Source organism: Pinus tabuliformis, chromosome J (genome assembly GCF_031772625.1).
Source record: "Pinus tabuliformis cultivar Carrire ecotype Pingquan chromosome J, CPIR1, whole genome shotgun sequence".
In the NCBI taxonomy this organism is placed as follows: domain Eukaryota; kingdom Viridiplantae; phylum Streptophyta; class Pinopsida; order Pinales; family Pinaceae; genus Pinus; species Pinus tabuliformis.
The window spans coordinates 438390551-438522158 of NC_142295.1; the positions used below are offsets into that span (position 1 = coordinate 438390551).

At 37.5% G+C, this 131608-nt stretch overlaps 1 protein-coding gene across 3 annotated transcripts; it reads right to left on the reverse strand.

Moving 5' to 3' along the window:
- Positions 1 to 56565: 56565 nt before the first annotated feature.
- On the reverse strand, positions 56566 to 119504 carry CYN (cyanase). Of its 3 annotated transcripts, XM_089377884.1 has the most exons (5): positions 119373 to 119504; positions 118968 to 119247; positions 116037 to 116108; positions 57314 to 57422; positions 56566 to 57070 (listed from the first exon to the last, which is right to left on the reverse strand). In XM_089377884.1, exons 2-5 carry the CDS (start codon positions 119231 to 119233, stop codon positions 57035 to 57037), a joined length of 483 nt encoding a protein of 160 aa, XP_089234010.1. In that variant the 5' UTR covers positions 119234 to 119247; positions 119373 to 119504; the 3' UTR covers positions 56566 to 57034. The 3 variants fall into 3 exon arrangements, with proteins under 3 accessions (XP_089234010.1, XP_089234009.1, XP_089234011.1); XM_089377883.1 differs by lacking the exon at positions 119373 to 119504 and having other exon boundaries at positions 118968 to 119331; XM_089377885.1 differs by lacking the exons at positions 57314 to 57422; positions 119373 to 119504 and having other exon boundaries at positions 118968 to 119340.
- Positions 119505 to 131608: the final 12104 nt, after the last annotated feature.

Consider the following 131608-nt stretch of genomic DNA (forward strand, 5'->3'; position numbering starts at 1 on the left):
AAAAAAAAAAATCCTCGGGGTGCTAGCCCAGACCCCATAGAGAGGGGCTACACCCCCCCCCCCCTCAAACCTCCCGACAAAGGGGGCTTCTAGCCCCCCCACCCGCTGAACGAAGGGGGGGTTGCCTTCCCCCCCGCTGCACCCAGCATAATGAAGGTGGCTTGCCCACTGCGCCCAGCGCAATGAAGCAGGGGTTGGTCGCCCCCCCTCTAACCCCTCAGCATCACACGTGGGGCTAGTTGTGGAAAGAATATAACACACACCCAACATTCTCCCACTTGTTATTTTCTTTTCCACACAGGGGGTCACAGGAGAGCTTAGTAATTGGTCCATCCCTGCAATGCCCATTATTTCTCTACACCAAGAAAACTTATCAGTACTCACTAACTTCATCAATGCATGTGCATTTTTCTTCAAATTGTCCACCTTTACCAGCAACACCCTTTTGTTCTCAACCATATCCCTCACAAAGTGATACTAAACATCAATGTGATTTGTATTTGAATGATAAGCAGGGTTGTTTGCGGAGAAAAATGCACTTTGGTTGTCACAGTCTATCCTTATAGCTCGTTGTACTAACCCCATACTTGAGCACAATATCTGGAACCAAACTGCTTCCTTGCTTTCATGAGTGGTTGCCATGTATTCTGCCTCTATAGTTGAAAGTGCCACTATAGACTGTCTCTTTCTCATCCAATTGACTGCACCTCCAAATAGGTTAAACACATACCCACTTGTAGATCTTCTCTGATCCAGATCTCCAGCCCAGTCTGCATCAAAAAAGCCACGGATGTCCAAAACTTTGTCTAATCCTGGTCTACCTTGGTAGCACAAACCATAATCACTAGTGCCACACAAATACCTGAAAACCCACTTCACTGTTATCCAATGCTCCTTTCCTAGTTTTGAAATAAACATGCTCAATATTCCCACTACATGTGCATTTTTTTCTATATTACATACCATTTCATACATCAACCTACTAATTTCACTTGTGTATGGAACACAGGACATGTCCTCTTCCTCTTTGTGTGTCTTCAGACATTGTTTAGCATATAACTTTACACCTACAGGAATTGGAACCTTCACTGGTTTATAATCCTGCATATTAAACTTCTGCAGTATTGTCTCGACATACTTCCTTTGGTTTAACCAGAGCTTCCGCTTTTCCTGACCTCGTTTAATTTCCATGCCAAAAATATAGTTTGCAGCACTGAGATCCTTCATGTCGAATTTGAAAGACAAATGGGTCTTCAAATCCTGGATAATTTCTTTGTCATTTCCAATTAGCAACATATCATCCACATACAAGACCAGATAAATAACATGGTCAACGATTAATTTAAAATACACACAGTGATCCGCTTTGCTTCTAGTGAATCCAACTCCCCATATAAATGTATCAAATTTATGATACCAAATCCTTGGTGACTGTTTTAACCCATACATAGACTTTTTTAACCTCCATACTAGTTCTTTCTTACCCTTCACCACAAAGCCTTCAGGTTTCTTCATGTAGATCTCTTCTTCCAGATCCCTGTGAAGAAATGTTGTCTTCACATCCATCTGTTCTACCTCAAAATCAAAAGCAGCAACAATAGATAAAAGTAATCTAATAGAAGCAAACTTGGCAACAAGAGAAAAAATATCAGCAAAATCAATTCCTTACACCTGGAAATAACCTTTTGCTACCAACCAAGCTTTGTATTTCTCCACATTTCCTTCTACATTCATCTTCTTCTTAAACACCCATTTGCTGCCATTGGGTTTCCTTCCATCCAGAAACTCCACCAGATCACAAGCCTCTTTTTTTTGCAAAGATGACATTTCATTAACCATGGCCTCTTTCCAGAATTTACCATCCTCTGAATCTACTGTCTCCTTAATAGTTCTGGGATAATCATCAGTGATAGATAAAGAAAAATTTGAACATAAATAAGATGGACTATACCTTTCCAGTTGCTTTCTTTCTCGAACTGATCTTCTCATAGATGGAGTTTGTGGCTCTTCATCTTTAGATTCCTCTTCTACTATAGAGTTTTATTCTTCCTCCTTTAGCTCAAACTCTATCTTCTCCAGTTCCTTTGGTAGGATTTCATTTTTAATATAATCTTTCACCTCTCTGAACACCACATCTCATTTGTACACATCCTTCCTTTTTTCTGCTTTCCAAACCTTATAACCTTTTAAACCATCCTTATACCCAATAAAGATGCACCTCTCAGATTTACCATCCAACTTGGTTCTTTTCTCCTTTGGAACATGTACATATGCATCACAACCAAATACCCTCAGATGTGAAAGAGAGGGTTTCTTACCAGTACATACTTCATGTGGAGATATATCCTCCAATGTTGATGAAGGTGATCTATAAACCAGGTAACATGCAGTCTCCATCACTTCTGCGCAAAATTCCTATCCTAACCCGGCACCACTGAGCATGCTTCTCACCTTTTCCATCAACATCTTGTTCATTCTTTCTGCAAATTCATTTTTTTGAGGTGTGTATGGAGTGGTATTTTCTCATGCTATACCACCCTTCTTACAGAAGTCTTCAAAATCCTTCATGCAAAACTCTCCACCATTATCTGTCCTCGACACCTTTATCTTCTTCTCTATCTGGTTTTCCACCAGAGTCTTAAATTCTTTAAACATGTCAAAGACTTTAGATTTCTTCCTGAGGAAATATATCCATGTATTCCTTGATAAATCGTCTATAAATGATACATAGTACATAGACGTAACCAGTGATGGAACTGACATGGGTCCAAACACATCACTGTGCACAAGCTCTAATATCCATTTCGCCCTCTTAGCACCGAAGGGCAAACTCACCCGATTTTGCTTCCCATATACATAATGTTCACGGAAATCAAAATCTAGAGAGAAATTAGACATACCTTCTACCATACCATTTCCATGAAGTATTTGAAGGCCCTTCTCTCCAATATGTCCAAGCCTTTGATGCCATAGCATGGTCTTTTCTCCATAGACCACAAGGTTTTCTACTCCACTTTCAGGAACCACAAAACTGTTGCACCCATAAATAAGAGTGCTACCTAGAAGCTTGTATAGAGTTCAAATCTGAACTCCCTGCATCAATACTAATGCTCTTCCAACCATCTTATAGGTATCTTTTTCGAACACTGTTTTTACACCTGAATCATCCAACTTGTTTATAGAAATCATATTTATGGCCAATCCAGGAACATACAGAACACCCGAAAGTGTTCTAATCCTTCCACCTTACAACTTCAACTTGAATTTTCCGCGTCTGACGATTCTAGCCTTCCTGCCATCCCCTAAGAAGACATCAACACCATCATATTTATCATATTTGCAAAACCACTCCCTATGGGGAGTGAAGTGAAAGGTGAACCTAATTCAATCAACCATGCCTCATGATCTACATGTGTACTTGAAGAAGAAGCCAAGTACACATCCCCACCTTCATCTTAGGTGGTTTTCACCTTTGTAGAAGGAGCATCACCATATGCCTTTCCTTTCTTAGGAGCTTTAGATCTATAGTCCTTTTGGAAGTGTCCTTCCTTTCCGCATTTCCAGCACACCTTTACAGGTTTTCCTAGAGATTTAGATATCCCTCTAGATTTATATCTCCCACTCGAGGACTTATTTTTGTTTCTATTCGGGGACCGTCCTCGTCCATACAATGCATATTCATTATGGCCCTCCATATTTTTCCGTCTCATCTCCTCTGACAACAAGTATGAGACTATTTCAGCAAACTTCAAGGCAGTTGTATTGCTACCTATTGCAACAACCAGACTATCCCACAAATCTGGTAAAGAACACAACAAATTGATGCACTTATTTTCATATTAAATTCTAATATCAACAGATAACAATTGTCTTAGCACAATATTAAAGGCATTCATATGCTCTGTCACCGAGTCTTCATCCTTCATCCTCAGGTTATACAACTTTTTCCGTAGGAACAATTTATTCACCAGAGACTTAGATTGGTACAAAGTCCCTAACTTGTCCCATAAAGCCTTCATCGTAGCTCCCCCTAATACATTCAACAGTACTAAATATGAGATACACAATTGTATTGTTCTCTTTTCTTTCCGATCCAACTTCTTACAGTCTTCATCGGACATTGTCGTTGATTTAGTAGCCGGATCTACCACGATCCATTGATATTTATCCACCAGCAGATCCTCCATCTTGAGTTTCCACAACTCAAAAATATGACCATTAAATTTATCGATATCTATATTTCCACTGCTTGTCATCTTCTTTTAGTGCAACAATCGATCATGCAATCTCCCACTGAATAGGGTTTGCCACAGGCCCGATAAAAAGCCCTCAGTAGCAAAGTCGTCCCCTTGAAGTCGAAACAACTCTGATACCAAATGTAGGTTTTAACCCTATACCTAAATTACCTACAATCGAACTCTTAAAAAATAGAAAATATACAATGGTGAGAAACACAAAACAAATACACAAATATTTCCCCTAGATCCCAAAACTGGGACTACTAGAATGATTTTACATATATTCCTTTCAATGTTACAATACATATATATACATGTTGAAGAATACATAAATCCTAGAATAGAACATAACCATAGTTCCCTTGACCGGATCTACAAGATACCATGGGAAGAAAACCATCATGCCCAAAACCATGTGCAAAACCCATGCACAAAACCATAGGGAGGTCCACCCACCTAATATAGGGTCCAAAAAAAAATTCCAGGGCACTGCCCAGAACCTCGTATAGGGGGGCTACTGTCCCCCTCAAACCCCTCGATAGGGGGGGTTTCCAACCCCCCACTACACCTCGTACAACGAATGGGGGATTTCGCCCCCCAACTGCACCCCGTGTAATTAAGGGGGAGTTGTTTCCCCCCGCTGCACCCCGCGCAATGAAGGAGGGATTGGATGCCCCCCCTCTAAGCCCCCAGAAACTCGTGTGGGGCTATTCATGGAAAGAATATAACACACACCCAACATTATCCAACTTGTTATTTTATTTTCCATGCAAGGGGTCACAGGAGAGCTTAGTCATTGGTCTAGCCTTGCAACGCCCATTGTTTCTCTACACCAAGAAAACTTATCAATACTCACTGACTTCGTCATTGCGTCTGCAGTATTCTTCAAAGTGTCCACCTTTACCAGCAACATCTTTTTTTCTCAACCATATCCCTCACAAAGTGATACTGAACATCAATGTGCTTTGTCTTTCAATGATAAACAGGGTTGTTTGCCAAGAAAATCACACTTTGGTTGTCACATTTTATCCTTATAGCTTGTTGTACTAACCCCATACTTGAACACAATCTCTGCAACCAAACTACTTCTTTGCTTGCATGAGTGGTCGACATGTATTCTGCCTCTATAATTGAAAGTGCCACTACAGACTATCTCTTTCTCATCCAACTGACTGCACCTCCAAATAGGTTAAACACATACCCACTTGTAGATATTCTTTGATCCAGATCTCCAACCCAGTCAGCATCAACAAAGCCACGGATGTCTAAAACTCTGTCCAATCTTGGTCCACCTTGGTAGCACAAACAATAATCACTAGTGCCACGCAAATACTTGGAAATTTGCTTCACTGTTGTCCAATGCTCCTTTCCTAGCTTTGAAATAAACCTGCTCAATACTCCCACTGCATCTACAATGCCTGGTCTAGTATAGACCATGCATACATCAAGGTACCGACTGCACTTGTGTATGGAACATGGGACATGTCCTCTTCCTCTTCTTGTGTCTTGGGACACTGTTCAGCATATAACTTTAAACCTGCAGGAATAGGAATCTTTACCAATTTATTATCTTGCATATTAAACCTTTGCAATATTGGCTCGACATACTTCCTCTGGCTTAACCAGAGCTTCCTCTTTGTCCGAGCTCATTTAATTCCCATGCCCAAAATATAGTTTGTACACCGAGATCCTTCATGTAAAATTTGGAGGACAATTGGGTCTTCAAATCCTGGATAATTTCTTTGTCATTTCCAATTAGCAACATATCATCCACATACAAGATCAGATAAATAACATGATCACCAATTCATTTGAAATACACATAGTGATCCACTTTGCTTCTGGTGAAGCCAAGTCCCTGTATAAATGTATCAAATTTATTATACCACATCCTTGGTGACTGTTTTAACCCATAGAGAGACTTTTTTAACCTGCATACCAATTCTTTCTTACCCTTCACCGCAAAGCCTTCAGGTTGCTTCATGTAGATCTCTTCTTCTAGATCCCTGTGAAGAAATGTTGTCTTCACATCTATCTGTTCTAGCTCAAAATCAAAAGTAGCAGCGACAGATAAAAGTAATCTAATAGAAGCAAGCTTGGCAACAGGGGAAAAAATATCACTAAAATCATTTCCCAACACCTGGGAATAACCTTTTGCTACCAACCGAGCTTTATATTTCTCCACCTTTCTTTCTGCATTCATCTTCTTATTAAACACCCATTTGTTGCCAATGGGTTTCCTTCCAACCGACAACTCCACCAGATCCCAAACCTCATTTTTGTGCAAAGATGTCATTTCATCAACCATGGCCTCTTTCTAGGCTTTACCATCCTCTGAATATACTGCCTCCCTAACAGTTCTAGGATCATCATCAGTAAAAGATAAAGCAAATTTTGAACAGAAAACAAATGAACTATACCTTTCTAGTTGCCTTCTTTCTGGAACTGATCTTCTCATAGCTGGAGTTTGTGGCTCTTCATCTTCTGATTCCTCTTATGTTGTAGAGTCTCATTCTTCCTCCTTTAGCTCGAAACTCTATCTTTTCATGTTCCTTTGGTATGACTTAATGTTTAATAACATCTTTCACCTCTCTGAGCACCACATCGCGGTTGTACACAACCTTCCTTTTTCCTGGGTTCCAAAGCTTATAACCTTTTAACCCATCCTTACACCCAATAAACATGCACCTTTCAGAATTACTATCCAACTTGGTTCTTTTCTCCTTTGGAGCATGTACATATGCATCACAACCAAATGCCCTCAGATGTGAAAGAGATGGTTTCTTACCAATCCATACCTCATGTGGATAATTATCCTCCAATGTTGATGAAGGTGATCTATTAACCAAGTAACATGCAGTGTCCACCACCTATGCCCAGAATTCCTGTTCTAACCCAACACCACGAAGCATGCTTCTTGCCTTTTCCATCAACGTCTTGTTGATTCTTTCTGCAACTCCATTTTGTTGAGGTGTGTATGGAGTAGTATTTTTCCGTGCTATACCACACTTATTACAGAAGTCTTAAAATTCCTTGCAAAACTCTCCACCATTATCTATCCTCAACACCTTTATCTTCTTCTCTGTCTGGTTTTCCACCAGAGCCTTAAATTCCTTAAACCTGTCAAAGACTTCAGATTTATTACAGAGAAAATATATCCATGTATTCCTTGAGAATTCATATATAAATGATACATAGTGCACAGACTTACCCAGTGATGGAACTTACACAGGTCCAAACACATCACTGTACACAATCTCTAATATCCCTTTCGCCCTCTTAGCATCGGAGGGGAAACTCACACCATTCTTCTTCCCATATACACAATGTTCACAAAAATTGAAATCCAGAGAGAAATTACACATACCTTCTACCATACCATTACTATGAAGTATTCGAAGGACCTTATCTCCAATATGTCCAAGCCTTTGATGCCATAGCATGGTATTTTCTCTAGAGACCACAAGGTTTTCTGCTCCACTTTCAGGAACCACAGAATTGTTGCACCCATCAATAAGAGTGCTACCCAAAAGCTTGTAAATAGTTCCAATCTGAACTCCCCGCATAAATACAGTGCTCCTTGGACCATCTTGCATGTATCTTTTTCGAACATTGTTTTTACACCTGCATCATCCAACTTGCTTACAAAAATCAGATTTCTGGCCAATGCAGGAATACGTAGAACACCCTTAAGTGTTCTAATCCTTCCACCTTGCAACTTCAACTTGACTTTTCCACGTCCGATGATTCTAGCTTTCCTGTCATCCTCTAATAGGACATTACCACCATCATATTTCTCATATTTTCATAACCACTCCCTATGGGGAGTGAAGTGAAAGGATGCACCTGATTCAATCAACCATGCCTCATGATCTACATGTGTACTTGAAGAAGAAGCCAAGTACACATCCCCACCTTCATCTGAGGTGGTTTTTACCTCTTAAAAAGGAGCATCAACATATGTCTTTCATTTCTCATGAGCTTTAGATCTATAGTCCTTTTTGAAGTGTCCTTCTTTTCCACATTTACAACACACCTTTACAGGTTTTCCTGGAGATTTAGATATACCTCTAGATTTGGATCTCCCACTCAAGGACTTATTTTTGTTTCTATTCTAGGACCATCCTCGTACAAATAATGCATATCCATTCTGGCCCTCCATATTTTTCCTTCTCATCTCCTCCGCCAACAAGGATGAGATTATTTCATCAAACTTCAAGGTAGTTGTATTGCTACCTATTGCAATAACCAGACTATCTCACGAATCTGGTAGAGAACACAACAAACTAATGCAATTATCTTCATCTGAAATTCTAATATCAACAGATAACAACTGACTTACCACAATATTAAAGGCGTTCAGATGCTCTGTCACCGAGTCTCCATCCTTCATCCTCAGGTTATACAACTTTTTCCGTAGGAACAATTTATTCACCAAAGACTTAGATTGGTACAAATTCCCTAACTTGTCCCACAAAGCCTTTGCCATAGCTTCCCCTGATACATTCAACAATACTGAATCTGAGATAAAAAACTGTATTGTGCTCTTTTCTTTCCGATCCAACTTCTTCCAATCTTCATCGAACATTGTCGTTGGTTTAGTACCTGGATCTACTGCAATCCACTGATATCTATCCACTAGCAGATCCAATATCTTGAGTTTCCACAACTCAAAACTGTGACCATTAAATTTTCCTATCTCTATCTTTCCACTGCTCACCATCTTCATTCACTACAAGAATCGATCTCACATATCTCCCACTGAACAGGGTCTACCACAAGCCTGAGAAAAACCCCTCAGCAGCAAAGGCGTCCCCTTGAAGCCGAAACAAATTTGATACCAAATGTAGTTTTTAACCCTATACAGAAATTACCTACAAACGAATTCTTAAAAAAAAGAAAATATACAATGGCGAGAAACACAAAACAAATACACATATATTTCCCCTGGATCCCAAAACCGGGACTACCAAATTGATTTTTCATTATATTCCTTTCAATGTTACAATAGATATATATACATGACAAAGCATTCATAAACCCCAATCCATTAACCCTGAATTAGAACATAACCATATTTCCGTTGACCGGATCTACAAGATACCATTGGCATAAAACTATCATGCCCAAAACCATGTAGAAAACCCATGCAAAAAACCATGGGTAGGTATCTTTGTTTAACATAGTGATGGATGTTATGATTTAGAGTAAGTTTGATTGGTATCCAAGTTAAATGGAATATTTCAAAATCTAAATGATTGTAAAAAAAATTTTGTTAACTAAAGGGATGGTGAGAGTCTAAGCCAAAAAAAAGTTGAAATTTTAAGAAATGTTTATGGTGAAACACTAAGAGTGAATGGCCAATGGTGTCTAACACTTCAAGTCAAAATTATGATCTAATTCATGTTGAGTCAAATCCAAAATGTAATTAGAAATTGTTATTATTGGATATTTTAAGATAAAGTGAACATCAAAGTTGAGTTAAGTTATGTCAAATCATGATAGTGGCACGTCAATTAATTTTTCCAGACCAAGATAATAGGCTATTTGGTTGAACATTGTTCGCATTCGAATAAGAAACATATTTTTTTCCTACATGCTATTTCATGGGAATAAAAATATCGTATGCGTAAAGAAAGAATAAGAAAAATTCAATAGCTCTAATACCAAATGATGGTTTTATTAGCCACTAGCATAGCAAACATACACAACCATACATTGAAGCAAGGGACATCAAGAGTTAGGACGTAGTTTGCGACAAATCAGGAAGTAGTTTGCGATTCATCACTGCCTAAAGGCCCTTCTTGCTCATGTGAACCAACTGTTGATGCCATAAGCGAGTATCTTCTCCTGCCTCCTCAAATACAGTTGGTGCCTCATTGATCTAAGTACTTCCTTTAAGTATGTAAAGTTTTTCGGTCTTCTCTACCTTCATAAAAACCAGAGCGCCATTTGAAACTCTCAACACTCCACCTTGAACTGTAGATTTGTAACCTTTCGAGTCAAATACTCCTAAAAAAAAAATATTTTCCAACCCAGGTACATGTCTAACATCAGTCAATGTTCCAATCGTACCATCATACATTTTAATTCTGACATTTCCCACCCCAAAAATTTGAGAAGATACATTATTACCAACAAACAAAAAATTACCATTCACAGCTTGATATGAAGAGAACCAGTGTATGTGTAGCCTCATGTGATGAGAAGTGCCAAAATCTAACAACCAATCTTCAAAATGTTGACATTGCAATTAGATAAAACTTCATCTATTATACCTGATTCAACAAAAAAAACCTCATCAATCATACCTGACTCAACTTGATTTGTTTCCTTCTTTGGGTATTCACCAGATTCTTTTCTTTTCCAATAGTCCTTCTTGAGATGCCCTGTTTTGTTGCAAAACGAACATTTGGCGTTACATTTTTTGCCTCGAATATGATCTGGAAGAAATTACTGATTTTTCTCCTCACTCCTTGGACCGGCTTATGGCATGGAAGTTTTAATGCTAAACTTCCTTCGTACTTCTTTAGATAATAGAGCTCCCACAACATAATCAAATTCTAGAGATTTGGTTGTGCTCAAACTGATAGAAGTCACAAAATGATCCCACGACTAGAGAAATGAACATAACAAAGTAATGGCTTGATCTTATTCTTTAAATATTACCTCCATATCAGTCAACTGACAAATAAGTGTATTAAATACATTTAGGTGTTCTGCAATTTTAGTGCCCTCCTTCATCCGGAGGTTATACAATTGCCTCTTCAAATAAATTATGTTGGTTAAAGACTTGGTCATGTACAAAGTTTCCAATTTACCCCACAAACCTGTTGCTGAGGTTTCTTCAACAATGTTGAAGAGAACATCATCTGTTAGGCACAACCTGATGGTGACTGAGAGCTCAAATGTCCAAGTTCTCTCATTCCAAATTTTTCATGCCAACAAGTCTCTTTCTAACCCCATCTAATGCTTTGTGCAACCTTTGTTACACCAGAAAATCTCGTACCTTCACCTTCCACAATGAAAAAATATTTTTACTAGTGAATCTCTCCACCTCAAACGTAGCATTAGTCATTTTTGCCATTTTCCTCCTACAAGGTCTCTTTTAAATATTTAAAAATAATGAGTGGGTTCTTTCCAAGTTCCCAAATGAAACCTTCAGCTAGGGTTTTCGAATTTTTCAGTTGTACAGTTTTTGTTTGTTCTTTAAAAACCCAAAAAATCCTACTTCATTTCAACATAAAAAATTTCCAGATTTTACTTCCATGAATTATAAATGGTTCTCAAACAAATATTTTTCTCCCATAAATTTAAAGAAAAATAAAAAAAATTCAAGGGTTTTAGGTAATTTTTTTTTATCTAGCTAGGGTTTCTTGGTATATTTTACAGGTCTAGGTGGAAGCGAACCGACCCTCATTCAGATCTCAAAAATAACCCTTGTACTACACATGAGTCAGTCTTAGCTACCTCCAATCTTCACTGCCTCACAGGCGTCTTCGCTGCCTCCAATCTTCGCTCCCTCATGCGCCCTTTCTTTCACATCGACCCAAACAAAATTGTCAGCACTCTTCTTGCAGCAAGATGAATCTAATTTTCGCAATATATTAATCGAAGTCAGCGGTCTGATTTCTTTTCTCATAAGTGAATTGACAGGAAACGCTTTGCACGCTTCTCAACTTATGCAACCAATCTTCCAATCATTTTCTGTTGTATTATACTCATGGATTTTGAAAAATAAACAACCATCATTGTTTTGAGTATTTCCGACCCTCTACATCCATTAAAAAAAAAGTTTATGTTTTCCTGATTTCAACGACCATGTGGGTAGAGGTCTTTTGTTCTCCTAACCAAACAATTTATGCTCTACACATACTATAGACTCCTATTGTTGCTTTTTGCAATAATTCTTCTCGGGTTCTTTACACATTCACACATCCATAAAACACCATAAGCACTGATACCACTTGTTGGTATTTTGAGCTCGTAAATATCATAAACAAAAAATAAAATGTATATAAGAAACAAAAACTAAATTCACACAAATAGACACAAAAATTTATGTGGTAAAACCTTGACAGTGTGTCAAGGAAACCTCCACGGGGTAAGGGATAGGAATACTTATTATTCAAGGTCATCAATGACTCTCCAATAATACAACAAAACTCTTGGGCAACATCACTTTAATACCAAGGCATTGTTACAAAAAATTTCCTATAGTTACGCAACTACACGGTTACAAAAAACTGCCTATAGTTATGCAACTACCTGAACGGTAAAACAAAGCGTACTGAGGTTAATTACACTTACAAAGTCTTTTAATTGTTGTCATTTTTTTAGAATGAAAAAAACAAACTCTTATTATATTATATGAATCAAAGTTTACATACACTGTAGATATAAATTTCCATATTTCATTATATGCATACAATCAACAATAATGGATCATAAACGAAGTATCATATAGAAAAACAACAACATCAAGATTGTCATCATTAACAATAAATTCCCCATCTGAAGGCATCATTATGATATATCATGAAATGATATTTTGAATTAACTTTCCATTTGTGAGCAATCTGAGGACAAATCTGCCAACTGTTGTTTATTTCATTCTGTATCGAGCTCGCTTTCATAGCGCATGTCTGCCCTAAAATACCTTGAAGAGAACATCATCATCCACCATGAATACCCTTCTTTAAGTCAATATCACAATTCATAGCCTCCCAGCTTGCTAAACAGGTTTATGAACCAACATAGCTTCTTAAGTTTTGGAACGTCGAGTGCCAATTAGCAGATTCTTTGTTGCTTTGTCGTTCTGATTTTCGAGATTCGTGCCCCTGAAGAAAAAATTTATGAATTCTCAAAGGCAGGGGCTAAACCAAAAATGGTGCCATGGCATTAGTTCTTATATTTCGGATCCAAAAGGTGCAAACCTCCCGTTGTCGGCTTCATTTCCTCACTCTTTGAAATCACCAAGTCAAACATTTGAGTGTCAAGCCTAATACATTCAAAATAAATTTCTTGAAATCCCCCTGAGCCACACTACTCCGTGTTCTAATACCTAAGGTGTTCATGCATTGAATATTCATTTAAAAAACATTATGCTTTAAGACCCTAGGTTCAATGATCGCTCAATAGGCATTTTTAGGCTAATCGGAGCCGTAAGAAAATGAGGCATCTATTGACCAAGGTCACACACTACTTCTCATCTACGGGTACTTCACTCATGCAAATCTAGACTATTCTCACAATATCTAGGACTCAAGAAACATTTTAAGATATAAACAACAACTTACACACACAACATCAACTCTCACGCACTAGCGTTTCTTTCACCTTAACTTGGATATCAATTGTTGGCTTTAACAATCATTAATGAAGCAAGGGACACAAGAAACCCAAAGGGGAAATTATATTATAAACCAAATTCCCATGTGTGTTTATATTGTACAGATGGTCAAGCTCCCATTGTGAGCTTCTAGGATTTTTCATTGATTCTATAAAGTCAAAAGAGTCATTTTCATGTATGAATAACCCTTCTTGGGCATGTTACATATTGTAAAAGAAAATTTATTGAGTCAAAAGACCCTCCAAGACCAAGTCATGGCACAAATATCAAGTCGGCCTACATGAAGAGAAAAGCAGCCTAAAGGAGAAATTCGACCCATTGAGAAGCCTATATAAAGAAGACTTCGACCTCATTTGGAGAACATACTCTCACTCACACAAGTTCGATCTTAAGGATGAAAGGAAGTGCGAAAAAGAGGAAGACTAAGGAAGGAGAAAAAATCGAAGTTTTGGATTTGTTTTGGGCTACTTTTCTCCACAAGTGCGAAGGAGTTTGGGCACATATTGTTGTAGTGAAGTTGAGTTGCAGAATTGAAGTTAGGTCACCAAGAAGAGTTTTTCTGGAAGCCAAATTCTGTAAGAGAGAAAATCTACCCAAGCAAAGAAGAGAAGTTGTTGTTTTTGGGCAAATCAAAGTTGTAGTTTCAAGTTCCAGTTTCTGGTTGCAGTCGAAGTTGCAGTCTCTGGGTAAGTCGAAGTTGTAGTTGCAGTTGCAGTTGATGAGTAGGTCAAAGTTACTGGAGGGATAAGCTATTCAAAGAAGAAGCATTGACTTGGTATTGGAGGGGTTCTTGGTCAAGGGTCTAGGTCTTAGAATTCATCAATTAAATATTCTATAAGAAGAAGAATTCTTGTGGGTTTTCCTCTTAGGTTAGAGAGGTTTTTTCCCTAGTTGATTGCCCACATATTGTGTCCTTTGTCTCATTGTTTTTTATGTTTCTGTAGTTTATTGACGAAGAAGAACACATAATAATAATCAAGTACAAAAAGAACCTAATTAAGAAAAGTAAAAAGTCCTCACAAGCAGTTATCATTATAAGAGAAATCATATAATATATTTGCCCTAGATTTCTCAACATGGTATCAGAGCTAAGGTGACAAGTCAAGGAAAGTCAGCTCAATAAGGGACACTCAACCATTCCAAAACCGAAGTTCTAGAAAGACATCAAGGGCATCAAAGAATCAAAGAATATCCTCTCATATCCAAGGCATTTTGAAGACAAAGGCTACATGATCATCATCATCCTAAAGGAAGTAAAAACCCTAGTTCGTTCAAAGAAGGTATCTACAATTAAAACATTATTGGGATCCTCACTCTATCAATCATCAAAGGGAAATGAAGGACTTTAAAGCATCTTGAAGTTTTCACATTCAAGGGTAAAATAAGAAATGCAATGTCATCATCATCAAAGATATCAAGGCAATCTCCCTCTCATTAAAGAAAATGATTTCATATCAAAATAAAATCCTTATCTCAAACATCCTTAGAGAAGATCATCCAATAAGCATCAAGGCATCATCAATAATTCATCATCAATCATCATCAATAAAGGAATCAAGTTGAGGAGTTCATCTTCACTTGACAAGTAAGTATTTAGACTTCTATATCTAAATAATAGTAAAATGACTTTATTTTGCGAGAACAACAAGTTGGTTGGGTCAACGAAATTCCTTGCATTGAAAAGGAGGATAGAACTAGTCCTAGAGGAAAATGAAGTTATTAATCATGTCAAAGGCAAAGTCTCCAAACAATTTGAAGAGAACTCATTATCTAAATATATGAAAAATGATCTAAGGGCTCTGTTAGGTCTCGTTACTACTAGTGTAACCCCTTATTGTTATTAATGCAACCCCCTTATTGTATTATTGTATAGTCCCCATGTTTTTATTATTATTCCCCATAGAATCCCACTATTGTTATTGTTGTGCCCCTACAATATTATTGTTATGTAGGCTCTAATTGTATTATGACCCCTTAGACTCCTATATATAGAAAGGAGGTCTTGTCATTTGTATCATCCAATAATTGTTCATTTGTGTAATGTAAAGGAGGTTTCCCCCTCAAAGAGGGTGATTTTGAAGTCGTTGATCTATCTTTTCTATCTTTTTGTGAGCTGGTTTCATAACATTTGGTATCAGAGCTTTGGATTCTAGGGTTCCGTTGCTCCAAATAGGTCATCGTGTAATTTTTTATATAACATTTTCTCTATGAACTTTCAGAAGATAAAAAAAAAAAACCGTTGGAGCCAAAATCGTTCAGAACCTTGGGCCCAAATTTTAGATCTTGTCTCGCTATATTTTCGGCGATATGATCTGAGGAAGTTAGGGTTTTTCAAGCTCTAGAATTCTATCACAAACAGGTCATCGTGGAATTTTCGCTATAATTTTTTTTTCGACAAAGGTTAAGACTCTAAAATTAAAACCCATTTGAGTCGCAATCTTGATGAAGCTCGAACCCGAACTTCAGATCCTATTTCACTATATTTTCAAAGATATGTTCTAAGACATTTAGGGTTTTTGTAGGCTCCCAAATTACATCCCAAACAGGTGACCTGGGGAAAATCATCATAACTTTCTATCTGAGCATCAAATTGAAATTTAGTAAAAATTTACAGACAGAGGACAGCCTGTAGTTTTCATTTTATCCATTTCAGGTCCTAAGGTCAAACCAGTGACACATGGAACTTTGTACAAGTTCTCTCTACTGAACTAGTGTATAATCAAGTCATCATGGGAGATTTAGCATAATTCTTCCTTGAAGAATCAAATCTTGATCAGACTTGCAGGGTTGGAAAGCGGACTCAGAGGGATACCGCGGGATGAAATTTCCGACCTTGGAGATCCCAAATTACAGAGATACAATAGATTCAATATCGAGCTCCTACAAAGTGAAAAAAGGTGTGTAGTTTTTTTTGCATAAGTTTGGTTGAAAAATTAGTTTGAAGGAATTCAAAGGGCGTAGAAGCTAATATGGATGGTATAGAAGAAAAAATTGAAGGAAACATGGAAAATTTGAAGACATATTTGACAAAGTTGCTACAAGAAACGCTTATTAATGGAAAAAGGGTAGTAAAGGAAACTCATGATGAGAACAAAAGAAATGTTAGTCATGATTTCATAGACTCTAACGTTGGATTGAAGACCCACCATGTTCCAAAGATTGATATGAAGAATTTTGATGGCAAGGATCCCGTAACATGGATACTACAGATGGAGCAATATTTCGATCTCCATAATGTGCAAAACACACAAAAGGTATGCATTGCAACTTTATATTTGGAACCAAATCAGTTTGTATGGTATTGATGGCTTTGCTCTCGTAAACAATTTGTCACTTGGGAAACTTTTACAGAAGAAATGATAGCACATTATGAGGATACAAAAATCAACACTTTTTTTACCCAATTGATAAATCTCAAACAAAAGGGTTCAATGATGGAGCACATTGAGGACTTCCAAAAATTGAATATAAGGGTAAAAGATATTTGAGAGGAGCATAGGATTGATGTGTTCATAGGGACTTTAAAGGATAACATACAACATGAGGTTCGCCTTTGGGAACCTGATTCATTGGAGAAGGCATTCAGGTTGGAAATAAAAATGGAAAGCAAAATTATGACAACAAGGAAGCCTACCACTCACAACTATAAAGATGGAAGTGTTGTTTCTCCTAACCTTTCACCACCTACAAGGTTAACACCACAACAACTGGAAGAAAAAAGAGAAAAAGGTCTTTGTTACAATTGTGATAGAAAATACACTAAAGGTCATAAGTGTGCTGAGAAGAAATTAATTTATATATATGGGGAAGAGGAGAAATAAAAAGAACAAGAAACGTCAAAAGAAGAGGATATACACCAAGAACCAATCCCAGAGAAAGAAGAAAGGAATCTGAACATATCTTGTAATTCATTAACAGGAATTACCACTCCTCAAACTCTCAAGATAGAAGGGCATATCAAGAAGAAAAAGGTAATAGTGTTGATTGATTCGGGTAGTACCCATAATTTTATTCATTGTAGATAGCCAAGGAATTGAATTGCTTCCTATATCCAACACAAAAGTGTCAAGTAATGGTTGAAAATGGAGGAACCATAAATTTCTCTGGAAAGTGCCATAATATTAGGCTATCCATGGGATAGTATGTCTTGAATATTCCAATTCTTTCCATTCCAATGGGTGGTGCGGATGTTGTACTAGGAGTCCAACGGCTACAATCTTTGGGTGCGATAGCTTTTAATTTTCAAGAACATTTCTTGAAATTTTTTTGGGAAGGAAAGGAAGTTGAATTAAGGGGTATCAAATGGAAACCAGGAAAGATAATCAGCTCTAATAGCATGACAAAGCTTCTAAAGAAAGAACAACGAGGCGTAATTGTACAATTATTTTCACTAGAGGTTCCCACATCGAAATCATCTATTTCTCCAAATCTCCAAAATGTTTTGGACAATCATTCCAAGGTATTTGAGACTCCCAAAGGCCTCCCACCTATTTTTTATCATGATCATGCTATTCATTTGATTCCAGGAAGTGTTCCCCCAAACATCAGGCCTTACAGATATCCATATGCCCAAAAGAGTGAAATTGAACGTATGGTTGCAGAAATGTTAGAGGTTGGTATAATTCAACCTAGTCAAAGTTCTTTCTTTGCTCCAGTGGTATTGGTACACAAGAAGGATGGATCATGGTGCATGTGTCCAGATTATAGGGAGCTCAAAAAGCTTACTATTAAAGATAAATTTCCCATTCTTATCATTGATGAATTATTGGATGAATTACATGGAGAAATTTACTTCACCAAGTTGGATCTTCGTTCAGGATATCATCAAATCATAATGAAGACTGAAGACATTCCAAAAACAACATTTAGAACTCATGAGGGTCATTATGAATTTTTGGTCATGCCTTTTGGCCTTACCAATGCACCTTATACATTTCAAGGTTTGATGAATTCCATTTTCAAACCCTTCCTTAGAAAATTTGTGTTAGTATTTTTTGATGATATACTAATCTACAGCAAGTCTTGGAAGGATCATGTTCAACATGTTGACAAGGTGCTCAAACTATTGGAGGAGAAACAATTATATGCAAAAAGCTCCAAATGTTTCTTTGGAGTACAAGAGGCGGAATATTTGGGTACTTAATTAGCTCATAGCTCATCTTGTCATCCTCAATATGATGGGCAAACTGAGATAGTGAACAATTATTGGAAGGATATCTTTGTGGCTTTGTATCTGATAAACAGACACAATGGGTCAAGTGGTTGCCTCTGGCTGAATGGTGGCATAACACTTCCTTCCATACTGCAGTAAAAATGACTCCATTTATGGCACTTTATGGATATCATCCATCGTTCATCACATCATCTTTAAAAGAAAATTCCAAAGTTCAAGTAGTGGAAGATCACATCGAGCATCAACAACAAGTTCTCAAACTCTTAAAGGATAACCTCACTTTGGCGCAGAATAGGATGAAACAATAGGCAGATCAACATCACAACGAAATAAGTTTTGATGTAGGTGACTGGATATTTCTACAACTACAACCATACAAACAAATGTCCCTCAAGCAAGCTAAGAAGGATAAAAATTATCACCAAAGTATTATGGTTCGTACAAGGTGTTACAAATGATTGGTACTATGGCATACAAATTGGAGATTTTTGCATCTTCCTGAGTGCACCCAGTTTTCCTTGTTCATGCTTAAAGAAGGTTATAGGTGAGAAGATCCCAGTTCAAAAAATATTTCCAGAACTTAATGAGGAAGGAGAAATCATAATGGAACCGGAAGCAGTCACAAAAACAAGAAATTGACAGCTACAAAATCGATCAATTTTAGAGTATCTCATCAAGTGGAAGAACTTACCCGTTGAAGATTCCATAAGGGAGGATGAGAAATTTATACAGAAGCATCCAAAACTAATCAAGCGTTGAGGACAACACTTTTTGAAGGAGAGGGGCATGTTAGGTCCCTATACTACTAGTGTAACCCCTTATTGTTATTAGCGCAACCCCCTTATTATATTATTTTATAGTCCCCATGTTGTTGTTATTATGCCCCATAGCATCCCACTATTGTTATTGTTGTGCCCCTACAATATTATTGTTATATAGGCTCTGATTGTATTGGGACCCCTTAGACTCCTATATTTAGAAAGGAGGTCTTTTCATTTGTATCATCCAAGAATTGTTCATTTGTGTCATGTAAGGTAGGTTTCCCCCTCGAAGAGGTTGATTTTGAAGTTGTTGATCTATATATTCTATCTTTTTGTGAATTGGTTTCATAACAGGCTCAAAGGATTCTTATAGAATCCATCAAGAATTCTCTCATCCCATATGAAGAAAAGTTGGAGAAATCAAAAGAGATATATGATAAGCTAGTAGAATTATTCTCTGAAATTTCGACGGGACAAGTCATATCACTAAGATCTAAACTATACAAGATAAAATCATAAAAGGATGAAGGGATTTCTAAATATATTACTAAAGCATCACAAATAAATAATCAACTTCAAGATCTAGGAGAGACAATATCCGATAAAGAAATGATTACCATTATTCTAAATGCTCTAACTAATGAACAAGGAAACCTTGTACCAAAGGCCTATGAAGAGGAGAAAGCTACCCCTTTCAAAAAATTGTAGTCACTATGAAAGAGTGAAGAAAACAAGTTGAAGGAAAAAATTGATACAAGATCAGATAAACAGGTTCAAACATTTGTTGTCATGTCAAAAATAAAAGGGATATTTGGCAAGTTTGGTCCTCGGAAAAAGAAGAAGATCAATATGTCAAAGATTCAATGCTATGGATTTCAAGAATGTGGGCATTACAAGGGATATTGTCCTAAGCTCAATAAGGATAACATAAAAATAGGAAGGGAGGAAGCCCATATTACTGAAGAAGTGGAAGAATCTAAAAGGAAGAAATCCAAGAAGGAGGAAGTAAAATATGTCTATTATGATTGAGATAGTATTCCTCACCTAGTTCTTTTCAAGATTCTATTTTAGATTTTATGTTGTAAAGTATAACTATCATAGGATGCATCATTTTAGGAGATGGAATCATAGAATCATACGATTGAAAGCAAGAACTCGTAACATCATCATAGAGAAGAATGAAATATAGATGAAATGGAAGTTTGTGGATGTCACCTATATAAGGATGTAGCTCTTGGTAACCTCATTACACGCATAAGGAGTACTTATGGGAAAAGAAAGTCATCTAGTATAGACTTCATCATACATCATTCAAAAGGAGCATTTGCAGAATGAGGATAATCAAAATCCTCTAATGGAATATTCAATGGAAGGTTCACCTACTAGAAGAAGCAAGTGTCTCGCTAGGAATTCCAACTTGTATGGGATTCATGGGATGATGGTAATGATGGAAAAAGCGCTGAAGCGGGTCAAGGGATTGAATTCCTTTCAACCAAGGAAGTTGCCAAAGGAAAACTAGATGAGAAAAAGAAAGAGATGAGGTATGTATTCTTGTATTTAATGAACTAGATTCATGTCATATGGTTGGAGATATCATGAATGAGTGATCTACCTCAAGAGCATGATCAAAAGAAAGGATCTCCTCCTGTGAAAGGATGCATGAATGCATGGTTCACACACTGACTGGATGAAATCAACATAATATGTCCTCATATGAAATATGAGGTGGTTGAAAAAGTTGAAGGAACTATGATTGGAAGTTCCTGGAAGGAAATGTGTGAACAAAGGAAGAAAGAGATCATAAAAAATGCAACTATGGAGAAGGAAATAAACATCCAAGGACTGGAATATTTGACTATGATATATCCATGGGAAAGATATAAAAATCCCGATAAAGTCTGAAAAGGAAAGAGACCCTTGACATTGTATATCTTTTTGGAGATGTATCAATATATGTGCATGATTTTGATACAAGCAAGGACATGTCATGATAAAATACCATCACAGAGGTAATCTCGATTTAATGATCATTTTCTATTTTTTTTAATAATATCTGGTGGCTAATGCAGGGCTACTGAGGGAAGAGTTATTGATTTCATCTACAATTGACACTCATGTGGTAGGATGAAAGATCCTGAATGAAACATGAAGCGAAGAAGGTAGCAAGGTATGAAGGAAGGCCATATATGAACTAATGGATCACTTTCCGATGAAATAAAGTATGGCATGACTCATGAATGAAAGTGATGGATGGATTGTGCCATACAAGAAGTCCCAAAATAATGTAGACTCCATATCAAAGAAGAAAACTCATGACATCGAAGGAAGGAGTCCCCCAAGGAGTTATTTCTCCCATGATATCCACCTAAAGAGCTACTAGAAGCAAGTCCTTGGTCAAGAGGGAGCTTGGATACTGTTTACCACTCCATGTCAACTACCTTATAGCAGTACACATTTTCGCAAAGGAATTCCATCATGTTCGAGCATTCAGATTATCCTGGATTCATCATCAATCGTCACTTTGTTAGGGTTGTAAACCCATTCTGCAAATGTTAATGTAAATGATGGTAGTAAGACTGTGTCTGTATGTAAAAACCTAGGTAATCATATTATCTTGGTGATGATTTTCATCCTAGGAGGTTTTCCGTCTCACTGATTCATTTGTGTTTCTAAACACGGATAATGGGAAAAAAATTTCCCTCTAGCCTCACCCCGAAGCTATGGTGGAAATTGTCGTTAAGATCTTAGGTGAGTCCTAGCGGTCTAGTCAAGCCTTTTGTAAAAGTGATTCGGGAAAAATTTAAGCTAATTGGAAAAATTATTTTATTACAAATCACTTGGTCTACTAGATCATATTGAGTCGCAGAATTCGGTAATAAATTGAGGGTCTATAACGAAAGGGTGTTCCCCCTTTGAGGGTTAAAATTGTAATATCTTGATATAAACAACATTTTGGTGCATGTTCCATCATTTTTAAACACCATTGATAAAATAGTAGAGGGTGGAAAAATTATTAAACCCCTCAAATGTCAATTAATTAAATTTTTTGGCAAAAATAAATTAAAATCATAAGCGAGAAATTTAGTTAATTAGAGTCAAAATTAAAATTCATAGAGAAATTAAATTCTCCAAGTGGAAAAATTCATGGGTCTTAAAGAAATTAATTTTTGGAGATCCCCCACCAAGGGAATATTGGAAATTTCAAGAAAAATTGGACCCTTGAGCCTTGGTGGTTAAGTCAAAGTCAATTTTTTGCATAAATTAGCTCTAATTAAAAATGGATTAAAAGAGAAATTTGAAAAATCCTCAAAAATAAAGATTTTTTACGGTGGAAATTAAAATATAATTAAATATTTATCAACGGTCGAGATTATTTTGACGAGGATCAAACCAACTAGCCGTTTGGAGAGTTTATTTATAAATTAGAGGTCATTTTGCTTCTCAAAATACAGAATTTTTTTCAGAAAGCTCTGAGTCAAGCTCTGCGACTGTAATATTTTTCTGAAATTAATAGAAAAGGCTTTGGGGTTTATTCATGGTGGTGTTCCTCTTCTTTCTAATGGTAATATTTTTCTAAATCATGTGCCTAAATGCTCTATTGAATTAAATTTTGTAAAAAAAAATCTTTCATTTTCCATCAGTTGGATTATCTATTTTCACAAGTATCTTGCATCAGGTATTGGGTTTTAGAAAAGCGTTATAATCTAATAGATCTAGCAGGTATGTCTAGATATTGAGGGTTTTAATGTGTATCTGACCCCTTTTGAAGTTAAAATTTTAATCTTAAGTGTGCAAAGATCTAATCGAGATTCAAATCTTGGGCGTGAGGGGAAATCTTTGGTTGGACCAACTAACTCCCAAGTACAAAGGCTCAAGAGCCCACTATGTTAAAATATTTAAATAGTATCTGATGATTGTTTGGCAGGGATCTTCCTCAAGGCCTAAATTAAAAAATCATTATTTTTCTCATTTATCTATAACAATATTGTGCTCATTTGATAGATCTGGCTAAGAAGAGCTTGTTTCTACTTATTTGGGAGCAGAGTTGTAATCATACTCCTCAGATCCAATAGATTTGTATATTGTTAGGACATATTTTGGTATTAATCACATCAGAGCTTTTTGTTGACACATTGCAAACCATCTAGTGTGATTCATCATCAGGACCAGATGCAGAGTCAATTTTTCGACCATTAATTTTTCAATCGTTAATTTTTCGACCATTAGAGTTTAACAACTAGTTTTGAATAAATAATAAAAATACTATAATTAATTAATTAATTAAGACAAAAATATTTGATGTGATTAATATCAAAAGATGTCCTAACAATCATAATTATGGATCACAAAATCCTAAAGTCGGAAAAAAATATCTGTATAATATTTGTGTAGATCTGATAAATTTTGTAAATATTTTTCTAACCCTTGTATAGATCTGATTTTTTTTGTACATATCTTGTATAAATCTAATGTTTGTTTTCTAGATCTAGGATTTAGTCAATAGGATCTTGTACATAAAGTTCCTTTACAGGTGAAAACCCCATCGATCTGGTGGAGAAGCAAGTTTATTTGAAGATCTAATTTTGCCTGCCATAATACAGGGGTTTCGGGGGTTTTCCCTCCTTTTTTGGGCATCGTTTTCATTTGGGCAAGGATTTCGTGGGCCTTCAAAGCATTTAAGCCCTTATTGGACCCCAATCTACAAAACCCATCTTCAATCTTGGACGCAGAGGCTAGAAGTGAAGGCCACAAGCTTCAAAGGCTACACAAGCCTTTGGTAAGGGTATCAAGCACGAAAATCATTTGAAAATTTATTTAACCCCCTTCCAATCACATTCTCACCCTTATTTTTTGTATATCTAGTCCTATTGCATGCATAATTGGTCATTCTATCAAGTGTGTAAGGTTATCTTATTTATTGTGAACATATTGCTTGTTTTTTTGTCATTTTTAGAAGACCTAAGATCTGAATTGCTGCCCCCCTTGTCGGGGGTTTTGCAAGGGGGCGGTAGCCCCCCTGCATGGGGTTCGAGGCAACACCTCGGGAATTTTTTTTTTATGCTGACCCAATAATAGTTGGGCAGACCGAAGGATGGGGGGTATACCTAAATATGGTGGGCGTACCTACTCATGGTTTTGTGCATGGGTTTTGCACATGGTTTTGGGCATGATGGTTTTCTACCCATGGTAATTTGTAGATCTGATCAAGGGAACTATTTTTATGTTATAATCCATGGTTAATGGATTGGGGTTTATGATTACTTCGAAATGTATATATATATATATATATATATATATATATATATATTGTAACATTGAAATGAATATAATGAAAAATCAATCCTGTAGTCCCATTTTTGGGATCCAGGGGAAAATCTTTGTGTATATTTATTTTTTGTTCTCGCCATTGTTTATTTTTTTGCTTAAAGAATTCGTTTGCAGGCAATTTTTGTACAGGGTTAAAACCTACACTTATTTAATATAGTTTTTATGCACATGCCAATTCCCTCATGCTCTCCTTTCCCATGGCTAGCCTTAAAATAGTTCCAAAATATGCCACCTTGTATTTTTTGTGCAACATACACAATCGTTGAAATGCAAAAGAATTTTTGAACTAACCTATGAAATCATCTAACTGAATCCAACCTCAATCCATTTGTATATCCCCTTCAAGTGATTGTATAACAAGTAAAAGAAATGTTGTACATAAGCTATGTCATGGCACCTACCATCATTTAGAAAAAATAAAAGCAATGTTGTACATAAGCTATGTCATGGCACCTCCCATCATTTATGTAGAAGTGATACTCCCTGAATGCAACTCTTATGTCTTTGCTACTACTTGGCTCATGATGTGATATGGATCATTAGGTTGAGCTACTCTAAGTGAGAATATTCGCTTGGAGTCCCATTTTGTGGCTAAATAGTGTAGTTCTCAACAAAACAAACCACTAATAAGATAATATCAATGGGAAAGGTCTCTTTACATATCACAAAATGTTCATCTTGCAATTGAGCGATGTTGATATGTGGTGGGCCTTTTAATTACTTTTCTAATTTCTTAGATACGACCAAAAGATTGTTCATTTAATTGTCAACCAAGGGTTCATAGGCGATCTTGTGAATCGTCGTGCACTGCATATGCTAGTACAATCATGTATGTGTCTGAACATGTAGTAATTTATAATTGTCACTCTTCAAGATGTAAAGATGCTTTTACAAGTCACCATAATCTAAATCATACCACACTTGTAGGAATGTAAAGGTACATTATCTAATCTATGTTGCAAGAAATTAAATCACACCAACATATAAAGGTGAATTGATCAAGTAGTAAGGTGATCTTGGTTGTTGTAACTTAATATGCAGTTGCATGTGCAATGAAATACAGTCAATATTCATAAACCATTGATTCACACTTGCTTATAAAAAAAATGTACCCATAAACTAAATGTTGGATAAGATAACCAATCCAAACTATTCAAGAAAAAATGAGATGTTATAATGCTAGAAACAGAGCAATTTAACACTACAACTGAGTTGCACCAATGAGAGTTGCAACAACAACCCTAACTTGATAAGTGTTGCAAATCCTTCTTGAAATCAATTAGTGTGTAAATAAAGATAATATTAACACCTGAGTTGCAGTAATAAACCCAGAGTTCATATTTACAGTAATGTAATCTATCGAAGTTGTTGCACTTAGTGATTTAGAGTTGCAAAAATATGAAAAAATAGAGAAAATGTAGAAATGAACAAAAACAAAAATTACAGCTATGTCTACACTATGGATGCAAATAGTACCTAACCAAGGAGGGGGCCCTACCTCCTTAGACGAGGCACTGGTTAGAAAAGCAACATAATGTGAATGCTTACCACATCATTACTTGAACTATAGTAGAAAGGAAATTAAATTTGAGAAATGTAAAAGTGTAATATCTTGTTGCTCTATTATTGTTATACTAGTTACCAATTACAAGCTACCTAGCTCAAAGAGAGAAACGACATTTTTTACAAAATATGTTCTATCTAAATAAATCAAATAGGTTGATGGAAAACCATGAGAATCAGGTTGTTCATCCTGTTACATAGATTTCTTTAAAGAATGGTAAAAAATGGTCATTGGCTGACTCAAGATAGTTTTGTAGAAGGTGGTGGTTGACTCATCTTCTTTTCTTGGTCATTGTGACTTGTTCCTATAGTTTTCCTGCTTGACAAATCATTTGTTGATTCCCTAATAAGTCCAAAACTGATAGTTGGTTGGTTGATTGTTGCACTGGCACAATAAGTGTGGAGTTGTAGCATTGTTTTCAGAGTTGCAACAATGGGTAAAATAGTGAGTTACAAAAATGCAACACTAGCAGGGGAAACACAAGTTGTAGAAATGATGTCAAGAGAAACACAAGTAGCAAAAACAAAAATTTTAGCACCAAAGTCACAACAATGATGATAATCATCAAAGTTACGTCTATTTTGAAACACATCTCGGAGTTGCAACAACATTGAAGGGTTGGAGAAATTGAAATTTGCTCAAGTAGAGAGAATTGCAGCACCTGTAGGGAGTTGCAACACCTATAAGGAGCTATATCCACTATTGAAACATTGTAGTACTTGTGCAGTCTTTGTATCATGTGTGCCACTGTTAGTAAAGGAAGGCAACAATTTTCTGAAAAATGCATACGAACAAGCATTAAAATGGCACAAAGAAGGATATTCATACCTTGACCAAAAATGTATCAATATGGATGGAAAATGTAATAAGAAAGGATGGAAAGTGGGAAAATGATGGACTAAAATGTATTATATGGGTGCTAACAATATGTCAATTTAGACACCCGTCATCTCCCCCCAACCGAACTCATTGCATGTCCTCATGCAACTCGTAGTCATTCTAAATCTGAGAAGGAAAAGGTCTCGTGAAGGTTACTAAAGCTATAATCAGTTTGTCCTGCCACATCTACATGAAAATACCCCCCTCTAGCTTGAATTTCCCTTTAACAAGCCAATCTCCCTTCCTAATCAACTTATAATCCTTCCTAAAATCTTTGGTTGGAGCTAGATCATAGGATGGTGAAAGTTAAACCCAATCCAAATGTTTCTGCAGCTCTCCATGCCTTTAATTTGTTTGTGCGCTCTTTTCAATGATATCTTCTTATTGATGGGATTAAAGGGGTATTTTCTTTGGATATCTTCTATAGCTTGCTTCCGCTTTTGCACACATCCTTCAATGGATGGTTTCTCCATTATCTCAATTTGTGCCATACTATGTATGATGGCTACTTATCTGTTCTTAGTTATAAATTCCACATGTTGGGTAGAGTAAGTCCACTTCTTATTAATGTTAATGACCTATAATGGCATGTGGTACTCTCCCCTAACCCAAAAATTAGCAGCAAAATTGTGTTGTGCAATTTTATGGGTTACTAGCCAATCAACATGGTTATTGAGGTAGGACATAAACATTCTTAATATACATCCCCCACAAAATGATTGGGGTTCCAAATGGGATTATGAAATAATAGGACAGTGTGTTGATGAATCTCATAGAGGAGGTTATTATCCTCATTGGTACAAGCATAATAGACCTCAAAAAAATGTGTTTGGGGTTGTGATTTCAAATGGCTTACTAGTCATGATTTCTTTTCTCTGGAACATTATGAATTTCTCTTACAAAAATTTAATGTGGAGAAGGGGCTCTAGAACTAAAAGCATATTCTAGTAACAAGCCAAATTGTATTTTCTCTATTTCCAACACATTGACTTGTTTCTCTAGCTAAAAAACTTTTTTTCTTCTTTTTCTTCCTCCCACACACCTGTGTGGGTTTCCCACAATTCTTCCCACTTTTCTGTCATTCCTTTTACAATTTGGTGATGTTCCTTAATGGGCATCACTCCCTCTTCATATGAATCCAACAATTGGTTCCATTTGTATTTCTTTTCCTTTACCCACTTGTCCACTTGTATGTCCTTATCTTCCATTGTTTTTTACTCAATCCGAGTGGTCGCCTCAATTAATGCACATATGAGGTATGTTGTTTCAATAGTTGCCTCTTATGTTTCTTTCCTAGGGGTCTGAGCTATCTTTTGGGTTTTAGTGTGAGGTTCCCCCTTCAGCCAGGAAATCTATTTCTTGGGAAAGGTAGTCAGTCTTCTCAAATGACCTCATCTCTCTAGTCTCATTCTTTAATAACTTAATAATAACTTGAAACTTGCTATTTTCCATCTCTAATACCTTATTCCTTCTTAAAAGAGATTCATACAATGGCAAGGAACACAAGGCACTTCCTTTCTTATCCTTTATGAGTTTGGGTGTTGTAGCAATTCTTTCTTTAGGAATAATATCTTATTTTTCTTCTTCTTCCTTTAAATAAACTTCAAAGATAGCAGCAATTCCTTCCCCCAAATCTTATCTTACTAGTTCTAGTGTTGCAACATGACTTTCAATTAGAGTTGTAGCACGAACACGACGTTGTAGCAGTGTGCAAGATTTTCAACAATGGAATTCTACAGAGTCGCAAAAATAGTATTTAACTAGAATTGCAGCATCAACATCAGTAAACCATGGTATCGTGGAAAGAGGTTTCGTTACACATTCTAACCATTGGAATTGTAGTAGTGGAGTTGTGGTTTCAGACTTGCAACAATGGTGTCCTATCGTTGAGTTGCAACAACGATGTTGAGCAGAGTTGTCGCAGCAAGAGTTTGACAATGGAATTACAGCATTAAGGGTTTAGAAAAAGAGTTTAGAGTTGCGACAACTGGACCATGTAATAGAGTTGCAAAAAAAAATTGCAACAATGGTAGCATCCTCCTCTACATATTTTGGAAGTCACTTTATTAGCAGAAAAATAAAAGCATAGGTGTATAAGTAGAAGCATTCTGATGAAATCGTTAAGTTGCCTTCTAATTTTGTTATTTTTATTTTTTCCCTTTTTTTTATCTACTTATTTTAACATGTCACGCACCAACCTCAACTAGTTTTCACATGACATGTGGTTAGGTATGCCCCTAAGGGTTTTCATACACGAGCTTTCTTTATTTTTATTTTACTTCTTTTTTAAATATATTTCAAGGTGGAATAATGATTAATCCTACAAGGATTTCTCCTTTTTTTATAATTGTCAGATCATTATCATGCCATCCATTAGTAATCTTCCTCAAAAATGTCTCTTTTCATAAGAGTCAATGATACAGGTGAAGCCTGTGTCTATTGGCCATCAATAGGATTTCTTTCTTCATCAATAATATGAAGCTTTATGGCTCCATCATCATATATTGTATCAATCTCATACGATCTTATCCATTTGATGTAGATCTTCCCTCTGAAGTCTTTGAACTTGGAGTCAAGTTGTAGTGCCCGCTCTCCAACTTTAAATTTCTTCTTTATGATGGACTTATCGTGCCACTTATACCTCTAAGTTGTATCACAGTTTTCTGATGCAGGGTGTCCTAATATAGTTAATCTAACTCATTGATATAAAGTATCCTTTGTTTCGAAGCTTCTGATAAGTCTAGTCCAAGTTGCATCATTGTCTTTAGTGTTTAGATCTCTAATTCAATAAGAAAAAGTACTATCTTTCCATATACTAGTTCATATGGAGTACATTTGGTAGTAGTTCTACAAGTTCTTCTATAGGCCCATAGTGCTTTAGGGAGTCAATCAGACTAGTCCCTCTAATTCAATAAGAAAAAGTACTATCTTTCCATATACTAGTTCATATGGAGTACATTTGGTAGTAGTTCTACAAGTTCTTCTATAGGCCCATAGTGCTTTAGGGAGTCAATCAGACTAGTCCTTGAGGTGTAGCTTGGCAATCTTGGTGATGATGACCTCAAGGATATTGTTAATCCCCTCCACTTATCCATTATGCTGTGGATGGTACAGTTTCATTACACTATGTTTCATCTTATAAGTGTCCATTATTTCCTTAACAAGCCTTAAGTAAATTGAGTTCCTCCATTAGTCACTATCTCTCGAGGTATCTCAAACCTTGTGAAAATCTCTTCATGGAGAAATTCCACTACTGTCTGTTTAATTGTTTTTGGGAGTTCCTTTTCTTCCATCCATTTTGTAACATAATATATGCAGACCAATATGTAGGAGTTCAAACAGGAAGGGGGATTTATTTGCCCCACAAAATCAATGGCTCATTTGCCAAAGGGTCCCAACACAAGTTGATGTTACAACAACATATTGTATGTCTATGTTGGTCTACGCATTCGCTAGCGGTTGCCATATCTCTTCATATATTCTTTTGCATATTTGAAAATAGAGGGATAATAATACCCTTGATGGAGTACCTTGTACCCAGTTCTTTTTTCGACAAAGTGGCTCCCACATGGGCCATCATGGAAAGCTTTCAATATTTTGTGGACCTCATCTTCCTATACACATCTTCTAATAATCAAGTTAGGTCCAGTGTAGAAAAGGTCGACATCAATCCGCGAGAATCTTCCACTTTGTCTCATAATCCTCCATCGCTCTTTCGGAGTCGGGTAATGAAGAAGCTTGCATGCAACCAAGTAGTTAGCACTATTTGTGAACCATAGAGAGTCAGTACACACTATGAGTAGATGTTCATCAAAGAAATAAATCTTCTAATGGGGGCTCATTTTCATTAGATGTTAATATAGAAATAAAAGCAGTGACTACATTATCCTTTCTAGGTTTATTTAAGATGGTAATATCAAACTACTATAATAAAAGCAACCATCTAGGAACTCATCCATTAGTGATTGGTTTGTTCATCAAGTATTTAATATCATCATGGTTTGTATGTAATATTACTTAATATCCTATAATATAATGTTTAAATTGATTTATTTCATGAATAATGACAAGAAATAATTTTTTAGTCATGTTGTAATTCAATTTTGCTAATGAGAGGTTTTTGTTGATGATGTATACTACATACAAATTGTTCTCTTCTAGTTTCCATAAGATATCTCCAATGGCAGTGTCTATTGCACATGTAGAGATGTGAAAGGGTTGGGGCCAATTGGGACCTCTTAAAATAGGAGCTTATGACACATTAGAATTTTGTTCCTTAAAGGCGTGCTCGTAGCTTCTTGGCCACAAAAACTTAGCATTTTTGTTAATTGAAGCAAATATTGGATGAGCCATCTATGAAAAATATTCAATAAATTTATAATGATAACCAACATGACTTAGGAAACTTTGTACTTATCTTTGTGATTGTGGAACGGGTTAGTTGAATATTACTTTAATCTTCACTATATCCTCTTGGATGCCTTTCGTCAATATATGATGCCCAAATACAATGTCATTAGTCAAAATCATCTTGCACTTCTCATTAATGAGGGAAACATTATTTTCCTTACGCCTTATTAAAGTTTTATCCAGATTATCAAGGGCTTCATCAAACTCATTTCCATAAGTGGTAAAAAAAACCATGTATATTTCCACACAAGCATGGGTAAGGTCAGAAAATATGCGTATTGTTTCTCTCTGAAAGGTGGTTGGAGCATTGTGTAATCCAAATGGAAAGACATGATAAACAAATGTCCCTCATGGAAAAATGAATGTTGTTTTGTCGTCCTTAAGAAGGACTTGGATTTTATTGTAATCATTGAATCCATTTAGGAAAGAAAAGTAATTCTTTCTTGTGAGTGTACCCAGGACTTGGTCGATGAATGGAAGAGGGAAATTATCCTTATGTGTTTCCCTATTGAGTTCTTTGTAGTCTTGTTGATGGCCAAAAATGACCTCATCATCATTTGGGAAGACCACGTGATCAGAGCCCCAAACTAAGCTCTTATCTGTTTGATTTGGCGGTTCTGACTGGTTCTATTGGGTGCAAGTTACCCCCTCACCTTTCTTGTTTACTTGTAATATATATAATAATACATCAACAAGAAGAGGAAAACGAACTTACCTTCCTGCAGTGCACATGCAAGAAATCAATTCTTAAGCTGATACAAGGGCTCAACCAAGCCACGCCTAAAAACATACGATTACCCTGCCTCACCTACAAGTAAGCAAACCTACCCTACCTCTTGACTAAGAGGACTTCTAAAAATGCAGTGATTAAATCTAAATGTAAATCTACTTTAGGATGCAAGAAACAAAAAATAAATCCTAAATCTATATTGATTAGCACATAAAATAAATCCTATCCAAACCAAGAGAAAGAGAAAAGGGAGAAGGGGAAAAGGACTGTTATTAGATATCAGATAAAGATGAGCTTGAAAATCACAGAAATAGTTCATGATATTTACAAACTATTCAAACAAATATGCAAGATGATTATCTCTATAAGTAATTATCGAAATAAACACCATGCATATACTTAAATCCTTTATGAATGATTTGATATTAGATAAGTTATTGTATCAAAGAAAAAGTTCATTCGATATAATAACAGTTGAGAGAAAACCAGATTGCAATTTAATGATAAATAATTATCAGTAAATTGCAAACAAGTCTTTTCAAATCAATAATTTAATTTCAATTTATAATTGTCTGAATCTATAAGAGGTAGCTTTCCATATATTCAGCTAGCATAGGATTAAATGGAATTAACAGTAGCGTTAATTCAATCATTCATACATTCATCATTTTAACATAAATAAATCAAAATCAAATCACCTTAATAAAAATAATAGAAATTCTGGAGATTCTTACAAAAGTGCATGAAAATTTAGACCTTCCATTAATTCCAAAATGTTTTTACAACGCAGTCCAAAAAGTCTCAAACTCTCTCAAGAGGCAGTTTTACAATAGTGCAAATTCTTCTTCTTTAAGAGATCAATACTCTGTCTATTCTACAAAAAAAAAAACTCTCATACAATAATGCAGCTGAGAACTTCCTCTCTATAGAATTTTCCCCTGAAGTTTCAGATCTGGAACCCCTCCTCCATTCTCCAAATTGAAATTTATAATTTACAAAAAGAAACCTAAAACTGGAGAGTTGTTGGGAGACAGATTTGCTCCAACAATTTCCCACTGACAAAATTCATTTTTCTCCTTGTTGGTGCAATCACATTGATTCAAGAAATTTTGGGGCTGATCTTTCCAATTGCTCCCTGCCAAAATAAATCCAAAAACAAAAAAATGAAAACAAATTAATTTTGCATAATAGACATCAAATAACAATTCTGTCAACAAAATGTCAAATCTGAATTAAATTAGATAAATTAAAACAAAAGAGGTTGCATGTTGTGATTTCTTCTTGTAGAGATTTGATTAGCCCTTGATTAATTTGGAAAATGAATTAGAAACAACAGTTTATCCAAGCCAATGAAATTTTCCCAAACTAAACTCAACAAAACCATTTTTTGTTGCAAATTTGTTTTCAGCATGAAAAAAAAGCTTTATATATTTTATATTCATAACGGAGAATTATATAGGCATATTGCTATTTAAGAAATAAAATTTGCAGCAGTGCAACTATGGTTTTCAGAATCCACTGTTGGGAAAACATACCGATATGATGGATTTTTTCCCAAAACCCCCAACATGTTGATCCAGTGGAGAATAGATATATATGAGCATTATATAGAGGGATTTAGATCCTATTGGCCAGATTATATAAGTGCAAAACCTTCGCAGAACTATGAAGGAAAAAAGGATACATACCAGATATTCTTCATAAAGAAAGGAAATTATGTACCCGGAAGGCAGAAATCCTGGATCTGGTAGGAGAGATTGTCCTTCTTTATCTGCATTCTCCAAATACCTTGTGGGGAAGAAAGTCCCATCTTGGATAATTCATCTGCTTTATTGTTTAAGTCCCTGTTGATGTGTGTGATAGTGTAGTCCCTCCTACTGTTCCATAGTGTTGTTGTCCTGTTAAGCCATCCTTCAAGATGTATGTTTTTTATCTTGTGTTTTAACAGGATATGATCGATGATAATTTTCGAGTCTCCATAGATTTGTACATTCGGTAAATCCAGAAAGATACAGAAGGAGAGAAGGCCGGCTAGAGCCATCACCTCAGCTCTATTATTTGACCCAGGTCCGCCATTCCAATGTATTTCATAAGCTTGTCCTACTTCTGGAATGATGTAAACACCACATGCGCACGTGCCAAGTTGAGCAGCACCATCAAAGAAAGCTCGTGGGATCGCTGTGGGAATCCTTGTCGTTGCTCCACTTCCTTTTTTGATCCTGTTCTGTCCAGCTAATTCGAGTGCATTGTATTGGCATAAGATTGATTCGTAAATAGTTGAGAGAGATTCCTTTTTTGATCTGAAAAGCAAACCATTTCTGCATTTCCAAATGGCCCATAGGGTCAATAATGGGATGGCGCGCCATTCTGTTTTCCAGCTGCTCCATTCAATAAAAGCCTCGGGAATGGATGGGTAAGAGTGGTGTGGAGAGCCGAAATGCGCCGCGAGCTTCCGCCAAATAGTCTGTGTTTGTGGACAAGTGAGAAACATATGAATGTTGTTCTCAGAGTTAGCTCTGCATAGTAGGCATATGGAAGGCCCACACCATTTCCGTTTTTGCAAATTATCCCATGTGAGGTTCCTGTTATGGAACACTAACTAGGAAAAAATAATAATCTTTGTGGGGCAACCTGATTTGTTACTCAACCTTCTTCTAAATTTTTGGGCTATTAAATGTTCAAATCTACTTAATTTGATGTTGCCATATTATTGTCCATGATTCTAGCTTTCAAATGAGCTATTATTTGCTCAATTTGGCTCAGTATAACTCAACTTATTGTTCTCCAAAATTAATGTTTCAAAACTGTCAATGTTAGAAAATGCATAGCTTAATTAATTTTGTGCAAAAACACTTAACCACTTTTATTAAATTTTTATTTTAAATAAAATTTAAAAATCATTAAAAATAAGATATATGTAAAATAAAATAAAATTGTTTAAAATTTATTTAATTATAATATATTACACAATATTTTAAAAGAAATAAATAAATAAATATTATAACATTTTTTTTAAATAACAAAAAGTCGTCTTAGATGTGTTGATGAGGCTTTAAAGAGGAATTTGGGACTTCTAAGGACGGGGAGGGGAGGAAAGAGATAGAACTCCATGTGGAGTGGGCCCTCCATTCCAACTATTATATTAGTTTTAAAACAAAGTCCCCGACAACATTCTTGAGGAAGTGAATGAGTACAAGTACATTGGAATTGATTTCAACAACAAACTCAATTGGGAGGACTGTAGAAAGAAGAGAATTTTAGGAGGGCGGAAAGCATTATATGCTCTTCAAAACAGATGTAGAGAGGCAGAGTTATGGGATTGGAAAATGATTAAAGTGCTTTTTGGACTCCTGGTTTGTCCAATGATGCTATATGGGTGTGAATTGTGGCCTAGCAGCACTCCCGTCTCAAAATGGAAACAAACTGATAAAATCCAAAAATGCTTGATCATGAGCAAGTTCAAAATAAAAAGTTCAGTACTTTATGAGATAATGCTGAGTGAAACATGAGCAACTCCCATTGAAGCAATTGCTATGGTGCGGCTCATTAGATATCTAAAAAGAATTGAGCAAATGAGAGTAGGTAGATGGCCTAATGTTATCTTCAATGAAGGCATGAGCGAAAGAAAGAAAACATGGACGAAACAAAACTACACATCGATGAAAAAATGGAACATCTACCTCAATGCCTATCCCACAAATAGCAAGGAGCTAAAGGATTTTGTTATGAAGAAGTTTTGTAAAAAGGTATGGGGAAAAGAGTTGGGTAGAAAGAAGAAATATTACATTGAGGAATTCAACCCTACGTGTGATCTACAAAAAAAAGAGTTCATTGGAGCTAACATTTTGTGGAAGGAAAAGGTTCTTATTACTCAATTAAGGACCAACTCACATCAACTTTGGTGTGAAACAAGACAGTGGAAAAGGCCTAAAGAAGATTGGAAAGAACGAGTGTGTACATTTTGCACGCCTGGGGTTGTGGAAACGGAAAAGCACTTCATTTTGGAATGTGATGCATTCAAAGACATCAGAGAAAGTTATGAGAACATGTTAGCATTAATTTCTTGGCATTGTCTTTTTAGCGAGGGGATTGTTGGAAGGTTGGGCCAGCTCATCATCAAATTGAATCAAAAAAGGATTGAATTGCAAAAAGCGAAAAACAGGGAACTAATGGTCTCATAGACTATTTTTAGTCTCATGGACCTTAAAATATCGTTCCATTTCATTAAGCTCCTCTTGTGTATTAATGCATGCCTTTTTGGCTCCTCCCACATGTAGTGCTTGCATCATCCTGGTGATGAGCTCCTATGTGAAATAAAATGCAACAAAGAAAAAAATGTGGGCTCGAATGAAGTGGGATGAGGTAAGGGTAAGGTAATAAATATTTAATTTTATTTTATATGTTTCATATTATTACAATAAAATTTTATTATATCATTATATATCGTTCTTAAATTGGATGGTTTTGTAAAATAGATACACAAAATTAAATAATTAATTAAGAATAATATTTACAAATTAATTAAATTGAATACAAGCAATCTAATTAATTTAAATTAGTTGTTTAAAATAATAATATTTACAAATTAATCAATTAAATACTTGTATTTACATTTTTTTTAATAAAGTACATTTTGTACATATTTAAGTTCAGGTGGTAAAAATCTATCAAATTTTGAACAAGCGTCATTTTTAAACCGGAAGTCCAAATTCAGCAAAATTTAAGTCATTAGAAGTTTGAGAGAAACCACACACAATGAAGTGATCAACGCAAAAAATTGAGAAAAATAAAAATCCCACATAAATAAATAAAAAAACTAAGCATGAAAAGATTGATATGACCAAAATTTACATGGAGGGTCTCAATTATTATTTTAAATATAATAAAGTAAAAATGGGGGTTGTTGTTTTGCCACAACAATGGCGACACACAAACAAGAATCAATTATCTCTAGTTAAAGATATGAAACCTATAAAAATAAAGGAATGATGATTAGATGATACAAAATGTCAAATTTCAAATATCCTAACAGTTTTGCCCCTAACATGTAGAGTTAACAGACATAAATCATATCCATCATCATCCATAAACTTATTAAAATATTACCCCACGAATCATGTGTTCTAGTAAACTTTGTATATGCAACAGTAAACTTCATCGGCAATCAGTTTTGAGAAAACAATGTAATCAAGTAAATCATGGTATTAAATTAACTTATATACCATAGCCATGGCCACTGCTCGCAATAGGCATATATAGTCTCAACAGGGATGCCTTTTAACCCTTTTAGATGCCAATGTCTCATCTATTAGAAAAAAACATGGTTATCATATCATTTTTAAAACTTATTTAGATGTCAATTGAAGATCATTGTTCTGGTTTGGTAACCAGTTGATGATAGTATCATTCACAGGAACTAACAAAGTGAAAAAGTTGGCTCGTGATGAGACCTTGTCCTTCAACCTTGTGGCCAAAAGTCATTACTTTGGCTTGGTGACCAATAGTGGTAATATCACTATGTTATAGCTTATGATCATGATAAGTTGGCTCATGATGAGACCTCATATCTTTCAATTAACTATTTTATTTTTTAGATTCAACTATGGTTATTGTTAATCTCTAAGAGATTATTTAATAGATGGGAAGACATATCAGCTCCTTAAAAGCAAGGAATGGCGTAAAAATATTTAACTAAATTTTTCTTGACTAGCCTTGTTTTTCAAGAGCTAATTACCTTAAAGTAACTGTTGATAAATATATTTTGTTTTTCTTAGAATTAGGCTTAAAAAGCAATTCATTGGATAATGACAAAAAATTAAGCACAAAGTGTGGTAACCATTATAAATTTTATAAAATCTACTAGTTAGGAAAGTTGAAAGTCAACATAATGACATCATCATTGCAGAAATATTCCTTAAAGATGAGATTTCGTTTATGGATAATAGAGCATAAACCGGTTGCCCAATATTAAAAGTATTCTCCCATTTAAACCAAGAAGAGAAAAAACAGAAAGGCCCACAGATTCAAGGAAAAAAAATCCATATAAATTTTGGTAATGTTACCAAATTCAATCCAAAGAAAAAGTGAAATCAACACACCCCAAAAATTGCAAATGAGAAAGAAAAGAAAAATAAAATAAAATAAAGGAAGTTCAAACAAAAGCAATATTTAAAATAAACCTCAACAAGACTATTTATAAAAATGTCTCAACAAAAGAACAAGTATGAGGGAAAAATATATATATTTTCCTTAAGTTAAGATTTTGATGAATTATATCTCGCAAAATTATAGGTAATCAAGTTTTTAAAATAAATACTAGATAGCAGTTATGAGAGAAAAATGAAGGCAAATAAGGTGTCTCTCCCCTTGCAAATTTTCTTGTTTCAAAATTAAGCTTGCATGGAAAACATCTTAATGATTTTCTAATAAAAATAAGGCTTATGAAAAACAAAATAGAGTTTGAGAGACTCCCTGATTTGGCTTATTTGCAAAATGATTAACATCATAACTGCTTTGCCTTAATGCAAAAACAAGCAAGATGAAGAGAGCGAATTTCAAATCTTAGCAAGCAGGGATGCAAGTTTTTCATGGAAATTCTTGAAGACCTGCAAAAACAAAGCTTTAGATCGACAAATACTAAAAATAAGGTTGAAACAAAAAGAATAAAGAAAATGGTAACAAATGAAAATGATTATATGAAACTTACCTTGAAGAATTTCACTGAGATTTACCTAAAAGATATCGATTTTCTCAAACAAGAGATAACTTCTTTTTTGTTTGAGATTAAAAGTACGTAGAAGTTTCATTTTAATGAAGTTTTCATGTGCCCAAGATCATCAACTTATTAAATCTAAACTACAACGAGCATTAAGCAAGGAAAATATTAGCTCATGTTCAAGGAATCAAGAATAAAGAAATCATCAGAAATAAGAATGAAGATGTGCTTCACTTTATATTGCAACTGCATTATTCGCTTTACTTCTTCAGATTTTATATCAACTCCAAAGTTTCTAATAATCCCATGGTATCAATCCAAAATCCCAACTTATGTAGTGATTTATATAAATATGAAGAGGACTTGAACCTTTGCATGATAAGCATTGGAGTGGAGCGATATAAACATAATCAAATATAAGAGAATCCCAAAATTAAAATAAATTAGCCACCAATTCAACTTACCTATGTGTGCTTACTAATTTGTTGCATGAATATAATAGTTTCTCGGGGGCGACAAGTGTTGCAATTTTATTGGAGCGAATAATATGTTGGCAAATGTTGTGGGTGTTATACCAGCCCCGGAGCTCAAGCTCGAAAAGAGTAAAGGATGAGCACTCAAATAATAAAGTGGGTGTATGTGGAAAGGGAAAAGGCCTAGCATCCAATGGGAAAGCGAAGAGAAAAAGGTGCATGTGGGCCACAAATGATGGTTTGTCCCAGTAGTCCATCCCCAACTTATTTGCATGCAAGAGTGCAAGTAACCTCTGGGATGAGTGAGAGTGGGATGACGTGTAAAGGGAAGGCATGAGGGACCAATAAACAAATAAGAGTGAGGACCTACATACACTGTGTGTATTACATTATCCCAGAAAATTATCCCCAGGAGGATGGAACGGAGCATCAAATGAAAACTCTAGTGAAAAGCCTTCGAGATAAATGACAAGCTAAGGTAATGAAAAGAGGCATGTCTGAGCGGGTAAGATGGTGGCAGGACCCATCTTGCGTTATAACATGGTAATGGTTGAGGCTCAGTCGTTTAATGAAATGCAAATCACCCAAGCAAGTAGGCCTGAGTGTCCATACATATGCTTGATAAAGTATGATGTCATCCTGGGATTTGAGTGCCCATAAGGTCCAAGAAATTGAAATTAAAGGGAGGTCTAGGCTCCCGGGTGTCGGGTAATGTTTAATGTGCGCAATAATGGAGTGAAGGCTAGGGGGGTCACCTATCCACATCATCCCAGGAGGAATGAAGGATGTGCTTTAAGGAACAGTCGGATTAAAGTGGCTTTGGGCTGACGTGGAAAGAGAGAGATGATTTCCTAATGAAAACACAACAATGGGGACCCATGGAGATATAACATGTGGATAGAATAATCATGTAGGCTTTGAGTCATCCCGGGATTTGTAAAAAAGGGCTCAACTAAAAGAGAAGATGTGGGATGAACAATGTAGTGAAAAAGGTTTGATATAACACGACCCTAGAAAAATACAAAATTTTAGAAAGTGCAAAGGTATGGTTATGGGTTGGAGTATTTTACAATTGTTGCAGGATTCTTTTCGATCTTCCTTTGCTTTGAAGACCTTTATTTAATTTTTCATTTAAATCGTTAGAAGCTAAAGGCCCGCAGAACATAGGAACAAGCAGGAGTCAAGCATTTCATTTCAACTTCATCAATTGATCATGACTCATCTTGCAAATTTTTAAAGCAAAGGAAATATAAAGAAAATCACAAAGATTAAAAATATTTTGATGAAAAATGAATACTTCCCTAAACATGTTTGCAATTTGGAAAAGGCTGGCTGCTCACTTTATTCTAATTAAATTTACAACCGAAATCAGACCTTCAATTCAAGTCAATGAAGACCTGCGAAAAGAAGCACAACAAAAATAAGAAATAAAATGCGACTAAAAAGAAAACAAGTGTTGAAATGAAAACGAACAGCAAATGAGAATGAACATATATATGTATACCTCGAAGAATTTAATTACAAGTTTACCTCGTAGATGTTAACATTCTCCCATGCATTTTCTTAGAATTTGCATATGTTCAAAATCATTTACTTATTCAATCTAAGTTAAATGCCTAGTAATGAATCATTAATTTGCATCCACTTCAACATTATATAACAAGAAAAGGTAGAAGCCATTATTTAGAAATGCACTGTGAGGATTGTGAAATGCATCCTACTAGGAAATGGAATGAATGTCATGGAAACACTTTGAGCTCACTACCTGCTTATTCAAACTATGTAATATTTAAAAAAAAAAATCAAAGCAAAATTCATCTAACTAAACTAATCCTACTCCTAATCTAATTTAACAGAGAATATTAAACACTAAGTAAAATCATACTTCCAATGAAGTCATTCCCTTAGTTTTATTTCTGCTTATATAGCAATATCAAAAATCAATAACAAAAATAAAATTGTAGCTAAATTATTAAAACAACACTTTATTTTTTTATGTAAATTTACCTCTAATAAATTTAACAAAAGAAATTTATCTACACGATTGCTCCCTTACAATGTCTTTTCGAGCTGCATTCTAACTAGAACATAGAAATCGGGATGGATCTCTATTACTGATTGGAAGAGATTCAAGGGAGAAGCTAGCAAGCTAGATTTCAATAATATATCTTTAAATTTCAAAGATTGTGGAAAATTGTTGATATTATGTACAAAAATAAGAGCATTAACAGAAATCATCCATGAGGTTGAACTTACCAAATATTTTTCAAATGAATCAATGGAGTGTGAATGGAAGCTAAATGAACAACTCATAAGATTACAACTCAAAATATTTTCTGGTGGGTCTGAATGTTATTGACTAGATATTGATGCACTCTCAAGCGTCAAGGCTTGTAAAGAATTCATTTGAAAAGAAGGCATGCATTGGCATAAAATAAACATCAAACAAAATTTAAAAATTAAGAGTTGTTGATACTCATGGTTAAACCTTTGAAATTGGTTTTCACGTATGCCCATTAATGCATTTGATGAGTGTTCAGAGCCCGAGTACTCAAAATGCCAGAGTATTATATCCAAAGATTCAAAAATAAAATTTGAAAGAAAATTAAACTTAAACTAAGGTAAATAAAGAAAACAAAATTATAATTTACACTACTGTTATAAATACCAATACAAGATAATTGGGATTTGTTTACAAAAAAATCTTTCCTGCAAGTGCCAGCCAAAATAATGAGATCAAAATTATTATTTGCATACACGTGTGGAAGTGGAACAATTTCAGACTCATGATCATAAACGAAAACTTCATCATCGTAAGAATCATAAATAGGGGTGGATTCTTGAATAATGAAATCATTAAAATGAATAAATGTTCGAAAATGAGAATTTGTTGGAATGTTTTCTTGTGATGATGTTTTTCTCATCCTCAAATATGGATGGACTTGAAGGATTAAGAATATGAGAACCCAACATAATCATTATCGAAGGGTAAAGTGCCTCAGTGTTCTCAGACTTCAAGTCATCAATATAAATGACTTCACTAGTGTTTTCTTCCTCTTCATAAGATAAATCAAAATCAGGAAGAAAATTAGATGCATAATTAAAAAAATTATAAAGACTATTGGAAGTATTGATAATTAAATATTCTCTATCCCATTCAGAATAAACCAAAAATTCACCATTAATGACAACTCATCTGTTTTCTAAAATTACATTTGTATAAAAAGGAATTGATGAAATATTATTCAATGAATTAATTTCATCAAATAGATCGGATAGAGAAAGAAATGGCTATTTGAATATATGTACCTAAAAATTTCTCTGGCTGAAAATATTTGCTCATTTTCCAAAATGCACATTTCAAATTCTTCTACATTTGCAATATTGCAGATTTTGGATTGTTGATCAATGTTTTCCTCAACACAAAAATCGGATCCACTATTACTTGAAAATTGTTGCTAAGTTGCTCTGTAGTTTGTGATTGATTATTGATTTCAGCAGTAGAAGATTCATAATTATTTGCAAACAATTTGTATATCTAGAATTTTTAATTTGTATTTCTACATCTTGATTTTCTTGATGTTGATTTATTCCTAAACTTATTGCTTGTTGGTTGTTATCCGTTGATTTTGTAGCTTGTTGATTTTATACTTGAACAAAAGTAGCATGATTTAGCACATTGAAATTATTTCGAATAAAAGCAACTCCAAGACTAGTGTTATTTGTTTCAACAGCTTCTACTTCTCGTTGAAATTGTTGATTGGCAGTGTTTGCATTTCCAATTTGTAGCAGATCTACATTACTATTTTGAGCTATTGAATCTTCAATTGTAGTACATATGCTTAAAAATGCCATATATTTTGGTCCCTTACAATTGTTAGAATTACAAGGAAGAGACACTAAATGTTTAAACCATTCTATTAACTGAAACTCAAGAGTAAAATCTTTTGATTGAAATTGTAAACAAATTAATTTAAATCTAATTAGAAAATCGTCCAAAGACTCACTTTCTATTCTACGCAATGATTCAAGTTGATCGCATACCTTTTCATAATCATAGTCCTGAAAGGCATGAAGGAATATTTTTGAAAGCTCATCCCAAGTGTGTATAGAGGAAAATGACAATGATCTGCACCAGTGTTTAGCCAAACTTCTCAAAGTGAGAGTAAGCATCCTACACATAACACCTTTTTAAATATCATAATTATTACAATTTAAAATAAATTGAAGAATATGATTATAAGCAGAAGCATTCATCTTACCATTAAATTTTGTTTTTGACACGGGCTTTACTACTTGAATTAAAGTGGAGGTAGGTAGAATTTCATTGAAGCAACTCCAAATAGGCGGTTTAGAAGGAACCATTTTAAATAGATCAAGCTTTAAAATACAAAAACGTTAAAAAGACAACTTAATGGAACCTCCTTTTAGTGCCAAAAATGACCTCATCAACATTTGGGAAGCCCACTTAGTCAAAGCCCCAAACTAGTCTCTTATCAGTTTGATTTGGCGGTTCTGACTAGTTCTATTGGATCCAGTTACCCCCTCCCCCTTCCTGTCGACTTGTAATATAACTAATAATTCATCAACAAGAAGAGGAAATCGAACTTACCTTCCTACAGTGCACATGCAAGAAAGAAGTGTTAAAGCTAATTCAAGGGCTCAGTCAAGCAACACCTAAAATTTTCCCCTGGCTAAGAGGACTTCCAAAAATGCAATGATTAAATGTAAATGTAAATATACTCTGGGATGCAAGCAAAAGAAAACAAATGCTAAATCTATCTTGATTATGATAGAATATAGATCCTATCCAAACCAAGAGCAAGATAAAAAGGAAGAAGGGAAAATGACTGATATTAGATCTAAGATAAAGATGAGCCTGAAAATCACAAAAATAGTTCATGGGATTTACAAACTATTCAAATAAATATGCAAGAAGATTATCTCTATAAGTAATTATCAAAATAAACCTCATGCATATGCTTAAACCATTTACGAATGATTCGATATTAGATAAGTTATTGTATCAAAGAAAAATTGCATTCAATATAATAATAGTGGAGGCAAAGCGAGATTGCAATTTAATGATAAATAATTATCAATAAATTATAAACAAGTCTTTTCAAATCAATTATTTAATTTCGATTTAAATATGCCTGAATCCATAAAAGGTAGCTTTCTATAGATTCAACTAGGCATAGGATTAAATGGAATTAAGAGTGGCGTCAATTCAATCATTCATACATTTACCATTTTAACAAAAATAAATCAAAATCATATTACCATAATAAAAATAATAGAAACTCTAGAGATTCTTAAAGTGCACGAAAATTTAGACCTTCCATTAATTCCAAAATGCTTTTACAATACATTCCAAAGAGTCTCAAACTCTCTCAAGAGACGATTTTACAATAGTGCAAATTCTTCTTGTTTTAGAGATCAAGACTATGCTTATTCTACAAAAAAAAAAGGATTTCTCTCATACAATAATACAACTAAGAACTTCCTCTCTGCAGAATTTTCCCCTAAAGTTTCATATCTAGAACCCCTTCTCCATTCTCCAAATTGCAATTTATAATTTACGAAAAGAAATCTAAAATTGGAGAGTTGTGGGGAGATAGATTTGCTCCAACAATTTTCAGCTCACAAAATTCATTTTTCCGCCTTATTGGTGCAACCTCATTGATTCAAGAAATTTTGGGGCTAATCTTTCTAACTGATCCCTACCAAAATAAATGCAAAAAAAGAAAAATGAAAACAAACTAATTTTGCATAATAGAAATCAAATAGCAAGTATCTCAACAAATTGTCAAATCTACATTTACATTAGATAAATTAAAACAAAAGAGGTTGCATGTTGTGATTGCTTCCTGTACAAATTTGATTAGCCCTTGAATAATTTGGAAAATGAATTAGTAACAACAATTTATCCAAGCCAATAAAATTTTCTCAAACTAAACTCAACAAAACCATTTTTTGTTGCAAATTCGTTACTCAAGCTTCTGCTAAAGTTTTTGGCTATTAACTATTCAGGTCTACTTGAATTGATTTTGCTAGATTATTCTCCATGATTCTAGATTTCAAACAAGCTACTTTTTGCTCAATTTGGCTCAGTGAAACTCAAGTTATAGTTCTCTAAAGTTAGTGTTTCAAAACTCTCATAGTGTTGGAAAATACACAATTTGACCAATTTTGTGCAAAAATTTTGGACACTTTTATTAAAGTTTTATTTTAAATAAAATTTAAAAATCATTAAAAATTAGAAATAAGATATATGTAAAATAAAATAAAATTACTTACAAAATATTTAATTATAATTTAAATGAATTAAATAATAAAAACATATATAAAACGAATTAATATAACAAAAAGTTTTTTAAATAGAAAAATAACAAAAAAACATTTTTCTTGGACCTCGATGCTCTAAAATAGCTTATGCTTGGCTAAAAGCTCATCTTCCTTAGACGTAAGGAAACAGGTTAACAGTGCAAGACCCGGAGACATTTGGCAGGAGTGAAAGCCTGCCCTTTACGGATTATCAATGGGTTATTCCAGGTGGTGTGGTTTTCCTTGAATAATGGTGATGAGTCAGCCTACATTCGCGAATAGCAACCAGAGATGGTTGTCCTCACTGTTGGTTTGGCAACTGAATTATGATAGCTTTTTCCCACCCTGTAAAAATAAAAATAAAAAGACCTCCTTATGTGTTGATGAGGAGGGGAGGGAGGAGGCCAGGCTCCACGTGGAGTGGGTCCTCCCTTCCAACTATTATAAAAGTTTTAAAGTTCTCGGGTGAAATAAAATGCAACAACAAAAACCTTTGGGCTAGAATGAAGCGAGATGAGGTAAGCGTAAGGTAATAAATGTTTATTTATTTAATTTTTTTTATATGTTTTATATTATTACAATAAAAAAAATTTATGTGGATTTTTTTATTTACATTTTTTTAAATTAAATACATTTTGTATATATTTAAGTTTAGACAGTGAAAAATAATCAAACTTCGGACAAGTGTCATTTTCAAATTGTAAGTCGAAATTCAACAAAATTCTAGTCATTGGGACGCTGACGAGAAACCACACACAATGAAGTAATCAAAGCAGAAAACCAAGAAACATAAAATTCCCACAAAAATTAAAAATCTAACCATGAAAAGATTGATATGACCAAAATTTACATAGAGAGTCCCCATTATTATTATAAAGATAATAATGTAAAAATGGCAATTGTTGTTTTGCCACAACAATTCCACATAGATCCTCCAATTACCATTCTTTTTCGAGACTATGACAAGAGGGGAGACCCATTGGCTATCGAAAATTGGGTACATAAAGCAACCATGACCAACTTTTGCAGCTCCTCTTCTACTAATTCTTTTAGTTAAAGGTTCATCCTACATTGATATTGTCAAATGGGTTGAGATCCTTCCTTAATGTAAATGTGATAAATATACAAGTCAAGATGGATCCCCTTCATGTTTGAATAAGTCCAGGGAAAAGCCACTCAATTTGCTTTTTCAATAGTTTAGCCAATCGCTTTTTTTATCTTCTATCATGCCTCCATTAATCTTCAAGGTTTTACCAAGGCTGATTTCAATCATCTCTAAAGTTGACCCTTTGTTGGGCATGGAATCCTCCCCATGGCATGTTTTGGGGCTCAAAGCCCAAGTTTTGAGATGATATTGTTGTAAAGCTCTGCGAATTGCGGGCGTGAAATGTATGTTAGAGTCATAGGGTTGTCCGCCCTAGTTTTGAATGTAATGTCGGCCTACCCATGGTCCGCGGACCATGGGATTGTATAAATAGAGTGAAGCTCTAAGTGTAAAAGATAGATAGTTAGAGCAAAGTATGAGATAGAAGTACAGGGAAAGTATCTAAGTGTATCTTGGGTCGTAGAGTAGGAGAAGGCTCTGCAGCTGAGTGCGCAGGGCGGAGTCGAGTTTATAATCGAAGGAAGATAATAATAAAGAGAAGTTTGATCTGAATTTCGTGTATCTGTTCTTGTGTTATTACATGTTTGATATCAATTGCTAATGTATTGTTTATTTACTGCGTGCACTTGAATGAATTATTTATATTACTAAGTACACTTTACACATGCAAGTAAGCTAAGTTAATCAACTAATATCGGGTTACTGGTAAGGACTTGGGTAGTAACATTGTTCGGCCCCCGAGTAGGGCTGTGCAAAAGCAGTCTCACAGGCTGCAAGGTACGAGTAAGTGCGCATAGCAACGTGCGCACAGGGTCGAACCGCGGACCACTTGAGACTCATCAGACATCTCCAGGGTGTAGAAACCTGGTTCTAGCACCCTCCCATACTACTTCGGGTGAGACCTCAGTCCGCACCCCGCGGACTATTGCCGAAAGGGTCAGTAGTACTGGGATTTGCTTGACTAAATCACCTTTGAACCTGGGTCGGGCCCCAACAAGCCAACACCCTTGATCTTCTTTAGCTAAGGACTCATGTTTGAGAGATGAAGCACTTGTTGAGGCTAGAGAGGCTTAAACATCAAGTTTCATTATGTGGTCGAGAGCAAGCGTTTTAGAGGATGAGGAGGAAGCAATAAAATTGTTGATTTCATCATCCTCAATTTTCTCCCTAATGTCAAGATATTGGTCAATAATGAGGACTTAATAAGCTACCTCTCCCTCATCACTATCCTCCCAATCAATCCAGAAAGGTGTTTCGATATCTGCAGGGATTAGTGGGAGGATATAAGGTCAGTTGTTTAGTGGAGACGACATGGGAGATTGTAATACTCCAAATCTGCAGTTGATATACACATCTATAGTGGATAGCCATGGTCGCCCAAGGATTAGAGGGTATCCTTCCACAGAGGATTTAGTTTAGAGAACCATAAAGTGGGTAGGATACTCCCACAAGTCAATAGATATCATTATTTCCTCTAGAATTCCTTCTAGTTTAATTGTTGACATATAAGTCAGTTGAAGCATAATGGGGGTTTTTCTAAGGTCAAAGAGTCTTAAGCCATCCATGATTTCTCACATCATAACATTAATGGTGGAAACCAAGTCAATTAGCATGCTTGAAATAAACAGTGTTATTGACCCACACATTAACAATTGTGCTCCCGAGATTAGAATATTTTGTCACGAGGAGCCCCCCCCATCATCAGATTTGATAGTTTTCCCATAACGTGAACCATTCGGGGATATTTCCTACTTCGGTCAAGCCTCCTCAAAGAGAGTTCCCTCACCACTTTTGAGTAAATTGACACTTCTTTAATAGCTTGAAAAAGTGGAATCTTGATACACATTCTTGAACTCACCCAAGAAATCAAATTCTAGTTAGGTTACAGGTTTTTCTAAATTGAGACTTTTAGGGTAAGGTGATTCTTGAAGTCCGGGGCTTACATGCTCAATTCCTAAATGTTCAAGAGATGACTCCTGCTTAATTTCTTCATTTCGAACCTCTCCATTGAGATATTCAATATTCATGAGAGGATGTTCTTTAGTCAATGTCTTCTCGAATATAAGGTGGAAGACATGGCAGTCCAAGGAAGATATGGAGTTATCCAAGTAGGTTGCAATCCTAGCAGCTTGTGCTGGCTGATTCAGCCTACCATTATTGGGATTAGTTATGGTTGTTAGATTATTGCAATTTTGGAGGGGTGGATGTGGATGTTTTCATTTGAGGAGGAGGAAGGAGCTAAATAGTTCGTTGCATTAAGGGTCTATTGAGGGCCTCCATAAGTATTTATCCACCCTTGCTGCCAAAGCTGCTAAGGGGGAGGAGGAGTAGCCATCCATAGTTGAGAAGTTAACCACCATTGCTGAGAGGAATACTGCATGGAAGGGTTAGTCCAATAAGAATTAAAACTTTGAGATGGATCTTGGATCATACCTTGTGGATTTTGTGGCCATGGTCATTTTTGTGCAATAAAACAAAGTTATTATGCCTCTTCAACTTCTTGATAAAAAACTTTTAGTCCAAGTAGAGATAGGCAACTACTCATAGGATTCTCTTCTTTGCATATGGCACAAATTTCAAGTTGATCCAATGGGCATTCCTTCAGTGGATGTTTTCTTCTACAATTTGAACAAAATTTTACTAATGCTAGTATTTCCTCCATTTTCTTCTTCACCTGCAAGGTATCTAGCTAGGAGCTCAGTGTGCTTAATATATTAGTTTTGAAGTTCTCTAGCATGTTACCAATTTCTTCTCTAATGACTCCAACATCTTATTGATCCTAGCTAGCGTATATTTGGGTCCTCTACCAGCCTTAGAATTTCCTTGTGAATATTGCCAACAGAGTTCCACGATAGTCATCATAATTTTATTGTGAGATATCTCCTCCACTCATTAGGTTGGGGAGTTATATACAGTCATCTTTGATCCCTCGCAATAAGAAGACACAATGTCTCTATAGCCAAGTCTCCTTACCTTGCTCTTTGCAAATTGTAGTAGAATCTCTCAACATAGTATTCAAGACTTCTGTCCTCTTATTGGATCAGTGGGAAGAATTTTTCTCTTCGCTCCTTGTCCTTGCAATAATCTTGATATTTTTCCAATAACTTCTTTTTCATTTGTGCCCATGTCCTAATGTTATTTTTCCCCAATCCCATGAACCAACATAGTACAATGCCTTTGAGGGTAGCAGGAAAGATTTTCAACTTCTATGTGTCAAAGACCTAGTAGTAGCTTTTGTAAAGTACATCAAACTCGAAGAGAAAAGTGTAAGGGTTTTCTTTTGAGAGACCATGAAAATTTGGTAAGGCTAAATTGTTGGAATTTTGGGTAGCTCATAAAGTATTTTTGAGAGAAGGAAACCCATCAAAAGTAGTTGGTTGAGTAATTTACCCAAATTTGGGTTTTTTGACCCAAAGCAAGGGGTTTGGGACCTAAGGAAGCTAATTGTTTATTCTAAAGGGTCAGAGAGTGAAAACCCTAAAGATCTAGAGTTTTCCTAAGAAACCCCAAAAGAAAAGTACAAGTAGAGCCAAAGGAGAGGCTCATTGTACACAAGAGAGATGTGACTTCATTTGTGCAAGGAGTGCCCTATTGGAGGGTCAAGTTCTACTCATGGAGACTGAGATATTCCCTTGAAAGAAGACCATAGGAAGGTTATCTTCAGTTGTATGAGGTTGAGTCAAAGACTAGTTGAGCAACTAGAGAGTTGAGGTTTTGAAGGGTTGAATCAGGATGAGCTTGGTTTAGGGCATGATCAAGGCCAATGAAGAAGATATGTGCCATGTTGTTGTGGTCATTCATGGAGGTCTAGTGCCTCAGCCATTGTGAACATAAGTGGAGGTTCGAGGGCAAGTTAGAGGGTACCCATGAGTGAGAACAGAACTAAATCATAGCAACTCATATTGTGAGAGCATAAGCTAAGAAGGGAAGCCGCATATCTAAAGTGGAGGACGATTTAGAGGTCTAATTTTTTTCTGGAAGTGTATTTGCCCTAGAGAAGGAGGTCGAAGTTACTCCTCCAAAGTCTAGTCTGGTGGAAGGTGCAAAAGTGGTTGACGTTAAGGGTTCTTGAGGTTGTCGAGTTCTATCTAAGGTCCTGGATGAGGAGAAACAAGGGTTGTTGGTTTAGATATGTGTCTTGTGTAAGGTTCAAAGCCCTAGATTTCTGTGGAGGCAGGCTGAAAGGCCTCAAGTGACTAGAAGAGGGTTGAAAAGGCCTCAGCTGACAAGACAGAGAAGGATCACAATTGTTTGAAGCTAGGTTGCAAGGAGGAAAGAGGGCCGAGATGCCTAAGGAACCTATAGAAGAGGCTCAAGGCACTATAGGCCTAAGAAGAGGCTAGCATAGGGTTGTAAGGTTTATTGTTCTGAATAATTTGAGTTGTTGAGTGTGTTATTTGAAGTTTGCTCATCAAAGGATAGTTGAACAGTGGGTTTGAAGGCTTATATATATAATGACCTTGAAGGACTAATTAACTAAGAGTAGTTGAAGTCTTTGGAGTTGGTTATGCAATAACTTTGAAGGACAAAAGCCATTGTGACCAGTTGCTTGGACAGAGGAGTTAAAGAAGCTATTTCTTTGTTGTTATTGGAGGCAAAGGACAAACAAGTACATCTAGGACAAGATGACAGAAAGGGATGGAAGCAAAGGAGGGCCACAGCAAGTAAGTCATGTATTTTATTCTTGTTGTGTTGGGCAAATTGCAGATCTGATGGATCAGATCGCAAGCCCTAATAGTATACTATGTATACTAGTCTTGTATAAGGGTTTTATGAAGGGCCATGATCCCTAGTACAGGAGCCCTAATTATTCTTTGTTAATGGAATAATAAAGGTCAAGATTTGGGCCAAATATTTGTGTACTTTATTGATTTCATTGTTGTATATTTTTGTTGTGCAAAGTACTATGTTGAAGTTCCTAATGTGTTTATGTGCTTGGTTAGCCATAGACCAAATCTAGGGCCTAAGGAAAATTCAACATGATATCATAGCTACTTTGAAGGGATAGCTAAATCAAAGTGTGCACAAGGATCAACTCAAGAGGGAGTTGTGCGACTGTTGCAAAAAGCAAAAATACTATTAGGTGTGTTGCCTAGACATGGAGCGGAAAGTTCAACAGAGAAGTTGCTTTGGCATGGATGAGATAGTTTCGGGTGGATGGAAAGTTGATCATGAGATAGTAACTCATTGGGTTGTGGAGTTGCACATCTAGCAAGGTAGCCATGTGCACATGAAGCATTTAACCCAGGAGGATGAGATCGCTTACAGAGTTGAGTTGCAATGGTCTAGAGTTGATTAGACCCAGTGTACGATCACAGCGCATGACTGACTTTGCAAGGACACAAGTTCAGTGGTAGCACTTTCCGAGAGTGCTAGATCAGAGTGTGCACAAGGATTAGCTCAAAAGGGAGTTGTGTGACTGTTGCAAAAGGTGGCAGTGTTGCCAAGTGTGTTGCATAGACATGGAGCAAAAGGTTCAACAAAGAAGGTGCTTTGGTATGGACGAGACAGCTTTGTGTGGATGGCAGGTTGATCATGAGGTAGTAATTTGTTGGTTTGTGGAGTTACACATCTGGCAAGGGAACCATGTGCAGATGAAGTATTTGATCCAGGAGGATGAGATTGCTTCCAGAGTTGAGTTGTGGAGGTCTAGAGTTGATTAGACCCAGTGTTCGACCATAGCGTATCACTGACTTTGGAAGGACACAAGTTCAGCAGTAACACTTTCTGGGACTTCTAGATCATAGTGTGCACAAGGATCAACTCAAGAGGGAGTTGCGTGACTGTTGCAAAATACAGCAGTATTGCCAAGTGTGTTGCCTAGACATGGAGTGGAAAGTTCAACAGAGAAGGTGCTTTGGCATGGACAAGATAGTTTTATGGGGATGGCAGATTGATCATGAGATAGTAATTCGTTCAAGGTTGTGGAGTTGCACATCTACAAGGGAGCCATGTGCACATGAAATATTTGACCCAAGAGGATGAGAACACTTGCAGAATTGAGTTGCATTTGTCTAGAGTTGATTAGACCCAGTGTTCGACTGCAGCTTAGGACTTAATTTGGAAGGACACAAGTTCACTAGTAGCACTTTCCGGGAGGGAAAGCAAAGTGAGCCAATGGAGGTTGTGACTCAAAGGGAGTCTAGCTTCAGATGGAGACTACAAAGGAACCTCAGTCACCCAATGGAAGTTTTAATCTTTAAGTTCAAGAGAGTGGATTTTTCAACTCATGCAAGGACAGTCACGAACCATGTGAGGACACTCATGGTGGTGCAAGGAAAATTCGTGTTGCATGTGAGGACAGTGAGGCATCATGCAAGACAAAGCTTGGCCAAGTACAAAAGAATATATGGCACATGTGAGGACAGATATGGCTATGCAAAGGAAAGTCATGACTCATGTAAGGATGGTCATATGCATGCAAGGAAATTCATGGAGCTAGAAGCATGAAAAAAATGCCTTCCTCACTAAGAGGGAGTGTTGGAATTTTGGGTAGCTCGAAAAGTATTTCCAAGAGAAAAAAACCCACCAAAAGTAGTTGTTTGGGAAATTTACCCAAAGTTGGGGTTTTGGACCCAAAGCAGTGGGTTTGGGACCTAAAGAAACTAATTGTTTATTCTAAAGGGTAAGAGAGCGAAAACCTTAAAGATCTAGATTTCCCCCAATAAACCCCAAGAGACAAGTACAAATAGAGCCAAAGGAGAGGCTCATTTGTACACGAGAGATGTGACTTCACTTGTGCAAGGAGTGCCCTAGTAAACGGTCGAGTTATGCTCATAGAGGTCGAGATTGGACCTTGAAAGAAAAGCGTGGCAATGTTATTTTCAATTTTATGAGGTCGAGTAAAAGATTAGATGAGCAACAAAACAATTGAGGTTTTGGAGGGTTGGAGATCAGGTCGAACTTGGTTTAGGGCTTGATCAAGGCCAATGAAGAAGGTTTGTGCCATGTTGTTGTAGCCTTTGAAGAAGGTTGAGTGCCTCAGCCATTATGAACATAAGTGGAGGGCCAAGGGCAAGTTAGAGAGTACCCATGAGTGAGAATAGAACTAAATCATAGCAACTCATCTTGTGAGAGCATAAGCCAGGAAGGGAAGCCACAAATCTAAAGTGGAGGATGATTTAGAGGTCTAATTTTGTTCTAGAAGTGTATCTGCCCCAAAGGAGGTTAAAGTTACTCCTCTAAAGTCTGGTTTGTTGGAAGGTGCAGAAGAAGTTGACGTTAAGGGTTCTTGAGGTTGTCGAGTTCTATCTAAGGTCTTGGATGAGGAGAAACAAGGGTTGTTGGTTTAGATTTGTATATTATGTGAGGGATGAAGCCTTAGACTTTTGTGGAGGCAGGCCGAAAGGCCTCAAGTGACTAGAAGAGGATCAAAAAGGGCTTAGCTGAGAAGACAGAGAAGGTCCACTGCTATTTGACGTTAGGCGCAAAGAGGAAAGAGGGTCAAGAGGCCTCATGGACTTGTAGAAGAGGGTCGAGGCACTACATGCCTAAGAAGAGGTCAGCATAGGGCTTTAAGGGCTATTGTTCTTAATAATTTGAGTTGTTGAGTGGGTTATCTGAAGTTTGTTCATTAAAGAATAGTTGAACAACTAGTTTGAGGGCTTATATATATAGTGATCTTGAAGGAATAAGTAGTTGTGAGTAGTTGAAGTGTTTGGATTTGGTCATGCAATGACTTTGAAGGACAAAAGCCATTGTGACCAGCTACTTGGACAAAAAAGTTAATGGAGCTATTTCTCTGTGGTTATTGGAGCCAAAGGGTAGTCAGGTACATCAAGGACAAGGGGACTGAAAGGGTTTGAAGTAAAGGACGCTATAAGTAATTTATGTATTTTGTTCTTGTTGTGTTGGGTAGATTGCAAATCTAATGGATTATATCGCAAACCCTAATTATATACTATGTATACTAGTCGTGTATAAGGGTTTTATGAAGGGCCATGATACCTGGTACGAGAGCCCTAATGATTCTTTGTTAATGGAATAATAAAGGTCGAGATTTGGGCCAAATATTTGTGTATTTTATTAATTTCATTGTTGTAGATTTATGTTGTGTAAAGTATTGTGTGTTGGAGTTCCTAGTGTGCTTATGTGCATGGTTAGCCATAGGCCATATCTAGGGCCTAAGGAAAATTGAACATAAATGTGGAATGTTCATCTTGGTCTACTCCAATTCTCTAATGGGGAATACAAAGGAAGAGGACTACTACTCCTTAAACTTCATGGACCATTTCTTCTTCAAACTTGTCTTCCTCTTCCAAGGGTGCCTTGGGAGATTCAAGAAAAACCAGCTTTGTGTGGACTTGTTTGTCAGGAAAATCTTCCGGGAACAAAGCTTCTACAGGGGCAAAAGATGAGGGCTACACAAATTCGAATTCTACTTCAAAGGCCTCCTCTTTGCTCCTATCAAAAATCATACATAGGTCCAAACGAAATGTCTTTTAAATCTCATCTTAAAGAGCACATTACTAACAATTTTCACAATCAAATCTCTAAATCAAAAATCATTGAACACTCATAATTTCAAACACATATGCATTAATAAAACTGGAATATTGGCCTCAACCCCCTTTTACTCTTCTCAAATCATCAACGAAGTTCTAGAAATCGAAAAACATCATACTTGGAAGGCTACCATTCAACATCTTACTAATAAGCCTCCCCTGCTCCTAGAACCTTAAGTCATGTATTTGCTATCTTCTTGCTTTCCCCTCTCCTTTATGAATCTTTTATTTTCTCTTTCTTTTCACCTCCCTTAATTTATTTCTTTGTTTAAATCAAATTTATTTGTAAATTTCTTTATTGTAATAATTTAAATCAAACTATAATTCTTTAATCCAAAATAAAAACCATTTTATAACTCATCATAGACCAATTTAACAATTACATTCAATTGTTATCTTTCTTTTAATTCTAAATTAAACATCTGAAGGAAAAAAAATTAAACCAAATTTAACATCATAATCGTCATCTTTTAAAACCACATTCTTTTAATATTTTAAATCCACTTTCTTTTAATAATTTATTTTCATTGCCATTCAAATTCCCCTGGTATAACCTTTTCACCTAATTGCTCCGAATTGCTCCCAAAATGGGCCTTTTAAAATTGGTTTAACTCCTAGTGTTAGAGGTTAATAATTTAATATAGCTTCTCAGTTTACAAGTAATATTTTAAATTATTAAATATGTTTTATTCGTTTATTATTTTCATCGTAACTTCGTTTACTTTTGATTACATTTTTGAGTTCATTGCCTTTCACTTTACTTAATTTACCATTATATTTTTTAATTTATTTGATAAACTAATACATTATTATTCTTCAATGGATCTTTCCTGCACTCTTTTGTTTTCATTACAAGTTTTATGTGTTCATTTTCATTACAAGTTACGTGTTCATTTCCATGAGTAAAATATTCACTCAAAATATTGAACTTCATAGTTTACTTCTCAGAATTTTCAACAAAAATATATAACTAATCAAAAATGCCAAAATATAAAAGCAATAAATATAAATATAGATGTAAAACTCTATAATAATGAACATTAACTTAGAATTACATATAATTTTTAGAGAAATTGTTTCTGCGACCAGAAACACTTTCTTATTACAAAACTCAGACATTGTTTTAAACAAACAAGAAACCAACAAATTTAAATTTTCCCACCATTCCCAACTAAACATTCCAAGACACTTCAATAAATCACTCCTTAGGTTCCAATAACTTGCGATATAGAAAAACACCAGGACAAAGAAGAGACTGAGAGGCGAATCTCTATTTTACACACATTGCAATCAACATTTTGCAGGCCTATTAACTTGCTTGCCTTCATATGCAATAAGAATAGATTGCCCAGCAGTTGGCCACTCAGGGAACACTCGTTAAGGCCTTAAATAAGTATGACACTTGCACATAATATTAAACAACATAAAGTGATGTCTAGATAATAGCGTGATAACCCAAGATTTTGCAGGCTTCCTTATTTGTACAGCCTTGCAGCACTGTGCTCTGTTTTCTGCAATATTTTCATAGAAACAATCAGCTTTAAGTGATAAAAGCAGACAATTTTAACAAAGAAATAGGTTTTTTCTTCGAAAAAATTACTTTCAGTTTCTCGTTACTTGCTGGTTATACAAATTAATATTTTGACTTCAGTTTATTGTCACCTCTACTTTTCTCTGGTCATAATAGCGAGGAAATCCAATCATGGGAGTAAAAAAAATCAGGCAAGTTCACTCAAATTTCATCAGCCTTTTACCTGCTCAACATGCGGCAAATACTTCCCATCTAAAGTAACAAGAACACGATCCTTCCCATCTATTCCTTTGATTTTATCAACCGAGCAGTAAAAGTCTATAGCTGACATTCTACATGGGCAGAAAGAAATTAGATAAAATGTATAGCCGTGCAAGAGATTAAATGACATCAAAATCTATAACTTAGTACAGATTTTTAAATACAGGAATTTTCACCACTTATGCTGCATAATAGAGGAAACCAAAGCAACCATTAAGCACAAATGAAGCAATCTTATGCAAGATCCTACAAAGATGAGTTATTTTAGGTTTTTGCAGAGATAGACGTGTTCGAGATTGACAAGTGCTTTGTTTGATTTAAAAATTTAAAAGCAGGAACATGCAAGAAAATCTATTATAGCTATGCTATTTTAGGTTGGATCTATGAAACATCGATGATCTATCTTCAGTGACTAATTATGAAACAATTTTGTATTACAGATAAATTATGTTTTGCAATTAAAAGACATGGAATTTGGATTAAGATTCTACCTTCAATCATGTGCCTTGTCTCTCGCATGTGTACTCTAATAAATCTAACATGGAATGAGAGACATCATTGAATCTCAGCTTGTGAGTAAATCAGTTTGATTTCAAGAGGAACGAAAACCAAAAATTGGAGAGCATGCTGGCTTTGACGTAGTCAAAAGTCTGAAGAAAAACACCGTTCCAGTTCAGAGATAAGCACCCCTGTTGCAGGTTCTGTGGGTGCATCTCATGCTTGGTGAGTTTCACGTGTCCTATAGGGTGACACTGTGGAGAAATGTCCATGTGTCATCTTTGTGGTGAGTAAATCTGCATGAGTTTTTCATTGATGGAATAACTCACTCTTGTAAACTAAGTCACCTGCCACAGAGACACAGGAAACCAGGACACAAAAATTCGAGCGTCCGACCCGGGTACATAGGCCCCGGAACAGAACACGTAGGACACATTATATATTATTATATATATATATATATATATTAAAAATTAATACTAAATATCTATTTCTTACACAAATTACCATTCATGAGACAAATTCAGACATAGATCTAGATTATACATTATAAATTTAAAATTTGTAAGTTTTACAAATTAACATTATGCATACAAATACAGTTGTGACAAATTCATCAATAATCCAATAGGAGAAGGATAAGAAACTGCAGTTTTCTCATTAAGTCATCAAAATCAAAATGTGTTACATAGGTAGTAGCAATGCCAATGGAAAATAGAAATAGCAAATACAAAACAACTAAAAGGTAGTAGGAAGCTCATCAATCATCAATATCATCATCAAAATCAGAGTCACTATCATGGTCACCATTGCTCTCCTCTACTGCATCCTCCTCTTCTGTATCCAATGTAATCTTTGCATCTGCTAGTGTGGAGGATGACCCGTCGAGAGCATCACCATCATCAAAAGTGACAGGCTCTAGCACTAGGTCATTAAGATACAAGTTGGCCAATGCCAACTCAACACTGTTGTCCAAACCCATATCATCGGAAAAGACATCCCACATCTTTGTCTTTCCCTTAAACCACTCATCCCTCTACCTGTAAATAAGACAAAGGTTGGTGTGTACATATACCATTGTCTTTGCCTTGGACTGCTCAAGCTTGCGCTTCTTGACACTATACAAATTCACGTAAGTGCTCCAATTCCTCTCGCAACAAGAGGATGAAGTCACCTGAGAGAGGAGCCTCGTGGCTAACTGTTGTAGAGGAGGGATTGTTGCCCCATGAGTTGCCCACCAAGAATAGGGCTTCTTATCCCCCCTATCTCTAATCACATCATAGCCTACAAATCACTCAGTCTCAGTGGAAAACTCTGCAAAGGCATCCTCCACCTCATCAAGGGATGCTCTATCCTGAAATATCCTCCTCAATGCATCCTTCCTCCCTTATGAAATTTCACCAATCATGTGAGGAGGGAATCTGCAAGAAGGTCCACCATTCAACTACGCATGGTTGTAGTATTTTGGGTTCAATGAATGAGCCAAAAAATGCAAAGGTGTGCAATTCTTGTCCTATCTGCTGACAAGAATATCATGTATGGTGGTGAAGAAGACCTCTAATGATCTCTCATACTCGAGGCACTCACTCTATAAAATAATCGTCGTCATTGACTCAATCATGGAATCCCATCCCTCATAAACCTCTCCTAGGATGGGTTGGTCTATATTTGCAAATCGTAGCAAAGCAATGATAGGATCCATGATCTTAATAGTGAGATCTACCCTCTCCCACCAAGCATCATCTAACATTGTGTCCTTGACTCTTTTTTAGGTTGTTTGATCGGTATTTCTCCAAAAAACCAAAACTCTAAAATAGCCAAGACCCCAAGAGTGGTCTTGACCTCCCTCAACCTCTTCAACATGATGAATGAAGAGGCAAACCGTGTATCTGCAATCTTCAACAATGATAGATGGGTGTACTCCTTGTAGATTGTGAGGGCATTTGTATGATTTTGTACAAAGTTGCGGATATGTCATGCATCCTCAATAATACTTCCAATCCAAGGCACATCAGAAGCAATAGATTTAAGTGCTAAATTCAAGGAATGGACAATGCAAGGTGTCCAAAATACTTGTGGATATTTAGCTTCCACAATCATGCCAGCAGCCTTGCAAACAGGTGCATTGTCTGTAATGATTTGCACACAAGAATCAACACCTACATCTTCAATAACTTTAATGAACAACTCACCAATATATTGTGCATCCTTGTATTGTCCAAGTGCATCCACTGATTTCAAGAAAATTGGTCCATTCAAGGAAGACACCATGAAGTTGATGAGTGGGTGGCGTGTTGGATTTGTCCATCCATCAGAAACAATACTAACCCCAAATGTTGGCCATGTTGATTTAATAGGCTCAAGCATTTTGTCCACCTCTTTCTTTGCCTTAGTCAACAATGTGGTTCTAAGCTTCTCTGACCCAGGAGGCACATACCCTAATGGATCCCCTTGAGTTAGAGCTTGGCACATCTCAAGAAATAAAGGTGAGCATGCAACATTAAAGGATATGAAGTTCTGATAGAAAAAGAATGCAATGGTGAGATCAAGCTCTTCCCGTCTCTCTTTCTAAAAAAAATTGTCCATTAGACCAAGTGCCACTGCTTTTCTTTTTGCTGCTTGACCCATGTTGAGAAATCTAGGGTAGAGATATTAGATGATTTCTCTTATAATGATAATTGCTTGTGAGGACTTTTTACTTTTCTTAATTAAGTTCTTCTTGTACTTGATTATTATTGTGTTCTTCTTCATCAAACAACTACCAAACCATAAAGAACAATGAGGCAAAGGACACAAGATGTAGGCGATCAGCGAAGGCCAAAACCTCTCCAACTTGAGAGGAAACCCACAAGAATTCTTCTTCTTATAGAATCTTCAATTGACGAATTCCAAGACCTAGACCCATGACCAAGAACCCCTCAAGACCAAGTCAATGCTTCCTCTTTGAATAGCTTCTTCCTCCAGTAACTTCGACTTACTCAGCAACTGCTACTGCAACTACAACTTCGACTCGCCCAAAGACTGCAACTTTGACTTGCCTAGAAACTACAACTTTGACTGCAACCAGAAACTGCAACTTCGATTGCAACCAAAAGTTGCAACTTCAATTTGTCCAAAAACTACAGCTTCTCTCTTCTTTGCTTGGGTAGATTTTCTCTTCTAGATAATTCGGCTTCTAGAATAACTCTTCTTGGTGACCTAAGTTCAATTCTACAACCCAGCTTCACTGCAACAATATGTGCCCTAATTCCTACGCACATGTGGAGAGAAGTAGCCCAAAAACAAATCCAAAACTTCGACTTATTCTCCTTCCTTAGTCTTCCTCTTCTTCGCACTTCCTTTTGTCCTTAAGATCAAACTTGTGTGAGTGAGAGTATGTTCTCCAAATAAGGTCAAAGTCTTCTTTATATAGGCTTCTCAATGGGTCGAATTGCTCCTTTAGGCTGACTTGTCTCTTCATGTAGGTCGACTTGATATTTGTGCCATGACTTGGTCTTGGAGGGTCTTTTGACTCAATAAATTTTCTTTTACAATATGTAACATGCCCAAGAAGGGTTGTTCATACATGACAATGACTCTTTTGACTTTATAGACTCGATGACAAATCCTAGAAGCTCACAATGGGAGCTTGACCTAAAATAAATTTTCCTTGATCATGAAACCCATGCCTCAAGAACAATAATAATAAATTTATTTTTCTCTTTACATTGAATACATAAAATCAACATTACATATGTCATTATGAAGACCGAACCTAGTTACATATTTTAACACTCCCTCTTAACTAGGGAGGTATTCATAATCCATACAAGGTACTTGGACATTCTCAATCTGAAGAATTCTCATAAGAAGAGTTGGATATCATATCATCCAGCATTGTCACATAACAAGGCCTTGACTAATAGCTCTATCTCTCCACAAGATCAGAGCACAATGCTGGCGAGACCAATGATTTATAGACACCCTCATCATTGTCTCTCTTAGAACATACCCCACTCGGGTTCTCTCAGAGTATGTTCCACCAGGACTATTCTTATCTTGGATTCCCTGTGCTCAAAGAATATTGGTCCTCTACGACTACTCTTATCCTGGATGCCCTACCACATCCTCAAAGAGTATCGGATGCCAGATGCTTACCCAATCCTCTGTTCTATCTTCCCAAGTGAAGACAAGAATGATGTGTCTATCTCTCCCTCTTAACTAGGGAGAACATACCCATTCCTATAAAAGAAATGTACTCAAGCTCCCTCTTAATCAAGGACTTCACCAATCTCCCTCTTGATCAAGGACTTGCTTCTAGCAGCGCTTTAGGTGGAGATCATGGGGCAAACAGCTGCTTGTAGGACTCCTTCCCTTGATGTCATGAGTTTTCTTCTTTGATATGGAGCCTGCATTCTTTTGGGACTTCTTGTAGGGCACAAACCATCCATCACTTTCATTCATGAGTCATGTCATACATTATTTCATCGGAAAGTGATCCATTAGTTCATATTTGGCTTTCCTTCATACCTTGCTACCTTCTTCGCATCATGTTTCCTTTAGGATCTTTCATCCTACCACATGAGTGTTAGTTGTAGATGACATCTACAGCTCTTCCCTTGGTAACCTTGCATTAGCCCATCTAGATATTATTCAAAAAAAATAGAAAATGATCATTAAATCGAAATTAAGTTTGTGATGGTCTTTTATCATAACATATCCTTGCTTGTATCAACATCTTGCACATATATTGACACATCTCCAAAAAGATATACAATGTCAAGGATCTCTTTCTTTTTCAGACTTTATTAGGATTTTCATATCTTTCCCATGGAGATATCATTGTCAAATCTTCTAGTACTTGGATGTTGATTGCCTTCTCCATTGTTGCATTTTTTATGATCTCTTCCTTCCTTTGTTCACACATTTCCTTCCATGAACTTCCAATCATAGTTCCTTTAGGTTTGTCAACCACCTAATATTTCATATGCGGACATATTATGTTGATTTCATCTAGTCAGTGTGTGAACCATGCCTTCATGCATCCTTTCACAGGAGGAGATCCTTTCTTTTGATTATGCTCTTAAGGTATAGCACTCATTCATGATATCTGCAATCATATGACATGACTCTAGTTTATTAAATACAAGCATACATACCTCATCTCTTTCTTTCGGTCATCTAGTTTTCCTTTGGCAGCGTCCTTGGTTGAAAGAACTTCAATCCCTTGACCCGTTTCACCTCTTTTGTCATCATACCATCATCCCATGAATCCCATACAAGTTGGAATTCTCAGCAAGACACTTACTTCTTCTAGTAGGTGAACCTTCCAATGAAGATTCCATCGGAGGATCTTGATTATCCTCATTCTGCAAATGCTCCTTTTGAATGATGTATGATGAGCTCTATACTAGATGACTTTCTTTTCCCATAAGTACTCCTTATGCTTCTAATGAGGTTACCAAGAGCTACATCCTTCTATAGGTTTCATCCACAAACTTCTATTTCAGCTATCTTTCATGCTTCTTTATGATGATGTTACGAGCTCTTGCTTTCAATCGCATGCTTATATGATGCCATCTCCTAACATGATGCATCCTATGATAGTTATACTTTACAACAGAAAATCTAAATAGAAGCTTGAAAAGAACTAGGTGAGGAAGACTATCTCAATCATAGTAGAGATCATAGCATAGTTTGTCTATGCACTAGACCAATTTGGCTAGTGCGAGTAGCCAATTTACCCAATGCATGTAGCAGGAGTAGTATTTCCTCTTCCAGTTGTCGAAAGAATTGTCAAAGGAGGTGCAAGTAGCTTCAGGAGGCAAAAGGAGGTAGTTTTACTTGCACGAAGTCATTCCTGGACGCTGTGAAATTTTTCCAAAGCAGGTAGTGCACATTTTCTGGGTTGTAGTGCAAGTGTCAAGGAGGAGTATGAGTTTGCTAGGAGAGGCCAGATTGATTTGCAGAGGAGAAATTTTATCTCCAGACTATTTTGCCAATGGAGATTATTATTTGCCAGAGCTTTGCCAATATCAGGTAAGCAGTTGTAATTTCTCAAATTATCGAAGATTAATAATAATAAAACCCTCATATGTTCCATGGTTTTCCCCACATTGGGGTTTTTCCAAGGACGATTGTCCTAAAATATTGGTGTCCAATTTTATGTGTGGGTATTATTTTCTTAGTTCCAGTATTTAATTTTGTGAAGAATTGCAATAGTGAATTTACTGTTATTTGTCATAATATTTTGAAGACAAATAAACCGCATAAGTTAGGAGATAAATAACCATTTACTGCATTCATTTAAATTTCACAAAGGCCTGCTAGATTTAGCAGCAACGAGTCTTCTAGAGAACCTAGGGCCTATTAGGGCTATAGGGGTCTTTAGGATTGTTACCCACCCAAGTAGGTAACCCCTAGGAGAAAAAATTCCTCCTATTTGTTCAACTTGCCAACCAACGAATGATCCACAAATAGCTAGCCTCAAAGGCATTCCATCCATGCTCCAATCAATGCTTTATTTCATCTCATCTACTCATCAAATGATGGAGGGTCATCTATCATTAACGTACATTAACCATTTTTGTAATCAAGTGCTTTTATTTGATGTTCAAGAGAATTCTAATATGGACCACAGATTGAATTGGATGACAGACCACCTTTGGTTATATTCTTGTTTCCATGCTTCACTTTGGTGGATATCCCTTGCCCCTAGTCTAGTGTGACCTTCCTTGAGGCCTTTCTTTCCAATGTCGAGGAGGAGCGTAATTATGAGGCATTGATTGATGGTGTGTGTCCATAGCAACCATAGTTTTAAAACCAATCAATTTGAACCAAAATTCAGCCAAACCCTCGTTCCTACTAACCGGAGCAATAAATCTGATCCAAGGGTCGGTTAGGACCAATTTGGTACATAACCAGCCAGGTCCATAAAAAATCGACCCAATTAGTTAAATGCATGGCTCGACAAGGAGATGGGACTCGTGAGTAGTTTTGGAGGTGATTTTTAACAAACCATAGGCAAGTTCCCTCCTAAATTTGTAGCCATAAACTTATAAAAGCATGCCTAAGCTCCTATTTGCCTCACACATCTAATTTCTAGTGTTTGTGAGCACATGAGAGCTTGGACAGTTATGTAACAGCATTGAGTTTTGGAGCAACAGCAACAAGTTTGGAGGTCCTTTTTCATCTTGGAGTTAGTTTGAACCTATCTAGTGGAGTTGGCATCTGGGAGGAGGCTTTATAAACCGGTTTTCATTCCCATATATGATTTATCTCTTCAAAATTTCCAGATTTGATTGTTGTCCTTGTTTTTAATTCCTTTCCCCTATTTCAAGTAAAAAATGGCCCCTATTTGTAGACTAAATGTCTCTGTTTTTTGTTTTAAAATTTATCATAGGTTTTGCATTTTTCTTTTCTATTTGTAGATCCCTTTCAATTCAAATATGAAATTTCATCATCCACAATGGCCCAAAAAGCCAAAGATGTTGCATGGGTTCACTGAGATGTTGTTGATGGCAAAGTGTTGCGCAAATGTTGCAAGCACCCAATGGAGGGTGTAGGGCACAAAGGTATATACAGGTTGAAACAATACTTGGTCGGTATAAGAGACCAAGTAAGCTCCCTAAGGCTGTGATGCGCCAAATAAAGTGATAGGGCTTTGTTGCTACAAAATCTACCAGGCCTTGGAGAGGGAAACCCTACAAGGTGTAAACTATAGACCAAATGCAACAATGGAGTAGTGGCCCACTATCACCATAACCAAAACTCCCTGCTCTTTACGGATTTTCACCGATGGGAGGAGTCCTGGTAGCAAACAGAGCACTTATATTAAGTATTTTTGGGTTAATATGTGAAATGATCTCACTGAAGAAATTTCAACCCCCACTCCAGTTATTAGTTTTCCTTATCACTCCATGCATTTGTTTTAAATCCAAGCATGATAAAAATTCTAAAATCTGAAAATGACAATAATTCTCTGAAAACACAAATTTAGAGATTTCACAACTGTTGAAATTGCAAAAATAAACACAGCAAAATTATGACAGCCACACATAGAAAATAACACAGTGATTTTTGGTCAATGTGACCCTGGAAAACCCCCCTACAACTCTTGGGGAAAACCAGTTTGAGAGCTCTTTTTATTTCTGAAAATTCTTTTACAGAGAAACTGAAATATACAGAAAAATTCCAGCAACCACAAATTATCTCGATTTTCGTGCTTCAACTCCACCTGAAAAATCGTGTCAATCAGCAAACAACCAAAACAGAAATTTTTACAGCATTAAATGTTGTACGGCCAGCCTCGAAAAAACATGCCTAGAACTTGCTATCCCTCTTCCTCGATTTCTATGTCGTTCTCCTATTGTACGGTTTTTCCTTGGGATGAGCACCAATAAATGTTGATGCCCAGATTCATTGAAATGTCTTCTTGCTGCTCTCCTTCACTTCCTCACTGCTCAAAAATTTTCTCCTTGCTCTCTCTTCTCTTTCAAATGCTCATGAAAGAATGAATGATCTTTTCCTCTTCTCTTCTCCTTTTATTCTCTAAATGACCTTTTGGGTTACCCTAAGATCTAATGGCTGAGATTCATTTAGATCTAGGGATGAGAATAAATGTGTATTTAATTCTCACTTTCTATTTTTTAACTCACCCACTTAAATAAAGACCCACTTAGCCTTTTACTTCCATAGTAACTTTTTCACTTTCTAATTCTTCATTGAGTTTAATAAAGTCACCTTTAAATTAGAATGTAACTTTACCACTTATAGAGTCACTTCTAAATTAGAATGTAATTTTACCACTTATAAAGTCACTTCTAAATTAGAATGTAACTTTACAACTTATAAAGTCACTTTTAAATTAAATTGACTTTACTACTTATAAAGTCACTTTAGGAGAAAAGTACAAATAAATTTGGACACTTTTCCCTAGGGCAAAGATCAAAGCTTTAGGGAACCACTTGTCCTCCGGTACCCAAATTTTAACACTCCCTCTTACCAAGGAAAGTTTTCCTCACCACTCCCATCTTGTCTCTGAAGTAGACATGCTTGCCCCGTGGTAAGGCTTTGGTGAAAATGTCTGCTACTTGCTCCCTTGTGGAAATGTACTCAAGCTTGATTTCAATATGCTTTGACCTGTCATGAAAAACTGGATTCTCCATGAGTTTTATGCAACTCTGATTATCACAGTAAATTACTGAAGGTCTCAATCCCTGACCAAATAGACCAAACAACATCTTGCGAAGCCATATGGCCTCACAACTAGCCAAACTAGCAGCCATATACTCTGCCTCAGTTGAACTCAATGCAACTGATTGTTGTTTCCGGCTGATCCATGACACAACTGCCGAACCCAACCCAAAACAACACCCGGAAGTACTCTTCCTATCTGAAGCACAACCTGCCCAATCTGAATCCGTGTACCCTGCCAGTCTCACTCCATCACCCTGTCTATAATCCAGACCAAAATCCACAATCCCCTGCAAGTAACAAAGAATGTGTTTTGCAACCACCCAGTGCACTCTCCTGGGCTCACACATGAACTGACTCATAGTGTTAACTGCAAAACATATATCTAGTCGAGTGTTGACCAAATACATCAAACAACCAATCAATTGTCTGTATAGAGTAGGATCCACAAACTCGGAATCAGAAGCGTGAAGCTTTTTCTAGTTAGTGATAGGTGTAGACATGGGTTTGCAGTCCTCCATGTGAAATCTGCTAAGAATATCCACAATGTACTTCCCTTGTCCCAGGAAGAAATGCCCCTCCTCCTGCCACACCTCCAATCCCAGAAAATAATGCATCAAGCCGATATCCTTCATCTCAAACTTTGAAGCAAGATCTCTCTTGCAACCCTCAATGAGTCTATCTGCACCAGTGATGATCAAGTCATCAACATACAACACCAGAATGAGAGGCTCCTCTCCCACCATAATGAAGTATAGGTTTGGATCAGCGTCACTCTTTATGAAACCCAACTGCTGCAAGTATGTATCAATCCTAGAGTACCAAGCTCTAGGAGCTTGCTTCAGGCCATAGAGTGTCTTTTTCAATCTGCATACATGGGACTCCTTCCCATGCACCTCAAATCCCTGCGGTTGCTCAATATAAACCTCCTCCTGAATGCAGCCATTGAGAAATGCGATCTTCACATCCATCTGGTGGATCTTCCAACCCATCTTTGCTGCAATCAATATAATGGAGCGAATAGATGTATACCGAGCTACGGGAGCGAAGGTCTCCTCATAGTCAACTCCCTCTACCTGTGAGAACCCTCTCGCCACAAATCGAGCTTTGAACTTCTCGATGCTGCCATCTGCAACATGCTTTATCTTATAGAGCCATCTAGAAGTAACAACTGATTTACCTTCAGGCCTCAACACTACCTCCCAAACATCGTTCTTCATAATAGAAGAATACTCCTCCATCATGGCCTCTCTCCAGACCTGCTGGTTGGCTGCCTCCTCATAACTAGAAGGCTCAGAGTCAACAATGCTTGTTACCAATGCCATGTAACTACAGAACTGTTGAGGTAGTTTAATCTCTCTAACCTGTCTCTTTGGCCCAACAACTGATGTGGCCTCGCGCAAGGTATCTTCAAGCCACTTGGGCTTCCTCTTCCCTGAGCATACTTCTCCCACCAGAGTGAAAGAATCCTCATCATCATCAGAAGGCTGAACTCCTGAAGTCCTATCAACTGACTTCATGCCTGAACCTGTGCCTGTAGATGCTGAAGTATCGTGTGAACTGTCCATTAGTGGACTACCCTGTGAACTGCTCTGCGGACTGCCCTACATGCTGCTCGAAGAACCACCCACCTGACTCTGAGAGCCACTGCTCACTGATGGACCTGACACTGTAATCAATGTGCCTCCTGATCCCTGACCACTAGATCCCTGTGATTGACTCAGCTGCTCCTGAGGGTCTGGTGACTCTAGATACTCTAACTCTCGTGACCTCCTGAAAGCTCTCTCCTCCTCGAACTTCACATCCCGCCTGACAACCACTTTCCTCTGCGCAGGAATATAAATCTGATAAGCTTTCGAGGTCTCGCTATAACCCACAAAGATGCCCTTGTCTGCAGTGGGCTCTAGCTTGGTCATGTTCTCCTTGGGGACACAGGAATATGTAAGGCACCCAAAGATAGGAAAGTGCCCAACATTAGGCTTCTTCCCAGAAAAAGCTTCCTCCGAGTCACATTCCCCAAGGCACAATGTGGACTCATGTTCTGCAAGTACCCACAAATGTTGCAGGCCTCTGCCCACAAAAATTAAGGTAACCCCTGATCATGAAGCATGGCTTTGGCAGGCCCCTATAATGGATTTGTTCTTCATTTCTGCAACCCCATTCTGCTGGGGGTAGTAAGGAACTGTGAACTCCCTTCTAATCCCTGCCTCAACATAAAAATCAACAAACTAACCAAGGGTATACTTCCCTCCATTGTCCGACCTGAGGACCTTGATCTTCCTACCTGTATGGGTCTCCACAAGAGCTTTGAACTCTTGAAACCGCTTGAAGACCTCACTCTTGGTCTTTAAGAAATAAATCCACGTCTTCCTGGAGTGGTCATCAATGAATAAAACATAGTACTTATAGCCACTCAATGATACATGAGACATCCGACCCATCGGTATGTATCAAGTCAAGGATCCCAATCGCTCTGCTGTCACTGTTGGGAAAAGGGGATCTGGCAAACTTCCCCATAGCACATCCTTTGCATACATCAAGGTGATCAGAGCTTAAATTTGACACACCATTGGTGATCTCCCTCAATGTACTCAAGGCCCCATGATACATGTGCCCCATCCTGCGGTGCCAAATCTCACATAACTCTGAACTGCTAGATCTGTTGTCAGTGTTGTCTCAGGTGCTGCTACTCAATGCCATCAAGGGCTGGAATGAGAACTTGTACACCTTAGCATGGCACACACCAATCTCTCTAACTGAAGAAGCTGGAGTTCCCCTAAGATAGATAAGCACATGCCCTCTCCTAAACAACACATCATACCCTCTATCCTCAAGTGTTGAGATGGATATCAGGTTCTTCTTCATTCCAGGCACATATAGAACATCTGACACTTTCAAGGGAGGTTTGGGTCCCCTATCAAATGTCAATGTCCCCACACCGACTACTCTAACAATGTTGTCATCACCAAGTACTACCTCCATATCAGTATCACCCTCTGAAAGCTCTGAGAAGTACTCTCTGACTCCTGTCATGTGGCAGGAAGCGCCACTGTCAACATACCAAATGCTAGAAGATGCTCTGCTAGTAGCGGGGAATGCACACTCCCTCTGAACCTGTATGGCAGGTGATCCTACACTAGTGGCCTCACAAGCTATGAACCCATCTGAGAAGCTCTCTATCTCTGCAGAAGCTGCCATGGGTTTGTCTTTCCCTTTCTTATTCTTCTTCTCCAGACACACAACAGCATAGTGTCCCAACTTTTGACAATTCCAACATTTGACTTTGGAATAGTCCTTCTCCTTGTTCTGCTGCTTGCCTTTACCTTTGCCTTTGCCTCCACTGTTGGAAGCTTGCTTCTTTGCTCTGCCCTTCTTGTATCTTGCTAACAATGCCACATTGTCATCCTCCTCCCCCTATTTGGCTGCCCCAAGATGGTTCTTTCTGATCTCATTCTGAATGCAATCATCCCACAACCTCTCCCAATCGAAAAGGTTTTCCCGTGCAACAATGCCATCCACAAAATTCTCTCATGTCTTGGGAAGACCATTCAAAGCAATTCTCACCAACTCAATGGGTGCAATGATCTCACCTACGACTACCAACTCATCTCTCACTAAAGTGATCTTTGTGAGGTATGTTGTAGCACTGTCAGTCTTAGTCATTTTAATGGCCTTCAATTTCTCCTTTAGGACCATTTTTTTGTTTTCATTTGAGCACTGGTAAAGACTGGTCAAGGTTGTCCACAGCTCATGTGCATAAGTCTTTCCTCTCACATGAGGAGTGACATGGTCTTTGATTCCTTCCAGAATCAATCTTTTTGCCTTAGCATTCTTTTTATTAAACTTTGCCAACTGTACAGGGTCAGCAAGTACTGCGACTGAGTTCTGTGTGGTATTTACCATAATGCCCCAGATTTCTGCTTCCTCAAAGATGCTTTGGATTCTCTCCTTCCATGCATTGTAGTTGTTCTGCCCATCCAACCTGTCTTCAACTCTCAAACCCAAAGACATGTTTCACTGTCCTACCAAACTGAAATTTTCAAATCTGTGGTAAAGGTTTCTGTTTTCTGTGTAAAAATCAGCTTGCTGTAATTTTCACTTTGTTGTTCCAAACTGCACTTTTCAGCCAACCAAGCTCTGATACCATGAAGAAATTTCAACCCCCACTACAGTTATCAGTTTTCCTTATCACTCCAGAAATGATAAAAATTCTAAAATCTGAAAATGACAACAATTTTCCTAAAACACAAATTTAGAGATTTCACAACTGCTGAAATTGCAGAAATAAAACACAGCAAAATTATGACAGCGACACACAGAAAATAACACAGTGATTTTTTGTCAATGTGACCCTCGAAAAACCCCCTACAACTCTTGGGGAAAACCAGTTTGACAGCTCTTCTAATTTCTAAAAATGCTTTTACAGAGAAATTGAAACACAGTAAAAATTCCAGCAACCACAAATTACAGCTTATCTCGATTTTTGTGCTTGAACTCCACCTTGAAAATCGTGTCAATCAGCAAACAACCAAAACAGAAATTTTTACAACAATAAAACAGCATTAAATGTTGTACAACCAGCCTCAAAAAACGTGTCCAAAACTTGTTGTCCCTCTTCCTCGATTTCTGTGTCGTTCTCCTACTGTACGGTTTTTCCTTGAGATGCGTGCCAATAAATGTTGCTGCCCAAATTCATTGAAATGTCTTCTTGCTACTCTCCTTCACTTCCTCATTGCTCAGAAATTTTCTCCTTGCTCTCTCTTCTCTTTCTCTCAAATGCTCATGAAAGAATGAATGATCTTTTCCTCCTCTTCTCCTTTTATTCTTTAAATGACCTTTTGGGTTACCCTAAGATCTAATGGCTGAGATTCATTTAGATCTAGGGATGAGAATAAATGTGCATTTAATTCTCACTTTCTATTTTTTAACTCACCCACTTAGCATTTTATTTCCATAGTCACTTTTTCACTTTCTAATTCTTCATTGAGTTTAATAAAGTCACCTTTAAATTAGAATGTAACTTTATCAATTATAAAGTCACTTCTAAATTAGAATGTAACTTTACCACCTATAAAGTCACTTTTAAATTAGAATGTAACTTTACCACTTACAAAGTCACTTTTAAATTAAATTGATTTTACCACTTATAAAGTCACTTTAAGAGAAAAGTACAAATAAATTTGGACACTTTTCCCTAGGCCAAAGATCAAAGCTTTGGGGAACCACTTGTCCTCCGGTACCCAAATTTTAACACTCACTTGGAACTCTTCAAGACAGACAATTTAGGTTCAAGGTTTCATAAGGAAGCAATTCGCTTTCAATGAAAAGACCTAGAAATAAGGGCACAAGACCTAGGGTTTGATAAATTTGACGAGTGTTGGAGTAACCAAAGGTCAAGGCTAGGAGAAAAGGTTCCTTACTGTTGGAAAAGTAAATAGGTCTGGTCTTCATTATTGTCATTATGTATATATGATGTAAAGAAGAGAAAAAAATTATTTTTGGCATGGGTTTCATGCTTATTAGGTCAAGCATTTAATGCTTCTAGAGTCGAAGAGTATATGATCCATTTGGAAGAATTGTATCATCTATTGGTGTCTAAATTTATTAAGTCATACCCCTCCAAAGCTTAAGTCGGCTGTCTATAGTCAACCTCACCTCTGTCATGTCGACCTTGAAGATGAGGTTATGCAGAAGGGTATTTATAAAGAGCTGGTCGTTTCATTCAGAGAATCATCTGAAGTTAGACTTTGATGCACTCTGAAGCATAGAAGGACGAGAAGACTTAACGAAGATGACGAGAATCTTAACAAAAGAAGTTTGTTCTTTCAGAGAGCCGAGACCTTGAAAGAAACTGAGATTGCAGGGTGTGTCTCAATTTTCAAAGGTTCGAGACCCTGAAGGTGACCAAGAATTGCAGATTGTTTCTCAGAAGGCTGAGACCCTGAAAGTGCAGTAGTAAAACTTGGCTTGACTCGAATATTAAAAAGATGACTTAATGCTTGGAGGTGGATTGACTTTAGTGTTTAGGTCTTAGAGATCTCACTTTGATTTGATTCTATAAGAAGTGGATTGTTTGGGTTTTCCCCAAGTTGTGGGGTTTTGCCATGGTATGGAGCCTATATCTTGTGTTCATGTGATTTTCATTGTTTTGGCATTTATTTGATGATAAGAATATAAGTATAATCAAATTAAAGAACCTAACATCACAAGTAAATGTCAAGTAAAGGAAAATGTCAATTTAAGCATGTTTCCCTAATCCATTTTCCAAAATGGTATCATAGCTAGGGACAGCGACATGGGCAGCTGGAAGATCAAAAGGATTAGAGTGACAAAGTACAATGACAGTGACAAAGGGTTACAAATGGATCAACCATAAGACCACAATCTTTAGCATGGTGTCTGAATTTTCTGAGATAACTGAAGGACCGAAATCTTGTAAGATAAGGCCACCAAATTTTTGATTGGCTGAGGCCTAGAATAGGCCTGTCTTCGTCACCTTCCCTGATTTGATCTTGGCATCAATAAACCCTGTGTCATTGCTTCAAGAAGCCTATTTGAGTGCAGATTAAAGGAATATATATCCCTGTGGTAAAACAAGTGATAGAGCGAAGTCCTGGAATAAGGATAAGTCTGAGGATTAGGCTGAATTTCAAAGAATCCGAGGTTCTGGGCTTAAATTTCATAAAAGAGGCCGAGAAAGCAGCCTCACCATCAATAGAGGCATGGCATCAAGTCTAGTTCAGACCAAAGGTCATGTGCATATAAAAACAAGAATTAAAACACAAGTTGTGAGGACTAATATCAGTTATCCTAGCCAGTGAGGAAATCACAGTAATTAGAGGCATGAGAAGCCTCAGACAGTCACCCATCCGAAAATAGATAAGGTGTCTCAACAGTAACTCATCCAAAGATTAAGAAGGTATCTTAGCAAATCACCCATCCGAACTTGAAAGGCCGAAAGAACAAAAGGGAGTCCTGAAAGTCGAAGTTGTAAAAGATCCAGAGAATAAACGCCTTTTCCAGAAGTCTGAATTTCAGAGAAAAGACACCTGTTCCAGAAGGCCAAATTTCAGAGAAGAGATTTGCCTAATAGAGGAATCTAGGCCAACCTGTATGAAAGGCTCTCTAAAAAGCATATACAGTGAAAACTTCAGAAGTGTAGAGATCTAAAGTTTGAGATAGGTATTAGACCTATTGGTTAAATCAACAATTTAAGGAAAAGACTTCCGTGGAATTTTTGGAGCTAGTGTAGAAGTCTAGCTTGAAGGACTGTAGCGGCAAGCAACAGTTAGTCACCTTGAGAAGGGCATCTTGAAGGAACTACTCCCGGAAATTGTGGAAGTGACAATACCTTGGATTGTGAGATGAAGTAGAAGGCCTTTGCGGCAGCTTCCACTGATCATGGTTAACTACGGTATGTAGTCATAAGGTATGTGCATCTGTTTTAGGCATAGATGAATAAAGGTCTGCATTAAATGTATTAGGGTTTTCAATGTATGTCTTGATTATAGGCTTCATCTTGTTGAAGGTTGATGGTATCTAGGGATTGTAAACCCTAGATTGTACTTGGAAACCCTAGTCATATGGAAACCATAACCCTAATATGTTTGTTCCCTCATAAAAACCCTAGCTCTTGACTTTTAGGGTTTGCCAGTAATCTAGGGTATATGGTAAACACTAGTGAGGGTGGAATTGGAAGAAAATTTGGGTATGACTTCAAACCCTAGGGCTGATGTTTCAAAAGGAAATGTCAAGAAATTTAGGGTTTGGATCTGAAAACCCTAGGAATTCTCCCTCTAAGATACCATGGAATCCCTAGATTAACAAAATTGACATCTTACTCCTATATTTGTATATTTTTCTTGGTTGTACTTGAAGCAAAATGAGAAAGATGGCTACGCAAAGTTGATCTTATGCCATGAAGAACATGATGAATGGAGGGAATTGTAATGACCCTGAGGAAATTGATGCTATCAAAGTCCATTGAAGGAAAAATGGCAACTTGGTAATCAAGTTGGATCCTTGGGCACTCTGATGCATAAAGGTAGACCGTAGACTCATGTGGTGATGGACCATGAGGATGTTAATGCTTTGTTGAGAAGATCGTCATGGTGAGTAAGTCTTATGTTAATATCTATTATTGGTTATTTGGTTAACATGTTGTTTTGCTACCTAGAAAGATATTGCAGGTGTACATGATGACGGTTGAGGCACGTTCAATTGTGTGGATATTGAGGGAAAGCTCAACATCTAATACCTGAAGATCAAGATTTGCTCATCTTGGGATTGGAAGGTAGTAATGTGAGAAAGGTCAAGAAGGGAGATCGCTTTCGTGAGGAAGCTATGATCAACTTGAAGTTTGGGAAGGTTCAATAGAAAACCTTCATTGATAAAGTTGAGACGAAAGTGATGTGCAAGATGGATGACCTGGAACCTATCATGAGAAGATGGCTTTGTCATCCATGATACCAAGAAAGGAAGCATGCATTGTTCAATGAGATGCAGAGGTAAGAGGGAGCCATGCAAGCTATAAAGAACTAATAGCCGGTGCTTTTATGAGAGTCAAGAGTACTTGTGGTTGTGACTTCTCTAAGGAAGTCAGGAATCTCCTCTAAGTTTGAGAGGGAGTAAAAGGGGTCTCCTTGAATAGAAGTAGGATTTATTCTCTGATTAAAAGGAGAATAGGAATATCCTCCCTGATTTGAGAGAGAGTATGGTTGGACACTGCTTCTCCCTATGTCGTGTATTGGGTCAGGACTAACCGTCATAAGTCTAGTGCATGCATCATGGATAGGGAGAACGATGACTTGTTTGGTTCTCCTTGTGTCAAGTACTAGGATGGATTATGAATTTATGAATGATATCCTAAGTCAAAGTTAATAGACATAGATAAGGAGAATGATGGATTGAATAAGCATCTTGGACAAACATTCTTGAGTCATGTAGTGTGATGGATTAGGATGGAGATCCTAAGTCACATGGACTTGGATAAGAATGGTCTAGTGGTAGATATACTTCGGGTATCCTAGGTGGAGTATGTACCACAATGAGGCGGTATGGTGCCCTATGGAATGCCTCCCAGCATTTGCTCTAATCTTGTGAGAGAGAGTGTACCTGTCAAGCCCTTGCTAATGTGATAATGTTGGCTATGATGATGTTTATCAATCTGGATCCCTTCTTATGAGAATATTTCTATTTGAGATGGACTTGTTGAGTCATTACCAATACCTCCCTAGTTAAGAGGGAGTGTTGGAAAAGTAACTAGGTTTACTATATGTGATGTAAAGAAGAAAGAAAAAATTATTTTTGGCATGGGTTTCATGCTTATTAGGTTAAGCATTTAATGCTTCTAGAGTCAAAGAGTCAATGATCCATTTGGAAGAATTGTATCATGTATTGGTGTCTAAATTTATTAAGTCATACCCCTCCAAAGCTTAAGTCGGCTCTTTCTCAAGTCAACCTCACCTATGTCATGTCAGCCTTGACGATGAGGTTATGCGGAAGGGTATTTATAAAGAGTTGGTCATTTCATTTGGAGAATCATCTGAAGTTCAACTTTGATGCAATCTAAAGCATAGAAGGATGAGAAGACTTAAAGAAGATGACGAGAATATTAACAAAAGAAGTTTGTTCTTTCAGAGGGTCGACACCCTGAAAGAAACCGAGATTGCAGGATGTGACTCAGAGGGCGAGACCCTAAAAGTGACCAAGAACTGCAAGTTGTTTCTCAAAAGGCCGAGACCCTAAAAGTGCAGTAGTAAAACTTACGTTGATTTGGATATTAAAAGGATGACTTAATGCTTGGAGGTGGTTTGACTTTAGTGTTTGGGTCTCAGAGGTCTCACTTTGATTTGATTCGATAAGTGTATTGTTCTGGTTTTCCCCAAGTTGTGGGGTTTTTCCCTGGCATGGAGCCTATATCTTGTGTGCATGTGATTTTCATTGTCTTGGCATTTATATGATGATAATAACATAAGCATAATCAAATTAAAGAATAACATACATCACAAGTAAATGTCAAGTAAAGGAAAATGTCAAGATAAATATGTTGCCCCAATCCATTTTCCAACACTTTCAATGTAAATCAGCGATACCAAGGCTCATGAAACCTTCAAGGAAGCCCTTAAGTTCAAGAAAGGAGAACTCAGTTTTCCGTTTTGAGCAAACAACTAGGGCAAGGAAATTTATGGACGAAACTAAGTTGATACCCACCAAAATGACAGATTTAGTGGCAAATACTATCCTCTTGATGTTTAGGCTCTTCAACCACAAAAATTCCTCTTACCTAGGGATTCACACCAAGCCCTAGTTTGCTAACTTAACCTTGAAAGTGTTGAATAGAGAGAGAAAAAATATGGATAAAATTAAGATGCAATCACCAACCAAATGGACCTGTCCCTTATTCCTTGGGAGTATGGAGTCCTCACTGTGTTAGATCAGCCAAAGAGTTTCTAAGGAGTCCAAAATTTTGATGCCCTAGCAAGCAAAATTCCAACAATTACCTATGCAATGGAAGATGGTTTTTCATGGGAGAGCTACCAAGAGTTCACCACTATGAACATTAATTTACACATTACTTATGAGTAATGCATGCAATAGATCATTTAGATTGGCATTCAATAGATATTCAACAAATTAGGACAAAATTGCAATTGTTAGGACCAGCGAATTCCATACATTAGACATGTAAGAAATAAATTTTCAACATCTCGATACACATACAAGATAACATGCAAAGAATCCATTCCATGCATCCAAAGAATAGCTCCAAAGATAGAAAATCAGCTCCAAATGTCGAAGTGCATTAAGACTACTCCAAATCCTCCAAAAGAGAAAAGTGTGAATTGCTCAAGAGAGTCAAAATTCCAAGTGATGTTATGATGAGAGATCGCAAATGAATGATCTCTAATATATATGTGTGCTACTAATGTTTAATTATGCCTAGAAGCCCCTCAAACATTAAAATAACGAGCAAGAACTAATCAAGGTCACAAGTCGACCTTGTAGCTAATGTAAAACATAATAAACCTCCCAACAAGAGGGTCAAAATGCTTACATCATGTTGTCGTAGGCCCTTTTAGGGCTTGCATTGAGTTCCTTTAGTGCCATGACAAGTGTAGAGGGCTCCTAAAATCAAGGTCTAGGGGTTGACCCCTAGATCTCTCTAAAAAATCAACCTGTAGCCCCCAAATATGGCATTGGGGCACAAAATTGGGTCTCATAGGTATTCAAGTGATGAATAAGCATGTTTTTGCTCTAACATTGAGGGCACTGAAGATGGTGCTAGCCCTCCCATGTCTCAAGACATGAGACAAACCTCATCTAGGCCCTGGATCAACAGCCAAACCATGTGATCATTGCTAAATCAGTTGGGGGCAAACTGGTCCAGGTGCATCATCCCATGAATAATGAAGCAAATGCAAGAACGTCGTGTATGCTAAAGGTGCCCATGGCTATGAATGATGCTCTACAAATGTCTGGAGTTTCATGGCTATCAACACCTCACCTGTGGGCGTCAATATGTCTCTTTGGACGACTTAGACCCCAGTTAAGTTGCCTAGACCTATAGATGGAACCACCTGCCAATCACACACAATATTTAGTGTTGTTACTTTCACCATTAGGTACATTAATCATTATTGCATTTAAGTGAACCAAGCTTGAAAGAAATGGGCAAAATAACACTTCATATGAGGCTTCTCTTCCAAAATTGGGGCCTTGGTCACATAATGGTAGGAGTGGTTAATAGACTATCCTATTAGGTGTTGTCAACCTCCAAAGGGAAGTGACATGTCCTTGGTCAATTCTTCAATCAATAGGTGTCATGTGAATAATGATGGAACAGAGGGGAGAAGACTTCATGGCCAAGTGCCATGGTTAAAGGGATTGACTATGATGAAGTACTGCATCTTGGGTGTATAGATGTGAGGAAGGAGCAATCGCGGATGCATGAGTTACTTTGGCCTTTGTTTTTCCACCCCTCTATATTGCATTTTAATTTTTCTTTTTTCCTTGTATTACTACTCGTAGCTTGAGGAATGAGAGCTTGCTTTGTATGATGTACAACAGTTATTACCTCCTTTACGATGGGGCAATTCATCGCCCATCAAGGGTTGGGACATGCAAGGGTTCCTTGTCTTCTATGAGATAGTGCAACATTGGCCCAAGAACCAGGTGATGGTCATATGATAGAGGTAGAGCTCATGCTTGGCTTTTGCCCACGTGCTAATTGGTAAGTGTCGACCATCTTTTGCATTTTGATTTTGATTTTGTTTTTCTTGTGGCCATTATATGCTCTTTCTTTTTCTTTAACTACATCAACCTCCCAAGGTTCATTTCTAGGCCCTACCCAAGTATGCAGGATGTGTGGATGCCAAATCCTAGAGAACCAATGGTCAGTTCACCTAAAGAAGGAAGATGGAATAGGGGCTCATAATGTAAGATGGAAAGTGGTAAGTATGGAATAGAGAGATATGGGGCTACATTATCTCAATCACAGTGTCCCGATCACTGCCACTTCCTAAAGCCATGGGCCATTAGGGGAGAGGTCCTATTGACCACTCAAATGTACATTTAAAGACTTGTCAACTATTCCATGATCAAAGTGCACTTTGAACATTCTAGCATTGTTAGAACAGTCAGAATTTCAGAAGTTCATCATCATCATTCAGCGTTGAGTCATCATTTTGTAATTCAAATTCTGCAACCCTATGGGAATGATGTAAAAGTGATTCTAGTATGATGAAAATTGAGTCCCGCAACACACTTAGGGAGTTTTTTTTACTTAGTTCATTATTTGTGTGTTTCAACTCTTATAATCGGTTATTTTTTTCTCCCACACATCGCCCCAAACTAGAGTGAGGCTTGATGGTGACGTCTTAAGTGAGCCCTAGTGTATAGAATCAATGTAAATTGTCATACTAGATCATGTCTAAAGTTTCGCTGAATTTGGTTTTGTCTAAGTATCACTTTTTAATTATTAAAAATTTCTCACTGATCAGGATTTTTAATAATTATTTGATGTAAAATGTAAAAAAGGTGTTGTCTATAGAAGTTGTAGGGGGTATGAGTACTCAAAATTAGACCTCAACACCTCAACTTTCTATCTAGACACATTTTGAGGGTCAAAAAATGTGTTTTAACCCCTCATTTTCTATTTTTTCCATTTTTTGGCAAAAGTTAACAATTAATTAGCCAGAAATTACCCAAAAAAATAAAATGAGAGAAAAATTAAATTCTCTCTAAGTGGAAAAGAATTAAAAAAGTGAAGTCAACTTTCCCAAGAAAGAATTCAAGTCAAAAAAGTTGAGGAATCTCCACAAATCAAGCAGGAAAAGTCCTAAGGAAAATTTGTTGGTCCTTCATAATGGCTAATGGTCCAGAAAACCATTTTTTCTCAAGGAAGATGGTCCATGTTTGGTAATTTGAATGAGAATTTTTTGAGAAGAAAAATTGGAAAATATTTTTTGTGGTCCAAACCATCCTGGCAATTAATTTCAGGTCCATCCAGCATCTCCTTCAAGGAGAACGGCTACATTCCCTAAGGATTTGTGCAGACTCATCAAGGGTTGAGATCGATTTGACACGAATCAAGCATCTTTTATCTTAGATCTAGAATTTTCCACTTGGAGAGGCTCCTCCTCTCATTTGTATATAAATTGAGCTGTAGCTCCTCATTTATCACATACCTCCTTGACACAATATTAACAACCACCTACTATGCTTCAAATACTAAATTTAACTTCGATTAAATTTATATTCAATATTTGCCACATGCATAAGTATTCAATCATCTTATAACCAAGGATATCACATGCAATTATACTCATATGCTTAAAGATTCAACAACATAAAGAGTAAGGAGCCAACATATAGAACATCCTATGCAATTGAATCCAACTAGAGTTTCTGAGATAATGTCACTTGGAAAATCGAGCACCACCACCCAACCTAGAACTGACTTCCTCCAGTTCACCCCCAAGCCAAAATTTCTTTCCCATTGATCAACTGCTTCTTGTTGATCTCTTCAATGGGTATTTAATGCCCTCTTTCATGATATGGTTTCCTTTAGCAATGTCCCACTTTTGTGGATCTTTTTATCCACTTGCCTAGGCTTTTCCCAGAAAAGCTCGCCTTTCTCTCCTGCGAGGCTTTTCCCATAAAAGCTTGCCTTTGTCTCCTGCAAGGCTTTTCCCATAAAATCTTGTCTTTCTCTCCTACAAGGCCTTTATGTCTTTTCCCATAAAAGCTTGTCTTTCTCTCCTGCAAGGCTTTTATGTCTTTTCCCATAAAAGCTTACCTTTCTCTCCTGCAAGGCTTTTATGTTCTTAAACTTAGCATCTTTCTCCAGCTAAGCAACTTAATGGATATTTATCTCCCATTCCATTAAGCTTATCTAGAATTTAATCTAGAAGTCTTATCATGAAAGAATTACCCATCCCATTTACTAATGGGATTTCATTTGGCAAGAATCTCATCTCTTGGTGTCTCGTTTTCCAAGCATTTTAAATTATCTTTATTTATTTAGTAATAAAATATTTACTCTCATTTTTACACCTCAGACCTAGCTTTTATGTTACAACTCAGTCTTAGCTTAAGTCCATCATGATAGCACAGAGTGTTACATACAACGGAAGGGTGTTACATACTTCCTGAATCCTCCCTTAAATTTACACTGTCTTCGGTGTATTACTGCATCTTACAATTTATTTCCTCATTCTCAGGTAGTTGTTTCTGAAATTACAAGTTCCCATGGCCTTGCCACATGAATCAGATCTTCTGATATATAGGTTACAAAAGAGTTCTTCCAGCAAATCTCCTTCAACTTCTACCAGTAACATTTGTTTCAATCAATTTTGTGAGAGACTTCAAATGTCTTAAAAAAGCTCAATTTTGTTTACCATAGTTAATATCATAACTTGATATAACAATACTACTATTTGAGTAGCTACGGGTTAATGTTGCTCGCTATTTAACTATGATTCCTTATTTTCAATTTCATTGTATTTAAATAATAAGAAGAAATGCATGTTCTTCCAATGCATTTGTGTTCTTGCTGAACATTTGCTTCCTGCAGTCTCCCTGCATTAGTCACAACAAGTCAAACTAGCACATTTGACCAATCAACATGTATAAAAATATCACATCAAGTTAGCTCAAAACATAACCACCAAAATCATAAATCACCTGTAACCATCATAACCCATTCATAGATCACATGTAATCATCATAGACCAAAATCATAAATCACATGCATACTAAAACTGAAATAAAATATTGATACTTATCCTTTAATCAATCCTTAGCTTCCACCTTTGTCTTTCTTTTGTACACACTCCGGATCGGTTGCCACACCAGGCAATCACCCAGTGCCTTCTCCTCAACCATGTGTACATACACATAGTGTGCATCACACACATACAATGATATGCGTCACATATAACATCATGCAATACATGCATCCACACCAGTACCATATGTACCACATGTACACAGTACCATCTGTACAACGTGTACACAATACCAAATGTCCATAGCATCACATGCATGACATGTACCTCATCCACATGTTTTCAACAATGTTAGTATTATGCCAAAAATTCCTTCAATTATTTATTCACACTACTTTTAGGTAAGTCCAATCAAACCATGCTCGGTTTGTCAATTGGAGAATAGAGAATTAATGGACCTGTTCAACTTCTGCAACTAGAGCATAACTGAATAAATTCATGTCAAAGCATTTAAGTGCTTCTATTGAGCTAATCCTGTTCATATATCTTGTGGTTGCAGGAAAATTTCAACAATAAGAGAAAATAATAACATAGAGGTAATCATGCATAATACAACTTTACAATACCAATAAATTTGGGTTTTGGGATTGACTTTGTCACCAAACAAGGTCTTAATAACACCGGAATATGACCTCTGCCAATCATAAAGCAGGCTATTGACTATGATAGTTAGTCTAGTATGGACTTCAATGTTATATTTGAAGTTTAATAACAATCTTAACCTTGTCTTTAGCCAAGAAAATAATTGTTTGGTACTCAAAAGTACACCACACAATCTAGTTATGCCATATGATTTCATGTTTGCTCTTTTTACCACTACTCCCAACACCTTGTTGGCCATGAATAATTCAGTGTATATCCAAAACCAATCGAACAATCAGTATGCAAGTACATACACCTCCTATACATGAGTCATAAACAAAGGTTACAATGTTCTCACACTCCCCAATCTCTTAATTCCCAGGGTACTATGTGTACCAGGGTGTGAACCTAGGTCATTAACATGTTGATACCCCACCTTAACACTAGATCATGACCTGGTAGAATATAATTCATTTCTTGGAAACCAAATCAATTATTAAATTCCTTAAAATAATTTCTAGAGTAGTTTATGCAATAATTGTTATGTTGTCATATTCAAAACCAGACAACACTATCAATGCAATCTGACAGGTAGATTTCTCCCATATGCTTGATAGGAAATAGTGGTACAAAGTATGCATCCAAAATTGTACGATTAATTTGAATAGATTGCTAAATAGAATTTTATTGAACCCAATTGTCTTTGTGCACAACAATCACGATTACAAGTACCACTTAACCATCCAATATGGTTGAAGCATCCTATTAATTTAGCAACGAGTTGTTGCATGGTTTGTTATTCTCTCTCTTCATCACCTATAACCTTTTATGTGTCCCCTTACTTGACGCATGCATTATTTTACTACTAGCATAAGATCCTTAGACCATCATAAGTTGTATTAATGCGAAGCCTTTTGTTTTACCAACAAGTCATGTTTTGAATCTAGTGTACAATTCTTGTTAGTCATTAGGTTGCTCTGAATTGCTCTATTTCTACTTCAAGTGCCTCCAGCACCACCATATCTAATCTGTTTGTCATACTTTGTTTATATATAGTATACAGATCATTTCAATCTTATCAATTTCCACAAGAAGTACATTCGTAAGATCTACAATCATTCTACTAGAAGCATCTGTTTTTTTGCTGTAGATTTTGAAAGGTCCCTATTTGTGAGAAACCCATCTATATTTGGATTGATATGCACCTCCAGGTTGTGGGGTTTGAGGTTGCACACTTTGAGTTACAATAATTAACACATTGGAATCTGAGTGAACTTTAGAATGTGCCCTGCTTGTATTTAATATTATCTTTCTGTTATTAATCGAGAGGCACTAGGAGCTGCTTTTTCACTCCCACCAAGTATTTACACTAGATGTACTTTTGGGTGTCAGTCTCATTGACCTTCTTATTAGAGTCATAAATTATTAATGTATGATGTCTTCTCCAACATGCATATAGTGAGTTGTATTGCATTTGTGCACACTCTTCACAGCTCTGACCCCAATTTAGTCTAGATTGGAAATATACTTTGTGCCTCTTGCATATCTCAGTTACAATTATTGGGATATTTCTTTATTCAAAAAGAAACTTGTAGGTTCCAACTTATTAAATATGCATGTTGCTATTGAATATCAGACTAATGACCTGATACAACTTAGTTCCCTTCAATTTGGAGCATTTTCCCAATAAGGTGAATTAAACGGTTCAACCAATGGCAAAACCACATCCCAAAATGGATTGCATCATTACATGTAGGTGCACCAATCAACACCAAAAATATTAAATTGAAAGACAAGTATAAATAATAAAAATACATAGTTTGATATCACGTACAGAGACCTGTCTTTCATGAGCTTAACGATATTTCATGGGAAAACTTCATGAATAGATACAAATAAGGAGAACCTTCAGAGTTTGTTCTAGAATGGAAACAATTTAATTAATGAATTTATTTCTTGTGATTTATATAGATTCCATCTATATATTTTTATTTTGATCTTTTCCTCATATTGGCCATGATCTATGGAAAGGACACTTGACATTTTATCTATTTTTGTTTGCTAGTTACCTCATAAGAGTTCAACATTTCTTCCCTTCATATTCATCCTTTCTTAACATCTCTAGGAGTATAACCTTCATCCCATTAAGCTATGTCCTTGAATGGATTATTTTTACCGGAATTAGTTTGTATTTTATTAAGCTATGTCCTTGGATAAACTATGCATAGCAATCGTACAACTCATAATTTAATTTTAATATGAGCAAAGTAATATGATGACAGTATGCAGTATAAACATAGGATTCAAACTTTCTTTAGCCACCATTACTCCTTTCAACACTTACATTCATATTTATATGACATGATGATCACACCACTAAAATCCATCATCGAAATTTTCAATACAATAACCATACTTTACAAATATTACAAATTTGTTCATTCATTAAGCTCGACTATAACCATATAAGATTAAACCAATTTTAACTTTAATCCATCCATGCATGTAAGCACACAAATTTACATGCATATAAATGCAGCTCTTCGTAAGCACATAATGAGCCATATATGCATGTAAGCACACAAATGAGCCATTCATGTAGGTAAGCACATGAATAGTGAAAATTTATGCCATCCATGTATGTAATCACATCATGAGTTTGGGACATTATCCTCGTTCATCCACAACACTCATCGTATGCAAACGAGAAGGATAAACATACAACCTTCAAAGCTTAATGTAAATCAAACAACTCAGAAGGTATTCATATTCTTATGGGATGCTTTATGCATTTAAAAAAATAGCTCATATAACTATACTCACACGTCTGTGTAGTTCGTTTATACACAATTTGTACATCAGTCATCTATCGCCAATTCTAGACGTAGAACAACCTGGAAACAGTATCATTGTGGGACTTTAGAGAAGTGAAAATTTAAAAAGGGTTAAGAATTCTGGAGATTCTACCTGCGGCATATCGAGCACACAACATTATGCCTCAACTTTGCTGGAAATAGGGGAATAAGCCATTCAGTTGACAGTCTTTGAATTCTTCTGGATTTCAAAGCGAGTAATTGTCATTGGACCATAGAAACCTTTTTGTTGGCCCTTCCATTATTTTGATTGTCGTTTTCGATAAGACATATCTTGACCACGAAAAATTTCTTCGCAGATGAATGAAAAGTCGATACATCCTATAGAACACAGTCAACACGTTTGTCACACCGTTTTGGTGTCCACGTTCCCATCACCTTGTTGGGGGAACAGTGGCTATGTTCATACAGGTTACCTCATTGCCAAAACATTCTTCCATTTGTAGGTTGATAGGATGGTCCGATCTTTCTTGATTGATTTACTGCACGAATTTGACTAGTCCAGATTTTAAATTATGTTGCCCTCCTTTGCATGCCTATCACAGTTGGTCGGCCTTCGTTGGTTTAACTACCCACGGGGAACTCTTCTCAGTATCTATTGTGGGGCTCGAGGCCAAAGCTCCAAGTCCTTATTCCCTATTATGGAATATCATCGAAAACCAACCACGCAATTCGACATCCAAGGCACCACACCCAAGGAGGATTGCTTATCATACCCTGCCCCTCTTAGCTTCATTATCGAATTCCTCTTCTTCTTCTCTTATGTATGGCTACAGTTCTCCTCATTCTCCTTGGCAACCTTTACAGACCCCCACCAGAGCATTGAAACAAAGAAATTTCACAAACAAACAAAAAACAGCGCGTGCATTAAAATTAGCAAATCGAAAGCTCTTCTGCAGTCTGCACTCTACTTGAAGCCCGACCACCAGCCTTCCCCTCACTTCCACTTCCTCCTCTTAAAATTTTGTATCTATTTTCTTTTAACATAAAAGGAGGAGCGAAAAGCACTTTCCCGCTGAGGGGAATAAAGATATGCTTATCTTCCGCTAGCTCTACCAAGTGAGAAACCTTCCAGCTAAGGTAAGTTAAGTGGATTAAGTTGTCGGTCTTATTGAATAAGAAGTAGGTGTGTCCGCGCCTCAGTGTAATTTACACGAAGGGGTCAGAAGAAATGCCTGAGATTTCTCCAAAAGGTGAGACTCGAATAAACTACCAATTGATCAAGATGATCGAGCAAACACCGTGTACACGTAACCTCCACGCAAGGAGCAGATGAGATTAACGAGACTTTCTCAGTGTGACTTGTCCAAGTGCAAGTGATATAAACACTATCCAAATTAAATGCTTTTATGGGTGCGACCACAAGGATAACCATTATCCCAATCGAATGCTTTTGTGGGCAACTCAATCAGAAATCGAACAACGCCTCTATATCAATGGATAAGGCAAGCAGACATTGTGGAGCGAAAGGGAAATAACAATCCTTAATGTGATTTCCTTCGTCAATCCAATTGGGAAGGTGTTGTTGTGCTTTAAATCTACCAATAATAAGCACCATCTAACAACCATTTTCATTTATAAACTTGAGTTCTTTAAATATAAGTCAATAAAATTTAATATCAATAAGAACTCTATTTCCTAATAATTTAATATAGGAATTAATATAATTAACTCTCTGCCATAATTGAGTGTGCCACAGAGCTCCATGGCGCGGATTTTTAGCAATGCTCCTGCGTTGTATGACAAGCAACAATTCAATTCTACGGGAATTGAAAAAGGCGTTACTCTCTCAACCAGCGCATGAAGTGTCACGGCTTCGCGGCTTTACACCATATTCCATCAATGGTCAATCCAAACTTAACTTAAAATCTTAACCACGCTTTATAGTTCATTCCATCGATGGTCAAACCAAGCTACCTGTTAAGCGCCAACACATCAAGAGACAAGCGAAGGGAGGAGCCCACGAGGGGCATTGCATATGTATTTCATGTTTAATACAAAGAATTGTAGGGGGTTGCACAGCTAGGTTCTCGTTGCAGTTCTAGACGACTACCTGAACGTAGAACGCGTTACCCAGTCACTTCCTGATCGAAATTGTTAAGCCTATTCAGCTACCTAAGCCATGTTGAAACCTTGAGGCTACAGGGAGGGGCAAGTTTTGTGGAAATTCTTCAGACAATATTTAAGGTGATGAGCAAGTATGGAATTGTGGATACACTGTAGTGACATGGTCATAATCCTTTGGGTATTGCTCCTCGTTTTATTTTCTTAGGATTTCGACTCGGGTCCATGAACCCTCAATTTATTTTATCACACAACCTCTTTTCGTATCAAACTTATAACTTATAAAGCTTTACAGGATATATAATCCCCTGTATGTTCTTTAAATTAAAGAAATAGATTATATATATATATATAACCTTCATATCATGGCTATAAAATTGTATCGATAACCCATAATGGTCTTGTTTGTGATAACATTTTTTTTCTTTCGCATGCACAGTATACTTCGTCGTCAGTCGTTGTTTTCAAGTCTCTTTTCTTCGCCTACATTTTCTAACGAAGTGGAGAGGTATAATAAACATCAAATATTGCAAATTAAAGTGCAACACTTTTATGATTATATGTAAATGTGGTTGTGGCCATTCTAATTTGAAATAAATTATAGATAACCCATACCCCGAGCTCTTATGTGTTGATTTCTTCATACATACTCCACAATTACGACATATTTCATTACTGATATTATCTAAATAGATACTTAGATCGTCGAAGCGGAGCTGAAATACTTACTTACTACTATAGAAAAGAAATCCACAATCTATTTTATCACCATGCATTCTTTACAACTACAAAATCATTAGCAATTATAAGAACAAAATTTTCATTGGAATATATAAATATTGCTTGGGAAAAAACTCAGTATAGGCATGTAAATTGATTCTACCCTTCTTTCTTCAATATCTAGTGATTTGAATCAGGGTTTCGGATTGCTTCTATTTTTAAGTGATCCCTTTGTGCAATTGGAAACACGAATCATGCTTGTCAAGCAATATAAGAGATTTCACTCTTCATTAAAATATCAAACTTCAGCTATTTTCAAAATCCATAAATCATTTTTAGATTTAGATTCAACCTTTATGGCTCTAGATTTAGTTTCAACCTTTTTAGATTTAGTTTCAATTATACTCATATGCTTAAAGATTCGACAACATAAAGAGTAAGGAGCCAACATATAGAACATCCTAAGGAGCCAACCAGAGTTTCTAATAGAATGTCACTTGGAAAATCGAGCACCAACACCCAACCTAGAACTGAATTGCTCCAGTTCACCCCCAAGCAGAGAGTTCTTGCCCATTGATCAACTGCTTCTTGTTGATCTCTTCAATGGGTATTTAATGCCCTCTTTCATGATATGGTTTCCTTTAGCGGCATCCCACTTTTTTGAATATTTTTATCCACTTGCCCTCCTTTTCCCAGAAAAGCTCGCCTTTCTCTCTCGCAAGGCTTTTCCCATAAAAGCTTGTCTTTCTCTCTTGCAAGGCTTTTATGTTTTTCTTAAACTTAGCATCTTTCTCCAACTAAGCAACTTAATGGATATTTATCTCCCATTTCATTAAGCTTATCTAGAATTTAATCTAGAAGTCTTATCATGAAAGAATTATCCATTCCCATTTACCAATGGGATTTCATTTGGCAAGAATCTCATCTCTTGGTGTCTCGTTTTCCAAGCATTTTAAATTATCTTTATTTATTTGGTAATAAAATATTTACTCTCATTTTTACACCTCAGACCTAGCTTTTCTGTTACAACTCAGTCTTAGCTTAGGTCTGGCATGATAGCACAAAGTGTTACATACAACAAAGGGGAGTTAAATCATTGTAAACAAATTGTAATCAAGCTCTTGGCTCTAGAAGCTCTACTAGATTTGTACTGAATATTTTATGCATAATAAAGGAAGTCTTTAGGGGTAAAATTTTAGTGGTGTTATTCTTCCATGACCATGGTAATAATTTTCTGATTTTGTGTTTAATATTCTACTGGTAATAACTTAATTGTTATTTAAATTTGCTATTGTAGATTTATTGATGTATAGTTATCTTGCACTGGTATTTGGGTCAGAGAAATACTCTAGATCTAGACGTCCTAGTGGGTTTTCGGTTGAAACCCTAGAACTTCCTTTTCATTGTACTATTTAACCCCTTATGGATCTAACAATCTATCTTGGAAGTACGTAGAAACTTGTTTTATGAATCAGAGCTTGAGCGTTTGGGGACATGTTTGGTTGAACCAACCAACTCTCAAGCATAGAAGTGGAAGAACCTACATAGATCTCTCTCAAGACTTATCATAAGATATAATTTTTTGCAGGGGTTTCGAGGCCATTGCTTGTGAATATTATTTATATATATCTCTCTATCTCATTTTAATGTGATTTAACTAAATAAATCTGCTATTTTAAGAGCTTATTTCTCCTATCTAAAGGGTGGAGGTGTCCTCATACCCTTTGGATTGGTACTTGTAAAAAATTGTGAATTTTTTTGTAAATACTTTGTGTAAATATTACTAACCTCTTTTTGTATATAAACTTTCATTTTTATCTTCTATATATTTGGGGTTCTTCACTTGTGTTTGCAAGGATCCAACTCATAAGAGGTTTTTTTCTTGGAATTTCTTGTGGATTTTTTTGAAGACCAAGGGAAATTAAATTCTTTTTGCCTTGCTCGTGGATAAAACCCTCTCTATTTCGCAGATCTATCCCTCGCTCCTAGACGGCTAGGGTTTGAAAGACATCTCAAGCTCGATTTGGCAGAGATCTATCATTTGGAAGCTTAGAAAAATCATATTGAAATTTTTCTTGAGGTCGTTTTCATTCTTGGATCAAAATCGAAATTTCTTTTAACAGACCATTTACATTTTGAGCCTCTTTTTTCTAGCCGCAAGCATAAGGGGCTATTCCTTTTCTCTCAGACATCAAATTTCTATGATCAAAAATATCTTGAATAGAGCAAATTTAATTTTGGAGAGCTCAAAATTTAAAGTTTTAATTTTTTGTAGGCCATCTGTATTAAATGAAGTTAGATCAAATTCCATTTTTGAATGTTGCCTGCATTTTAAAGCCATTTTTCTCTTTCCTTGGCCACAAGCAATAAAGAGGCTCTCCTCCTTTCCTTGAACGAAAATACATTTTGAAAAGGGTTTGAATAAAATTATTTTAATTTCAAGTTTAATTTTTTTTAGCCTGGAGAATAAATAAAAAAAATCAGATCGAAATTCTTTGTAAGTCGTTTCAATATTTAGATCCTTTCCCCTTTGCCACAAGCTTAGAGGAGGCACTCATTTTTTCTTATGTGAAGACCTTTTCCCTGCTTGGACGTATAGCTTCTTGAAAGAATTTCATATTTTGGAAGGGAAAATGAATTTCATCTTTGAGAGAAATATTCTCATTTTAATTTATGTCAAATTATTTTGAAAAATTTCTCTCAATTACACCTTGAGAAAAGGGTATTTAAATTCCATTTGTAAAGCCTCCTTAAAGGTTTTAAGCCCTCCCCTTTGTCTAAGAGGGTTTTCTTTGTAATTTTAACAAAAGAAGTTTTTCCTAGAGGGAGCTTGGGATTTATCGCCATTGTATCCCACCTCCTATTTTGGTAGGAGGGCCTATATTTGACCACTAACTTACTTAGTAAGTATATCTCATTGCTAATTTGTTTATTTTGCACTTATAGTTCATAGCATCTAATTATTAGATTTAGATCTCATATCTTATGCTAATAGATTTTGAATCATTTATCTTTTGCCTTGATCTAATTATTTGGTGATTTCACTAGCTATTTAATTAAATTTGCACTTCAATAATTTGATCTAATTGAAATTGTTCTATCTTGTCATAGATCCAATTCGTATTGTTTTATTGAATAATTTTCACTTGCTTCCTTAATCATTGGCATAAGCTAATCGTATCATAATATAATAAATTGTGCTCAAAGTGCTAATTGTTAATTTGATCATATAAGTGAAGTGGCATTTACTATTGGCATATTTAAAGCATTTCTCTCAAATTGTTAAATATCATTAAAGCATTTGTTTTAGATCTCATTCATAATTTGCATCTTAGATCTAGTTTGCATTCTGTAAAATTAGCCTCCAAGCATAAGCTTGGTTGATAGAAATTTTAGGATACTTCCCTAACTGTCATTCAATTTGATAAACTTGAGTCTTGAACAAAGGTTAAAACACATGACCACTTGTGGTCGAGCCCTTGTAGGAATGAAGGCACGTGGGTTGTCTTGAAGTCTATGTGGGTATCATTAATGATGGACTAGTGCCTCATCATCCTAGAGTTCTTGCGATTTACCTCACTCTTTACCAAGTTTTGAGAAATTGAGGGGAAGCTACATCATAGATTAGGCATTTAATTAAAATTTACCAAGGCCGCTTGATCACCACTCACATAACATTGTCTCATCTTGCATTTGGGATTGTGAGGGATTGTGAGCTGATCATTTACTTGTAAGTTTTATTCAATATCCTTGTACTTGTGTATTTCAATATCATGTTCATTGGTCTTTAAATGATTGAATCATATTGGAGCATCTATCTTTAACTACAAACTTTCTTCTCTTGCAAGTACTCATATCTCTAAATTGTTTATAATCAATTGTGGTTTTATTTCACTAACATCTTGTTTTGCAGCATTGATATTATTGTAACTTAAAGGATCATTTTCATTTGCAAGTATCATAATTTATGTTTGAGCATTATCTAAAGGCATTAGTCTCTCATATTTTATCTTGTTGGATGTCTTGTTGATTCCATTGAATCTATCACATTAATACTTACATGCTCATAAACATTCATACTTGCTAATCAATTTTTATATTCAAGTTATATTGAATGGTGATTGTCTTTCCTTTTGTCTCTTAGAACTTGTTATCCTTAGCAAGTTTTTTTCCTTCAGTGTTATCTTTAAGGACCACCCCCCTTAGCTTAACTAGGAGAGAGCTTATACAGAAAGAGTTTGGAATAGGTGACAGCCCCTTCTCTGAGCATTGCACCTTAAAAACCACACCTAATGGGATTGGGACTTTGCCCACATTGAGGTGTGCATTTTAGGTGACAACAAGTCCCATTGGACTAGGATTGAAAATTAACCCCCTGTTACCCAACACCTGTGGGTAGTGTATATAGGAGAAAAAATTTCTCCTAGATGGTCCTCAGCCAGCAGCCCCTTGCAGCGAGCAAATAGCTCGATGTGCCATTATTTCCGCAACCTGAGCCAGCCAAGTGGTCCCTTGCCCATCTGTTATGATTGTATGTTTGAAGGTGGGCCTCCCGACCCCAAACGTATGCCTTTTCATTGGTATAGTTTAGTAATTTTCCTTACTTTTCATGGGCACTTTGGGCATGGATTGGTGGGGGATTCGATGGAAAGAGTGGACTAGGTTTGTACTTTTGTCTCCACTACCCAATTTCGTGGTTAACCTTGTACCCTAGTCCCGTGGGATCTCCTTTAATGGCCATTAGATTTAGAGTTGGCACTACATGGGAAATCCCGATTTTGGTTAAGTGGTCTCGCTTCCCGACACCATATGCATCGCCCCCTTCCACTCATTTTAGCCCCATTCATCTCTTTTCCCATCCGTGTCCACATATGTTCGTTGGGTCCACATAGGGTTAACCTCCCCCTACCCTTTCCCACAACTTGGGTCAGGCCTGGAATGATGCCCCGAAGGTTGATGCAGCTAAAAATAAAAGAAAAAGCATAATTTGGCCCCTCTCAACAGGAAATATACTACAAAATGCAAAAGATGGATGGGACATACAAATTTAACACATGGGCAAAAGTCAAACATGAGTTATACCCCTTATCCATGGCCATCACCCTGATATGGGCCCTAGATCAGCCCCCTCCATCATTAAGGAACCCATGATTGTCCCAACTCTTGGTGGGCGATGAACTGCCCCACCTTAAGGGGGGTATCCACTGCTATATATTACACAACATGCTCTCATCCCTTGGAGCTCCAAGCAGTTATGAAGAAAAATCAATCAAATCCAAAACGCATATGAAGAAGGCTAGAAAAACAAAGGTCGGGGTAACTCAAGTACCACGATTTACTCCCATCTACACTCATAAACCCAAGTGTGGGTTTCCCTTATTATAGCTACCCTTGTACCATGACATGTGGTATGGATGATTTCCCCGATCCCCACTCCGCTCCATCACTATATCATTTGCCACCGACCATTTGAGGGATGTACCATGGACATTTCACCTCCTTTAGAGGTCAAAGCCACCTAATAGGGCCCTTGATTAACCCCCTATTGAGCTTGGAGACACTTGTACATGCCAAAGCCCACTGTGGAAGGGCATGCCACCATGAAGTGCCCCATTGATTCCATGACTTGTAATCTCTTTTACATGATTATTCTAATGATTTTTTGTATTGGAGGGCAAGGGGACGCATTGGATCTTATGTAGGATTGTAGGTGGGTTTCCATTTGGGGCTTGGTCTCCTTATACAGGGTCCTAGCCCTCCAGAGGGCCACATTGGCACTTGCAGGGTGAGCGTTGAAAGCCATGGGCCTCCATCATAGCAGAGAATACTTCATGGACCCCCAGCACCACTCATTGATTGCTCGTGTTCCACCTTTTGGATGAGGATGATGCACCTGGTTCACCATGCCCAACCGGCTCCACACTTGCACCATACACTTGGCAGATGATCTGGGGTCCAGATGAGCATTACAGAGTGCTTATGACATCATCCTAGCCCTTACAAATGGTTTACAGGAATTTTCAATCCACTTGGAGACCCATGAGGATGTCCTTATGCCCCCCACACCCACTCGGTAGCACCACAGGATTTTACTTGGAGAATAAGAGCCAACCCCTTGTCCACTATGTTTGAGGTCCATTTTCACATCATGGCACATTCTAGACTTCATTATGCCTCCTCAAAAGCCCAACGACTCACTTTATTAATCATTCAACCCTCCTAAGAGGCTTATTATTGTGTTATTGAGCTATCTTGGTGGGCTTGTCACCAAAAGTATTGTTATTATGCACATTATTTTATTTTATGGGCATTATTAGTCCAAATTAGGCCATTCGAATCCCTTAAGAAGATTGTATAAATAGAAGTGGGATGATTCATTTTCATCATCATCACTTGGATTGGATTAGTGTTTCTTATGAGATTTTCACACTTTTTGCTAGGATGAATTTTTGGAGCTTTTCTTGATGCACTATGACGTTTGGAATTTTGCTATTGCCTTTAGAGCTTCTCTAATGTAAAGTTGATAAATGGATATACTCTCTCTCGTGTAAGTCGAAATTTTGATACTATTCTTGTTATGTTACTTGTTAACAGCATGTATGTTGTTATCTCTATTCTTGTATGGGTTAAATGTGATGGGAAATTCTTCTAGACCTTGAATAAGTGATTAAATGCATGTGTTGACCTTTCGGGGATTGGGTGAATGTTCCTAGAGGCACCTATTAGGTTAAAGACCTCGAAACTTTGTCTCTTTCACAAATTTGAAGTATAAATCTCTATTGATCTAGTTGTTGCCCTTGAAGAGGCTAGCAAAGATCAATTAGGGCTCCTTAGCTCACAAAAATTCATGATCTATGTGTATCTTGACTCCATTAAACCCAAGCAATAAGGCACTAATCCTCGTATCCCTTTGGTGGTCAAATTTACCCCTCTTTCCTTCACCTCTCCAAATTCTAGGCCTAACCCTAGTAGGTCACCTAGGGCATCACATAAATTTCATTGTAGCCATCCAAACTCCTTGATTTTTGGTCCACTACTGCGCTGGGCTTTTCTCTAGAGGTCCTCCAAATTTCAAGCAATTTCGACGATGGAATCCCGAGATATAGCAAGCCCTAGCCGCAAGACCAACTCTTGCCCTAGGTTGATTTTGGGTTAGTGTCCTCATTGGGATCATTGCATTCAAATCTCAAGAAAATTAGGCCTTTGATCCTATTCTCTTCCCCAATTAGGTCAAGCCCCTCCTTGAGTGATCAACTCCATACTCTTGACCTAGTTTGGGTCCACTTGGCTTCTCTGTGGTCCCACAACTTCGTAACTCATATTCTACAAGTATTACATAGAAGCCATTTCTCCACAAGGATCCTTAGACCTAGGAAGCCTCTTGTCAAGAGATATTCTCAAACCCTAGGCTTAAGTATCCTCTTAGCCCTTCCTAGAGAGCCCATCACCTTGTTTCTTACACAAGTAAGCCACATAATTGAGTCTCTCTTGTGAATAGGCTCTAAGAATCACCCTTTGTTCATTCATTGATCTATTCGTTCTTGTGATTCCTCTTGTATTGGGTCTCCTCCCATCGATGAAAGTCCATAAAGAGTAGGTAGCCTTAGCTGAGGTGACAATGGGCTATCACTCCATCATTGCCCCTTGACCTAGTAGTTGCTCTATAGGATCCCCTCCTAGGAACCCTGCTAGTTTGAGCGGTAACAACCCCATTTAAGGTAAGGGAACAAGATTACGGCCAAGACCCTTCTTCCTACCAAGTTACCCCATAATCTGCGTCAAAATGCCCAAATACAAACAAGCATAAGCACTCGATTGTAAAATGAATAAAGTACCTTTTGATCAAAAGCCCACATTCCAACATGTGCTTTTAACAGATGGGCGAGGAAACATATGACTGATGCACATGGCAGAGATATGAATGGCATGTCACATCGACTACAAGGTGGTTGTTAGGGGTTGCTGGTTGTTGGCGGTCAGTTGGAAGAGATGAATAGGATAAAAGTTTCTCCTAGGGGGTCACCTACTTTTGGTGGGTAACATTTGGCTCCAATTGGGACATGAGCTCATTGTAGAGTGCATGATCCATGGACTCGAATGGGTAGTTCATGAGAACTCCAACAATCTCTTGGGACCGTAGATCTATAACCTACACATTACAATACAACTATATGGGATCATGTGCACTAGACATACTGTAATTGCCCATGTTTTTTATAACAATAATAATCCATACAGAAAAGTAAATCTATGTTGAATGCAAGTCTAATATACATGCAATCTAGTCTAGCATGAGAACATGATATGATGATATTAGCTAGGTAAAAGGAATACGCAATGCACCTACACTATCATGCATTTCTAGCATTCAATACATGAACTAAGTGTAATCATACAGTCAATGTAACTAGCATATTATAGATCAATATAACAAGAAATCCCATCCATATGAGCCTTAGTGAAACAAGGTAGCAAAATATCACATCTTCCTTTGCAAGATTGGCCAGATGCATGGCAAGGGTGGGAAGTGGGAAAATAAGGGGGCCATGCATTATGAAAAAGAATCATGGATGACTAAAAGGGATCCAACTTGAACCATTGGATCCCCTCTTTCAACCAAAGAACGGAGATTTCCATAATCAAGCTCATGAACTTTTGATGAAGAACAACCTCAAGCATATCACTCTCATTGGTGTCCTCAAGGACATGCAGGGAGTGATATGATGAAGGGGATGAAAGAGAGACAAGATCATCATCAGTGTCATATATTGGATCATTGTCAAAACGATGACCAATATCCCACTTTCCTTCTTCAATATGCAAAAATGCATCAATATTAACCTCGTGCAATTCCCAAGGAGCCATTGCCTTTATCTTTGCATGACAATTAAACGGGAGTCGCCGGGGTGAATTTTAAGATGCATTGAGAGATGCTTGCTTCACCCTACAAGCATTGAATATGAAGCTCAATGAAGAACAAGGGCTTCGTTCTTCCAATGGAGACGCCAAATAAGGAGTTGTACCATCGTATGGGGATAAGACACATGCTGCGTGTCCCTTGCAATAATGCCAAAAATCTGTCCACGAAATCTAGCAGGCCTTGGAGAGGGAAACCCTACAGGGTGTAAACTAGACCAAGAAGCAACAATGGGGTAGTGGCCCACTGTCACCACAACCAAAAGCCCTACTCTTTACGGATTCTCACTAATGGGAGGAGTCCCAATAGGAAACAGATCACTTATAATAGGTATTCTAGGTTAATATGTGAAATGATCTCACTAGGAACTCTTCAAGAAAGACACAATTTATGTTCAAGGCTTCACAAGGAAGCAATTTTCTTTCAATGAAGAGACCTCGAAACAAGGGCACAAGACCTAGAGTTTGATAAATTCGACGGGTTGTAGTAACCAGAGTTCAAGGCTAGGAGAACAAGTTCCTTACAACGTAAATCAGATATGCCAAGGCTCATGAAACCTTCAATGAAGCCCTTAAGTTAAGAAAGGAGAACTAGGGTTTTCCTCTTGAGCAAACAACTAGGGCAAGGAAATTTATGGATGAAATTGAGGTGGATGCGCACCAAAATGATAGATTTAGTGGCAAATACTATCCTCTTGATGTTTAGGCTCTCCAACCACCAAAATTCCTCTTACCTAGGGATTCGAACCAAGACCTAGTTTCCTAACTTAGCCTTGAAAAGGTCGAATTGAGAGAGAGAGAAAACATGGATAAAATTAAGATGTGGTCACCAACCAAATGGACATGTCCCTTATTCCTTGGGAGTATGGAGTCCTCGATGCATTAGATCAGCCAAAGAACTTCTAAGGAGGCCAAAATTTTGATGCCCTAGCAAGCAAAATTCCAACAATTACCTATGCAATGGAAGATGGATTTTTCATGGGAGAGCTACCAAGAGTTCACCACTAAGGACATTCATTTACACATTATTTATGAGTAATGCATGCAATAGATCATCTAGATTGGCATTCAATAGATATTCAACAAATTAGGGCACAATTGCAATTGCTAGAATCAACAAAATTCCATACATTAGACATGTAAGAAATAAATTTTCAACATCTAGATACACTTACAAGATAACATGCAAAGAATCCATTTCCTTCATCCAAAGAATACTTCCAAAGATAAACAAATCAGCTCCAAATGTCAAAGTGCATTAAGATTACTCTGAATCCTCCACAAGAGAAAAGTGTGAATTGCTCAAGAGAGCCGAAATTCAAGTGATGATATGATGAGAGATCACAAAAGAATGATCTCTAATATATATGTGTGCTACTAATCTCTAATTATGCCTAGAAACCACTCAAACATTAAAATAATAGGCAAGAACTAATCAATGTCACAAGCCGACATTGTAGCTAATGTACAACATAATAAATCTCCCAACAAGAGAGCCGAAATGTTGACGCCATGTTGTCATAGGCCCTTCCAGTGCTTGCGTTTATCTCCTCTAGTGCAATGACAAGTGTAGAGGGCTCCTAAAATCAAGGTCTAGGGGTTGGACCCTAGAGCTCTCTAAAAATCAACCTGTAGCCCCCAAATGTGGTGTTGGAGCATAAAACTGGATCTCATGGGTCCTCAAGTGATGAATAAGCAAGATTATGCTCCAACGTTGAAGGCACTGAAGATGGTGCTAGCTCTTGTTGATTTTTGGTAGCATTGGATGTGCTCTAAGCCTCAAAATTTGTAGGGAGGCTAGGACACATGTATTCCAGAATACCCAAAAATCGTTTTGGGAAATTCAACCCGAAGAAAGTTTTATTAAAATAATTAATTATTTTTAATGGGTGCCTAAGTCTAAACTTAGGAAATTAAAATAATTAAAGGGTATTAATAGAATTGGGTGTGAATCTTCTAGAAAAAGACGGAGATCGAGTCCAAATGCTCTGAGCCATTGATTAGAATCTAATCTGGGTCGTTGATTACTCAACTGGAGGATTATAAGGACTTCGATGGGCGTTTGGAAGACACATCGAGTCTCAAGAGAGCAGCGCAGCAGTTGCCAGAGAGATCATCGAGGAGATTTCTTGCAATGAGGGGCAAAGATAGTTTCCGGTTGGAGAGTTTCCTGATCCAGGGATACATCACAGAGGAGGCAGAGAGAGATCCAGAAGAGGCAGCGCAGAGCCACGCTAGGCAATGTAGAGCCATGCAGAGGCAGCGCAGAGCCTGAGAGGAGTCCGTAATTTGCCGAAAGGTCAAGTTCTAGAGCCAAAAGTCGAGGTGTGAGACCGGAAGGGCTGAAAGTCGAAATTCCAGAGGCAAATCAATCAATAGGAGGAGTGAAGCAGTCCCCAGAAGTTGTGATGCAAAGTAGCGCAGTGATTGCGTAGAAACTGCATAGAGGCAGCTTGGGGCTAGCCATTCAGGGGTTGGATCAGTTTTGGATCACCAGTGATAGTGTGAGGTATATCTCACTCATCTCTCTGCCAGTCAAATTCTTTGTATTGGATAGTTAGTAAGGCATCCAAAGATTGCATTCAGAAACCACTGCATAATAATACAAACCCTCAAATGTTGCACCGGTTTTCCCGCATTGGGTTTTTCGGAGGACATTTGTCCAAAAACAACGGTGTCACCTGTGTTGTGTATTTCTTTCTTGCTCAGTTCTTGTTTTCGCATATTATTTTAGTGAAGGTTGCGTTGTATTGGTTTTGATATTTACCGTAGAACATAGTAAATAATTTGTTTAGTTATTTCACAAATAGAAGAAACTTAATCAGTTGTTGCAGTAGAAATTTGGGTCTCCAAATTTTCACATGGTATTAGTCTATTAGAGCACAGGTGAAGCAAGAGAGCAGACCGGAGAAGTTGAGCGTTGAAGAGGAGGAGGGAGATCGAAGTGTTGCATAGGCAGCAGATCGAATCCCTAGAGGGATTGCGCAGTCCGGGCCAGGAGGGCAAGATTCTCAAGGGAGATCTCTCTGAGTGAGTTGACAGAGAGGTAAGATTTCCAGATTGAGATTTGTCAGCTACACAGAGAGCAGCGCAGATAAGTCTTCAAGTGAGACGCAGTTTTCTGCAGCAGTTGCTGTGGCAGAAAAACGTTAGAAGAAGGAGACACTTTTTGAGGGAATTTTTTACTCAATGAATTCCTAGTCAGGGAATTCGATTTCTCAAGTGCTAAGCAACAGTAGAGAGAAGCAGATCTACTAAATCCAGCAGGGAGTGCATAGGCCAGCCTAGCGGCTACGCAGAGGAGAGAGGAGATAGTTCGACTTTTTGTTGGCAGAGATGACAGCTAATGGGTTAAGAGATCAAGATCGGTTGGATGGTGCATCCAACTATGTGATCTGGAAGGCAAGGATCTCATGCCTTCTAGATGAGCACAATCTCAAAACCTATGTCGATAGTGTGGTAGTTGAACTGCACATCCAAATCCGCTCAAGAAGTACAAGGCTGAAATGGTGAAGGCCAAGCAATTGATCCTCGACAGAGCGAGGGATCATGTTGTATGTCACATTGTTGGCAAAGGGACTGCCAAGGAGATGTGGGATGCCTTGGCCACGTTATATCAGGGATCTTCCGAGCAGCGGAAGATGTACTTGGAGCAGAAGGTGAGATCCACGACGATGCAGAAGGGGGAACACATTGATCCGTTCCTTGCGAAGCTTCAAGAAATCTGAGACTCGTTGGCAACTGTGGGATCAGCACCTCAGCCTACCGAGATGGTAAGGTTGGCCCTGAATTCAATCTCAAAAGAATGGAAAGTATTTGTCCAGAGTATCTTGGGCAGAGAGAGATTGCCAAATTGGGAAGGGATGTGGGCCACTCTTCAGCAGGAAGAGATGAGGCGAGACTTAGTCAAGTGCAAACTTGATGGCAGCAGCAACAGTGGGACGAAGCCCAACGAGGAGGAAGAGAATGCAGCCCTTGCATCTAAGGGGCAGCAGGAGCAGCAAAGGCGAAAGAAGGATGTCTCGAAGATCAAATGTTTCCGGTGTGGTGAACTTGGTCACTACGCTACGCAGTGTCCTCTGAAGAAAAAGGGCAAGGATGAGGCTGCAGCTGCAAAGATCAAGGAGGAGGAGTTTGCCATGATTGCCCAGATACCTCCAAGGTGGGGTGATCTAGTATTGTAGTTCGAAAGAACTGCAGATGGACAGGATCCTTGAGGAGTCCACCTCTTGGATCAATACCTTGCTACAGGAGCCCATATCAGAAGTAGCAAGATGGACCAGTGTCAGTTGGTGCAGAGGAGTGTCGGAGTGACAGTTGCAGTGGCTAGGAGCGCCAGAGACTGAGCAGCACAGAGCAGAGTTAGCAACAGTGCAATTGGCACAGTGCAGAGTCAGCAGCAACGCGAGACTTCAGAGGTCAGCGCAGAGACTAGCAGCAGTCAAAAGTCCAACAACAAATGCATCATGTTGAACAACCTTGGTTCAGTATTTTGAATGCTTTTTCGTTGTTGTTGCAGCAGTAGCAACAGTTGGAGAAGGTTGCAATGCAAATGCAGTGTTGGCAGTGGAAGGGCCAGCAACAACACAGATGATGCATTTGCGCAGTAGTTGGTGGGCAGTGATGTTAGACCTCAATAGCACAAAGGGAGATGTTACAGAGTCAGAGTGATGCTTCAGCAGGTTGCATTACTAGAGCACATTCCTTGCTAAGAGGTAGTGTTGATTTCTGGTAGCATCGGATGTGCTCTAAGCCTCAAAATTTGCAGGGAGGCTAGGACACATGTATTCTAGAATACCCAAAAATCGTTTTGGGAAATTCCACCTGGAGGAGGTTTTATTAAAATAATTAATTATTTTTAATGGGTGCCTAGGTCTAAACTTAGGAAATTAAAAAAATTAAAGGGTATTAATAGAACTGGGTGTGAATCTTCTAGAAGAAGACGGAGATAGAGTCCAAATGATCTGGGCGATTGATTAGAATCTAATTTGGGCCCTTGATTACTCAACTGGAGGATTATAAGAAGGACTTCGATGGGCATTTGGAAGACACGTCGAGTGGAGATCAAGAGATCGATTTCTCAAGAGAGCGGGGCAGCAGTTGCCAGAGAGGTCATCGAGGAGATTTCTTGCAGCGAGGGGCATAGATAGTTTCCGATTGGAGAGTTTCATGATCTGAGGATACATTGCAGAGGAGGCAGAGAGAGATCCAAAAGAGGCAGCGCAGAGCCACGCTGGGCAGCATAGAGCCACGCAGAGGCAGCGTAGAGCTTGAGAGGAGATCCGTAATTTGTCGGAGGGTCGAGTTCTAGAGCCAGAAGCCGAGGTGTGAGACCGAAAGGACTAGAAGTCGAAGTTCCAGAGGCAAATCGATTAGCAGGAGGAGTGACATAGTCTCCAGAAGTTGTGGCGCAGAGCAATGCAGTGATTGCCCAGAAACTGCGCAGAGGCAACTTGGGGCTAGCCATTCAGGGGTTGGATCAGTATTGGATCACCAGTGATAGTGTGAGGTATATCTCACTCATCTCTCTGCCAGTCAGATTCTTTGTATTGGAGAGCCAATAAGGCATCCAAAGATTGTATTCATAAAATACTACATAATAATACAAACTCTCAGTTGTCGCACCGGTTTTCCCGCATTGGGTTTTTCCAGGGACATTTGTCCAAAAACAATGATGTCACTTGTGTTGTGTATTTCTTTCTTGCTCAGTTCTTGTTTCCGCTTATTATTTAAGTAGTAAAGGCTGCAATGTATTGGTTTCGATATTTACTGTAGAACACAGTGAATAATTTGTTCAATTATTTAACAAATAGAATAAACTTAATCAGTTTCTACAGTAGAAATTTGGGTCTCCAAATTTTCACAGCCCTCCCATGTCTAAAGACACAAGACAAACCTCATCTGGGCCCTAGATCAACTGCCAAACCATGTGATCATTGTTAAGCCAACTGGGGGCAAATCGGTCTAGGTGCATCATCCCATGAATAATGAAGCAAATGAAGGAACATTGTGGGTGTTGAAGATGCCCATGGCTATGAATGATGCTCTACAACTGTTCGGGGTCCCATGGCTCTCAAAGCCTCCTCTGTGGGTGTCAATATGTCTCTCTAGAAGACTTGGACCCCAGTTAAGTTGCCCAGACCTATAGATGGAACCACCTGCCAATCACACACAATATTGAGTGTTGCAACTTTCACCATTAGGTACATTAATCATTATTGCATCAAAGTGGACCAAGCTTGAAAGAAATGGGGAAATAACACTTCATATGAGGCTTCTCTTCCCAGATTGGGGCCTTGGTCACGTAATTGTGTTACCTCCCTAGGTAAGAGTGGTTAATAGACTATCATATTAGGTGTTCCCAACCTCCAAAGGGTAGTGACATGTCCTTGGTCCACACTTCAGTCAATAAGTGCCATGTGAACAATGATGGAACAGAGGGGAGAAGGCTTCATGGCTAAGTGCCATGGTTAAAGGGACCAGCTATGATGAAGTACCTCATCTTGGGTGTATATATGTGAGGAAGGAACAATTATGGAAGCATGAGTTACCTTGGCCTTTGCTTTTCCACCCCTCTATATTGCCTTTTACTTGTTTCTTTTTTGTCCTTGTATTACTGCTCATAGCTCAAGGATTGAGAACTTGTTTTGTATGATGTATAGCAGTTATTAACTCCTTTAGGATGGGGTAGTTCATCGCCCATCAGGGGTTGGTACATGCAAGGGTTTCTTGTCTTCTATGAGATAGGGCAACATTGGCCTGGGAACCGGATGATGGCCATAAGATAAAGATAGAGCTCATGCTTAGCTTTTGCCCACATGCTAATTTGCAAGTCCCGACTATCTTTTGCATTTTGATTTTTCTTTTGTTTTTCTTGTGGCCATCATATTCTCTTCCTTTTTCTTTTAGCTACCTCAACCTCCCAAGGTGCATTTCTAGGCCTTCCCCAGGTATGAGGATGTGTGGGTGCCAAATCCCAAAGAACCAATGGTTAGTTGACTGGAAGAAGGGAGGTGGAATAGGGCTCATAATGTAAGATGGAAAGTGGTAAGTATGGAATAGGGAGAGATGGGGTTACACTATCTCAATCATGGTTTCCCAATTAGTGCCCCTTCCTAAATCCATGGGCCATTAGGGGAAGTCCCACTGGATTAGATGTGAAAATTAACCCCCCGTTTAAGGTGAGGGAACAAGACTACAACCAAGACCCTTCTTTCTTCCAAGTTACCCCATAATCTATGTCAAAATGCCCAAATACAAATAAGCATAAGCACTCGATTGCAAAATGAATAAAGTATCTTTTGATCAGAAGCCTACCTTCCAACATGTTCTCTTGACAAATGGGCGAGGAAACATAACACTGACGCAAGTGGCAGAGATATGAATGGCACGTCACATCGGCTACAAGGTGGTTGCCAAGGGTTGTTGGTTGTCGGCTGGAAGATATGCATAGGAGAAAAGTTTATCCTAGGGGGTGACCCACTTTTGGTGGGTAACAGGCCAATTAGGATATAACACCTTGAAATGTTTGAGAAGTTTGAGGAGACAAAGGCTAGGAAAAAACCTATACAAGCAAAAATTGCAAGGAAGAAGGAACTTGCAAAAGTTATGGCTAGGAGAGAAGTAAGTGGGTTTGATGATTTTGACCTTGAAGAGTCCTAGTCTATCCCTTCCACCAATATCCATGGCCTCTCCATTATGTTCCTCCCCTATTAGGTCTCACTCTCAGAGTCACGCTACAGGTAAAATGAGGATGAACATTAAGAGCTATTTCACACCTTCTTCCACCTCTACCTCTACCAGTGCCACTACCTCCCAACCAAGTCTAACTCAACCCACCTTAGATGCTTATTAAAAAAAGCAATGCAAAGAAGTTGCTTTTGAATACATAGCCAGATGGTGGTATGCTGCAAATATCCCCTTTAATGTTGCCCACTCACCTTATTACCAAGCTATGTGGAATGTTGTTATAGCTGCAGGAAAGGGCTTGAAAAGGCCCTAGTATGCATGACTTGAGGGTAGCTATTTTGCAAAGAGAGTTTTTTTCAATTAGAGAATATTTGACTGAGTTTAAAGAGACATGGACCAAAACAGGTTGTTCCATCATTTCAAATGGATGGATTGGTGGAAAAAACCACACTATCATAAATTTCCTTCTCTCTTTCCCTCAAGGAACCATGTTTTTGAAATCAGTGGATGCATCTGATAAGGTGAAAGATGCCAACCTATTATCTGAGCTTTTGGATGAGATGGTTACAACAATGGGGAAGCAAAATGTTGTGCAGGTCGTCACAAATAATGCCTCAAACTATGTTCTTATTCGAAATATGCTAGAGTCCAAGTACAGGACCATATTTTGGACCCCATGTCATGCACAATGCATAGACCTTATGCTCGAGGACGCAGGAAAAGTGGAGTGGGTAAAGAACATTGTCGAGCATGCCAAGTGTATCACAAAATAAAACTACAACCACTCATGGGTATTGAGCATAATGAGGACAAACACTTGGGACAATGAGCTTGTCAGGCCTGCCATCACGAGATTTGCAACCCACTTCCTCATATTGCAATCTCTCACTTCCCAACAACAAAACTTGCAAAAAATATTTTCCAGTGATGATTGGAATGCATCTCGATGGACTCGCAAAGCAAATGGAAAAGACACCAAAAAGAAAGTTTTTAACAACACTTTTTGGAAAAAAAAGCAGCAGAGCTTGTAAAATTGGTGAGCCCTTTGTTAATGTGTTGTGGTTGGTGGATGGGGAAAATTTGGCCATGAGCTACATCTATGAAGTTATGTATCAAGCAAAGGAGAAGATATGGGCAACTTACAAGGATAGAGCAGGTAAATATGGGAGTATTTGGGAGATCATTGATAACAAATGGAACAATCAACTCCATCGTCCTATGTATATAGCCAAGTATTTCTTGAACCCAATGTACCATTATATAGCTCAGCTAGGAGAAGATCAGACTGGGGAGGTCAGAGATCGGTTATACGAGTGCTTGGAGCGCATGGTCCCTTAAGAGTTGCAACAATTGGAAATACACCGACAGCTTACTACTTTCACTAAGGCCACAGGTACATTTGGCAAAAATATGATAAAGATTGCAAGAGATGTGGATCAACCAAGTGAGCAATTCCATTTTTTGTTTAAGTTCAATTATTTAAAATTCAAACTGTAAACTCTTCCTTTTTTAGCCAAATTTTAAACTTACCATCTAAATTTTTGAACAATGAACAAACTTTACTCTGTCTTTGCAACACATTGGTGGGAGTCGTTTGGCAGTCAATGTTCTCAATTGCAAAAGTTTGCAATTAGAGTTATCAACCAAACTTGTAGTTCTTATGGGTGTGAGCGCAATTGGTTTGTTTTTGAATGGATTCACACGAAGAAGAGAAATCATTTGGAACAAAAACAGTTAAATGATCTTGTCTTCATGCAGTACAACCTTCAACTAAGGCGCAACCTATTAACGAACAGAAGACCCGATACAAATCCCATTGTGTTGGGTGATATTGATCCAATTTCAGAATGGGTGGAGGAAATTCAACTAGCTAAGTTTGATCCTGATTTTGATATTGATGCCATAGAGTTGGGGGGTGTTGATCCCAATCCAAATCTGGCAATCGAACCCAGAGTCGAAGGAAACGAACCACCAAGACCAAGCATGGCATATGGTGAGGGAAGCAACAGTCGTGTAGCTCAACGAACTCGTGCTTCTAGTTCTACTAGGCCTAGTGTTTAGACTCTTGCTACTGCTAGTGCTGCTACTAAGGCTAGAGAGGAGTTTGAGGAGTCCTTAGACTCTGAGCCAGATGATGTTTATGTAGCTCTTGGTGATGATCTCATGTGCAGTAGTGGTGATGGGTTTGATGAGTGATCATGTTGATCAATGAGTTGCAATGGGCTAGTGGCCTAGTAGCTTGAGTTGTAGCATTGTTTTTAGACTTTAGAGGCCATTTAGAGCCTAATTGGTTATGTATTTTGATGATTATATGTATTTCACTTAGTACCGTTTTGATATATGCGCCCTTACATGGTATACATATGAGCATACTTTGCATATTTTGTCTCTAATGACTTGGGATCATGGTTTCTAATCTTAAAAATATTTTTTTCATTAAAAAATAATTATTTTATGTATTTTTTTCAATTCTACTTTATTGAATCCAGTTCAATCCAATTTGATTCGATTCCAGTTCAAATCTCGATTAGATAGGAAATCGATTCGAAGCTTGAATCTGGTTTTTAAAACTATGATGGTAACCCATACTTAACACTTTTCATCTTCCCTTATATCCAGATCCCATTTTTAAGTTGATTTATATCTGTCCCCAGTATCAGTTCCTTGTTTTGCTCATCCTTAAGTAGAGGCCCGAAAACTTTGCCCTAAGAGGTTGATTCAACAAAGGTCTAGCCTAAGCTCTATCCCTTTCATTAGCCCTCACCCAATTGTTAGCTAATGCATGAGTAATGAAAATGAAAGGAACAATAAATATCCCAACCTTGATGAGCAATAAATTGCTTCATCTTTAAGGGGTCAAGGATGCATAGATGAAAGTTTGTAACCCAAGCTATGCAAGAAAAAGAAAATAAATGAAGGAAAAAAAACACAAGAGGGATGGTAAAAATAGGTTGAGGAAAGGGCTAATTCAAGTCCCATGACTGCTCCCTCTTCAAATTATAACCAAGAAAAAGAAAATAAATGAAGGAAAAAAAACACAAGAGGGATGGTAAAAATAGGTTGAGGAAAGGGCTAATTCAAGTCCCATGACTGCTCCCTCTTCAAATTATAACACTCAAGGATGATGGAATTTCATAGCTGGTACAAAGACTATGGCATTCTCCATGAAGTAAACCCCCACCATATCACTAACCACTTGCACCTATTGACTGGTGGGTCGGCCTAGAAATCATTCCTCTCCTTAGGGTTGGAAGCACATAATAGGGCTTTTGATAACCTTCACATACTTGTTTACAAATCATAAGCTAGGAAGACATTTGAAGATGATGCTTGTGTTAAGTAATTTGGTGCCTTTTGCATTAGATATGGCCCATTGTGATACTCTTATGGTTATTTTACCTACGACGATGATCTCACTTGATTTTAAAGTTATGTTTCAGAATCTAGATGCTTACTCCCAGGTATAGCCGAAGTCATTGCATTCTGCAAATTTCAAGGAAGAAATTTGAAACTCATTGATTTTCAAGGAAATTTGAACAAATTTGTTCCTACTCGACGAATTTGAAAGGCAAACTGGACCCCGAACACAAACCCAAACATGTGAATAAATTGGCTTGAATTCATTTGAATTCGCCATTAAAATCCAAAAAAAAATAATTAAAAAATTGAACAGTATGATAGATGCGTTGTGTAAAATTTTATTTGTTCAGGGTATTATTTGTTCAAACTTGAACCAAGTGATTAGATTGTTGCATTGGTAATATTATGACATTTGTTATTCTCTCCATTATGTCTTCATTTAGGAGGATGCGTTTGTTACCCACCAAAATGGGTAATCCTATAGGAGAAAACTTTTCTCCTAGTCTTGAAAACTAGCCAATCAACCATGCAGCGAACAACTTTTCTCCTATTCTTGATAGCCAGTTGGTCAGCCATGCAGCCGACTGCCCTTGACAACAACCACTAGTTGATGATATGCCATATATCTCTGCCACTTGCATCAGCCATTTGCTTCTCACCCGTCCAGCATGAGTACATGGACGAGGGTGGGCTTACACTCAAAAGGTACTTTCATCATTTGCAATTGGGTGCTTATGCTTGTTTGTCCTTGGGCATTTGGTATGGATTATGAGGTGATCTGGAAGAATGATGGCCTTTGACTATGATCTTGTTCTCTCACCTAAAATGGGAGGTTAATCTTCGATCCTAGTCCAATGGGACCCCTTAAAGGCCCAAAGGGCATAAGAGGGGCACTACTTGGAAAGCCCTGATCAAGATAGCGTAGTTCCATCTACCCCTGTGTCTGTGTCATACTTACACTTTCCATCTCACATTATAAGCCCTTATTTCACCTCCATTCTTCGGGTTCAACCTGTCATGAGTTCTTTGGGATTTGGCACCCATATGTCCACATACCTAGGTAGGGCCTGGAAACTTTTCCCTAGGAGGTTGATGCAGCTAAAAGAAACAGAAAGAGCATATCATGGCCACAGTAAAATTAAAGAAAGAAAAATCAAAATGCAAAAGATGGCCAAGGACATACAGATTAGCACATGGGCAAAAGCCTAGCATGAGCTCTACCTCACTCATTATGGCCATCACCTGGTTCTTGAGCACATGTTGCTCCATTACATCAAAGGAAGGAACCCTTGCATGTCCCAACCCCAATGAGCAATGAACTGACTCATCATTAAGGGGTAATACAACTGCCACATCATTCAAAGCAAGCTCTAACCCTTGAGCTATGAGCAGTAATACAAAGAAAAATCAAGAATAAGTAAAAGGTGCACAAGAGGGGTGGAAAAACAAAGGCCAAGTTGGTAACTCATGCATCCACGAATGCTCCCTCCTCACATCTATACACTCAGGATGTGGACACCCCCATCAGTTGATCCCTTTGACCATGGCACTTGGCCATGAAGTCTTATCCCCTCCATTATCATTATTATTCACTAACACCTATCGATTGAAGGGTGGACCAAGGAAATGTTACTTCCCCTTAGGGGTTGGAAACACCTAATAGGGTTGACCTTTAGCCACTCCTACCTAGGGAGAAAACACCATTGCGAGTTCAGGGTCCTAATTTTGGAAGGGGATCCTTATTTGAAGTATTAAATAGCCCATGACATTCAAGTTTGGTTCACTTAGATGCAATAATGATCTTTGTCCCTGATGATTGGATGCTTTCACTAGATACTTTGTTGTGATTGTTAGGTGGTTCAATAGCCCGAGTCTTGGGAGCCTCCTCCACAGGCACCCAAGCCCTTAAAGAAGTATATTGGCACAAACAAGTGAAGCGTTAAGACTCTTGGGCCTCCTAGCAGCAGCAGCAGATGACACATGTTCCAAGGAACTTCTACCCCTAGGACGTTGGATCACTTTGTACCAGATTTGATGATTCTTCAGGATGACACACCTAGACCTAGCATGCTCCCAGGCTGACCTTAACACCAATTGATGGATGGCAGCTAATTCAGGGCCCAGATGAGGATGATCTCACCTTCAAAGACTAGGGAGGGCTACATGATGCTACATTAAATCAAAGGAAGGAACCTTTGCATGTCCGACTCCCAACCCCAATGAACAATGAACTGACTCATCATTAAGGGGTAATACAGCTGCCACATCATTCAAAGCAAGCTCTAACCCTTGAGCTATGAGCAGTAATACAAAGAAAAATCAAGAATAAGTAAAAGGTGCACAAGAGGGGTGGAAAAACAAAGACCAAGTTGGTAATTCATGCATCCACGAATGATCCCTCCTCACATCTATACACTCAGGAAGTGGACACCCCCACCAGTGGATCCCTTTGACCATGGCACTTGGCCATGAAGTCTTAAGCCCTCCATTATCATTATTATTCACTAACACCTATCGACTGAAGGGTGGACCAAGGAAATGTTACTTCCCCTTAGGGGTTGAAAACACCTAATAGGGTTGACCCTTAGCCACTCCTACCTAGGGAAAAAACACCATTGCAAGTTCAGGGTCCTAATTTTGGAAGGGGATCCTCATTTAAAGTATTGAATAGCCCATGACATTCAAGTTTGGTTCACTTAGATGCAATAATGACCTTTGTCCCTGATGATTGGATGCTTTCACTAGAATCTTTGTTGTGATTGTTAGGTGGTTCAATAGCGCGAGTCTTGGGAGCCTCCTCCACAGGCACCCAAGCCCTTAAAGAAGTATATTGGCACAAACAAGTGAAGCGTTAAGACTCTTGGGCCTCCTAGCAGCAGCAGCAGATGACACATGTTCCAAGGAACTTCTACCCCTAGGACGTTGGATCACTTTGTACCAGATTTGATGATTCTTCAGGATGACACACCTAGACCTAGCATGCTCCCAGGCCGACCTTAACACCAATTGATGGATGGCAGCTAATTCAGGGCCCAGATGAGGATGATCTCACCTTCAAAGACTAGGGAGGGCTAGTTGCACCTACAAGCCCTAAATGCTAGAGCAGAAGAGGCCACTTTAAGTCATTGAAGATGCATGGAGACCCCTTTGTGGTGCCCCAACTGGATCTTGGGACCCCACAGGAGGTAATCAGGTTGATTTGAGGGCCAACCCTCAAATATTGATTTCTTCATGCTTCTATACCACCTTGGACACCTCATTTCACTTGGACATGCCATTTGGAGCTCATTTCTTGTGTGATATCAGCCTTGGAAAGTTAGCGTCTTACACATGTGGGCTAATTAGGGCATTTTATGTTTAAGCTAGTGGGTTGGCTTGTAACCCAAGGTTGTGTTGTGATCAAACTTGTTTTCTAGGGGCTTTTAAGCAAATTGGCACTTGTACTCCTCATATAAATAGAGAAGAGGGTCATTCATTTCTATCATCTTCACTTGGACATAAACTTAGCCTTCTTGAGAATTTCGGCCTTCTTGTTACTTGGAGAAATTTTGTCTATTGGAGTTTTTTCTTGGTATTGAAGAAGCTATCTTGGATCAATAAAGGTTTATGCATGCATTTTGTCTTGTAAGTGAACCTTGTACTTAATAAAGTTTTGATCTTATGTCTAATGTATGGAATGCATTGATTATCTAGGATTTTTCAATTGTACCATTTATTGTTGAAGATCAATTGTATAGAATCTAGATATCATCATCGTATGCATTACTAATGGATGAAATGTGAATGGTAATCCTCTTCATGAACCTTTACAATAACTCTCCCAAGTGACCTTGATCCCTCACAAAAATAATAGTTAGGGTTTTGTGCTAGGGCATCAAAATATCCTTCCTCCTTTGCAAGAAGTAGCCAATCTATCACACCCATAGACTCCATCCTTCCAAGGACTAGGCACTGGCCTTGTTTATTCAATGATCACACACAATTTCACCCCAAAATTGAATTTCGCTCCTTCCTAATTTCAACCCTCTTAAGGACAAATGGCCAAGTTGGGGCTTGGTGCGAATTGGCGGGAGAATTTAAGCTCGTGGAAGGATTCAACATTGAGGGAAGACTTGGTTGCCTCAAAATCAACCTCCCTTAGTGGCTATTCTCTCCATCTCAAGCCCTAATCCTCTTACCTTAGGTAGATTTGCCCTAGGAAAACCCTAGTTTGTGTAAAGCTTCAACTTGAGGACTTTTTGAAGGTTTCTTGCTCCATTTGTTTACTAATATTCATTGTTGGAAACCTTTTCTTGGCTTATTGAATCTAGTGTATTCCATTTGGCTTGCTATACCCCAAGCCTTTAGTCAATTGTGCCTTAATTTGATCTTATTAGAGGATGTCAGTTGCCTCCCTTTCCTTGATCGAGCCTCGTACTTAAGGAGAGTCCTATAGGCCTCTAGTGTCACCTAGAACCTTGAACCTCGAATATCTCTCATAGGTGACCTATCTAATGGGAAGCCTCCCATTGGTGAAAGTCCATAAATAGCAGGGGGTAGTAACTATGGTGATAGTGGGCCACACGCCATTGTTGTCACTTAGTCTAGTGCATTTCCTTGTAGGGCACCCCTCTACAAGAAATGCTAGATTTTGAGGCAACAGTGTTCATGCTTTTATAAAATCTTATACTTACAAATGAGGACATCTCAAAAAGTTATAACAATAACACCCGTAAGCTATCGTCGATTGACCTTCTCCAAACTCCTCCAAAAAGCTTCAATTATGCCTGCCCATCATAGTCTAGACTTGGTGCATTTTATTACTTGTCCAGCCAACCTGCCTCATTTTCACACTTGTGCCCTCGAGAAATTGATGAAATCCTAATTAATTTCTCATTCCTAAATTGGTCTACAATTCAAAAAGTGGGAAGTTTTGGGCTGCTCACATTACCAACAATGAATCTAGCCAAAACCCATTCTTACAAAAATGGAATGATGTGTAATTTTCCATGTATATAGCATTTTAGAACCTTAATTTGCCAAACCCTCATTTGCCACTCTACTTACTAAATTTTGCATATTTCCAATCCATGCAAATATGTGGACTATTTTGACTCAAATCTATCAGGCAAAAAACATATCACACGTTGTAAAAGGCTCTTCTATCAGTAAAGATGAATGATCATTTCAAACTCCACCTCTTATGAACCTCCATGCATGATCATTCAAACTTCACCTCTTATTTTCCTACCCTCATTAGAGAAGCCATTTTAGATACATCTGTGTCATGTCTAGAAAATGTTCCTATTTAATAATTAAGTGCAGAAATATCCCATTAATGACGAAAAATCAGTAAAGGAAAAAGATATAAATGGAGGACCTTAGTTCTTGCCATTTGTATATATACATTGACTAATCATGTTGGTTTCTGTCTTGTTCATGTCTTGGTTCTAAACAAAACATTACCTCATGCCTAATAGTTTTGCATATTCTGCCTAGCAAGGTTCATCCTTGGAACTATTTCCAAACAAAAGATGAATAATGATCTTGGCAAGCAATCAAAATCCATTTCAATTGTATACCCTGGTGAAGCTTATTCATGCACTGATTGCCTGTGAGCTCATCCTGCCCAACTCTTTCTGAACCCATCTTGTCCTTTCAACTTATTCAAAGCAAATGGGCTTTTATCAGTCTTGTCTAATTATTTACACAAATGTCTAGTGGCTGTTGTAACATGCAATTTAATATTTTATCATGCTGTAGTTCTTGACTTTAATGTTTTCCTATTCAGCATATACAACACTTCTGCACGCTTTTGTCACTTAGGGATCAATGTATCTGATATGGATTTGATCTTTAATTCCCCAAAAGAAATTCATGTCAGTAATTTTTGTTTTGTGGAGTATAGAAGCATTAGTACATACTTGGCTATAGTAAATGTCTGGGACAGCATTGAACAGTTACCAACGTAAACAATAAAATGGTTGTAGAAACTTATCTGATGATGGGATCGACATACTAAAGTTTTAGCAGGGAAGGTTCGATCTGCTGATTAGTGAGTGGCACATGTTCAATATCTGTGATCTCAATGCTATCTTACAACACTGCTGCAATCCTACCATAATGAGCTCAAATATACAGCATTTGGGCATTTAACACCTTTGATATAGTAGATTATTGAGGATTCTTTTTTTTCTAGTGAGGTTCACTTCAGCCAGACTCAGAATTCCTATTCTCTAGCTAAAAGTGCAGTTGTTTTTTCCCCGAGCTAAAAGTGCAGTTGTTGTAGAAACTCTAAGTGCTTCTATGTGTTTGTGATCTCTACTTAAAATCCCACACTGTCCCATCATATCCAGAGTCCAGACATAACACTACGATAGCCCCAATTACATGGATCTTCTGCATTCCAGTACATTGACTCCAACAACCATACGTGCTCAAAACAATTTATGGGTCTTAAGGCCATGATACCATGCTGCCTTACATCTGATCGGGAGGTCACTTCTGAAAAACTTGAATGCCTATCCAAATGGATTCTACTCTATAAATTTTATAGCACTTGAAATATTACCTTTCAAATGAGAAAATAATGGCCTTTAATGTACTTCAGAGTTCAGAGTAAGGTCAATTTGTCTCTGGCATGGTACCATGACGCTTGTAATCAAGAAGTGATTAAAGAGTGACAGTACTTCTAATTTTGCCAATAATAGGAAGAAAAGAGGTTGTATTAGGTAGACACTTCCATTTTGCAGGTCTCCCTCTTCATTGTAGGGATATACAAAAGGAGATCTTTCACAACCATGTATACTTGGTGTCACAGACTATCTTGTACCCCTGCTACTGGCTCTTTCATCTATTTGTAATTTTAAATTCTGCTCAGATATATCTTAGCACTGCAATGAGGAACTGTACATGATTTGCACCAAGAGAACCGAGGTGTATTTTACTGTGCATTTTACAGCCCAGTGCGAGGGAGATGTGTAACATATGCCCAACGCTGACATGACACATCACATAAATAGGTCCAGTATAGTATTTATTAAAAAAAATATTTAAAATAACAGCCCAACATGGACAAAATGTGTAATAACCATGCTTATAAATTCAAGAATTAGAAGTTTCCAGAATTTAAGAAAAAAATACCAAGTATTAATTAGAATACACACATGAAGGCTAAATTCATCTTAACCCAGGATCTTTTAATCCTTGGTGGCTTTGCATCTTAATTTCTTTTCATTCCTCTTGATGCTTAATAGATCTGGAATTAAAATACATCTATGTTAACCTATCTAACAATCTCATTAAGCACTTACTAGTCATTTCTAAACATTGACTATAATATATTTCTTTCCATGCTTACTAAACATGAAAACTTAAACCAATTATTAGTTATTACAATAGATAAACAAAGTATATATTATAAACAAAGAAATGATTGCTCAAGACAATAGATAAATATGAAAGACAGCATGCAAGATATATTGTCGTAAGGAAGATCACAGCAACACAGAAAAAATGTTTAAAGCAAGACCCAACATACATGCCATCGCCAAAATCCTCATTGATGATCTCCTTGATGCTCTCTCCAAAGTGCATAACAGCCTCGTGTAATCTGTCCATACACACAATACCTGGTTAATAACACAACAACCCTTGATTACAATGTTCCACCACGTTTTTGGAACAAGCGGATGTGGCGACGCACAAGAGGGACATGTGGGAGCACTCCAAAAATTTTAGGGAAATTCAAAGGGGGCGGCGGGGACATCAAGGTATATAAGCAATATGTCTATATATATAGAGATCCGTATATATAATATAAGTGATTTGTGTGTATTAAACATGATTCAAATTCAATAATGAAATACATTGATTCATACATCATAAATGATTCAATGAAATAGAAATAGTAAAATATTGTATACACTGATTCAAAGTCATCATTCATCATTCTAGAATTTACATTGATTTAGATTCAGCATTCATCATTCATCATTCTACAATCTATAATGATTTAAATTCATCATTTATTATTCTAGAATCTCACTGGTAATAAGCAAAATAATAGATATTAAAGTCTGAAGACTAGAATAGTAACTTGAAATTACTCAAACTCAAAAATAGTAAAACGTGAGAAGTCAAAGACTCGGTATGTTGTCATCGATATCTAGAATCAAGACTCAAAAGTTAAAACTGAAAATGAACCAATGTTAACAGAAACCGGACCGATCATCGAACCAGTCAACCCCAAAAATGAGAACTGGAAAAAAAAATCGAACCAAAATACCAATGAACCAAAGAAACATAGATATTCAAATTTTGACAAAAAAATAAATAAATATTCATGAACATCCATGTGAATCCAAACCATTATACACATATATGCAAAGTTTCTCATATATATAGCAAGTGTGCATATAACCAAAACAGCACCAAGCGCAATCCATCTTTGAACCAAAAATACATCAACAAAGAGGCTCTATATGGCCTCTATAGTCCAAAAAAATCATGCTACAACAAATACCAACATAATATCAAAATCATTGCGTATGTTGGGATCCTCATCATTAATATCACCCTCTAAGCATTAAAATAAAATAGAAAAAAAAAAAACTTTACATGTCAAATCGAGATTTTATTTGAGCAATGAGTACAGTTTTACTAAGGTCATTATAGAGGAGTTTGACAATAAATGCCACCAACATCGAGGTATATAAAGGGATTGGTGCTCTTAATTAAATACTAGTTCCATACCCTTGTACATGATAGAATACAATGGAAAAGTTGCAATCCCTCCAATCCTGAAATCCTGAAAACTGGTAAGTCTGTTGGATTTTGAGTGGGACTTAAAATTCTACTTTCTCCATCTAAAATGCAATCAAATTGGAACCACTCTTAAACATCTTAAAGGAGTTAATGGTAATGTTATTTGAGTAAAAGTGGCATCCTTTTACATTAACAATTTAACATTAACATTAATTACATAGCATTAGTAGTGCCCTAGGATTGAATATTAGGCTTGCCCACTCATTAATTATTGTTTTTAGGCAAATTCAGGTGGGACACTCAGTCCTCTTTAAAGGGGGATGCTCACAAACACCCTTTTGGGAAAACATATCCCCCACATTAGGGAAACTATTCCCCCTGTGTTTTCCCAAAAGGGGGACATGTGGAAACATTTCCCCAGGCATCCCCTGTCTCGATAGCATTGGAAATGGGGCGAACGCGCCCCGACCCTAGGGTATGCATCCCCGTAGAACATTGCTTAATTAACATGGATTTATATTGGTGACAAATATGGTCATTCTGTGGATTATTAGTAAAAATTTTACTTTTCTATGCATTTCTGTTATAATATTTGAAAATTTGGTCAAAGAAGTGACAATTCAATAGTGGAGAGGGTGGCACTGGCATGTTAGAAGATCCACCAAGGTTCAATTCCATTGGAGATACAAATAAACAGTTGTGCTCATGGTTGAACATTGACGAGATTGGCATGTCAAACCAACCACCAAAGGTTCGATTCCATTCAAAGACACAATTCGGACTTGGGGTCATAGTTCAATAATGAAGAGAGTGACATGTCAAGCCATCCACCAACGTTCACAAATAAGCTACTGAGATCATTATTCAACAGTGAGGAGGGTGGCATGTTCAATTCAATTAAAAAATTACATTGAGGTCATGGTTTAACAATGAAGAGGGTGGCATGTACAATTCTATTGGGACACACAAAAAATTGAAGTCATGGTTCAACAGTGAACAGGGTGGCATGTCAGGTCACCAAAGCTTCAATTCCATTGGTGACACAAATATGCAGTTAGAACCAGGTGCAAGTCCTAAGTGAATTTGATTTGATGGAGTAAATATGCAGTTGGAACCAGGTGCAAGTCCTAAGTGAATTGATTTGATGGAGTAGAACCCAGCATTTAGAAACAGGTATAAGTCCTAAATGATTTTGATAGAATAATAATACCTATCATAGAAGGTTAGGGAAATGGAAGTGCCTATGATCATTAATTTCAGACTCTAGGACTTCCACCAACAAAAAGAAACACAATATATACATATTCACCCAAATGAGGTGAAAATGTGTACATACTGTGCACACTCCAACCACCCACCCTCGCGGGGTAAGGATGTGCATTGTGCCCAACCCTTTCAGGTAAGTTGCAAACCCTGAGACCTAATTGTAATGGTTTTCTTGAGTTTCAAGGGTACACCTAAAAAAACAGAAGAAGACCGGACCCAAAAGGTATTGTCCCGCTGAAATTATTTGTGGATCCAAGGACTTAATATTAATGAAACTAATAAAATTAAGGTCTACCTGGCAAACCACATTAATCTAAAATCCAAAGTGATGAGAGAAAATACTAGTTTTGGGGACATAACACAATGCATCTAAGTTTGCATAAATGTTTTATTAGATTAAATAAATGAAATGAGTATTGTGGAATCTCCTCCTCCTTACCTGTAAACAGTGGGCTCCTGTAAAAGGTTGGGATCATAAGAGCGCATCGGAGGGCGCATCATGGCTTCAATATGTGCATCGTCAAGCTGAGGAACGGCTGAGCGTAAAGAGGCTACGGTTTCGGGTTTCAATTGAGCTTGGCGTCTGAAGAGTTGGGCAACATACACATTGGTAAGGCCTGTTGCAGCGGCTATTTCGGAGAAGCTCTTACCATTTATTGCTTTAACTCTCTGCAACGCAGCGACTACAGAGCTTTTGTCCTCCATTGAATTAAACCTCACTGCGAAACTTACAATTGTGTATTAGATTTCTAAGCACTTCGAAGCTATGCATACTGTGATTTATACCTTTTTCGGTTTTCTATTTTACTTGTTTTATTTTAGTTTAATATTTGTGGGGACGAACCTCTCAGCTAACACGTACGTGTGTTACATTGGACGGGGCAGACAGACAAAAGACGCAATTGCCCTACAGAAAGAGAGTCCTGCTTGATGTGTGTTTTTGTGCAACTCTCTGGACCACTTCGATGTGTTTGTGATAAGGGTCTCCGTGACTTTTAAAAAAAAACCAAAAAAACCGTCAACCAGTAATATCTGATTGAGAGTTCGATCATGTACTTTAAGTTGAATTCTTTAACAGATGCGAGATGTTGAATTTCTGCATAGATGTTATTTAATTTAAATATAGGTAAATTAAAGTAAAAATATTGAATTTAAATTAATGTTAACTTTTAGAATTTTATCTATTTGAATTTTCACTGATGGGTAAAGTCAAATTAGTGTTAAGGTTTAGAATTCCATCAATTTGAGTTTTTACTATTGGTAAAGTCTTGATCTGTGTAAATAAATAGCAAGAACCATTTCAATACCTATCCAAATGCACCTTTAAAACACTATAATATATAATATATTATAACTGCATTTATCTCTGAACTACATTAATTGTATAGATCAAGATTTCTACGTTCATGTACAAATTAATATTGTCTCAAATCAATAACTATATATTTTATTTCTTAAAATTTGAACAAATTATTTTAATATAATTATTAGTTTATAAAATTACATATATTTTATTTTTTAAATTTAAATTTATATCTGAAAATAATAATAATAATAGCACCTATTTAAATAGATCATAATAAACATCAAAACTCTTATCTGCTAGGGTTTTGCTGCGACCTGCGAAGTCCGCACTTCGCGGGAGCCAAACCTGCGTGCGCGCCTGCACCTCACGCTCTCTGAGCCTGCGTGGGAGCCGCTGAAGACCCTCTCGGGAGCCTGCGTGGGAGTCCGCTGAGAACCGAATTCTGTGCCTGCGGGGGTCCGCCGAGGGCCTGGCTCCAGGCTGCGGCCGCCCTGGCTGGAATTGGCCCGCCATGGAGGAGCCATCTCTCATTCCCCCTTCAACTTCTGCAACTGAGGCCTTTAAAACCCTCCTAGCCTCCCTGCCTAAGAAGAAATGCACGGAATCAGCGAAGTTTGTGAAAAGACTGGAAGATATTCCGGAGATCGCTCTTCCGCCGGAAGGACCGATTCAAGTAGCCCTCTCGCTGGCAGATCGGGCTCTGGTAGGACAGTTTACAGGACTCTGGCCTTCACCGAAGACGACCAAGAACTGGGTTGCCAGGAACTGGGCACCTCTGATCCAAAACAAGGTAACCTCTTACTTCCTCGGGAGAGGCTACTTTTTGTTTGAATTCTCTGCAAAAGAAGACAAAGATTTAATTTTCAGGAACGGCCCCTATTTCATGGGCCCCCAAGGGCTGTACTTAAACAAATGGACCCCAGACTTCGATCCGGCGGTGGACGTGCCCACAGCAGTCCCGGTGTGGGTGAGGCTCCCAAATCTCCCTGTCCACTGCTGGAACTGGGACTCTTTGAAGCATATCGGCAATACCCTGGGAAAATTCATAGATAAGGCCAACAGTAAGGACCAGTATGACTGTGCCAGAATCTGTGTGGAGGTAGATCTGGAAGTCGGACTGCCGGAAGCCGTCAAAATAGTGGTAGGTCCCTGGACCCACATACAGAAACTGGACTATGAGCAGCTGCCATTCAAATGCCGGAAGTGCCATGTCTACGGGCACTTTGCCAGGGACTGCCCGACTAAAGGAGTGGAAGAAAAAGGAAAGGACGAGGGATGGAACCAGGCAAAGCGATCCAAAACCTCTCACAGGAAGAATACAAATGGGGGTGCCAAAACCCACCAAGAGGGCATAGCTCAAAAATCAGTCAGGGAAAGTCAAGGGAATAAATTCGAAATCCTCGGATCTGAGATCATGAACACACATGAGACAGAAGTTCCAAAGGAGACCTCTCCCCCCAAAGCCTCCCCCTCCACCAAAAGCCCAGAGCCTTCCAAAGAAAAGGCTACAGAAGAAGAGGATGAAACCCAAGAGTCTGAAGAATCAGAGGAAGAAGGGGAAATCAGGGAATCCCAGTCTTCTCCCAGAAGATCTACTCGTGGGCGCAAATCTGCAAAAGAAAAAAGAGAACAAGAAACCTACAAGGACAAGCTCCAGGGCAGCCAGCCAACGCTAGAGAAGCTTCTAGCCAAAACCCCGAAGGTGACAAGGATTCAAACACAGGGCTCTAAGGGAGCCCCCCAAGGCAGAAATAAATGATGAAAATAATCTCCTGGAATTGTAGGGGGATGGGTACCTCAGCTAAGGAAGAAGCAATGCACAGCTTAACAAGATTGGAATCCCCAGATATCCTCCTCATCCAGGAGACTAAATTGGAGGACTCAGCTTTCCTCCAAGCAAGCAAAAAATTTTGGAAAAAAAATGGAGCGCATGCAGTGTCTGCCCGTGGAGCATCGGGAGGGCTGGGGGCGCTCTGGAACTCAAATAAGTTTTCTCTAATTTCTGAGTCCCTCAACACTCATTGGATCTTTTTAAAAATGCAACACTTAGACTCAAAAGAGATTATATGTCTGTTCAATGTGTATGTTCCTAACAATGCAGGTGAGAAAAAAGACTGTTGGGACTCCATCAAAGGCCTAGCAGATATAGAAAACTTGGAAAATGTCATTATAGCTGGAGATTTAAACCTCACACTCCAAGCATCAGAAAAAAGAGGAGGTAGCATAGTCAGGGACCCGACAAGAGAATGGGCAGAAGACCTCATGCAAGATTGGGATCTGCTAGATATAAAACCAGTCTCAGGCACTTTCACTTGGTCAAACAAGAGAGTGGGGTCGAGACACATAGCAGCAAGACTTGACCGTTTTCTTGTCCAAAGCTCCTTCCTTCTCTTGGGGTTGGAGGCTAGAATGTGCATTCTCCAAACTAGTGCCTCTGATCATAAGCCTATCAGTCTAGAGCTGACTCCCACTAAGGATTTAGGACCTATACCTTTCAGGTTTAGCTCCCTATGGATCAAAGAGCCTGATTTCCTGCATATGATTAGAGAGAGCTGGAAAGAGCCGGTCAAGGGGTCCCCCTTCTTTGTATGGGAGGAAAAACTTCATAGGATCAAAAAAACATTGAAAGGTTGGGTAAAGACATTGCCAAATCCTGCAGTGGACAGGAAAAAAAAATTCAAAACGAATTGGAACTCCATCACCTACACCTGGAAGCTGCCGAAATCACCAAAGAGGAGTTAGATAAGGAAAACCTGCTGCAACACAAATTCCATAGAGCGTGCCTGGCAGAAGAAGAGTTTTGGAGACTCAAGTCAAGGAGTCTATGGCTAAAAGCTGGAGACCGTAATTCCTCCTTCTTCCACAAACAGGCCCAAGCTAGAAAATGCTGAAACAATATATCAGAAATAAAAAATGAGAACAACACCATAAAAGATTTTGACAGCATCAAACCATTTTGGAAAAATGTATTCTGAAGATATGGGGATCAGCCAGACTGCCAAACTGATAGACAATGTTCCCAAACTCATAATTGCAAAAATGAACCAGATTTTGGAAAGTAAAATCTCAGCTAACGAAGTTAAAGATGCTCTGTTTGCAATGGAACCCGACAAAGCCCCGGGTCCAGATGGCTTCATGCCCAGGTTTCTTCAAACTTGCTGGCAAATAGTCGAGAAGGATCTTATGAAAATGATACAAAAATCCCAAGAGTGTCAAAAAATTGGGGGCAGCACAAACTTAGCGTTCCTGGCTCTCATTCCTAAAGAAAAAGGCGCTAACTCCTTCAACAGATTCTTCCCAATATCCCTATGCAACAATGGATACAAAGTGATCACCAAAGTTATAGCAAACAGATTGAAGAAAATCCTCCCTAAAGGCAGGCAGTTGATAGACAATTTCATCTTGGTCCAAGAGGCAATCCACTCAAGCCTCCGACGGAAAGAAAAAGGTATGGTTATTAAACTCGACCTAGCAAATGCTTTTGATCGCATAAGGCATAAATTTCTGTTTGATGTAATGCACAAGCTAGGTTTTGGACAAAATTTCATAAAATGGATCAGAGCTTGTATCTCCGAACCATGGATTGCTCCTCTAGTGAATGGCAGGGCTACCGATTTCTTTAAAGCAACTAGAGGGCTGAGGCAGGGGTGCCCCCTGTCGCCTCTCCTTTTTGTTTTGCAGGCCTCTGTCCTCAGTTTCCACTTAAATAAGAAACAACAAGAACAAGAAATAGTTGGATTGGGCATAGCAAGAGGGATCAAATGCATCAATCACGCACTCTTCGCAGATGATACTCTGCTTCTTGGGGCTGCTTCTCATCTATCGGCAAGGAAATTCAAAGAGGTGCTGGAAGATTACTGCCAAGCATCGGGCAGCGAACTAAACAAGGGTAAGTGCCACGTATATTGCTGGAATGTATCAGTGGCTGCTGCCAGCTCCATTGCCAGATGCCTGGGATTTGCAGCATCAGCTTCTTGGACTTCCTTCAAGTACCTCGGGCTGCCAATCTTCCACAAGAGGGCTACAAGTAAGGACTGGTCTCCACAGATAGAAAAATTCAAAAACAAAATGCAGGCCTGGGGGTCACATTGGCTCAATTTGGCAGGGAAATCAGTGTTAATAAAATCAGTAATAAGCAGCCTGCCTCTGTTTAAATTTTCTGTACTGTTGGCACCAATGGGAGTCATTAAAAACATGGAGGAATTAATCAGAAAATTCCTTTGGAAAGGAGGCAAGAACAATGAAAAGAAACTCTCATTAGTAAACTGGGATATAGTTGCCAGGCCGCTACAAGAAGGAGGATTAAATTTCAAAAATTTAAGCACTCAGAATCTAGCATTGGGTGCTAAACTGATCTGGAAGATCATAAAACCAAAGCTTGGATGGGTCCAGTTGGTGTTGTGGTGAAAATATTTCAGAGGGCAGCGACTACGTTGTCTGGAGCAACGTAAAGAACAGATCAGATCCCCCCTCAGCAAGCTAATATTTAAAGTTGGGCCTCTTATCAGAGATAATGCTTATTGGATTCCCGGGAATGGCAAGCACATTAGAATCTGGGAGGATAGCATTATGAATAGACCTCCGATTGCAAACTCGAGTCTAAGGAAAGAACTGAAGGCGTGGATGGAAGAAGCGAATCTAAATACGCTATGGGACATATCTTCTTGGCATGGAGACAGTTGGGCAGGCTGGAAAACGCCCAACGTTCCAGCTGCGTGGTTACCAGATTATGCAACGCTTCTTCAGATGCTTCATGGAGCTGCCCCTATCCACGCGAGAAGGAAAGATTCGAGAGGTTGGGGAGCGCATCAGACAGGATATTCAGTGTCTCAGGGCTATGCCAAGATCACGGAGAGACCCCACGTCCCCCCCAATCCGGCGCCTTGGAAAGGTATCTGGAATTTTCCTACTATCCCAAAGATTGATTTTTTCTGCTGGCTGTTATGCCATCAAAAAATCCTAACAGAGGATAGACTGCTGAAAAGGGGATTTCTTGGTCCTTCAAGATGCGTTCTATGTAAAGAAAACTCTGAATCTGCTGTCCATATTTCTCTGGAATGCAAATTTACAGTTCAAATCTGGCAGGAGCTCCTTGGAACGCAGAAACTGATGCCCAACCTCCCCCACGCAGTTCCGGATTTGTTTGCTGGGTGGTTGACTAGATATCCAGGACCAGGCCCAAAAAACAAGATTGTCAAATTTGCTTGGACTGCCCTGCCCAAATTTATTAGCTGGCAAACCTGGTTGGAGAGGAATAGGAGGATCTTCAGGGACAAGGAACAGAACTATAAAGTAGTTGCACACACAGTTAAAGGACAACTAAATGAGTGGCTGAGTGATAAAGATGACGACTCAAATTTAAGCCAGCATGACATGGAGTTCGGAGCAGCTCTCAATCTAAAATTTCAAAAGTCTACAATATCTCCTCTATGCCTTAAAGACTGGCAAATAAGGAAAAACGAAGAAGAATTTCAAGCTTGGTTGAATAATCAAACTCTTCCTTTCTTGTTCTTTGATGGAGCAGCCAAAGGAAATCCAGGAAGGGCTGGAGCAGGAGGCATAATCATAAATCCAAAAGAGCCTTCCACTCACAGATTTGCTTGGGGTCTAGGCCTCACCACAAGCATTCAAGCGGAAGTCATGGCGCTGTTCCAAGGGATCAAAACACTGAGGGACATGGGACTCACAGAAGCAACTGTGCTGGGAGATTCCCAAATCATTATAAATGTAATGGTGAACAATGCAAATCTAGCAGATCTACGACTGGCAAGGACAATTTCAAGAATCAAAAGCATGATAAAACACATGAAGTTGACATTTTTCCATATTCTGAGAACAAATAACAAGGAAGCAGATGTAGAAGCAAATAGAGCAGCCCAGCTAGATGCTGGATCTATCCTTAGAGATAATGAACTCTCCTGGGACCCAATCCCCTAAAAAATCTCTATGTTCTTCCGTCTTTTGCTAAAGCAGTTTGTTTGTATCCATAAGCTAGGGAAGATAGCAGGAAAAGATCATGTGAAAAATTGTAAAAAAATGCGATTCAAAAGTGTTTGTGGCATGCTCAGCTGGTTGGAGAGATTCCAAGAAACCAGTATCAGATTTTGTAACCGAACTCATGGTATTTTGCCAGACAGTTAATGAAAGTCCCATAACCGTTTCTGTAAAAAAAATTAATAATAATAGCACCAATTTATTATTTAGTTTATAAAAATAAATATATTTTATTTTATTAAAATTTGAATTTGAATTTTAACCTAAAAAAATTATATATATATATATATATATATAATTTTGTATTTATTAAAATTTGAATTATTCAAGAATTTTCTTTAATATAATTATTCATTTATAAAATATGTTAATATGATAGGAATGAGCACATTGTATATATATATATATCCATTTCTAAGGTCACAACGAAGCCAAACACCAAATTGGTGTATGAGACCCCCTTGTTTGTGGGACAAGGGACCCACCTCCATGCAACGATTTAACTGTTAAGTCTACGAAGGCATATATACTCTACTCCCCTCTGGTTTTGAACCTGTGACTTCTTAGGAGGAAACACATGCTCTTAACCATTAGGCCCACTCACGCTGTATTTTGCACACACACACACACATATATATATATATATATATATATATATATATAATTTTGTATTTATTAAAATTTGAATTAAAAAATTCAAGAAATAATATAATTATTAGTTTATAAAAGATATTGATATAACAAAAATGAGTACATTGACGGGCCTGGAATATGCCCTAAAACTGCTTCTGCTTGGCTAAGAGCTCGTCTTTCTCGAATGTAAGGAAACAGGTTAACGGCCCAAGACCCAGAGGCATCTGGCAGGAGTGAAAGCCTGCTCCCTTACGGACCACCAGCGGGTTATTTCAGGTGGCGTGGTTTTCCTTGATAACAGTGATGTGCCAACTGACATTCGCGGATAGCAGCCAGAGATGGTTGTCCTCACTGTTGGTTTGTCAAACTGAGTTTGATAGGTTTTTCCACCTTTTAAAAAAAAAAATGAGTACATTGAATTAATAAAAAGTAATTATTACAAAATCATATTTTACCGTGCATTGTGCAATAAGATGTTAAAGTTTTTAGCCAATAACAATAGAAAAAAAATACTAATAAAAAATTTGTTAAAATAAAAAATAAAATATTTATATAGCTAAACTTTATTAAATTAAAATAAATTACATAAAGTTGGACTAATTCCGATTGGGTTAATAAAATAATATTTATAATAAAAAAAATTAAAAGAGTGATAATAAAATAAATTAACAGCGATTATTTTTTTCACTTTAATTTTATATCAATTTTATATAGAGAAATAAATTAATTAAATAATATTATATTATATTATATGTAATTTGTTTTAGGTTTAATCTAACTCATACACTTTTTCTCCTTAATTTTAATGCAAAATCTATCAAAAAATAAATAAAAGTTTAAATGTAAGTTGTTTGATCTGTAGAATTTGAGTGTGTTAGGGGTTCTTCTTTAGAGCGTTGAATCCATTTATGCATTCAAAAATATATTTAAAGAACAAAAAATCACATTCTTACTTCAAATTATATTTTCAGATTTCTATAAAAAAAGTATATTTTGTCCATAAATTAATCTAAATCATTTATTTTATGTTTAATTAACATGTAATATTTAAAACAAAAAGGAGTAGTCTACCTAGGCTGTAGAATGGCCCGTTTTCCGGCATCGGTCGGAAAATCGTCCAGCTCCGGCTACCGGTAATTTCTCCATCCTCCGCCACCATCTCCTAGCTCCGCCACCCTCTTGCTCCGCCACCCTCCCCTGACAGACCTGACATTCCCTGCCATTCCCTGACAAAAAAATCCAAATGCAGTTAGAGCGCCTGACATCCCCTGACCGATCGGGGACGAGCTGGAATTCATGCGGGGGAGTATTATGGCCGGTTCGAAATGGTCACCCACGCACGATTCCACCTTGCAGCTCACTTCCCGCTCTGCTCTGCGATTCCGCTGTGCTGGCTTACCGCTCTGCGATTACGCTCTGCAGCTCGGCCATCAAAGTGGCCAGGGCCATTGTGTTTCAAGCCGTGCTTCGATCCATGTATCTCCAAGAATTTTTGGATGATGATGATTTTATTGTTTTGTTTTAACAGGGGCAAGGGTTTCGATTGGAAGACATTTAAAGCTTGGGTATTAAAGATGAAAGCACCTGCGCTGTCGTCGTCTCTGCTGCTTTATAACAGTTTATTAGCTCGGGGTTTCAAAATCTTCCTTCTAACTGGCCGAGACGAATCTCTGCGGAATGGAACGGTCCATAATCTGTTCCAGGCCGGTTACAAGGGCTGGGCGGGTCTGATATTGAGGTACAACCCCCATACATTAATCTCATTGTTATTTATTGATAGAATCCTAATGAGAGTGAATAGGGGATTAATATATATATATATATGGAATGTCTGAATTGCAAGGGGAAGAGCGATCAGGGCACCTCGGCGGGTGTGTACAAGCCCAAGAAGAGGGGAGAACTGGTGAAGAAAGGCTATCATTTATGGGGAAGTGTGGGTGATCAGTGGAACGATCTGATCGAACCCTACCAGGCATCGCGCTCTTTCAAGCTTCCCAATCCTATGTATTATGTCAGTTGAAATAGCTTGCCAAAGTTTTGTTTCAGAAATGCGAGTTTAACAAATTTCTTCTTCCATCATGTCTGTTGGTAGTAAAAAGTAGTGTGTTAGTAGATGGGCTGACCATGTTCATGGTTCTACCCTTCAGGCATGCCTTATTTGTGATCGGTTAACAATGTCACTATCGATGCCAATGTTGGTTTTGGGTTTTCAATCACAATGGGAAGAAATTATTTGAAAGTGGATATTACGAAATTTTCTCTATAAAAAGTCTACAAAATGGGAGTGTCTTTTGTCACTAATATGATCTTGATCACTGTAATAATCTATGTGACCTGCTTTGCTCTTTTTTGGCTTTAACTTGATACTCCGTGGTGCTTGCTTTTACATGTTCTTAAATCATAAACTAGTAATGGTCGTTAAAGATGCAAGCAAAATGGCAGGTTTTTTTATTTTTGTTTTAATATCATTTCAGGGTAGATATCACTCTTTTTGATATTTATGATTTTTTTTTCGGATGAAAAAAAACAGAACTATTTTCATTATAAATGAGGAAAGTTTTACACATATGTTTGGATAGTTTACATTCATCAAATCTATTTTACAATCATCAAATCTACCCAGGAGTGTGTCAGGAAGACCAAAATCTTTTTCAAAATTCAAAACAAAGAACCATGCAAGAGAAGGGAACAGAGCAGCTGCCAATCCAATAGAACGTGAGCACAGGAAAAACCTGGCAGAATTAAACACCAGAACACAACTAAAAATAAACCAAACAGACCAAAGAGGGAATTCCTGAGGCAAAAAAAACTACTGGATAACCCACTAAGAAATCTCAAAATATCTCTGTCCATAGATCAAACCATCAACAATGTATTCAAAAGACATAAATCCAGGGGAAAGAGACAGGGCCTGTTTAGAGAGGGCTTCTGCTTCAAGATTTTGTTCCCAAAATACATGCTGGAAGCAGACTTCGATAAAAGCAGCCTTTAAATCTTTGATATGATACATCTAATTGCAGAGAGGACCCCTAGATTGTGCTTACTTAGAATCTATCTTATCAATATAAGAGAATTTCCAAAGATAGAAATCCGCCCCATGTCCACCCATAAAGAACATTGCAAAGCACGGGATAAAGCTATCATCTTTATCATAATGTTGTCTCCCCAGCTTTTTTGATATTCAAAAATCAGGGAAGAATTATATAGTCAATATAGTCAAAATAATCGGTATAAAGGGGCTCCAATAGAACATCATATTATAATGAGACTTGAATTTGGAAGGAGTTTATCATCAAAACCCCCAGCCAGTTAAGATACACTTAATGGGTCAAAGAAACAGATTATAGCAAATGGAAGAGGTCAAAAATATTTATTTTGAAAATTTTGTGGAGTGTAATCAAAATTTACTGATGTGATGTAATTTCAGTATATTCATTTCAGTATATTCTAATTGATAGATGTTTTGGTATTTTTTCTTTTCTTTTTGGATTCAATTTTGCTAGAAATCTGGTATAGATATTTCAGAATAATAAGTTTTAGTTATATCATAGGTAGAATTTTAATGTTTTAGATGTCTTTCATAGTGCTGAATTAAAAAATACAATTTTGACTAAAATTGTAAGCTTAATTGCAACAAATAAAAAAAGCTAAACTTTAGTGAAATTGTACTATTTATTTCTTTGAAATATTTTTGTTAACATATATTGTGACTTCATAGACACCGTCAAAGAAAAACAATTAATGAAACTATTTAATTTTTCCAAAGAAAAAGAATTGATGAAACTTGACCAAGATAAAAGATAAGAAAAAATTAAGCCAACAGTTACATGTATGAATGAGGGACAATTTTCAGTCTTTTAAAAAACTCTTAAATAAGAAGGTTTAAATCTAATTAAACAGAAGAAAAACATTTTTGAGGATTATCTCAATTAAATCCAATTAACAATAAAATTTGTAATTATTGTTTAAATTAAAATTGTAAAAAAGATTTATATGAATTCAATTTATTAGATTTTTTTTTGTAAATTATTAAAATTAAAATCACTTAAATAAATAAAAATTAAATTAATTAACCATAAATCAAGCTTATAAAAAATTAAGTAATTAAAAAAATTAAAACTAAATCAATATTATGTTTTTAATTTTATTAAACATTGGGTGTCTAACCTTGAGGGGCTCTAGTTTGATCTTGGAGTTAGCTTGGATTAACATGAATGACATATTCATTATTCTCGTGACCTTGATGACCAAAGCAGGCTTGTGAGTAAAATTATGCATGCTTTACTATCTTTGTGATGGATGTTATAAACTTTTGGGGCAATTGTCTGTGATTGAAGGCACATTCCATGATTATTTTGGTGTGGAAGTTAATGTGGAAACTGGATTGGGTGCATGGATGGACAAGACTATGGTATTGAAGAAGGTTTCATAAGAATAGTGTATAAAGATATAAGAATAGTGTATAAAGATATTAGGTGAAGCTTTCGTTCACACTGATGAATTGCATTATATTTACACAATAAAGAAAAGAGATGTAGTGTATGTTGAATTGCATTAGGTTTACACAAGAAAAGAAAGGCATGCAACGTGCGATGTTTATAGAGGATTGAGTAATTGTTATATCATCTCATTTCAACATTCATGATGGTTGTAATAGTCTAATCATCTTAAGCAAAATAAAAATAAAAAAGTTTAAACCAAAATATATATATATATATATATATATATATATATATATATATATATATATTTTAGAAAAAAATTAATATATATATATATATATATATATATATATATATATATATATATATATATATATATATATAATTATTATTATTATTTTTGGGTTGTTTTTATATATATGAAAAATACATTAAACTATATATTAATGAAAACTCTCAAATAAATATAAGATCATTAGATTTATATTATAAAAATAGTTCTTTAAGTATATTATTATGATAATTTTTATGTAAAGATTATAAGTACTATGAGGTGTAGAGTAGTTGGTTTGTGTGGGGTTTAGTCCCAATAGTCTCAAGGTTCAAATCTCATGTGGAGGGGTTGAGGGTGGGAGACAATTGTGGGGTTACATTTGTCAAGGGTCAACAGAGACTAGCATCATTTTGTTGGCCTAGGCTCTACCT

Excerpts from the sequence above, each read along its gene's own strand:
- CYN (XM_089377884.1), bottom strand. The coding sequence starts at position 119,233 with ATGGAGGACAAAAGCTCTGTAGTCGCTGCGTTGCAGAGAGTTAAAGCA. Across the intron at positions 116,109-118,967 it reads CAGGAGCCCACTGTTTACAG|ATTACACGAGGCTGTTATGC; the intron begins GTAAGGAGGAGG and ends GTGTATGGACAG. Across the intron at positions 57,071-57,313 it reads ATTTGCCGCATGTTGAGCAG|AAAACAGAGCACAGTGCTGC; the intron begins GTAAAAGGCTGA and ends AAAATATTGCAG.